The 144,179-nt window shown below is 45.1% G+C and overlaps 1 protein-coding gene across 3 annotated transcripts; it reads right to left on the bottom strand.

The window, feature by feature from the left end:
- Positions 1-63,912: 63,912 nt before the first annotated feature.
- ADNP (activity dependent neuroprotector homeobox) lies at positions 63,913-138,735 on the bottom strand. Of its 3 annotated transcripts, none has more exons than XM_030211460.1 (4): positions 137,893-138,735; positions 101,583-101,699; positions 68,406-68,498; positions 63,913-68,109 (listed from the first exon to the last, which is right to left on the bottom strand). In XM_030211460.1, the coding sequence occupies exons 2-4, from the start codon at positions 101,688-101,690 to the stop codon at positions 64,975-64,977; spliced, it is 3,336 nt and encodes a 1,111-aa protein (XP_030067320.1). In that variant the 5' UTR covers positions 101,691-101,699; positions 137,893-138,735; the 3' UTR covers positions 63,913-64,974. The 3 variants fall into 3 exon arrangements, with proteins under 3 accessions (XP_030067320.1, XP_030067321.1, XP_030067322.1); XM_030211461.1 differs by lacking the exon at positions 137,893-138,735 and adding an exon at positions 137,706-137,735; XM_030211462.1 differs by lacking the exon at positions 68,406-68,498.
- Between the last annotated feature and the right edge of the window lie 5,444 nt (positions 138,736-144,179).

The following is a 144,179-nucleotide window of genomic DNA, read 5'->3' as shown; positions in this document are numbered from 1 at the left end:
CCTTGAGCTGGCCCTGATACTTTGGAGCCTATGAGTTAAAATCTATGTTAAAAATTCTGAGGCGGACCATGGTGATTTCCAGGGGCCAGGGTAACAGGCGCAGGGATTATTTTTGTTTATTTGAACATGGACCATTGTAAGATCTCCAAGGTCTTCCTTTCTTGACTAAAGATCTACATAATAATTACTCCAGTACAATAGATTTCAGGGACAACATTTTTAAATAATTCCTATATTGGTCTGATAAGAGTAAGATTTTTTTTTTTTTTTTAGAGGGGAGGAATAATCTGACAATGCTCAGAAGCCAATGCACTGCCAGATACAGGAGCAGAAGGAGGTTAACACAGCTGACAGCTCTAAGCACTCCCAGATCTCTCCTGAAAATGGTCCCGTTTAAAGGTATATTACAGATTGCAAAGAATCCAATTTTCCCCTAGGACATGTAGAGCTACTAAACTCTGTACTCAGCTTAAATGCAGCTGCAGCTTCTGCAGCCACAGATTAAAGGTCCTTGTGCACGAGTGAATCAAAATGCATAGATGTATTCTTACCTTGTTAAGCCTACAGTCACCTAAGAGCTTAGATCGGACTCCCTTGGGTGCATGCATTACCTTATGTGTCCACTGTTCCCACTATTAGTGAAGGGAACATGATACCAAGATTTGTAACAGAGTGGACACCCTGGAGGGAGTGGAAAACATGAAAAAGGATCTGCAGAAGCTAGAAGAATGGTCTAATGTTTGGCAATTCAAATTCAGTGCAAAGAAGTGCAAAGTGATGCACTTAGGGAGTAGAAATCCAGAGGAGACAGACATATGTGTGAGGCGGTGAAGGTCTGATATGCACAGTCAGGGAGAGGGATCTTGGGGTGATAGTATCTGAGGATCTGAAGGTGATGAAACAGTGTGACAAGGCGGTGGCCTTAGCCAGAAGGATACTAGGCTGTATAGAGAGAGGTGTAACCAGCAGAAGAAAGGAGGTGTTGATGCCCGTCTACAAGTTGTTGGTGAGGCCCCACCTGGAGTATTGTGTTCAGTTTTGGAGGCCATATCTTGCTAAGGATGTAAAAAGACTAGAAGCAGTGCAAAGAAAAGCTACAAAAAATGGTATGGGATTTGAGTTTCAAGATATATGAGGAGAGACTTACTGACCCTGAACATGTATACTCTGGAGGAAAGGAGAAACAGGGATGACGTTCAAATATTTGAAAGGTATTAATCCACAAACAAACCTTTTCCGGAGACGGGAAGGCAGTAGAACTAGAGGACATGAATTGAGGTTCAAGGGGGGCAGACTCAGGGAAAAATGTCAGGAAGTATTTTTTCACGGAGAGGGTGGTGGTTACATGGAATGCCCTCCCGCGGGAGGTGGTGGAGATGAAAACAGTAACGGAATTCAAAAATGTGTGGGATAAACACAAAGGAATCCTATTCAGAAGGAATGGATCCACAGAAGCTTAGCGGAGATTGGGTGGCAACACTGATAATTGGGAAGCAAAGCTAGTACTGGGCAGAATTCTACAGTCTGTGCCCTGAAAATGGCAAGAAGAAATCAAGGTCAGGTATACATATAATGTACCTCATGCAATGAGTTTATCTTGTTGGGCAGACCGTACAGGTCTTTATCTGCCGCCATCTATTATGTTAAGGGAGACATATTTAGCTCCAATGTCTATTCATTTTAAGATCTGAGATCACAATCATAAAACCTGCGCTGCCTTCTTCACTAAACAGTTACTGATAAATGAACTCTAGCCTAGATAACTAAGCTTGCAAAGAGAACAGAGTGTTAACCTGTAACATTTCCCAAACAATCTTGCCAGCAACTTGTTCAGTATGGCAGTAGAGGCATAAGCAGCCCCCCCCCCCCCCAACACTCACACATACCCTTGCTGCTGGACCCTCAACAGACAAATATGTTGTGATATCTATTTTCAAAATGGTTCCGCAGAATATTAGTGGAGATTGGGTGCCGACGGCGGTAATTGGGAAACAAAATGGAGGAGTAGCCTAGTGGTTAGTGCAGCAGACTTTGATCCTAAGGAACTGAGTTTGATTCTCACTGCAGCTCCTTGTGACTCTGGGCAAGTCACTTAACCCTCCATTGCCCCTGGTACAAAATAAGTACCTGAATATGTGTAAACCACCTTGAATGTAGTTGCAAAAACCTCAGAAAGGCAGTATATCAAGTCCCATTTCCCCCTTCCTTTCTACGGTCTATGCCCTGATTGTGACTGAATAGATAGGGATGGGCTGGAGTGTAAATTTTAAGGGGCTTCGACATTAGCTTCAGAACTTACTACAAGAACAGTGCTGGGTAGACTTCTATGGTCTGTGCCCTGAGAATGGCAAGGACAAATCAAACCAAACTCAGGTATACCGTATTTTTCGGACTATAAGACGCACTTTTTTCCCCCCAAATTTGGGAGGAAAATGGGAGGTGCGTCTTATAGTCTGAAGGTAGAGATTTAGCAGGCCGCCCGCCCGCCCTCCCTCCGAGTTCGGGATCGCCCTCCCTAGGGTTACCTCCCCTCCCTCCGGCCCTGTCACCACCTCTCCCCTTACTCACGCGATCTTCCCTGGTGGTCTAGTGACGTCGGGGCAGGAAACAGCTCCCTCTTTCCTGCCCAGCGCGCTGCTCTGCATCCTCCTGTATGCTGCCTGTGATGACGGTCTCGGCGAGATTCAAAATGGCCGCCGAGACTTCAATTCTCGGTGGCCATTTTGAATCTCGCCGAGACCGTCATCACAGGCAGCATACAGGAGGATGCAGAGCAGCGCGCTGGGCAGGAAAGAGGGGGCTCTTTCCTGCCCCGATGTCACTAGACCACCAGGGAAGATCGCGTGAGTAAGGGGAGAGGTGGTGACAGGGCCGGGGGGGAGGGGAGGTAACCCTAGGGAGGGCGATCCCGAACTTGGAGGGAGAGATTCGGACAAGACGCACCGGAGCACCTAGGTTTTAGAGGAGGGAAAAAGTGCGTCTTATAGTCCAAATTTTTTTTTTCCTATTTCCCTCCTCTAAAACCTAGGTGCGTCTTATGGTCCGAAAAATACGGTACATATAAAGTATCTCATACCATGTAAATGAGTTTATCTTGTTGGGCAGACTGGATGGACCGTTCAGGTCTTTATCTGCCATCATTTACTATGTTACTTTGTTACTCTTTGGGGTTCTATATGGAATGTTGCTACTAATTGGAATTCCAGAATCTTCAGAACTTTTAGAACAAGAACAGTGCTGGGCAGATTTCTACGGTCTGTGCCCTGAGAATGTGAAGGACAAATCAAACTCGGGTATACATATAAAGTATCACATACCATGTAAAATTAGTTTATCTTGTTGGGCAGACTGGATGGACCGTACAGGTCTTTATCTGCTGTCATTTACTGTGTTAAATTCAAAAGGGTTTCTACCACATTCTGGGGAAGCTTTGAAAAAGGACTGAATAGACAGAGTGATTTGGCTACATTCATTGATTCTATAAATGGAAGGGGAAAGTGCCCAGCAGAGCGAACACACCATGGGTAATAGTTACTATGTTGTCACACATTTCACATGATAAGGTGAAGCTTTTCTGCCATAACCTCTAGAATCTTGGCCCAATGGCCCTTTGCTGTATTTTTCTACAGTACAGAGTCAGCAAAAATCATAACAAGTTTCCATTTTATAGTAAACAGTCAGACACCAAGGAATTTAAAATTGTGAATAGTAAACACCTCCTCGCATCCACACTTAAACACGTTGGTCTGTTTTCAAGAGGCAAAATAATGCCCCAGCTTTGAAAGAGAGAGAATTGGTTTGTTTGTTTTTTTGAAATATGACGTTTTTATCCTCTGAAGGAAGCAAAAAGTCCTGTGACCGTGCTTCTGTGGAAAAAAGTTCATAAACTGATGGATTTTGAAGTAACTAATACTTTTATGACTAGTTTTCAAGAGTGATCCGCCCTTATTTGGGTTCTAGCATGACTTCATGCAACACCGCCCTTGAAAGCCAGTCACAAGTGTAATCGGTTGGTCTAGTGAAAAGGTCTCACCTATTACTTGTTTGCCAAGGGGAGAAGAATGCAAGATGGAGTTAGACCTGTAATGGCACGCTAGACAGAACGAGCAGCTCAAGTGCTCCTTTTCTGCCAACACGTCCTATGCTTCTGTGTTCTGTCTGCGCGTTGAAGTGAACTAGCATGTGGAAACTTTGTGAGGGAAACAGATTTTATTTCAGCTGTTGAACAGTCTGCCTTCCTGGTCATAGAGATCAGTGCTTTGGTTTATGTTTGCCTGTGGGAGTCCTTGTTCCTTCCCCTTCTCAGCACATTACCCCTCCCCCTCTCCTGCATTCAGCCTTTCACAGCACTTCTTCCTACCCCCCCCCCCCCCCCCCAGGCAAATTGCTTGCTGTGCAGAATATTACACACCAGGGACTTGTTCTAGGCTGCTTATTTCCCTGTGTAGTGATGTAGGACAGCAGTAACGGAAAAGGCAAGCGGGAGCCTGGAACGCAAGCAAATTGTTACCTGCACTTAATGTGCCCCACTCTTTTTATTTACATCTGTATATGCATGAGGTGGCAGCATAATTAATTTGGTACACTTTCATTACTATGATAACTTGTAAACCAGGTAGCCAACATAGGGCTGCCTGGTTTACAAGTTATGGTAGCTTGTAAACAAGCTGAAGAACCCTAACTGTAGCAAGACCATTACCCTGGTAGGCCCTTTGCTGGCTACCTAGTTTACAAGTTATCATAGTAATGAAAGTGTAGCAAATTAATTATGTAGTAAAGATTGATTTCTTCTCAAGTAATATTGGAATACATGTGTTTCAGATTTTTTTAATAATGCCTCTGAATACCCGATGCTTAGGCTAATGACATGAACAACCAACCTTGTATTTGTCAGTGATGCTACCAAACCTCATAGCAGAGCTTAGAGGTCCAATTAAATCATGAGCAGTTTTCATTCTAATTACTGATTGATTCCAGATCTGCATGTTGTGCCAGTATACCTGAAAGGTGTCATAATGAAATGATGTCCCATATTCGTAAAGGCCCAGCAGTACTTTGATGTTGCAAGATTCTAGTAGCATAGTAACATAGTAAGAGACAGCAGATAAAGACCTGAATGGTCCATCCAGTCTGCCCTACAGTCACATTCATTATCATTTCAAAATTTCAATCAACAATAAACATGATATTATATTCTTGATCATGGTCTTTCTTTAGTGTTTCTGGAACATAGACCATAGAGGTCCGCCTGGCTCTGTCCTTAAGTTCCAAGGGAACCATACTTCCAGAAAGCCGCTTCCTGCACCAACTCCGGCATCTCAACCAGTCTCAAGTTGTTCCTGTGAGAATGATTTTCAAGATCATCTACTTTCTCCTCCAAAGAAGTGACCTTTTCTTGCAGGCGCTTCAGTTCCAATGAAAATTCGTAAGCCGTGGTCTCGACCTCTCCCACTCTCTGCTGAACCGCCTGAAGGTCCTTTGTCAAAGTGGTGAGATGGTGTTTCATGCCATCTAATTTATCAGTGGTTTGCTGCAGTTGTTTACTCATGGCATGTTTAATGGTCAAGTGAAGTTCCATAACAATTTCAGCAGCCCATTCTGAGCCCACCGTGGGTGGGGAGGGGCACTTTTTCCATTGTTTTTAGGCCAACTCCGCAACTCTTCTGTGTCTTTTCTTTTTATTTATTTATTTATTTATTAATTTTTATAATTGAGATCAAGAATCTCTTGTCTCAGAGATACAGCCATAGTTAAAGGAAACATTTTTAAACTTATTTCCAACAATCTTTTACAAACAATTATACATGGTCTCAATTTCTAAATAATATAATGGAAAAATAAGTATATCATATTTAGAGGCTTCCTTAGACCCCAAAAAGCCTGGGGGGGGGGGCGTTTTAAATGAGAAGATTATTAAGGAAAATCAATATAATAAACAATACAGCGTTCCCTGACATTACAATTCTGTTGTTATTTCATACTTGCTTCGAATCTAGAAAAGATTTTAGCTGTTCTGGTGAATAAAATATATATTTAGTATTATTCAGCCTTACTATACATTTACATGGGTAAGCCAATAGAAAAGAACCCCCCAACTCCACAGTTCTCTTTCTCATTGCTAGAAAAATCTTCCTCCTTTGCTGAGTTTGTTTTGTGACGTCAGGGTAGATCCAAACTTTTCCACCTCCAAAGAGGGTTTTATTATTTTTAAAGTACATCTTCATTATAGCATTAAGATCTTGTTCGAATATTAATGAGACAATAAGAGTAGCTCTTTCAGAGTTCTCGTCTAACGAATGTTCCAACAAATCTGAAAGGTTTTCTAAATTTAAATCTTTTGATGACATATTCTCTCCTTCCTTTTTTGCGCTAGGAATATAATACATTTTATTTATAGGCGGTATCGCTTCTTGAGGAAATTTCAAATTTTCGGTTAAATATCTCTTAAAAAGATCCAATGGAGTACAACTTGAAATTTTAGGAAAATTTAAGCACCTGATATTTAATCGGCGATTATAATTTTCTAATATTTCAATCCTTCGACGAGACTCTGTATTATCTTTTATCGCAACGTCTCTGAACTTTTGAAGCATTTCTACTTCCTGTTGCACTTTGGTAACTTTTATAGCCAGATCTTGCTTTACCGATTCAACAGTTATTTTTAATTCTTCCATTTTAGAATTACAGGTAACTATCTCACCTGAAGTCTTTTGTAATGTCTTGTCCATTTTGTTCAGCATCCGCCAAATCAATTCTAGATTTATCTCCATTTTCTCACGGGGAATCTCCTCGGAGCACAGCGTATGTTGCAGAGTTGGTCCCTCGCATGGCGTCTCGCTCCTCACACTTCCGGTGGGTTGCTGAATCGCCCCCAACTCCGCAATGAACGCCGGACATGGAGGAAGTATGTTCGATGGAGGTGACAGGGAGACTTCCTCTCCCAGCGTTGACTCCTCTTCTCTAGTCGGCAACACTATGGGATCCGGCTCCCTTCTCGACAGGGAAGCGGTGAGGAATCGCTCAATGTTTGGCTGTATCGGGGTAGAGGTGGAGGGAGGCGGGGGAACTGTCCTCACTACCGCTTTTCGTTTTGTATGTGGCATCTCTGAGGCATAAAAGTGTACTCCCGTAACAGCTTCTCAAGAGCGTTTCACTCAGCATCCGACTCCGCCGCCATCTTGACACGCCCCCCATAGGTGTCTTTATTTCCTCTGTGTCTTTTCTGAGCCCTTTAGATGCCATGGAGAAGACACTCAACACTTTTGGTTGCAAGAACAAGCCAATGCTGCAAAGGTCACCAAACGTTCCACACAGGTACCACATGGAGACAGAAAGTAGGTACAAAATGCAATCCAATGAGCTTAGCTCGAGCTAGGTGACAAAGCTCTCTATCTTCCAAAGTAAGAGTCCATAGGATATGATAGAACTAGCCGTTAAGCCCGTAAAAATGGGCGAGTATTGCAGCCCTCCTCTCTCCCCTGGCCTCACCCCGTCCACCGATCCTCCCCCTCATATCCAGCGACCCTCCTCTTTCCTTTGGCTTCCCCCATCCCCCCATGTCCAGCAACCCTCCTCTGTGCCCTGCTCTCACGCCAAGTCCAGCAACCATGGTCTCTCCCCCCTGCCCTCCCCCATGTCCAGCTACCCTCATTGCCGCCGCTCCCTCCCCCTCCGTTCTGGGCCCCCTGCAGCGCTTCCACACGGAGGTGAGAGGCACTGTCAGGTCAGTGCAGGGGGCCCGATGCGGAGGGGGGCGGGAGTGGCGGCAGGGATAGGGGGGAGGGTGGAGGTTGTTTTGCGCGATGTTCCAGGCGGCAACGGCAGCGTCTGACAATTCAACTCCGTTTCCCTCTCTGTTCCACCCTCTGATGTCTTGACGCGAGGGTGGGACAGAGAGGGAAGTCTGTACTGCGCATTTGCAAGTGAGTACGGTCACTTGCCGTTTATATGTTTGATAGGCTGGTGAGTAAGGAGCACTGCTAGTACCAGTCAGGGAGTGTAGGAAACAAGATGAAACAGCGCACAGTACTTCTCCAGGCCTCCAGCTGTAGAACCCCTAGAGAGAGAGAGCCTGGTTGAAAATCTGGGCCATCCACATGCTAAACAGAAGGCTAGAAGGGCGGCAGCCAACACTACTCTCCCTCAGCAGAATGCACACTCCTGCAGTTGCCCTCCTCAGGCCTCCCCTGCCCTAAGCCCCAGCGTGTCTGCGCACTGATGCTTACTGTGCTGCCGGTGGTCATGGTTTGGTATCGCTGCTCCTTTTTTGTCTCCTGCCAGAGGCACTTTGACACCGCTCAGGCAACTGACCTCACCATCACGGTCCGCTGTGCTAAGCTTGTTTGCTGCTTGCTGAAACAAGAGATGCTTCTCTGTACTTGGGGGGGGGGGGGGGGGGGGAGAGGGGAGGAGGGCCAGAGGTCTGTGCTGCTCACCAAGACAAGAGAACTGAGCAATAGTGCTAGACTGCTTGCTGATTGTGAACTTGCACCTACTTTATTAAATGGAACTTCTGGGCGGCCGGTAGCGGAGGTTATGCAGGAGGGGGCTGCAGGAGCTCAGCATGCACAGTAACATAGTAGATGTCAACACATAAAGACCTGTATGGTCTATCTAGTCTGCCCAACAAGATAAACTCGTTACATATGGTATGTATACCTGTTCTTGATTTATCCTTGCCAATTTTAGGGCATGCAGCGGCCATCTTGGCCAGCAGCCCCATCAGAAGCGACGCAGGAATCCTGTTTAGATAGGAATGGATAAACACAAAGGAATCCTATTTAGAAGGAATGGATCTACAGAATTTTAGCGGCAATCAGGTGGCAACACTGGTAATTGGGAAGCAAAACCGGTGCCAGGCAGACTTCTACGGTCTACACCCTGATTGTGACTGAATAGATATGGATGGGCTGGAGTGTAAATTTTAAGGGGCTTCGATGTGAGCTTCAGAACTTAGTACAAGAAGAGTGCTGGGCAGACTTCTACGGCCTGTGCCCTGAGAATGGCAAGGACAAATCAAACTCGGGTATACATATAAAGTATCACATACCATGTAAATGAGTTTATCTTGTTGGGCAGACTGAATGGACCGTTCAGGTCTTTATCTGACGTCATTTACTGTGTTACTATGTTACTCTTTGGGGTTCTACATGGAATGTTGCTACTAATTGGGATTCCAGAATCTTGTAACTCTTTAGGATTCCAGAATCTTCAGAACTTTTAGTACAAGAAGAGTGCTGGGCAGACTTATACGGTCTATGCCCTGATTGTGACTGAATAGATATGGATGGGCTGGAGTGTAAATTTTAAGGGGCTTCGATGTGAGCTTCAGAACTTAGTACAAGAACAGTGCTGGGCAGACTTCTACGGTCTGTGCCCTGAGAATGGCAAGGACAAATCAAACTCGGGTATACATATAAAGTATCACATACCATGTAAATGAGTTTATCTTGTTGGGCAGACTGAATGGACCGTTCAGGTCTTTATCTGACGTCATTTACTGTGTTACTATGTTACTCTTTGGGGTTCTACATGGAATGTTGCTACTAATTGGGATTCCAGAATCTTCAGAACTTTTAGTACAAGAACAGTGCTGGGCAGACTTCTACGGTCAATGCCCTGAGAATGGCAAGGACAAATCAAACTCGGGTATACATATAAAGTATCGCATACCATGTATAATGAGTTTATCTTGTTGGGCAGAATGGATGGGCAGATCTTTATCTGCCATCATTTACTATGTTTTTCTAATTTAATACTGGAACCAAAAAGAACCAACTCCTACCTTTAGCGGAAAAAAAAAAAAAAGCTTGAAGAAAGTTGAGAGGAAGGTGAGTTATCTCCTTCCACTTCTGGACATTTGCCCATTGCTTCAGCTTCTCAGAGCAGTATGGTTAATATTTTTTGAAGGTTTTCTTACTTGCTGTCAAAACAAAGCCTTTATGAAAGATTCTTTTCAAAAGTCTTCAAACACTTCATGGCAGGTTGCTCCTGTGCAAAGAATAACAGAATCTTTTTTCTCTCCGTTACTCAGATTCTGAAGAGGATACTTTGGTTTTCTCCTTGAGACAGTCACCCAAAGAGTCCTCAGAAATGTCAGAAGACTTGCATTATCACCACTAATCTCCATGGCTACACACTGCAGTGATGTCTACAGACATAAGGCATAGTCACCAGGGTGACAAAACATTAAGAACACACCTAAGGTACTCCGGAACACTTGACACGAAAGGAAAACAGAAGGAAGCAGTTTAATTTTCAGACAGCCCGCGTGTCTTGTAGATAATTTCAAAAGGAAATTACGTGAGATACCCTTCTCTTTGCTGAAGAGCAAAATGTACAATTTCACAAAGCAACCATATAGGAGCCCTTTTACTAAAGGGCATTAGAATCTGAGCTTAGCACATCTTAACGCAAGACTTTCCTGCACACTATGCCTTGATTCAATGTGGCATAATTTAAGGCCTTTTTTGAATAATTTTGTTGAGGTTGCGCGCTGATGTTCACTTTAGCGTGCGTAACCTGTAAAATGTTAACATGGGAGCACTTACTACCTCCTGTTTAGGAAGTGTTAAGTGCTCCTGCATTAACTCGGGGGTCCTTTTACAAAGGTATGCTGAAAAATGGCCTGCGATAGTGTAGACGCTTGTTTTGGGCGCATGCAGAATTATTTTGTAGCGCACCTACAAAAAAATGCCTTTTTTTCGAAAATGGATGGGCAGCAAAATGAAAATTGCCGCCCATCCATTTTGGGTCTGAGACCTTACTGCAAGGCATTGACCTAGCGGTAAGGTCTCATGTGGTAATGGTTTACGTGCATCAAATTTCACTTGACACGCATAGCTGCCACGTGTCAAAAAATAAAAATATTTTTCAGATGCGCGCCAAAATTGAAATTACTGCAAGGACCATGCGGTAACCGGGCGGTAACTCCAATTTGGCACGCGTTGGCTGTGCGTAGGCGCCTATGCGACTGAGTGACAGGGCCCCTTAGTGTTAAGCAGTTTGCACACACTAATGCAAACACGCTAACTGGTTAATGCTTCCTTGCCCATTCTCCTCCCATGACACAATCTCCAAAAAATATGTAAAAACAAAAATAGCTAACGTGTGAGCACGTACTAACGGACAAAATATCACAAAATGCTTTAGCATGTTTTGCGGTAGCCGCTTTTCATACGTTAAGCATACGTAAGGGCTTAATATCCTTTAGTAAAAAGGCCCCTTAGTTGGAACAGTTCGGGAGAAGTGTTAAGTGATTAGGAAGTGATATTAGCAGGGGTACGTAGCTAGAACTCTTGGTTTCTTTCTATTCTCTCTTGTTATGATGATTACGTAGCATCTCGTTTTATGTACTACTGTGTTATTTTAACTTTAAATTATTTTTATTGGTGAAAAAGGAAATACAAACCAAGAAAGGCTAAAAGGAATATATAAAAGATCCAGTTTAAATACAATACTAGGTCTTAGCCAATTGCAATATACCTTTTACTTTTTTACGTCAGTACAACATAATTTAATTTAATGTAATTCCAGCATTACTCTCCTGCTTAACCTAAAATCCAAGTACACCACATCAAGCATCCCTACCACGTCCAACTATTTGGTCATCAGATTTGTCTAACGTGACCTGCCTCTAGTGAAACCATGCTGCCTCGGGTCCTGCAGTCCATCCTTCGCTTGTGGATTTGTCTGAGCTCTTCGATACTTCCTTAGAGTTTGGAGTGGACCCAGAGGACTAGAGAAGAGTGGATGTGGTCCCTCTGTATAACAGCGGAATTAAGGAGGAGGTTGGGAATTACAGACCTGTCAGTCTGACCTCAGTGGTGAGTGAACTAAAGTAAATGCTTCTAAAGCGGAGGATTGTGAGGTGCCTCGAATCAAATGGACTGCAGGACTAGAGACAGGTCATGCCAGACAAATCTGACTGATTTCTTTGACTGGGTGACCAAACAGTTGGATGTGGTAGAGGCGCTAGATATGGTGTACTTGGATTTTAGCAAAGCCTTTGACACGGTTCCACAAAGGCAACTGATAAATTTATTTATTTATTACATTTGTAGCCCACATTTTCCCACATAGCAGTAGGCTCAATGTGGCTTACAGGTTCCGGAAAGGAGAGTACCAAGTAAGATTTAATGCTAAGAAATGCAGGGTTACAAAAATCTAAGGGAGCGGTACAATGTAAGGGGTGAAGTGCTTCTGTGTACAAAAGAAGAGCGGGACTTGGGGGTGATTGTGTCTAATGATGTTAAGGTGTCCAAACAGGTAGAAAAGGTGACAGTCAAAGACAGAAGGATGATCAGGTGCATAAGGAAAGGGATGACCAGTAGGAAAAGGTGATAGTGCCCTTGTATAAGTCTCTGGTGAGGCCCTATTTAGAATAGGGCAGTGGAGGAGTGGCCTAGTGGTTAGGGTGGTGGACTTTGGTCCTGGGGGACTGAGGAACTGAGTTTGATTCCCACTTCAGGCACAGGCAGCTCCTTGTGACTCTGGGCAAGTCACTTAACCCTCCATTGCCCCATGTAAGCCGCATTGAGCCTGCCATGAGTGGGAAAGCGCAGGGTACAAATGTAACAAAAATAAAATAGATACTATTGGAGATTCTACATGGAATGTTGCTATTCCATGTAGAAGGCTGCGCAGGCTTCTGTTTCTGTGAGTCGTGCAGGACGTCAGACTCACAGAAGCAGAAGCCTGCGTGGCCACATTGGTGATCTGCAAGGGCTGACTTCTACATGGAATGCTGCTAGTGGAATAGCAACATTCCATGTAGAATCTCAAATAGTAGCAACAGTGGAGGAGTGGCCTAGTGGTTAGGGTGGTGGACTTTGGTCCTGAGGAACTGAGTTCGATTCCCGGCACAGGCAGCTCCTTGTGACTCTGGGCAAGTCACTTAACCCTCCATTGCCTGCCGCATTGAGCCTGCCATGAGTGGGAAAGTGTGGGGTACAAATGTAACAAAAAAAAAAATACTGTGTGCAATTCTGGAGACTGCACCTATGAAAAGATATAGGCAGGATGGAGTCGATCCAGAGGGCAACTACAAAATTGGTCAGCGGTCTCTGTCATAAAACATTTAGGGACAGGCTTATGAACCTTAACATGTATACATTGGAAGAGAGGTGGGGGAGACGGGATATGATAGAAAGGTTTAAATACCTCAGTAGCTTTAATGTACAGGAGGTGAGCCTTTTTCATATGAAGGAAAACGCTGAAATGAGAAGGCTTTGGGTGAAGTTAAGAGGAAATAATAGGCTTAGGAGGAATCTAAGAAAATACTCTTTCACGGAAAGGGTGGTGAGTGCGTGAAATGGCCTCCCAGTGGAGGTCGTGGAGACAGAAGGACTATGTCAGAATTTAAGAAAGAGTGGGACAGGCACGTTGGATCTCTTAGGGAAAGGAGGAGTTAGTGGTTACTGAGGATGGGCAGACTGGATGGTCCATTTGGCCCTTATCTGCTGTCATGTTTCTATGTTTCTAAACTCCAAGTTCAAAGTAGGTTATAACATAAAGTAATATAAACCCCCCCCAGTAAATTTCCAATTAAAATAACCAATATATAAAACATAAGTGAACGTTCAAAAAACGATATCTTCAAAATTCATCTCACTTGACCAAAGTCCAGCTATTTACTCAGCAGATTCTTCTGGAATAGCCACATTTTGAAGGCTCTCTGAAACTACTACTATTTAACATTTCTATAGCACTACAAGGCATACACAGCACTGTACACCATACACAAAAAAGACAATCCCTCTGAAACGACAAGTAATGAGTTATTTTCTTATTCCAAAGCTCAGGAGTTTTCCCAAATAAAGTTATATATTTTTTTCACTCATTAATTGATAAGACTGATGAGAAGGCAATACCAAGGACAATTCTTGTGACGATCTTAAACAGCTGATAAATTGTGATCATAGATGTTAAATAGCCAGGACGTAATCCATACATCTGTACAGAGAAGGGCGACGACAATGATAAAGGGGATGGGATGAGTTCCCCCTGAGGAAAGGCTAAAGTGACTAGGGTTCTTCAGCGTGGAGAAAAGACGGCTGAGAGGAGATATGATAGAGGTCTGTAAAATATTGAGTGGAGTGGAACGGGTAGACGTGAATTGCTTGTTTACTCTTTCCAAAAATACTAGGACTAGGGGGCACGCAATGAAGCTACAAAGTAGTAAATTTAAAATGAATCGGAGAAAATATTTCTTCACTCAACGTGCAATTAAACTCTGGAATTTGTTGCCAGAGAATGTAGTAAAAGCAGTTAGCTTAGCGGGGTTTAAAAAAGATTTGGCTAGCTTCCTAAAAGAAAAGCCCATAAGCCATTATTAAGATCCACTGCTTATTTCTAGGATAAGCAGCATAAAATGTATTGTACTATTTTGGGATCTTGCCAGGTAGTTGTGACCTGGATTGGCCACTGTTGGAAACAGGATGCTGGGCTTGCTGGACCTTCGGTCTGTCCCAATATAGCAATACTTATGTATTTATATACATATTTATTTACTTATTTGGTGCCTTTTACCCCACATTTTCCCACATAAGCAGGCGCAATGTGGCTTACATTAAGTCAAAAGGATACAATGCAACACAGAGATGGCACAGAACATAAGATCTTAAAAATAAATATTCACACGTTAATTCAATTCTGCTTCGTACTGGTAACCAGTGCAATTTGTGCAACAGTGGACATACATGATCACATTTTCTTCCATCTAAAATCAATTTAGCCGATACATTTTAAAGGGCTTGTAATCTTTGTATTTATTTAATTGGAACCCCCAATAAACAGGAGTTACAATAATCCAATAAGGAAAGAAAACTTAATTTGGATTAATAGTGTAGAAGTTTCCTTAAAAAATAAATGAGTAGTTTTCTTTTGAAAATTGCCTGTGGGTTCAGCATACCTCTGGGCTTTTCCTCCGGTTTTTTTTTCAGGGACAAAAAAAAATTGCTGGAAAACCATGTACATGGTTTGGAAAATGCAATGTAAGTATTTTGTTTCCCTTGCCTACCCCTCTTCTCCATCTCCAGGGACACCTACCTCCCTTTATCCGGCAAAATGAGCCTGCTGTGTGGAAGCCTGCATGCACTTTCAGCTGGGCAGGGGAGCAGTTTTCAGACAGAGTCAATTTATTGGGATAATGGACTATCTGGCTAAGTGAGTTCTAAAAAAAATTACCCTCCAGGTGATCTGTGTTGCAGAATTGCACAACCCCAGAAGTGCAACCACAAAGTGTAGCTGAATGCCAGAAAAAAAACATATTTGTTTGCAAATGGAAAAGGGAAATTAATATAGAACTCTGGTTACAGACTTGTTTTAAAAAATGGAAGTTTGAAAAACTCTCTTGTGGGTGGGAGCTTATGTGTGCAATATTATGGTGTGGGTGTGCCTCAAAACCTCTCTTTTAGGTCAAGAAATTCAAATTGATTGATTGTAATACTGAGTCTGAAATTAAAACTACCAGAAACGGTCGGGTGAGGGAGGGTGCAGTTGACAAAAGGACTGTTATTAATCTGGGCTTATGAAGGAAGTCTTTAGAACACCGTTTTGGCTTCCTGATGCATGTATACAGCCCTGTTACGGGGGCATAGCCAGACCACTGCTGCAGCAAATACCTTGGCTGGCAGGGATCCCCAGCCCCCGCCAGCTGAAGCTGCCCAGTGCCGGTCTCCAGCGACGTGAGGGGGAAGAGAGAGCAGGGCAGGGAACGCGGCGGCGCTGGAGACTGATGCTGGACAAGGCTTCAGCTGGCGGGGATTGGGGACCCCTGCCAGCAAAACCAGGGGCCCAGAGGATATTTTTTGGGGGGGTGCCATGCCCCCCGTGGCCCTACGTAGCTACACCACTAGTTAGAGTGCGTGTCCAACCCTTTGAGCTGCTTCTGATGCCAGGTGCATATATTGTATACTGGCAACTCAGACTTGTGGCAGGAAACTAAAGCCAATAGTACTATTGGTACTGCTAAGCTAGTAGTTGTCAGGAGTGGACAGCTCCCCCTCCCCCACCCTGATAGGAGCCGGCCCTGTGGGTGCTTGAGCACCCCCAATATTGAGAAAATTCCTTGTATGTGTCCAGGGAGGGGTTATTTCCATTGGGCTTAGCACCCCCAGGTGCCCTTTTACTAAGCCGCATAAGCGTCTGCATGCGCCCAACGCGTTGCAACATGGAGTTACTGCATGGCTACCGCGTGGCTCTTGCGTAGGCCCGCATAGGTGGGAACAGGAACTTGAAGAGAAGGCTTCCGGGGCAGACCGAATGCAGCGTGTACATCGCTACCGCTGCCAGGAACGCTGAAAAAGACTGCTGCCTGCGCCGGAGGGAGGGAGGGAGGAAGAGAGGGGGGTAGACGGAGTCACGATCTTGGACCTCGCGGGGGGGGGCAGCAGAAGGAAGATGGATGGAACTGGGAGGGGTGGGAAGCAGAGGGAAGGAGTAAGAGATGGTTGGGACTGGGAGGGGTGGGAAGCAGAGGGAAGGAGCAAGAGATGGATGGGACTGGGAGCGTTGGGAGCAGAGGGAAGGACCAGGAGATGGATGGGACTGGGAGTGTTGGGAGCAGAGGGAAGGAACAGAAGATGGATGGGACTGGGAGGGTTGGGGAGCAGAGGGAAGGAGCAAGAGATGGTTGGGACTGGGAGGGTGGGGAGCAGAGGGAAGCCTACTGGAAAGAAGACACTGCATAAAACAGTTCTGAATTTTTCACCACGCCATCCTGATGCATTGTGGGATCTGAAGCAGTGGTTTTGATGGTTATAATCGGGGACTGTGGGATTTGAGTTAAAAAAAACAAAACAAAACAAAACAAAAAGGCATGACAGACCTGTATCCCCCTGGAATTGGGTAACTGGGCATGATTGCATCTGTGTTTCGTTTATGTTTTCTGAACAGCATTTGAGCGAACTTTAAATGAATTAAAAAGTTCTTTAAAAAAATATACTGAAAAGAGGTACAGTTTGGCACACCGTTGTCCTTTAGAGTAATCATAGTAGGCCTGAAACATTCTGGCTGTGCTGTTCCTAGGACTTGGCTGCCACACACACACTGTTCAGAATGGATGTAGTCAGCGGAGCTGAGCCTGCAGGAGTCGCCAGGAACCCTGCAGCACAGCTCGAGAGCTTCCTCCCAGTCGCCCATCCCCCCACACAGGCAGCGCTGCACTTCCCAGGCCATACTCAAGTCTGCTTTTTGGTGCAGTGCTAGTCGCTTCCAGAAGTCTGTATTTTCTTCTTAAGGATGTATCCGATGTGTATATATAATGTTATATATGAAAAGTTAACTCTTTTAATGCCCCCATGTATGAACTATGAAACTTATATTGACATTTTGTTGTGAGAATTTTCAAAGCCTGTGATCATTCATTGTACTGTCAAATGTCAGACATTATATGTGGGCATGGAGAAGTAGCCTAATGGTTACAGTAGTGGGCTGAGGAGAAGAGAAGCCAGAGTTCAAATCCCACCGTGACTCCTTGTGATCTTAGTCAAGACACTTAACCCTTCATTGCCCCAGGTACAAAATTGGATTGTGGGCCCTCTTCCGCCTCCCCGTCCCCCAAGACAAGGAAATCCCCACTGTAACTGAATGTAACTCAGCTTGAGCTATGACTGAAAAAAAAATGTGAGCTAAGTCCTAATAAATAGGGTGGCTTGATGGTAGGTTCTATGCATTACTTTGAGGACGGGAGCTGAGAGCCTGACGCACTAAGCTTACCGTGCTGGGTAGCCAGTATAAAGCAAATGTTATTTAGTGAGTAATGCACATAGGGATTTTCCGTGACTCTAACATGTGCTGTTAGCAGCCACTGAGAACCCCATGTAAATGTATTACAATGAGCTCATTAGTATTCTAATGAGCATTCTGGGCGATACACGAGAGGCATAGCTAGACCTCATGGTGGGAATGGACCAGAGCCTTAGGTGGTGGTGGTGGTGGGGGCACATATTGGTCTGCCGCCCCACCGTTCCCCTCGCTGTCCTGCTGCAGCAAATACCTTGGCTGGCAGGGGTCCAGCGCAAGGGGTCCAGTGCAAATACCTTGGCAGGGGTCCAGCGCAAATACCTTGGACCATCAAGGAATTTTTAAGGGATCTTGGAAGGGGGAGTCAAGAGGTGATCTGGGTTGTTCAGTTGGGCTGGGGAAGATCGGGAAGCGGTCCACTGGACTACCAGGGATTTAGCGCAAACTGTCAAGTGCATTTGATAGCTTTGAGTCGCAAACAGTGATTGATGCATGAATGGGGATCCGTGCATCTCATTTGCATGTGATCCCCTTTGTGCATTGGTCGCTGTTTGCGACCCAGAAATTTTTCCAGTGACACCCGTATTTACTGGGTGCCATTGTGCATCAGCCCCCAAGTTTGAAAGGGAAACTCCTAATGAAGCTTTTTTTTTCTCTTCCAAATACCTGTAGGTCTGCAAGCTCTGCTGACTCTCTATAAGTTGCCTTGCCATGACTAAATGCTAAGACTTCACTTAGCTTAAAGTTGTAAGAACTGTCTGTAAGAAATTGTTTTGGGTGTCCTGTTCATACTACATTTCAGAATGAGTCAGGCTGGAGTGAGGCAATTGAGAGGGGTATTTTGTTTTTTTTTGTGGATCCACACCTAGTTGCAAACCACAAATATGTTGTGCATTCTGGGACCAAGGCTCCTTTCAAATCCCATAGGTGGTAATTTCCTCATGTTCTGCTGCCCATGTACCTTGGAGGCAATTTCCAGAATGGAAATTAGCTACACGATCTGTAGGTATGGAAAGAAGCAATAGGCTGAAGAGCCTGGGGCTCTTCAGCTTGGTGAAAAGGCAGCTGAGGGGAGATATGATAGAGGTCTATAAGATAATGAGTGGAATGGAACGGGTCGATGTGGAGCGTCTGTTTACGCTTTCCAAAAATACTAGGACAAGGGGGCATGCGTTCAAGCTGCAGTGTGGTAAATTTAAAACGAATCGGAGGAAAAGTTTCTTCACTCAACGCGTAGTTAAACTCTGGAATTCGCTGCCGGAAAAGGTGGTTAACTTAGCGGACTTCAAAAAAGGGTTGGACAGCTTCCTAGAGGAAAAAAGCCATATAATGTTATTGAATGGACGAGGGAATACATTATTTCTAGGATGGGCGGGACAAATTGCTTGTTCTTTTGGCCGCTGTCGGTGACAGGGTGCTGGGCTCGATGGACCCTTGGTCTGTCCCAGTATGGCGATGCTTTTGTACTTAATGTGCCTTGTACTAGTTCAAGCAAGTGACAATAACCTCTGGAAACTCTTGTATGACCGATTCGTGTAGCCAGTGCTTTCTTTCTTTAATAGATCTGCAGGTGCTAGCTAAATACTGCTCTTCGGTATTCACTGAAGATGACTTGGGACAAAGACTGCTGATTTTTGACAAGCAAATGTAGACTGTATAAAGGAAAAGAGGAAACTGTAGACCAGCAGCAAAATTACCCAGACTGAATATAGGAAATGACATGACACAGTTGCCAAATTAATTCACTGGCAGCCATGTAAAAAAAAATATGCATTCAGTGTGACTAAAAATTAATGGGAACATGAAAGTAAGAATAAGGTGATAGAAAATAAAAATGCTAAATGAAATACTATGGTAATTTAGAATCCAGATTTATAGACCTATAAGTGCATTCACTCTGCTGCCCCTCACTACCTCTCCACCCTCATCTCTCCCTACACTCCTTCCCAAGAACTCTCCTAATTGCACCCTTCTCCTCCATCGCTAACTCCAGACTCCGTTCCTTTTATCTCGCCGCACCTTATGTCTGGAATAGACTTCCTGAGCCGTTACATCTAGCTCTATCCCTGGCCGCCTTCAAATCCGGGCTAAAGGCCTACCTGTTTGATGCTGCTTTTAATTCCTAACCTGTCACCTGCTCGTAGCCTTATCTTGTCTTCCTCTCTTCAATAGTCCCCTTTCCCTATGTGTCCTTCTGTCTGTCTTACCCTTATCCTTATTGGTCCTGTCTGTCTGTCCTGATTTAGATTGTAAGCTCTTTTGAGCAGGGACTGTCTTTTCTTCATGTTCAATTGTGAAGCGCTGCGTACGACTGGTAGCGCTATAGAAATGATTTGTAGTAGTAGTAGTAGAAGCCTGCCTTTGCAGATCAGCAACGCGGCCGCGCAGGCTTCTGTTTCTGTGAGTCTGACGTCCTGCACGTACGTGCAGGACGTCAGACTCACAGAAACAGAAGCCTGCGCGGCCACGTTGCTGATCTGCAAGGGCAGGCTTCTACATGGAATGCTGCTAGCGGAATAGCAACATTAACATTCCATGTAGAATCTCCAGTAGTAGCAACAGAATCTCCAATAGTAGCAACATTCCATTTAGAATCATTCCTATGTGTCCTTCTGTCTGTCTTACCCTTATCCTTATTGGTCCTGTCTGTCTGTCCTGATTTAGATTGTAAGCTCTTTTGAGCAGGGACTGTCTTTTCTTCATGTTCAATTGTGAAGCGCTGCGTACGACTGGTAGCGCTATAGAAATGATTTGTAGTAGTAGACAGATTATAATATGCCAGATATGACAGCAATAGAACAAAAGGGAAAAAAAACAAAACAAAAGGGAAACAAAAAGCTTCCACATAGAGTCAACTGACAAAGAAAACAAAAAGTGGAAGTCACCAAAATCCAAATGTTCAAGACAGCAGAAATAAAAAGAAGCCAAGATATCCACTAACTCCAGAAAGAATGAATTCAGTGCTTAGCAAAAAAAAAAACCACAAATATGTTTTAAATTCTTCAAAGGGAGGAGAAGACCTCAGAAACTGTCTATGGACTCTTCTCCGTTATGGAGGATTGTAGTCTCATCATCGGCCAAAAACCTCCGTAACCTTCCTAAATATACATTATTTTATTTAATCATTTTTCATTATGTAAAGTTCGGTCTTTTTTTCATTTTTTTAAATAAAATTTGTTATACTAAACAATATTTCAATAAAGCATCATTATCATAATGGTATCCAGCACTCTGTCTTCAGCAAAACCGGTTGTTATTAGAACTCCAGACACTTACCTTAATCAAGTGCCTGTACAATTAATCGAAAAGTATCAATTGCAAAATATTTCTTAATGGCTCTAAGTTTCCTTAAGTTGATAAAAACTTTCTTCAAAATCATTGAAACGTAAGGTTGCATTGTTAGCAAATTAATCAGTTCAGCCCTAGAATTTTTGACTGGAGATCTAATGTAAACTCATTTCCATAAATTACAAACGAGGTGTAAATTTATTGTCTTGATTTGTGCCTATTCAGAGAAACGTAGGGGTCAGTTTACTAAGCTCTGCTAGTGGCTTCCATGTGGCATTGCCGACGCAAAGTGAATGGGCTGTGTCAGCACAAGCACACAGCCAGCCACTCTAGTGGCCAGTGACGTAGCCACAGGTGGGCCTGGGTGGGCCGGGGCCCGCCCATTTAGGGCTCAGGCCCACCCAACAGTAGCACATGTGTAGCAGTAGCTGGTGGCGGGGATCCCAAGCTTGGCCAGCTGAAGACTTACCCCCTGATGGTAAAAAAAAGTGCTACTCTCCACGATACCGGCACCTGAGCATGCTCATTTTTCAGCACATGCCTGCTGCAGCTTGCCAAGGTGGAAAGAAGCATTTTCCCGTCAGTTGAGATATTATTTTGGTGGTGGTTGGGGGGGGGGGGGGGGGGGAGAATACTTGGTGCCCACCCACTTCTTGCCTAGGCCCACCCAAAATCTGTTGTCTGGCTACGCCCCTGCTAGTGGCTTGGTAAACCTCAGTGTTAGTTTTTTCTTTGTACATTTTCAGACGAGGTTTGGAAATCCAGGAATCAATTAGAGACATACATAGTTGTATGCGAGACAGTGTTTCAGTCCAAGATAGAGAACATGGTAGGAAGACAGTGATATCATCTGTGCAAATAAAATGCATAAATTGAGATTTATCTAACGTCATACCCAGTGATCTCATTAATAGATTAAACCATATTGGGGAAAGTGATGACCCCTAAGGGACCCCACTTAATGCTTTCCATTTTTCAGATAGAACTCCATCCTTTTAACTATATAGCATCTTGTCATCAGAAAACCTTGCAACCAAGAAAGAGCTTTAGCCTGAATCTCACAGTGTGAACAAATAGTGGTTAAAATCTGCCAGTGCTGGACAAGTCAAATTGTAAAACATTACCCTTTACTCAGCAACTATTTACCCTGGTCTACCAGCATATCAATCACTGTTTCCATACTGTAGTTTCTTCTAAAACCGGTTTGAGTAGAATGAAGGAGCTCATGATGATCCCTCCATCACCGTAATGAATAAAGGGATAGACGCAACAGGTCTGTAATTTTTAACTTCAGAGAGACTAGTTTTAGGATTCTTTGGGATTGGTGTAAGAACTATTTCTACTACTACTATTTAGCATTTCTATAGCGCTACAAGGCGTACGCAGCGCTGCACAAACATAGAAGAAAGACAGTCCCTGCTCAAAGAGCTTACAATCTAATAGACAAAAAATAAAGTAATCAAATCAATTAATGTGTACAGGAAGGAGGAGAGGAGGGTAGGTGGAGGCGAGTGGTTACAAATGGTTACGAGTCAAAAGCAATGTCAAAGAGCTGGGCTTTCAGTCTAGATTTAAAGGTGGCCAAGGATGGGGCAAGACGTAGGGGCTCAGGAAGTTTATTCCAGGCGTAGGGTGCAGCGAGACAGAAGGCGCGAAGTCTGGAGTTGGCAGTAGTGGAGAAGGGAACAGATAAGAAGGATTTATCCATGGAGCGGAGTGCACGGGAAGGGGTGTAGGGAAGGACGAGTGTGGAGAGATACTGGGGAGCAGCAGAGTGAGTACATTTATAGGTTAGTAGAAGAAGTTTGAACAGGATGCGAAAACGGCGGGAATAATCCTTTCTCCAAATAAAAATTTATCCAGTCAATAAATTCAAAAATTTTAGTGAAGGGGTTCTAAACAGATAAGGTAGACTACTATCCAAATAGGAAGATTTTGAAAATCTCATTAACAGCCTTGATGTAGTAGAAGAATCAATGTCCTCAAAGTTTTGTAATAATCTGTTCGCTGGTATACTCTGCCCTGGTAAAAATTCCTCAGGAACCCAACTAATACTAGTAAACTGTTGAGCTCTAGTCCGATGAATCTCGTCCTGAAAATATAATACTAACTCAAAAGCTGATGGCCACTTACAATCTGTAGTATTCATCATAAAATCTAAATTAGTTAAATCTTTTAGAATTAAAAGTAGTCTTTTAGTATCTAGCCATTCAACCCCCATGAATTTGGAATAAAAAGCTTGTTTCTTAGTTACTAGAAGAGATTTATACTTATGGATCTACTTCTTCCATATTGCTTTATTAACCATAGTCGGATTTTTCCTCCATTTTCTCTCATCTTTCCTGCATACCATTTTCAATTCTATTAATTCAGATTAAAACCATTTATCCAATTTCCTTTGCCATTTGTTCTTAACACAGACCAGGGGCGTAGCCAGACAACAGATTTTGGGTGGGCCTAGGCAGGAAGTGGGTGGGCACCAAGTGTTCTCCCCTTCATCCACCACCCCAAAAAAATCTCAGTTGGCGGGAAAACGCTTCTTTCCACCTTAGCAGTCTGCAGCAGGCACGCGCTGAAAACTGAGCATGCGCAGGTGCTGGTATCCTGGAGAATAGCGTTTTCATTACCATCAGGGGGAAGTCTTCTGCTGGTGGAGCTTGGGATCCCCACCTGCTACCGCTAATACGTGTGCTGCTGTTGGGTGGGCCTGAGCCCTAATTGGGTGGGCCCCAGCCCACCCAGGCCCACCTGTGGCTACGCCACTGACACAGACGGGAGAGAGTTTATCCAAGATTACTGTGCCCAATTGTTTCAGTCAACTAAAAAGTACTCAACATTCTGAATACCAGATAATTGTAAATCTGCCTCTGACCAAAACTGGAGGGCCAACGCGCGTCAATTTGGAACTACCACGCGGCTACTGCATGCCCCGGGTGGTAATTCCATTTTTTACATGCGTCTGATACGTGCGGCAGAAAATATTTATTATTTTCTACTGCATGGCGCTAACTGGGTGGTAAATGGCAGCGTACACATGCTCAAGATTACGCCCAGTTAACACGTGAGACCTTACCGCTAAGTCAATGGGTGGCGGTAAGGTCTCGGGTCCAAAATGGACGCGCGCCAATTTTTATTTCGCTGCACTTCCATTTTCGGCCAAAAGCCTTTTTTGCATGCGTGCTGAAAAATGGACCTGCTCAGGTCCAATACACACATCCGCAACAGCACAGGCCATTGTTCTGTGCACCTTAGTAAAAGAACCCCTAAATTACACACATTGTTACAGAATACACTTAGATTTCCATGCAGAAATTAAGGTGTCATATATAGAATCCTGGGAATAAGTTTATATTTATTTTACTATACCACATATGCTATACACAATGGATCTAAGCTGTGTACAATTGTAATTAAAATAAAATATAAAAAGGAAAATAATTCCATTAATGACAGAAGCAAACATTCAAAAGAGAAAAAAACAAACACACAACCAACAAACAAAGGCATAGCCAACAACTCAATATAGTAGGTTTCTAGGTGACAGGTCCCAAAAATGTGTGGAGAGGATTCTTCCAAGATTAAAAGTAAATGACCAGGCCTGTTGGCAAAAAAAAAAAAATTAATTAAAAAAGGGATTTAAATTTGGGGAAAAGCCAGTTCTGTGGTGAAGGTCATTCCAAGGTTTTGGAGCCAAATATAGAAAAGCAGATTGGCATGTAGATTCATGCAAACATTGCTTAGGACCAGTACAACATACAAGTAAGTAAACCATGGACCATAATTTCCCACTGTCACACCTATGACATTTCACAGAATTACTAAATAAAGAGGAATGTTTTTCCTAACGTGCTAAGTTCAAGCACATTTTGCCACCACATTATTCCAATGAAATAATTACATATCACCTTAAATTTTACATATATTAATTATTGTATATGTGATGTGTTCAGTTCATCAGTGTGATCACTTTGTGTACAGTGAATACTGGATTGGGAAAGCGAATGCTACATACCTGTAGAAGGCATTCTCCGAGGACAGCAGGCTGATTGTTCTCACTGATGGGTGACGTCCACGGCAGCCCCTCCAATCGGAAACTCTACTAGCAAAGGCCTTTGCTAGTCCTCGCGCGCCGATGCGCACCGCGCACGCGCGGCCGTCTTCCCGCCCGAACCGGCTCGTGTTCGTCAGTCTCGTATGTAGCAAGACAAAGACAAGGGAAGACACAACTCCAGAGGGGAGGCGGGCGGGTTTGTGAGAACAATCAGCCTGCTGTCCTCGGAGAATACCTTCTACAGGTATGTAGCATTCGCTTTCTCCGAGGACAAGCAGGCTGCTTGTTCTCACTGATGGGGTATCCCTAGCCCCCAGGCTCACTCAAAACAACAAACATGGTCAATTGGGCCTCGCAACGGCGAGGACATAACTGAGATTGACCTAACAATTTATCCAACTAACTGAGAGTGTAGCCTGGAACAGAATAAACATGGGCCTAGGGGGGTGGAGTTGGATTCTAAACCCTGAACAGATTCTGAAGCACTGACTGCCCGAACCGACTGTCGCGTTGGGTATCCTGCTGCAGGCAGTAATGAGATGTGAATGTGTGGACAGATGACCACGTCGCAGCCTTGCAGATCTCTTCAATAGTGGCTGACTTCAAGTGGGCCACTGACGCAGCCATGGCTCTGACATTGTGAGCCGTGACATGACCCTCAAGAGCCAGCCCAGCCTGGGCGTAAGTGAAGGAAATGCAATCTGCTAACCAATTGGATATGGTGCGTTTCCCCACAGCCACTCCCCTCCTGTTGGGATCAAAAGAAACAAACAATTGGGCGGACTGTCTATTGGGCTGTGTCCGCTCCAGATAGAAGGCCAATGCTCTTTTGCAGTCCAATGTGTGCAGCTGACATTCAGCAGGGCAGGAATGAGGACGGGGAAAAAATGTTGTCAAGACAATTGACTGGTTCAGATGGAACTCCGACACAACCTTTGGCAAGAACTTAGGGTGAGTGCGGAGGACTACTCTGTTATGATGAAATTTGGTGTAAGGGGCCTGGGCTACCAGGGCCTGAAGCTCACTGACTCTACGAGCTGAAGTAACTGCCACCAAGAAAATGACCTTCCAGGTCAAGTACTTCAGATGGCAGGAGTTCAGTGGCTCAAAAGGAGGTTTCATCAGCTGGGTGAGAACGACATTGAGATCCCATGACACTGTAGGAGGTTTGACGGGGGGCTTTGACAAAAGCAAACCTCTCATGAAGCGAACAACTAAAGGCTGTCCTGAGATCGGCTTACCTTCCACACAGTAATGGTATGCACTGATTGTGCTAAGGTGAACCCTTACAGAGTTGGTCTTAAGGCCAGACTCAGACAAGTGCAGAAGGTATTCAAGCAGGGTCTGTGTAGGACAAGAGCGAGGATCTAGGGCCTTGCTGTCACACCAGAGGGCAAACCTCCTCCATAGAAAGAAGTAACTCCTCTTAGTGGAATCTATCCTGGAAGCAAGCAAGATGCGGGAGACACCCTCTGACAGACCCAAAGAGGCAAAGTCTACGCTCTCAACAGTATCGGGATGTGCGTGTAGGCATCCTTCAAGTCCAGAGAGCATAGCCAATCGTTTTCCTGAATCATGGGAAGAAGGGTGCCCAGGGAAAGCATCCTGAACTTTTCCTTGACCAGATATTTGTTCAGGGCCCTTAGGTCTAGGATGGGACGCATCCCCCCTGTTTTTTTTTTCCACAAGGAAGTACCTGGAATAGAATCCCAGCCCTTCTTGCCCGGATGGCACGGACTCGACCGCATTGGCGCTGAGAAGGGCGGAGATTCCTCTGGAAGTACCTGCTTGTGCTGGAAGCTGTAAGATTGAGCTCCCGGTGGGCAATTTGGAGGTTTGGAGGCCAAATTGAGGGTGTATCCTTGCCGGACTATTTGAAGAACCCAACAGTTGGAGGTTATGAGAGGCCACCTTTGGTGAAAACTTTCAACCTCCCCCCGACCGGCAGATTGCCCGGCACTGACACGTTGATATCGGCTATGCTCTGCTGGAGCCAGTCAAAAGCTCGCCCCTTGCTTTTGCTGGGGAGCCGAGGGGCCTTGCTGAGGCGCACGCTGCTGACGAGAGCGCGCGCGCTGGGGCTTAGCCTTGGCCGCAGACTGTCGAGAAGGAGGATTGTACCTACTCTTACCAGAAGAGTAGGGAACAGTCTTCCTTCCCCCATAAAAACGTCTACCTGAGGAGGTAGATGCTGAAGGCTGCCGGTGGGAGAACTTGTCGAAAGCGGTATCCCGCTGGTGGAGCTGCTCTACCACCTGTTCGACTTTTTCTCCAAAAATATTGTCCGCTCGGCAAGGGGAGTCCGCAATCCGCTGCTGGATCCTATTCTCCAGGTCGGAGGCACGCAGCCATGAGAGTCTGCGCATCACCACACCTTGAGCAGCGGCCCTGGACGCGACATCAAAGGTATCATATACCCCTCTGGCCAGGAATTTTCTGCACGCCTTCAGCTGCCTGACCACCTCCTGTAATGGCTTGGCTTGCTCAGGAGGGAGCTTGTCCACCAAGCCCGCCAACTGCCGTACATTGTTCCGCATATGTATGCTCGTGTAGAGCTGGTATGACTGGATTTTGGCCACGAGCATAGAAGAATGGTAGGCCTTCCTCCCAAAGGAGTCTAAGGTTCTAGAGTCTTTGCCCGGGGGCGCCGAAGCATGCTCCCTAAAACTCTTAGCCTTCTTTAGGGCCAGATCCACCACACCAGAGTCATGAGGCAACTGAGTGCGCATCAGCTCTGGGTCCCCATGGATCCGGTACTGGGACTCGATCTTCTTGGGAATGTGGGGATTAGTTAGAGGCTTGGTCCAGTTCGCCAGCAATGTCTTTTTTAGGACATGATGCATGGGTACTGTGGACGCTTCCTTGGGTGGAGAAGGATAGTCCAAGAGCTCAAACATTTCAGCCCTGGGCTCGTCCTCCACAACCACCGGGAAGGGGATGGCCGTAGACATCTCCCGGACAAAGGCCGTAAAAGACAGACTCTCAGGAGGAGAAAGCTGCCTTTCAGGGGAGGGAGTGGGATCGGAAGGAAGGCCATCAGACTCCTCGTCAGAGAAATATCTGATGTCCTCCTCCTCCTCCCTCGAGGCCTCACCATCGGTATCAGACACAAGTTCATGAACCTGTGTCTGAAGCCGTGCCCGACTCGACTCCGTGGAAACAAGGCCATGGTGGGAGCGTCGAGAGGTAGACTCCCTCGCCCGCACCGGCGAAGCTCCCTCCGCCGACGTCATCGGGGAGCCTTCCTGGGAGGCGACTGCAGTCTGTACCGCAAGCGGCACTGATGTCGGAGACCTCACCCCGGGCTAGGGGCCAGCCGGCGCCTCACTCGACGGTACCAGTGGCGCAAGCACCCCCGGTACCGGAGGGGAAGGGTGCAACAGCTCTCCCAGGATCTCTGGGAGAACGGCCCGGAGACTCTCGTGCAGAGCGGCTGTGGAGAAAGACATGGAAGCCGATGCAGGCGTCGAAGTCAGAGTCTCTTCCGGGCGTGGAGGCTGTTCCGGGCTGTCCAAGGTGGAGCGCATCGACACCTCCTGAACAGAGGGTGAGCAGTCCTCCCGATGCCGATGCCTACTGGGTGCCGACTACCTCGGCAACCCAGAGCTCTCGGTACCGATGCGGGAAGGAGACCGGTGTCGATGCTTCTTTGACTTTTTCAAACGAAGCATGTCACCGGAACTTCCCGGTACCGACGAGGAGGACGTAGAATCCAACCGTCGCTTCCTCGGGGCCGAAGCCGAAGAAGGTCGGTCTCGGGGGGGCTGTACCACAGGAGCCCTCAGGGTAAGGGTAGACCCACCCGAAGGCTCACCGCCACCAGCAGAGGAATGGACAGCCCTCACCTGCACTCCAGTCGAAGCACCACCGTCCGACGACATCAGCACTAGTGGAGGTCCCGGTACCGCCGACGCAGCCTTTCGATGTCTCGGTACCGACGATGCAGAGGGTCGATGCCTCGATGCAGTCGATGTAGTCGATGTCGAAGGTCTTTAAGCTGTCGACGTCGATGCACTCGATGCCCCCGGTGCTGTTGCCGACGAAGAGCCCGAGAACAACACGTTCCACTGGGCCAATCTCGCTACCTGAGTCCTTTTCTGTAAAAGGGCACAAAGACTACAGGCCTGCGGGCGGTGCCCAGCCCCCAGACACTGAAGACACGACACATGCCTATCAGTGAGCGAGATTACCCGGGCGCACTGGGTGCACTTCTTGAAGCCGCTGGAAGACTTCAATGACATGGGTGGAAAAATCACGCCAGCGAAATCAAAACTCGTAATGGCGGTAAAGGCACCAAAAATAGGGAGAGAAAAACCCGAACCGAGGCCTCAAAAGGGCCTACCCCGAAAACGAAAGGAAACTTAGCGGGGCAAAAACTGGAAACACGGGAAAAGGGGAAAAGACCGTAAGGTCTTTTTCCAATTTCTTTTTTTTTTTTTTAGCATAAACACGAAGACGCGCGAGGGTCAACTTGAGGGGCGCGAAACGGCGCAAACACGACCGTCCCGAGCGCGGACAAAAGAAGACTGATGAACACGAGCCGGTTCGGGCGGGAAGACGGCCGCGCATGCGCGGTGCGCATCGGCGCGCGAGGACTCGCAAAGGCCTTTGCTAGTAGAGTTTCCGATTGGAGGGGCTGCCGTGGACGTCACCCATCAGTGAGAACAAGCAGCCTGCTTGTCCTCGGAGAACCATCATTGCACATCAAATGCCTTTAAACCTCCTACTAGGCACACCTTGGGATAAATATCCACTGCTATTAGAACACAAACTCATTATAATGTCACTGAAGTGACTATAATCGTAATTGACTCGGTCTATTCAGAAATAGTTAGGAATCTATGCAGTCTGTATTTATAATAAAAAACAATAACATTCTCAATCCACTCATCTGTTGTAGTTGTTCTGTATCTGAGGGTTTGCCAAATCTCTCAATCACACTTGGTGCAGGAACCCAAAATAGTAAATGCGTGAAATCTCAAAACCAAAATGTATAATCCATTCCTTTCTTCAACACAGATCTGGTTTCGCTAATGCTTCATCAGGAAGAAAGAGTATGGGAGACGACTTCATCCATATTTCCCTCAGGGTAACTGGCGAAAATTTCGCAGAATTTACATAACATAAATTATCCATGGAATTCAGCTCTACAACCCAACTGATTTTTAAACTTTATTTTATATCGATCTTTAAAGCAGTAGTTCTAATTTGATGCGTGTTGTAAGTCTTAGTAAAAGGGCCCCTTAATTGGTTAACTAGCTAATCAGTGCTGTTAATTGGATGTTATCAAGCAATTAGCACTAATTGGCATTCGTTAAAATTTAAAATTTACATGCAGAACTTGCTAAGCATATTCTGTAATGTGGTGTACCTACATTCTAAGTTGCATAGTTGACAAGGGGTCATGGGCAGGGCATGGATGTTTCTAAAATCTATGCTCGTTGTTATACACCTGCTATGCATCTAATTTAGGCATCAGGAATTTATGCCAAGTAAAACTTGGCGTAAATGGCCGCAACTACATTTGGTCACGTGGAGAGGTGCTCGGTGTTATTCTATATAGTGCATGGAAATTTAAGCCTATTCTATAAAATATAGGCGTACTTTACAGAATACACCTAGGTGTATTTTGTCCATTTCCAGGCGCCATATACAGAATCTAACCCATTATGGACCCTCTTTACTAAGCCACGCTGTATGCGCGCTAACTTTTTAGCACGCATTAAAAATTAGCATGCGCTAATGGTAGAGACAGCTATTATATTCCTATGGGTGTCTCTAGCATTAGCCTGCGCTAATTTTTAGCGCACAATAAAAAGTTTGTGCGCCTACAGTAAGGCTTTGTAAACAGGGCCTTATGCATGTTGGATGTTATCCACTTTGAATTTTGGAAATATCAGGCTACAACTTGTTTAAATACATAAATCAAATATGCATATGGAAAGGTTTATGTCCCTTTTTTAAAACTGTCTACCCTAGTCACATCATTGGAAGGGTCTGTCTGTGCCCATGCCATCCTGTCCCATCCCACCCCTACAACCTCCCCAGACAGGTGGGTCACAGACCGTTTATGCAGGACCCTATCACTGTTCCACTCTAAGCAACCGGGGCTAGTTATTGCAGAAAGTATCTGTGTTCCAGTAGATCGTTCACTAGCAGTACTATATTTATGAAGTCTATCCTTGCTCAAGGGGCCTCTTTTACTGAGGCAAGGCCTCAATGGTCTACAGCTAGCTACAGCTTTCCTAAACTGTCTTCTCTATGACAAAGGTAGTCAATTCCTTTTTCATTCAGGTCAGATGGATGGACGGGTTATCAGAATTTACCAAACTCATCCTGGGACCCCACTAAAAGGAATATATACAAAATTAATTAATGGATCTGCAATGTATGCAGGTTTCTTTCAAGCATTGATTGTTGTGGACATCCTGACAATGGACTGGATGATTGGACAGCTCTGTGTTATAGACTCCTTTAATTTTATTTACAGTTTTCGTCTGCTAAAATGCTGGTAGAGTACCCAGGAGTCTTTTTTCCCCCCCGGACTTTCTTTGGAATTGACCTCTCACTTTCTACTTGCCAGGTTCATTCAAGTTTGTAAAGTTCACTGCAGAAGCCAGTAGTAGAAGATAGAGACTGAATTCATAGGATATGTTCCAAATCTATAAAGCTTTAAAACAAAACTGGGAGAAATGTTGTGAAAAGTAATCTGAACATCAGCTACAGACTTATTGTAAAGCTTTTCCTTCATCATAAAGGTGCACGTTTAAACTTTCTCATTTGTATGATAGGTGCAGTTCTTTGAGTTCAACGTTTTGCTTTGTTTCAGAAAAATACACCTCTAATGGAAGTTGCCTATGAGCTCCCAAAACTTTATAGAACAGAAGACCTCTTCCCAGCAAGCTCCATCACTCCAAAATCTCAGAAGACCTAACTTTGCGAGTTTTGGGGGGGTTTTTGGGTGGTGGTGGTGGAAGGGGGAATCGGTAGAAATGTTTTGATGTGAATTGTTTTGGGGAATATAAATGAAAACAAAATTTGTATCTACTTACTTTCCCCCCTGCAAATCTATAAACAGTTTGCTTCTAGTCTTCTGTTCCTATATGAGTATATGAATTGCTGATAAACTTTCAGAGATTTCTCAATCGGTCATACAAAACTTAGGGGTCCTTTTACAAAGGCGCGCTGAAAAATGGCTTGCGGTAGTGTAGGCGTGGGTTTTGGGTGTGCACTGATCCATTTTTTAGCGCGCCTGTAAAAAAGGCCTTTTTTTTGCCGAAAATGAACGTTCGGCAAAATACAAAATTGCCGTGAGTCCCTTTTCGGTCTGAGACCTTACTGCCAGCCATTAACCTAGCGGTAAAGACTCATGTAGTAACTGGGTGATAATGACCTGCGCGTTTCCATTACGCGCGCCCAAAAATAAAAAATATTTTTCAGACACGTGTATCGGAGACGTGCCAAAAATGAAATTACCGCAAGAGCCAAGCGGTAATCGGGCAGTAACTCCATTTTGGCACGCATAGATGCTTACGTGGCTTAGAAAAAGGGCCCCATAGAGAATCCAATGCCTTGTTCTTGTTTCCTTTAAATTGTCTGTCCTATATCTGTACTGCATACAGAGGCACCTGTAATTATTAACTACCCTCTGATTAATAAGTTAAAATAAGAGAAGTAGCTGAGTGAAAGTGTGTGTGGAGGTGGTGGTGGTGGTGAGGGGTCTCAACCAATCCTCTTTTCACAGCCAGCCAGTTAGATGTTCAGGATATCTCATATGCATATTCATTGTAGATATCCTGAAAACATGACTGGCGGAGTGTATCAAGCCAGAGTTGAAATCCTGTTTCTGCCACTAACGTTCCTTGTGACAGGTCACTTCACCTCCATTGCCTCGAGTACAGATTACAGCTGCCCTGGAGCAGGGATATAGCTGGTGTACTAGATTCTGAAGGAAGTAATCACATCTAGAACATGGAACTCACCCAACAAACCAGAGCAAAATGCTTATTTTTCTGATGGGTGAGAAACAAGCTGGATCTGTTCCTAATTGCAACATGACTTTGCGATTTGCCTTCTGGGCTCAGCACTGGTCTACTCAGAACCTGTCCAAAGGGATCCACAACAAAATTACTTCGACCCAACTTGAATTTGGACATCTTCTCATCGAATTTAATTAGATGCTTACGGCCCCTTTTACAAAGCGGTGGTAAGCCCAACGTGGGCTTACCACTCGCTAAAAAGGAAGTACCGCTGGGCTACTGCAGCAGCCCGGTGGTACTTCCCACTCCTAGCACGCCGTCATATAAGGCACTACAAAAAGATATTTATTTTTTCTTGCTCCGGTGTGTACCAGGTGGTAATCAGGCAGTGCCGCATGCTGCCCGGTTAGCAGGGGAGCCCTTACCGCCACTTCGATGGCGGTAAGGGCCCCCCCCCCCAAAAAAATGGCCATGCAGCTTTACTTGTCACATGGCCATTTCCTGCAGAAAAGCAAGACCTACCTTTTAGCCGCTGCGGTAAAAGGGGGCCTCAGCGCACTTCAAAAACACACGCCGATGCTAACACAGGAGTGGAGGAGTGGCCTAGTGGTTAGGGTGGTGGACTCTGGTCCTGAGGAACTGAGTTCAATTCCCACTTCAGGCACAGGCAGCTCCTTGTGACTCTGGGCAAGTCACCTAACCCTCCATTGCCCCATGTAAGCTGCATTGAGCCTGCCATGAGTGGGAAAGTGCAGGGTACAAATGTAACAAAAATAAAATAGATATTATTGGAGATTCTACATGGAATGTTGCTATTCCACTAGCAACATTCCATGTAGAAGGCTGCATAGGCTTCTGTTTCTGTGAGTCTGACTACGTGCAGGACGTCAGACTCACAGAAGCAGAAGCCTGCATGGCCACATTGGTGATCTGCAAGGGCCAACCTCTACATGGAATGTTGCTAGTGGAATAGCAACATTCCATGTAGAATCTCCAATAGTAGCAACAGTGGAGGAGTGGCCTAGTGGTTAGGGTGGTGGACTTTGGTCCTGGGGAACTGAGTTCAATTCCCACTTCAGGCACAGGCAGCTCCTTGTGACTGTGGGCAAGTCACTTAACTCTCCACTGCCCCGTGTAAGCTGCATTGAGCTTGCCATGACTGGGAAAGTGTGGGGTACAAATGTAACAAAAAAAACAACACAGGCCCCCTTTTGCCACAGCTTGGTAAAAGAGGCCCTCAGTTATTAAAGGTTTTCTCATCCATTAAAGCAACAACTTGTATTCTTATTTTTTGTATTCAGTTGCCTGAAAATTACAGACATTGTACAATTTGGGTGAAATTTTTTTTTAAAAAGGCAGTAAATAAATCCAAACAGAGAAACAAGGAACCTGATAGTGAAAAAGACCATGTAGCTTATCTACTCAGTCCACCTATACCAATAGTTCTATGCGGGATGCAAAGAACAAATCATAAAGAAACTTCAAACCGCCCAAAATACGGCAGCCAGGCTTATATTTGGAAAAAACGCGGTTCGAAAGCGCCAAACCCCTCTGAGAACAACTGCACTGGCTCCCAAACAAAGAATGAATCGCGTTCAAAATCTGCACTATGGTTCATAAAATTATTTACGGCGCAGCCCCGGGATACATGACAGACCTCATAGACCTACCAACTAGAAACACAACAGGATAAACATGAACATACCTAAATCTCCACTACCCAAGCTGCAAAGGACTCAAGTACAAATCAACTTATGCATCCAGCTTATCCTACATAAGCACACAACTATGGAACGCATTACCTAACGCCGTGAAAACATCTTATGACCACCTAAACTTCCAGAAATTACTAAAAACCAACCTGTTCAAAAAGGCATACCCCACCGACCCAACTTAAATGCTTGAACAACTGCAACACAACGAAACCAAAGCTAGTACTGGACATAAATTAACTCTTCCCCTTTACGATTCCCTAATGTGTCTATCACACGTGAACTTTATTCTACCACTACATCACTTTGTATTTGTTCATACCAGGGGCGTAGCCAGAAAATAGATTTTGGGTGGGCCTAGGCAAGAACTGGGTGGGCACCAAGTGTTCTCCCCTCCCCCCCAACCAAAAAAATATCTCAGCTGGTGAGAAAACACTTCTTTCCACCTTGGCAGTCTGCAGCAGGCATGCACTGAAAACTGAGCGTGTGCAGGTGCCGGTAGTGTGGAGACTAGCATTTTTGTTACCATCAGGGGGGAAGTCTTCATCTGGTAGAGCTTGGGATCTCCACCAACTACCACTAAATGTGTGCTACTCTTGGGTGGGCCTGAGCCCTAAGTGAGTGGGTCCTGGCCCACCCAGGCCCACCTGTGGCTACGCCACTGGTTCATACCAGAATTGGCGATCGCCTTTACGGTACCATATAAGCCACATTGAGCCTGCAATTAGGTGGGAAAATGTGGGATACAAAGAGGGGCGTATCTGCGTGGGGCCACAGGGGCCTGGGCCCCCGCAGATTTCGCCCTGGACCCCCCTACCACAGACCCTCTCCACCTCCCCCTCCCTCCCGCCACCAACCCGTCGCCGATCTTTGCTGGCGGGGGACCCCAAGCCCCCGCCAGCCGAAGTCCTCTCTTCCGTGCAGGATGCAAGTTGCAACGCTTCCTGTTCTTCTGAGTCTGACGTCCTGCACGTACAACGTGCAGAACGTCAGACTCAGAATTTGGAATTCAGTCTGACGTCCTGCGCGTTGTACGTGCAGGACGTCAGACTCAGAAGAACAGGAAGCATTGCAACTTGCAGCGGCGCAGCCTGCATGGACCTCGGCTGGCGGGGGGTTGGGGTCCCCCGCCAGCAAAGGTAAGTGACAGCAGCGGGGGAGGGTTGGCGGCGGTGGGAGGGGGTGGAGAGTGTCATTGGTGGCGAGGGGGGGGTCTAGCAGTGGCGGGGGGGGTCTGGAAATGGCGGGGGGGGATCGGTGGCGCTGGGGGGGGGCTAAAATGTGCCCCCTCCCTCTGGCTCTGGCCCCCCCTACCGCCAGAGTCCAGATATGCCCCTGGATACAAATGTAACAAATAAATATAATCTATACCTCCTTGTAAGAAGCTGTTCCATAAATCGGTCACATTACTCTTAAATCTACCTCCTTTCTGTAGAAAGCAGCTACTGGAACAGGGGTCAAAGGCTGAAAGAGAAAAAGGCCTGCCTCCTGCACCTTTATATTTTGGTGGTATTTAAATCTATCATATATCCCTTAACCCACCTGTCCTTCAGAATCTACAAGGTGAGGCCCCCCCAAAAAAAGAAACCCCCTACAGTTTTTTTTTTTTCAGTTTTCTCAGCAACTCCTTTGAATTTCGATGAGAAATTTTACATACTTATTTAGTCATCACACTTACTTATTACTATTAAACAACATTTAATTATCTTAAGCTATGATGATGTTACTGACTTTTTATCATTACTACCTAGTAATTTGTATGTGTTAAAAATATTTGAGCTAAAACACAGTAAAATAACATAATTCAATTGATACAATATGTCAGAATTCTGCAGTCACTGTGAATGCTCAAAGTGTCCACCCCCAGCTTAAAAAAACAAAACAAACAGGCCTTCAGTAGTTTTGGGGCGTTCTTAACAGCCTTATCGATCAGTCTGTGGCACGCTGTCCCAGATCATCTGCTGACACCTTGCCCGTGATTGCCGTTCTGATCTGAAATGCTTTTAAAGAAATTATCTGTACATTATTTTATTATCACATACAAATTATTCAAATTGTTTACAAAAGTCTTTATCACTGTGACATTAACAATAAGCTGATACCCTGGGTTTTTTTTTTTTTTCAAATAAGGGTAGTTTTACAGTACTAACATTTTTGATTGCACAAAAATTGCTGGGTGATGATGGTAAAACATCTGTAACTTTGCCATGTTTAAAGATAATCTCATTCTACTTGGTACATAAATGTAGATAGTACCAACAAATAAAGCTGTAAAATATCACATTGAAATTCCAAGTGGTTGCTGAGAAAACAGCAAAAAACTAGGGAGCAACTATTTTTGCCTCACCCTGTACAAGTATCAGTTTTGAAGTCTGTCCCTGTATGTTTTATAATGAAAAAGTGGGAGGATGACCAAGGATACCAAAGACTGAGAAGATGTATGTTAGTAGAGAAGTTTATTGAAGTATAGAGACTCGACACAACGTTGTGTTTCGGCCTTTAGGCCTGCATCAGGAGTCTTATTTTTCAAAAAGCTTTCTGAACAATGATGATGGAAAATCTTTAAAAAGACCGTTGTAGGATAAAGCGTGCTCGTTTGTCTCTTTGGACTGAACGCTCGCAGCGAAATGCTTGAAGTGGCACTGCGAGCGTTCAGTCCGAAGAGACAAACGAGCACACTTTATCCTACAACGGTCTTTTTAAAGATTTTCCATCATCATTTTTCAGAAGGTTTTTTGAAAAATAAGACTCCTAATGCAGGCCTAAAGGCCGAAACACAACATTGTGTCGAGTCTCTATACTTCAATAAACTTCTCTACTAATATACATCTTCTCAGTCTTTGGTATCCTTGGTCGTCATCCCACTTTTACTCTATATTGTTGTGTTCCATGGGGTGTCTTGAGTTCTCCGTCTTTTGGCGGATTTCTTGTTTTATAATGAAGCCTATTTTCTGTTTTAGCAACCCTTATCTGGGCAATTTATGTCCTTTTGAAGGTATAGTCACCAGATTTGTACATAACACTCCAAATGAGATTTCACTAGGTATTTATACAAAGGCACTATCCCCTCCTTTTTCTTGATGGTGATTCCTCTCCTTAGTCATCGTATCATCTCTCTAGCTTTTATATTGTTTTATCTACCTGTTTGGCCATCTAGAGATCATCAGATAAGATTCCCTCCCCTCACATACACCAGATCCTACTCCATTTGTGCCAAGAACTTCAACCCCTCTATTAACCTCCTCCTTTGGGTTAGACCCTGCAGTTTTTAGCATTAAGTTTTAGCTGCCAAACTCATGGACTATTCCTCAAGCTTTGCTCAGTCTTGCCTCATGTTGCCAATACTTTACAGAATATCTGCCCTTCGTAGATTTTCGCATTATTTTAAAATCTTTCCAAATAGCCCTTCCAGAGTATCACTTTCAAACATTTTTATAAGAACTGGATCTGCAGTACCCCACTCTTAAAGCCCCTTTCCTCAGAGTGGATTCCATTTATCACTGTCCTTTGTCATCTTCCACTCACGTTCCAAGGTCACTCGGTTCATTTACAAATCACCTAAGTGTCACATCAAAGGCCTTGCTACAGGGAAAGGTGTTTTCATTCCCGGGTTATACCATTAATGCAGTCGTCCGGGTCCCAGCACACAGGAGCAGTCAGACACAGGAAGGTAAGAGAGTGCATGCCTGAATGTGGGTGGGTGGGGGGGGGGGCGTCTTGCCCCGAGCCCAGTTGTGTCTCTCGGTGGCCCTGTGCGGAAGTGTTTCTTGTCACCTTCTCTCTTAGTTCCACCACTTGTCTCCCAAGAAAGTCAACCTTTAAATATCTTTCACGCTTAACTGGATCCTCACTGTGGATCAGATGTCAGTCTGGACACAGTAGCAACGGCTTGGGTGAAATTTCCCAGCCATCTTTCTGCTGTTAGGAGCTTCGATACCAGCTCAAAGAAACTAGAAAAACCTCCAAAAGTCCCTAGCTGCTGCTGCTTATTTTTTTATAGTGCTACTGGATATATGAAGCACTGTATGGTGGTTATCAAGTATTTGAGCACAATTATATTTCCAGCCCCAAAGAGCTTATAATGTAAGTGGATACCTGAGGCAACAGGAGATAAGGTGACTTGTTCAAGGGAATAGGGAGTATCAGTGACAGAAGCAGGATTTTAACCTTGGCTTTCTAGTACTTTACTCTAACTACATAGCCCACGTTTTCTTCCTCTTCTGCAGGTAAAAATTAGCTAATTTCTTTTCTGTTAAATCTAACACCTCCATATTCAAACTTCCTGTGTAGAATTGTGTTTGCTTGTTCTCATGTTATTATGAAGTATAGATTTCTTTTTTATCCTGGAAAAAAAAGTGATAAACCATCTATTTATTTATGAGTCGTGTAGTTTAGTGTGGTTTCTTTGTAGAAACTTGTTGCCAGGATGTTTCAAATAGTTATTTTAAAACATTTAAAGAGCATTATGAAACCAAATACATTGGTCTGTGCTTTTTCACACAGTGCTAGAGTGAGTATTGGTGTCTAGGCTCTAGAGGAGTCCAGAGCTTGAACACGAATCGGAGTTAGTGTAATTGTGACCATTTAAGTGATGGTGGTGGTTGGGGGAAATCTATTCTAGGTTTAGTTGAAAAACAAAATGTTTGTCTTTCTTTTTAAAGTATCTGGTATGAGTCTATATTCCCATTCATTTCTCTCTTACACGCACACTCTACTAAGAGTCTCTATTCCAATTGAGAGGTATCATGCATCGCCTTCCAGTACTGTTTTTTAAAATCTCAACCTTTAGCCATCTGGAACATGTAGCCTTGCAATGTATTTTATTGATAACTAGTAAAAAAAGGCCCGTTTTGTAAACAAATGAAACGGGTGCTAGCAAGGCTATTGAGAGAGTGAGAGAGTGAGAGTGTGTATATGTATGTGTGTCTGTGTGTGTGTGTGACACAGAGAAAGTGTGTGTCTCTGTGTGAAAGAGTGTGTGCACAGGTAGGGTGAAAATGAAGAGACAGCAGTGAAATTTTACATAGGACAGCTGAACCATTTGAGGCGTGTTTGTGTGTCTGTGTGTGAGAGAGTGTGTATATGTGTGTGTGGGTGCGTGTGTGTGTGAGATAGAGACAGTGTTAGTGTGTGTGTGTGTGCGTCTGTGTGAAAGAGAGTGTGAAAGGGTAGGGTCAAATTGAAGAGACAGCATTATAATTGTACATAGCACAGCACAAACATTTGAGGCAGTTCATGCCTTATCTCCCCTGTCGCCCCCTCCATACCCAACGATTCGTTCCTTGTCTTCCATCCCCTCTGTGTCCCGTGTGTGTGTGTAAGAGAGAGAGAGAGAGAGGTGCTAGCAGTGCCTGTGATAGTGGCAGGTCAGTTGCTCATTATAGCCAGATAAGAGTGAGAGTGTGTGTGTATGTGCTGGTTTTTTTCCTTCCCTCCTATGCCCACCGTGTCCGTTGTTTGTGTGGAGATCAGAGATCTATATGGTCCTTTTTGCGTTGCTGTTGATGTCGCGTAGCAACTGTGTGCTGCTGGTTTTCATTGTTCTGCGATGTGTCTTATGTCACGTTCCGTCGCTTAGTAACGGGTTCGCGATGCGATTGGTTGAGTGTCATTGGTCCGCCCTCGACGTCATGATGTCTGATGCGGGGGCGGGGCCAACACTCATGGGCGAATTCCTGGTTTCACCACCATGCATTTAGAATGTTGGGACTTGTGGAGGCTTCAGAATGTTGGAGGTGCGTTTTATATAGAGAGATAGCCAGAACTACAGATCCCAGATTACTGAATGATTATTTGCAGGTTGTTGATTGCTGTGGAGACAAGATTGCTAAAAATAAGTGCACTGCACGAAAGAGGCTGAGATGGGAAAGGGAAGGGGAAATATTTTTAATTACATCTGGGCAGCAGAGCTGATATTACAGCACTTTCTGCTGACCCCGTCTTTTTTTCCCCCACTATCACCTCAACTAAGTGCAAAGCTAAAGCATATGATCAGGAACTTGTGCTTAACAATGACCAGGTTCTAATGGATACACCCAGTTCCAAGATATAAATATGTATTAATGAAGCTATCAGAGCTATTCATCTATGCGGACGATGTGACCATCTATATCCCTTTCAAATCCACACTAACTGAAATCTCCGACACAATAGCTGCTAGTTTTTCCATCATGGATTCTTGGGCTACAGCGTTTCAGTTCAAACTCAATAAAGAGAAATCCTTTCGTCTCAGCAAAATAAGGTTTTCCCAGCTTCACTCATCACAAAGGATTACACTCTTCCGATCTCAAAAAGTCTGAAAATCCTCGGTTTCTTGTTGGATAATCGCTTGCTATTGGACAGCCAAGCTAAACTCATCACAAAAAGAATGTTCCACTCCATGTGGAGATTGAGGCGTCTCCAGCAATTCCTCACAAGGGAGCTCTTCCGTACCCTTACTCACTGGTTGGTCCTATCGCATATTGACTACTGCGGTGGAATTTATGCTGGTTGCCGAAATTTCATTCTGAAAAAGCTCCAGCCTGCTCAAAACACAGTTGCAAGGCTAATCTTAGGCAAATCATGCTTTGATCATGCCTAGCCTCTTCGTTGTAACCTACACTGGCTCCCCATTATAGACCGTATTATCTTCAAAATATGCTCATTGACTCACAAGATAATATATGGGGAAGCCCCTGCTTACATGCTAGATTTAATTGATCTGCCATCCAGAAATTCTTTGATAACTGCTCGATCCTACCTTAACCTACACTATCCAAGCTGCAAGTCAGTTAAATATAAACTGCTTTTTTCATCATCTTTCTCCTACGTCAGCCCAAAGTCCTGGAATGTTCTACCAAGGCATCTAAAGGAGATTGACGATCACCAGCTATTCAAGAAATCTTTAAAAACATTTTTCTTCGAGAAAGCTCATCCTACCAATTAACGCTTAATTCCCGCCTACCTAACTTTGTCTATATCCATTTACTACTCCAATCTATTCAAGCATCCTTGTCTACTCCTCCTGTACTTTCCTATCTTGCTGACTTGTCATGTCATTACCCTCATTGCATTGTAACCTATTGTAACATTGGAAACCACATTGTGCTCGCTCTAGTGGGAAAATGTGGGGTATAAATGCACCACAAATAAATAAATAAATATTAAAAGAAAATTTGGTATATGTGATAGGATATGATTATTTACTTAGGGGCCCTTTTACAAAGGTGTGGCAAGCCCAGCTTGCCATGTGCCAATTCAAGACTACCACCGAGCTACCACAGGAGCCCGGCGGTAGTGCCTACCAGTGCACACCATTTCCGGCGCATCATTTAAAAAATTTTTGTAGCACGGGGGGCTTACCCACTGGAAACTGGGCAGCACCTTTACCACCTGCAGGAGCCTTTACCACCTCCTAAATAACAGGCGGTAAGGGCTCCCCCAGGAAATGGCCGCACAGCAAGTGTTGCGCTTACTGCATGGCTATTTCTGTTCCCAGCCTGGAAATACCTTTTACTGGCTGGCAGTAAAAGGGGGCCTTGGTACACATCAAACCCATGCCCCAATGCCACCACAGGGCCCCCCTTTACCGCTGCTTGCTTAGCTAGTCCTTTTCTTAATATACATTTGAGCAGCCAGGTTGGTTAGCACAGCAACTCTAAGGCATATGTCTGATTGCAGACTCTGCTTCTATAAAGGCACAAGACTGGAACAGCCTAGGAGCACATTGATTTCACTGGCCTATATTCCATTGGAGCTCAGTTAATTGCTTAACTAGAGCAATAACCATCTTCACCACCTTCTTAAAAAGGGATATTATTTCCTCTTCAGTCTCATACACACTGTAAAATGTACTTTTCAAGAAGAGGTAATACTGTTCTCCCATAGCCAAATGGATTCACAGACTCAATATTTCCTTTTATCTATCTCTTTCTTTACATAAGTACTGCCATACTGGGAAAGACCAAAGGTCCATCAAGCCCAGCATCCTGTTTCCAACAGTGGCCAATCCAGGTCACAAATACCTGGCAAGATCCCAAAAAAGTACAAAACATTTTATACTGCTTATCCCAGAAATAGTGGATTTTCCCCAAGTCCATTTAATAATGGTCTATGGACTTTTCCTTTAGGAAGCTGTCCAAACCTTTTTTAAACTCCTCTAAGCTAACCGCCTTTACCACATTCTCTGGCAACGAATTCCAGAGTTTAATTACATGTTGAGTGAAGAAATGTTTTCTCCGATTCGTTTTAAATTTACTACATTGTAGCTTCATTGCATGCCCCCTAGTCCTAGTATTTTTGGAAAGCGTAAACAGACGTTTCACATCTACCCATTCAACTCCACTCATTATTTTATAGACCTCTATCATATCTCCCCTCAGCCGCCTGTTCTCCAAGCTGAAGAGCCCTAGCCGCTTTAGCCTTTCCTCATAGGGAAGTCGTCCCATCCCCTTTATCATTTTCGTTGCCCTTCTCTTCACCTTTTCTAATTCCACTATATCTTTTTTGAGATGCGGCGACCAGAATTGAACACAATATTTGAGGTGCGGGCGCACTTTATAGTAACATAGTAAATGATGACAGGCAAAGCCCCTCAAACGTCTAAAGCCTTCTTTTCTACTTTGTACCAGGTTGAGCCGCCACCCACTGAAGCTGGCTATACAATATATCCTTTCCTCTCCCTCATCACGCATAAATAACACCCTCTGAATATATTATGGTCTTCTTTAGATCTTAAGTTCATTCGCTGTACTCTGTCTATCCAATGCCAATTGTAGCCAGTCATTGGACCTCATGAGAATGATATCAATTTCAATGTCCATTGATTATCAATAGAAATCAAACAAAATAAAACATGGAAAAGAAAATAAGATGATACCTTTTTTATTGGACATAACTTAATACATTTCTTGATTAGCTTTCGAAGGTTGCCCTTCTTCATCAGATCGGAAATAAGCAAATGTGCTAGCTGACAGTGTATATAAGTGAAAACATTCAAGCATTACTATGACAGTCTGACAGGGTGGGAGGATGGGGGTGGGTAGGAGGTATGCATGGGGACATCAAAGCATATCATTGATATTCTAACAGGATGGGTGTGGATAGGTGAGGGGTGGGGTGATCAACAGAGACATACAGCTTTATGGTTTATAATGGGCTAGGAACCCCAGATCCTTGTTAAGTCCTTTCTGTTGGGTGTTAAAATATTCAATCATTCTGACTTCAAAGGTCTTACGTTCTTGTATGGTTTTAAAGTTACCTTTCAGGATTCTCACTGTGAAGTCACTGGTACAGTGTCCTGGTCCTGTAAAATGTTGACCAACAGGTGTGGGAACCCTACTGACATCATGTGATGTCTATGTAAATTGAATCTTGTCTTAAGCATCTGGCCTGTTTCTCCAATATAGCATCCTTCGTTACATTTTTTACACTGAATGATATATACCACATTGGAAGATGAGCAAGTGAAAGATCCCTTTATGTTGAATATCTTTCCTTTGTGGATGACTTTGGGGTCCTGTGAAATATTTTGGCATAGTTTGCAACTGGATAAATTACAGGAAAGCGTGCCCTTCTGTTCCTTTTCAGTCTGTGATGGAAGTTTACTTCTGATTAGCTTGTGTTTTAAGTTGGGTGGCTGTCGGAAGGCCAGTACTGGTGGGGATGGGAATATCTCTTTCAGTAATTCATCCTCCTGGAGTATAGGTTGTAGATCTCTTATGATTTTCCTCAGTTTTTCCAGCTCTGGATTGTATGTCACTACAAGGGGGATTCTGTCTGTAGATTTTTTTCTCCTTGTACTGTAGCAGATTCTCCCTGGGTGTTTTGAGGGAGGAGGCAATATTCTTGGAGATTATTTTGGGGTTGTAGCCTTTCTGTTTGAAGGATGCAGTCAGGCTTTTAAGGTGTCTGTCTCTGTCCCCTGGGTCAGAGCAGATACGGTGGTATCTTGTGGCTTGGCTGTAAATGATGGATCTTTTTGTATGTGAAGGATGGAAGCTGGAGTTGTGGAGGTAGCTGCATCTGTCTGTGGGTTTCTTGTATATAGATGTTTGTATACAGCCATCACTGATTGAGAATCACTGATTGAGAATCTGGTTTGCATGTCTGCAAGCCAAGATACCGGGTCAAACCAAAAGGTCAATCAGACCCAGTATCAAATTTAGGTCAGAAGTGACCTGTCAGGATTTCAAAATTAGATAAATGCCATGCTTCTTACACCCAGGAACAAGCACTGGTTTTATTTATTTATTTATTTATTGCATTTGTATCCCACATTTCCCCACCTATTTGCAGGTTCAATGTGGCTTACAGAGTTTTATTATGACACAGTCATTCCAGGATATCAAATACAATTGGTAATGTACAAAGCTTAAGTAAAGAAAGAGAGAAGGAAAGTGAAAGGCAAGTTAGTCTAGAAGGTGAAAGTCTCCCTGTTTTCTCCAAGTCTCCCTGGTTAATAACCAGTTTTGGACCTTTCCTCCAGGAACTTGCCCAACCATTTTTTTTAAAGCTACGCTCTACTATCTGCTTTTATGACATGCTTTACTTTGTGTATTGTCATGTAACCTTTTTCCCTTTCCAAAAAATGGCCTCAAATTAATGCCTTGGGATGTGTGTGTAGCCTGTTCCGATATAATTTCTCTCCCTTTTGATACATCTTCTAGAGTGCTACTAAGCTTTACTCTAGACATACAATTAACTTTGAAACATCAAGTCGCTAATCTATCCAATAGAGTCTTTGCAAATTTATAACAGCTTAGAGCGATAAGATCTTCTTTTCATTTGATACAATTTAGAGTGTTGGTCCAGACCATAGTAATACCTCAGCCATAGTATTGCAGTTCACTATATACTGGGGTTAAACAGCTTCTTGTAAAAAGATTTCAATTATTGCAGAACTGTGTTGCAAGGATGATCTTTAGCTGCAAGAAATATGAACATGCGACACCTTTGCTTAGAGATCTTCATTGGCTGCCTGTCTCTGCAAGGGTTGAATTTCAGATGGTTTGTTTAATTTATAAGATCTTTTATGGTTCTAGACCATCTGACCACATTACTCTGATCCACTATCCTGTAGATCAACCTATGCAGAGAGAGTGCCCCATATTTTTTTTGTTACATTTGTACCCTGCGCTTTCCCACTCATGGCAGGCTCAATGCGGCTTACATGGGGCAATGGAGGGTTAAGTGACTTGCCCAGAGTCACAAGGTGCCTGTGCCTGAAGTGGGAATTGAACTCAGTTCCTCAGTACCAAAGTCCACCACCCTAACCACTAGGTCACTCCTCCACCCTTGAGAGAGGAAAGTGTTAGACTAAGACCCGTGATTGCCTACATTTTCAATTAATCAGAGAAGACCTGGCAACTAGCTCGTTACCAGCAAAAGAGAACGCTTGACTATAAGCGTGGTAGGATTCTCATGTAAAGATTTCTCAGCCAAAGCATCTGAGCAGTACAGATTGCTTTTCCCTTATTGCACATAAATCTTCCAAAGGCGGATCAAATTTGTGCTACAGCATATGGTAAAAATCAAGATTGTGCATGATAATAAAACTTTATTCAGGGATTCCCTCACTGCCATGAAAGCCTTCCTGGTGACTCATTTGTGACCTGGAAATGTGCTGATGAAGATGCTGACAAAAGTGGTAGACTTTTCTTTTTCCTTATTGTGGGCCTTTTATCAGCTGTTCTGACATGGTTCTTCTAGTCAAAGGGGCCTTGAGATTGTACTTCATACTGTGAAATGGCGCATGTGGAATGCCTCGCTTTGTGACAGTTTACTGAGTGCTGGAATCTATGTTGCAGTCTTGCAGACGTGTGTTACATATGTATTTTCATATTGACCATTAACTGAGCCAGTGTAGAGGGAGAGAATTTAACACCTGCGGTATACTTCCCACTGACTGGATGGGAAGCCCTTTGATACTTTGGCTGGATAATGAGGCACAGAGATGGGAGCCACATGCTTGTTTGACCTTCCCTCTTTCTTGGCTCAGGTTGCCTGATACATTGGCCTTTTGTTGGTCCACAAGAAACTGATTTGAGGTTAAAGGTTTTTGAATATGTGTAATGATCCTTAGATTGTTTGGGAGCGGGGACAAGAGTTACATTGTGGGTGTTGGGGGAAATCAGAGGGCTGTAATTTGGGACAGAAGTACAGATTATAGGATTATAACATAGGGAATGAATGGTGGGTTGCTCAGTGTGTTGGGGCTGTTATGTAATTGGTGTGGGGTGTTTTTGAAGTAGGGAAATTGGGGGGGGGGGGGGGAGGGAGATGACTGGATTGAGAGGGGGTGGAGGTCAGAGGGTTTGTGTCCATCAGTTCCTGGGAAGTAGTAGTGATTGGCTTAATCCAGTGATTCCCAAACCTAGTCCTGGAGGAACCCCAGCCAATCAGGTTTTCAGGATATCCACAGTAAATATCCTATGAGAGATATTTGCATGCACTGACTCCACTGCATGCAAATCCTGCTCATGAATATTCATTGTGGATATCCTTAAATAAAATGACTGGCAGGGGTGCCTCCAGGACCAGGTTTGGGAATCACTGGCTTAATCTATGAATATATGATTATGTGGGAGCAGAACAGCTGGGAGGCTACGTACTGGAATTTGTGAGCACTTGACCTTATTGCAGATATCACTGATTGGCTTATACCAGAATGGGTAGTGTCTGCACAGCTACATAGCTATTTCCAAGTAAAGCGCCCAAACATTGTAAACTTATTGCAAATGTAAAAAAGTTAATGTACTGTTCATGCAGGAAAACACCCCTCACCAAGTTACGGCATGCAAAACTCCACGAGGATTGGATGAGGGAGTTGGTTTTATTCTTCATTTAATGGAAGACGAGGGGTAGCTATCCTGATCCACGAGAAGATCCCATGTTCACAACTGATGCAAGAGCCAGAGGGCAGATGAGCTTTTGGGGACAAATGTTGCACTATGTTCTATAGATCCAGCTAATGTATACGCCAACAGGTTCTTTTCTCACTTGCTGGCTGCAAGAATATCAATTGTAGGTGGGGATTTTTAATATGACATCTGACCCCCCCCCCCCCTCCCAGCTACATTGCAGTTCCCCATGAGGTATAAGCTAAATTGTTTCCCCACATCACTGCCTTCGCTGCCTTTCAGTAGGTGCTGGGCAGCACATCTGTATCTAGTAAATAATTCTACTCTTTTTGAAGGGATAATTTTTAAATCTTGAGCTACATACAAGGATGGGTTCATTCGCCATATGGAAGACTTGTTTCCTTGTAGCATTCCCGCATCCACCCAGACCATGCGACACTGCCCCCATCCTCTGTTTTGGCCTCCTGCCCGGCCAAGAGGTAAGACATGGTTAAGAGGAGGTAATAAAGTCTTGCATGCACACTTTGTGTACCTGTGAGCAAAAGGAGTGAAATCACATTCTTCCTGGTTGCAGTGTGCACCATCTATCTAAAAGGTTCAGGTCTGACATGACAAAATTGACACCTTGCAGGGGTGCCAACAGAGCTCACCTATCTTAATAGTAATAAAACAGCTAAATGAAGTCCTAAATCAGTGAGCTGTCAGATATAAAATTATAAAAATACAATCTCCATAGATAGGGCAATGAGGCCAGCAAGTTACTGGTCGCCTTAAACAAACACAGAGAAGCTAAGCAGGTATTTAAATGCATTACGGTTCCATCAGACTTGTTAGGGACCAATTGAAGATGAATTTGTGACATTTTATCAGTCCCTATATGATAAAGGCCACTGTGATGTTGAGTAGAGGGCTAAGTTTTTTCAGGACCTTGGATTGCCACAAGTTACCACAGACCAGAGGGTAATTCTTAATGCTCAGCCACAGGGCAAGAAATACATATGGCCATAAAACTTCTCAACCTTTCTTGAATTTTATAACACTGGGGGAGAAACTGATGAGCCCTTTTCAAGCCCTCTGCCAGGATTTATGTGACATGGGCAGGGATAAGGGAAGACTGACCCATGCAAAACATAGTCATGTTAACCGGGCAGGGATAAAGAGCTTTTGGGCTCTTACTGCCCAATTTCTTTACTCAATCACATATGAAACTATCTGCTACTATACTACCTTGCCATCTACAACAGATACTGCATTCTTAACAACAATTTAAGGGCCATTACAGCTTTGCAGACTCAAGGTCCTAAATAGAACGACACAATAACAAGCTTACACACAGAAAAAGAATTAGCTAAAATCCTGTGGGACTATCTCTTCTGGGTTCTTCCCAAATAAGGGATTATGGTGGAATTTCTGGCTGGAGTGCGAGCACTATATGGCTGCCCTACTATACAGATATTCATAAATGATGATTTAACTCCTACATTTAACCTTGAAAGAGGTACCAGACAGGGCTATCAGAGTGGAGGAGAAGCCTAGTGGTTAGTGCAGTGGACTTTGACCCTGGGGAACGGGGTTCAATTCACACTGCAGCTCCTTGTGACTCTGGGCAAGTCACTTAACCCTCCATTGCCCCTGGTACAAAATAAGTACCTGAATATACTATGTAAACCACTTTGTAGTTGCAAAAACCATAGAAAGGAGGTATATCGAGTCCCTGTCCTATTGTCACCCATGATGTTCATTTTATCTGTGGAATAATTGGCTATTAAGATCAGACAGGTGTCAGACCTAAAAGGAATGACAGTGGGTGCCCAAGAGTATAAAATACATCTTTTCACAGCTGACATGCCTCAATCTTCAGAGCAGGCCACCTCAGTGGTCCCAAAATTGGTCAGCCTTATAACTAATTTGGCTCATTCACAGGGCTGAAAATTAATTTTGAGAAAGCAGAGACACTGACAGGAGCCATCTTTTCTGGCTTGGTCCAAGGGTACTCTAAAATATCTAAGTACCTGTCTAAATTCAGATGTTGCTGTTATGTAGGACGATATAATCAAAGCCCTCTGTACTAGATGCAAAGATTTACCCATTTCCTTTTTTTTAGGTAGAGTGGCATTAGTCAAAACAATCATGCTCCCCAATTTGTTACACTTTTTACAAATAACGCCTTTTTGGATCACACAGAGATGAGATAATGTAGGTTCTTTCAAATGGAAATCATGGCAAGCTCATATCAGAAACAAACACAAGGGGGGAGTGAAACTACCCAACTTACACTTGTAAAACATAGCAGCTCTAGATGGGGTCATGAATTACACACCAGGATTTACAAATATGCTCCAGAATATATCTGGGCTACAATTGCCCATCCACATTCAGTTCTGAATGCAAATCATTCTAAGATGAGGCCTTTGTTCCCCATTAGGATGGCCTGGAACTGGTGGAGTTATTGGCCCATCTCCATTCTTACGAACATAGAGATATTCCTGGCTTTCCAGTATGTTAGGGAAGAACAGCCTTTCAGACATGGACTCAATTAGGCTGCATCTACACTGGCCAGTTTATGGAGGGACACTTCCAACATTTCAACAGGTCAAACAGAAGTCGGATTTGCCTTACTCTAGTTTCTTACATTACCTCCAGTTAAGACATTACTGTCTTTCTTTATGGCAAGGAAGATCTGCCTGTCCCACAAGGGCGCATTCGTCCTCCTCATTCTTGTTGAATATAGCCATCTCTTGGACCTCATAGTTAGAAGTCTCAGAAGAATAATTACGCTCTAGCTTTCTCACAGCCTTCCTAGTGACTCCAAATGTAGGATTACATGAGATTCAATTTAAACTTATTCACAAGGCCTATAGCACCAAGTTCAGGGGGAAACAAATGGGACTTAGATCTCCAGCTGGAGCAGTCATATAAAGCAATGCTGCTGGGTGTGGATGCTGACCTTGTGAGACGAGAAGTCCAGGACTATCAGAGAAACTTTGGACTCCTAGCTCTGGTTTTGGTAAAGAAAATCATATTGCAACACCGGGTGCCTCAGAAGGGCAATCAAATGTCTCACTAGGAGCAGACTGGACTTCACTACCATAAAAAAGAAGCTAGCATGATAGCTTACTGCCAATGCTGGCAAAAATATAGATCTATAACTTCTGGGGCACTGTTGGACAGAGGGGAGGGGAGAATAAATGGTGAAAAGTGAACAGGATGTGTTCCTGGAATAGTTGCTGTATTTTCTTTGCCCAAATTTCTTTGACACTCAATAGTTGTATATTTGCTATGGTTCTGTATATTTTGCAGTTCGATGAATTAATCATTTGTTTTGTAAATTTGAATTGTTTGTTGAGCTGTACTACATGCTGTTCACTAATAAAGATTTTTTTTGTAAAAGCAGCTTTGAACTTGAACATCTGGAGACGAGAGTTTTTGCTCTTCACTTTTAAACCAGAGTGAGAAAAATTTGCAAAGATCAAGTAGTAGTTCTGCAAGACTGGCCCCTCTAAAAATTGCAAAGGATGCCATGGCTAAATTTATGAGGGTTAAATGAAAAGTAATGCCTCCACAACTTTAAAGGAACATATTGTAATGAATAAAAATCCAAAAATAATTCTTGAACCTTGCTCTTTTAGTGTATGTATTATTTTTCTACATAGTCACCACAAATGTCTGCCGATAGACAAGATATTGAAAGCCAACATGAAAGAACTACACATCGCATCTCCAACCAACTGCTCGTACACTTCTCCACCTCTTCATAAAGTCAAACATACTACTGCCACCCCCTCCCCCAGGTATTCCTTCAATTTTAGAAAAAGATGGAAAATTCTGGACTGTATGGAGGACGGGTAAGACCAAGATCCATTTTCCCAACTGCCTCTGTGGTGTTTCATGCTGAGTGAGGCCTAGCATTATCACGTTACAACAAACGCTCCTTCTTGTGCTTCCAAACTCTTCTTAATCATTTAAAGTTTTCAGGGTTGCAATGTATATTTGAGTGATCCTCTGACTTCACTTTATGAGCTAACTTTTCTCATTGAGACTTGTCTGTTGCAGTCAGGGGTTATCCAATTCATTTTTGATTACACAGCTCTTTCCTGTCCACAATCTTTATACACCTTTTGGCCCAATGACACACTTTCTATCATGACACATTGCTTAAATCGCACTGAGTGTTCACTGCATGCTTCCATTTCACAAGCAAAAGTAAAATATTCTCGTTAAACAAGCACTTCTCACCAACTGAAGTGAAGGAAGAGATTTCAAAGAATAAGAAGTGAACACATATAGCATGTTAGGGCTGCCATCTGTTGATGAATTTTGAAGGCTGAAGGCATTACTTTTTTTTTAATGTTTCAACATTTTTTGTTGATGGCAATCATGAAAAACACACAAACAGCAATACAAGTATTCAAAGCAATTTGAACACAAAAGGCTCATACTACAAACATGCCAAACCATTAACTTCAACTTTTAGTTTACCCCAACCCACTCCAACCCCCACCAAGATAGTTACGCACATAGTAACTTAATAGCCTCAATGAAATGCCAACCCATCCTAGCAGTAAGGTATCATAAACCGCTACTAAATGGACTTGGGAAAAATCCACAATTCCAGGAATAACATGTATAGAATGTTTGTACGTTTGGGAAGCTTGCCAGGTGCCCTTGGCCTGGATTGGCCGCTGTCGTGGACAGGATGCTGGGCTCGATGGACCCTTGGTCTTTTCCCAGTATGGCATTACTTATGTACTTATCATATCCACCCCCCCCCCCCCAAAAAAAACCCCTCCCCCCTCTAGTATCTCAATATCTGGCCCCTGGGCTGAGACTCTAAGAACCCATGGACTCAATTACCTCCTGTTAAAGAAAACCCTCCCCTTCGACCCAAGAAGAAGCTGAACAAAGGATAGCAGGAGTAGAGATGTCCCATGCTACACATATATTACAAACAATGAGGCTTTGTCCCCGAGGACTCAATATTTGTAGGTAAGGATTCCAAAGCAACAGGAAGTTCTTCTTACTAGGGGGACCTCTTCGCCTCCCTAGTAGCCAAAAGATGTACGTGGTTCCTCCAGTGCCAAAATGCCAGCGCCGATGATGTCCAATACTGTAAAATAACTTTCTGGGCCACTAGGCTTAGTTTACAGCACAGGAAAATAGCATGTCTAGGCAAGGGACAGAAGGCTCTGGGTTTATCAAGAGTTGTTCCACCATCCCTTGTATATCACGTTCCTACAATCGTGACAGAAATCTCCTAACATGTCCCCAAAAATTCTGAATTTTAGGACGACCAAAAAGCATGGAAGAAATTATGAAGGGGATGGCCACTTTTAGAAAAATTAGACTCCCTGGGCTCCCGCACGTGAGCCAGTTGAGCTTTGCTCATATATGCCCGAAGTATCTCTCTATAGCCACATTCTCTGAGTCTCCCATCTGTAGTCAGGGCAGGAATACCCCCGAAAGTATGGCAGCAACATCCCAACTCTCCAGAGAGGCCCCAGAATTCACCGCCCACCTATTCCTCAAATGGGAGAAAGTGAAAGCTCTATGGAGCCCTGAAACAGAAAGACCCGAGCCCAATACCTACAGAAACAATACCCTCATAGATTTAGGAGCCCTATAAACTAAAATGTGTTGAAATTTGGAGTGAATGTGGCTTAACTAGCTGGATAACGCTTCCATAGCTCCACCCACAAACATTCTTAAGAAACAAATATCACATTAATAGGCAAAATACCACAAAATGTTTTTCAAGTGTTTTGGCAGCTTATTTGCATGCACTAAATGCCCCTTAAGGACTTAACACCTTTTAGTAAGAGGGCCCTTTGGCTGTGGCTAAAAAGGGAGCTCTGGGATGGAGAATAGGTCAGCAAGTCATCTACAGGCATCCATTTGATTTTCCATAAATGGATGTGGCATAGTTTAAACACACTGGTTTACATCACCTTGCATGTGTCCTTTTAGTGAAGCCCCTGTGGTTTCACCCTCAAACCCAACCCCATTTCCACACAGAACACTAACATCCCCTTATCCCTCCCTCCTCCCCAGGTCTTCTTCAATAAACTGCTCTGTAACCAGTCACACAAGGCAATTTTGAGAATTTTTGTCTGTTTGTATGGGCTTTTGGCGAACTTCTTCAAGACAGACAATTGTCACTATTCAAATAAAAGCCAGTCTAACAAAGTTGTGCTGGAGTTGAGACTGGATCCCCTGCAATACTACTTTCCTAAATACTATATTTAGCATTCACTCTTTGCCAGTGGCGGTTCCTAAACAGACACTTCGACAGCTGCAAAAATATATTCTGCAGTTTATATGGGGAGGCAAGCATCCTCGACTAGCTGGGCAGGTGATATGGGGAGAGATAGAGAGGGGTGGTAGAGCGGTGCCAAGGATTGAGTAGTACTATATGGCTGCTCAAATTAAGATGGTTTTGGATTAGGAAAGGGGGAGGCGAAAGCCAGCTAGTCAGGTGGAGCAAGCTTACTGCCCACATAGGGTTTGAAAACTTATTTGTGGACTACTGAGGGGGTGGGAGGGGCGCTGGCAGGAATAGACAACCGCTTCCTTAGGCATCTTATGGGTATGTTAATATTTCACCAAAGTCGCTATGCCCATATATCAAACTTTTAAAATTAACATTTACAAAAAAGCAAACAGTAGTAGGTAGAGTCATAATTCCAGCACACACTGCCCATGAAGTTAAAAATGAATTCTGTTTATCAGAAACGGAAGACTCTCATATTTTCAAAGAGAGCATGTTGATGGGGAAGGGAAGGGAAGGAAAAGGGGGTTAAAAGGCTGCTAAAAGAGACCATGCAGCTACTTTTGCCCCTTTTAAGTCAGTTTCTGCCTTTGATTAGCCTTCTGAGTGCACAGCAACAGTTGACACTTGCATTATTTTCTGAATTGTGGCATAAAAAGAATTGAAATTAAAACGGGAAGTAATAATGTATTAGTACATTTTGAAACTAAATATCTGTTCTATGATGATCTAGCACAAAACCGGAGCTAGACCCACCAAAATGTAGGTACTATGGGGTAGTCAACATCTATACATCATTTTCATCCAGTGTTGTATTATCATCAAATCACCATCAAACTGCTACCAACAGTAATGCTTTAAGCCAGTGGTTCCCAAACCTGGCCCAGGACGCACCCGTCAGGTTTTCAGTATATCCACAATGAATATTAATGAGAGATCTGCATGCAAATCTCTCATGAATGTTCATTATGGGTATCCAAAACCTGACTGGCTGACATGCCTCCAGGCCCAGGTTTGTGAACCACTGCTTTAAGCAGATGCATCCAAAAATAAGAAGAAAAGAGTAGCCATACTGGGTCAGAACAATGGTCCACCTAGCCCAGTATCCCTGCTTCCAACAGGTCACAAGTACCTCGCAGAATTCCAAATAGGAACAAGACTCATGCTGATGCCAGGGACTATGGACTTTTCCTCCCGGAACTTGTCCAAACCTTTAAACCCAGATACACTAACCATGGATACCACATCCTCTGGCAATGAGTTCCAGAACTTACCTATTTGAGTGAAAAATATATGTGCTCCTGTTCGTTTTTAAAGTAGTACCATGTAACTTCCTTGAGTGCCCCCCCCCCCCCGTCTGTACTTTTTGAAAGAGTAAAAAAAAAAGAATTGATTTATGTTTACCTGTTCTACACCACTCAGGATTTTGTAAACCTCTATCATATCTCCCCTCAACTGTCTTTTTTTCCATGCTGGAGTGCTAACCTCTTAAACCTTTCCTCATGTGATGATTTCCATCCCCTTAATCATTTTGGTTGCCCTTCTTTGAACCTTTTCTAAATCTGCTACAGTTTTAAGATACAGCAACCAGAACTGCACTCAATGTATGGTCACACCAAGGAGCAATAGAGGCATTATAATATTCTTTTGTCTTATTTTCTAGCCATGTCAGACTAATTCCTAGAATTCTATTTGCTTATTTGGTTTCCACCACACACTGGGCAGAAGATTTCAGCGCACTGTCTACGACACCTAGATTTTTTTTTTTTAAGTACCAACACTTAGGGTAGAACCTGGCATCAAGTAACTATTGTTTTGGATTATTCTTCCCAATGTACATTGCCTTACACTTACCCACATTAAATCTCATCTACCATTTGGATGCCCGTTCTTTAAACTTCCTAAGGTCTTCCTGTAATTTTTCCAATCCGCATGTGTTTTAACAACTTTGAATAGTTTTGTGTCTACAAATTTAATCACCTCACTTGTTCCCATTTCCAGATCATTAATAAACAGAACCGGTCCCAGTACAGATCCCTGGGGCACTCCAATATTCACCCTCCTCCACAGAGATTTGGCCATTGAACCCTACCCTGTTTTCAATTAATCAACTAGTTCCTAATCCACAACAGAACACGGTCTCCTACATGAGTTTTCTCAAGAACCTCTCATGAAGGACTTTATCAAAGCTTTCTGAAAATCTAGATACACTACATCAACCAGCTCACCTTTATCCAGGTTTATTCACACATTCAAAGCAAATTGGTGAGGCAAGACTTCCCTTGACTAAATCCATATTGACTCTGTCCCACTAAATCATGCTTGTCTATGTGTTCAGTAACTGTATTCTTTATAATAGTTTCCACTATTTTGCCAGGCCCTGACATCAGGCTAACTAGACTGCAATTTCCCAGATCACCTCTGGATCCCTTTTTAAAAGTAGGCAATAGATTGGCCACCCTCCAACCTTTAGGTACTATGGACAATTTTAACGATAAGTTACAGATCACTAACAGCAGATTTGCAATTTCATATTTGAGTTCTTTCCGTACCCTGGTGTGTACACCAACCGGTCCAGGTAATTTAATACTCTTTAATTTGTCAATTTGGCTCAGTATATCTTCCAGGTTTGTCATGATCTTTTAGTTACTCTGCATCATCCCCCTTGAAAATCATCTCTGGTACAGGTAAATCTCATATTTTCAGTAAAGACCAAGGAAAAGAATTAATTCAGCCTCTCTGCTATGGCTCTGTCCTCCGAGTTTCCTCACAGGTTTTCTGCTTCTGACATACCTAAAAAAAAAGTTATTACTATGATTTTTGCCTCCAAAGCAACTGTGTCTTTGCATTCTCGTTTGGCCTTCTTAATCATCTAACTTGCCAGTGCATGTTTCTTCGTTTTTACTTATACCCCACAAATACCTCTAGAGTTCAACATGGCTTACAAAGCTAACAAAGTCAAATTACATCAATATAAAATACAAAAATATAAAATAACAGCCTCAAATAAACACAAGGACCTTTTTTCCATATTCTGAAAGATGCTCTTTTGGTTTCCACTATTTTGCCCAGCATTGATGTCGGGCTTACCAGTCTATACTTTCGCTGATCTTTTTTTTAAAAGCACTGTTTTGCATCTAAATGCCAGTGCTTATTGTTTTCTTCATTCAGACCCTTTTTCTATATTCTGAACAATGTTCTTTTGGCTCTAATAGCCTTTTTCAGTTCTCCCTTTAACCATGCTGGCTGTCATTTGCTCCTTTCCATCTTTATTAATACATAGAATACATTTGGTCTGGGCTTCCAAAAGGGTATTTTTAAAAGATGCTCGATTTAAAGTCCTGTCCTTTACAGCTGAGCCTTTCACCTTGTACAGAAATGCAAGGGATCCCTTTGAAAAAGCAAGGCTTACGACAGAACAAATTCTAAACACATCAAGTTCAGAATATTGCAGATGTGTTTTTTTTTTTCTAATTAAAATTTAAGATTACATATGAATGTTGGAAAATATGCACTTTTCAGCAGTATTAAGAAATGTAATGGTAGGCTTATGTGGCAAATACAAAGTTGTACAAATGGATTTTGACATTAAATTTCAAACCAGCAAAATTATTTTTATCTATTGCCCTATTTAAATTTTACAAAGTACTTTTGAAAATTGTACATGAAAATATATGCATATTTTTAAACCAGGGTTTCAAAGAGCACCCGATTTTACTCAATTTTGTGGTCTACATGCCAAGAGAAGAACCCCATCTTATTCTCATTCAAGAATAACTTGTTTCTTCCTACAGCGTATGCACAAGACAAAGGAAAAATTATGTTCTTACTTGATAATTTTCTTTCCTTTAATCATACCAGACCAGTCCAGACTAATGGGTTGTGTCCATCTACCAGCGGAAGGAGACAGAGAAAATAGTTGCAAGTAAACCACCCCTTAAGGGTATCGTGCAGCCTGAAATGTTCAGTATTTCGAATAGCCAAGCAATGGTGCTCTGAAGTCTAGAAGAAAACACAATACCAAACAGACAAACTCTGGAGCCAATATGCAGAACATCACTGTTCCTGCTTGGCCAAAGGCAACTGCAACCTCCCCTCACAGTAAAGTAAGCGGGAGGAAATGGTCCATATTCAAAGCCGCCAAGAGGGGGGGGGGGGCAGAGGGGAAAAAATTCCCCGAGCCTCCGAGGGCCCAGCGCTGCAGTCCGACCCACCCTCCATCGACGTAAATTCCACGAGGGCGGGACACAGGGAGGGAAGGAGGCCCGAAGGGAAGCGATCTGCTGCCCTGCTGCGCTTTCACAAGGAGAGGTGAAAGGCGCTGTGATTTCAATGCAGGGGGCCCGGCCCGGTGGTGGACGGAGGGGTCGGAGCGGCAGCCTTGCCCCGGCCCAGTCTCTCGGCAGCCCTGTCCATACTGAGCTTGCTGAAGCACATAGAGGCCTACCCCTGAATCCGGGGAAAGAACTCCATGATGTCAAGTAACAGGAGTCATGCAGAGCTGGCACAACAAGCGGCAGGAGATTGAATAGAGAAGATGAAGTAGGCAGTGCTGTAGGACATCGCAGCGTATTGAAGCGTCGTGGAACACCCAGGGATACCTAAAGGAAACAAGACTCTGACAGACTTTAACCAGGGAGGGCATCTGGACTGGTCTGGTAATATTAAAGGAAAGAAAATTATCAGGTAAGAACATAATTTTTCCTTCGTCATCTATACCAGACCAGTCCAGACTAATGGGATGTAGCAAAGCAGTTTCCCAAAGGGGGGGGGGGGGGGGGAGAAAAGAATGCAGAAGATTGAAAAATCAACAAAGCTATACACACAGCAAAAAACTGATCAGCAGAAAAGGATTCGATTATCCGAACCACCAGGCTACCAAAATGGAACAGAGTTAGACACCAGAAAAGGAACTGAAGCCATAGGACGTAAAACAAACGTCCTGAGCAAAAGAAAAATTATGTACCCCCGTCCCGAGAGTAGTAAAAGCAGCAGCAAAAGATACTCATGCCAAAAGATCCCCCTTGGAAGGAAGGCAACAGTCGTATCCAAGCAACAAGGAGAAGAACTGGGTCTCCTAGACCAGGATCCACTTCTCCAAACCCTAGCAGGACAAAGACTAACTCCCAAACCTGCCGGTCTGCCTCGAGTCCAAGATGGTCAGATGAAGCGACCCTAACAAGTACTAGGCGTACGCAACCCCAAACAGTGCGCCACACTTCATAGAAGAAAGGAAGCAAGGCTCAGGAACCACCCAGACCCCGTGCCTAGTGAGAGAATCAAACTCCACAGAACAAGAGACTCCAGAGTCGAGAGAACCAACTAACTGGAGCACTAGTCTCTCCAGGAGAACCACAAAGAAAAGGGCAACAGCATACCAGAGTACAACCGTAGAAAGAGTACTCCTCAACCAGCTCGCTTTGGACTTAGGGATGAAAGAACAGAGCCAAGAGAACAAAAGGAGACAAAAAGAGAGTCGAGAGCCACACTGTGGAGAAAAGACCCCCAAGGTGCCAAGTAGCCACAAAAGGAATAGAGACAAATTCAAACTCCAGCAATGGAGAAGCTTCTCGCCAGCCACCAAGAGGCTACGGCAAGAAAAGGTGCCACAGGAATGGTAGCTAACAGGAGACAAGACAGCCTTGTCTAGCAGTCTAAACTGCGGTATGCCACAGCTGCTGAGAAGTTACTGTATCCAACCTACAGAAAAAAGCTGGGGTTGACTGACAAGGTGAAACAGTACCCAACAGGCAAAGGTGAAAATATGCTCCACAATCAGAGACTGTACTGTGCTCAAGGGACAGAAAAGAAGCTGCGCTCACAGAGTAGGATCCGTGCTCAACGAGAACAAATGGAGTTGCACTCAAAGCACACAAACTGAGCCACGCACCATGGGCAGAGAAAGAGTTGCACACCTCTGGCAAATATAGAAATGCACTGAACAAGCAGAGAAGAAGCTGAGAGTAACAGACAGAGGATAAGAAGTACCCCACTGAAAGAGCTGGATGTTAGAGGTACCTGCAGAACTGAAGCTGCGGTAGCGATGGAACTGTGTATAAAACACAGACAAGGAGCTGCTTTCCACAAGCAAACAAGAAGCTGTGCTCCTGACACCGGCAAGGAACTGCGCTCCAGACGCCAGCAAGGAGCAGCGATCCACACGCCAACGAGGAGCTATGCTTCCTACGCAGACATGAAGCTGTGTAGCACCTGCAGTCACAGAGCTGTGTTCCACTTCACCCAATTTGCAGAGAAGAGTTGTGCTAAACATACAGAGATGGAGCTACACTCAACAGGCGGTGGAGCTGCGCTCTGCACACAGACAGGGAGCTGCATTCCATACGCAAAGAGAGAGCTGCATGCCACACACAGACAAGGAGCTGCGTTCCACAGGCACACACAGGACTGTGCCCCACACTGAGACCTGCAGAGAAAGAACTATACTCAACATGTGACAATGGAGCTGCGTTCAACATGCAGAGATGAAAGGTTGCAGAATAAGCAGCAAAGGAACTTCACTCAACATGTCATGATAGAGCTGTCCTCAACATACAGCGATGGAGCTAATGCCAACCTGGAACTGTGCCCAATATGGAACGGTGGAACTGCATGGAATAATGAAGCCGCGCTCAACATGCAGCAATGGAGCTGTGCTCAACAAGCAAAATGCATAGGTGGAGTCCCGGGGAACAGCCAGAGATGAAGGTGCTGCCAGGAGGCCAACAGGAAAGGAGCACAACTTGTGGAAATGCAGACCTGACGCTGCACTGCCCTGGTCCAGAGAGATTAAAACTACAATAAGAGAAAGCCCCGTGCCCCAAGAGACACTCTCGGCCCTCAAGTGGTCTCTGAGCCACAATGACCGCCCTCCTAGGCAACCGATACGGAGCAGCAGTCAATGTAGATAAAGAACTCCCGCCAAGAGGGAGGTAAGTATCACGGAGCTGGAATCCTCAGACCAGAGGGCAAAATGCAGCCGTAAAGCAGTGAGGAAGAAACAACTCTTGCCAGGCCAGGAACAAAGAGGAAGCTGGCCATGAACACCAAACTGAGGAAAAACCAGCTAAGGGAGAGTCAAACTCCAGACCTAGAACAGAGCCACTTCCCTGCAGAAAAGTAGAGAAAAGCGCAGAGCTAAGAGGCCATAATCCAGATGCACAGCAATAGATCTGCTAAGTAGGAAAGAACTGCACCCCTTACAGAAAGGACGGAGTACCAAATGCGCCAGGAGAGAGGCGCCTGAAACTAGAAAAGGCAAAATCCACATATGCCAGGCTAAAACTCCCGCCTGAAAGCAAGGGAAGCAAGGACGAGCTGTGGCAAACTAGTCCTAAAAAGGCACATTCCCATAAAGAGACACTGAACTGAGTCCAAGCAAAAGACTGGCAAGAATGGTGCTCCCGAGGGTACTCAGAAGAGGGATTTGAGCTAGCAGTTGCACACCAAGGGCAACTCGGATCCCCACCAGAAGGAAAGTACCCTGCAGACAAACCAAAGCAGACAGGAGGGATCCACGGGGACGAGAGAACCAGAACTTCCCTAAGGAAGGGAGGAAAAACTGCTGCCAAAACAAGAATCAAATAGCAGGGGCATCTCAAGCAAGATGCCAGAAACAGCAGACCGGATGGTCTGAAAAAGAACTGACCAACAGCCGCGTAAGGCTGACAGGAATGAAAAAATAGCCCTGGACTAAAAAGACCGAGCCTGCAGCCAAACAGAGCCAGCGAGAGACTTCCCCCACTTTGGAAATGGCAGACTAAGACCTCCAAACTGCAAAGGTACAAGTTCCAGCAACGGGGCCGCCCTCTGAACTAGCCACCGTCTAGGACCATGACGAGAACAACTGAGTTTCATGATCCAGACACGAGCTGTGCCCCACAAAAAAAATCAAAGCAACTGGTACCAGCTCAGAAGGGTCCAAGATCAGAATCAGACGCTGGCCAGCGAAATTTAAAAAAAAAAACTTCGCAAGCAGCCCCCTAGAATACATTGCCAAAGGCGGGAAAATAAATCAGTTAACAGGCAAGAGAAAGAAGGAAAAACAAAGTTTCTTCTTCTTTTTTTTTTTTTTAAACAACCTTCTTCACTAGTGACAGGAATAAAAAAATGCTTACCTCAAGAGCCAGAAATTCAGATATACCTACCACCACAGAAGAACCCCACAGGGGAGACAAGGTATTCCATGCCACAAATAACCATCACCTTGCTAAGACAGCCAGGGGAGGGAACCAGGGTCACTGGATATCACCCTAGCTGGCAGATGAGGAACTCGGGACCACTGAGTATCATCTAAAACTAGCCCCAACATGGCTACCAGCACACCCCTGGCTCCACTGTCACCAGAAGAATCTCTGGGTCAGGAGCTACCAGCCAGCAATCCAGAGCAACTGCACGAGCCGTCCACCATCCACTAGGGGACAGAGAAAATACTGAACATTACAGGCTGCACGATACCCATAAGGGGCGGTTTACTTGGAACTATTTTCTGTCTCCTTCCGCTGGTAGATGGACACAACCCATTAGTCTGGACTGGTATAGGTGACAAGGAATAGTAGCTTGCAGATCCTTTTGCCTAAATGCAACACTAAGCAAAGATGTATGTTTTACAAAGTACATGGTGGCAATACAGTTTTAAACCCCCCCCCCCCCCCCATCTGTGCACATCTGTCAAGTTTTAGAAACTAAGATGTGGAGACCTGGTCCTCAGGATACAACCAGGTTTCAGGAAAACAAATGAATATACATGAGATAGATTTGTCTACAGTACCTCCACTGTAGGCAAACGTTTCATGCTCAACTATTGTGGTTGTCCCCTAATGACTGGGTTGAGAACCACTTGTGTCCTAACAAAAAAGGTGTAATAATCTGTCCAGAATACTGTGAAGTGCTGTTGAACAGTAAGATATATGCACAGCTCTGTATTTGCCATGTCTACTTTTAGGTCTAAAGAATTGTATGGCAACTACAGAGCAAGTCAATCCTTAGCAAATACCAGTTTAAAACATTTTGGCTAAGCATTCAAAAGTGACCCATATTATTTTGTAACTCTGTTGGCAAAGTTAAGGGGTTCTGTGTGACTAGCTTTATTTAAGTACTTGTATTCACAATTTTTTTTGTTTTTGTCTTGTACTAGAAGGACGTTAAAACAAGACAGGATACAGAGCCATAGTTTATAGGCAAACAATAAAAAGAAAAAAGCATACTGGGTGATTAACAGTGGCAAAAATATTTTCTGATGCATTTCTTGCATGTCTAGGAGTCGAAACCAGATATTAGACTATGTGAAAGAAGGGGCATAAATGAGAATAAGCATAGTCAATCATCATATCAATTTGCAGTTTCAAAGCTTTAAGGGCTACAGGAGCAGGTGGTCTGTAGGAAAGTTGGTCATACTGCTGCATGTGCTCTAGAAAGAAAGGAAGGGCACCAGTTTCTAAAACTATCATTTCAAAAACTTGCATAAGCAATGAACACAGCAGAACTTTTTAATAAGGAAAAGCTGCTGGACTGTAATGATTATTTTATGCGATGTTAAGCAGAGCGCAGCAAGTTCCCAATATAAAAATTGATTTTTCTGTCATACACACTAACCCCCTAATTCTGTAATCTTAGCACCTAAACGTAAGCACCATTTCTGTGCTAAGATTGTACAATACTATCATTCATGTGTTTTAAGTGCCAGTTTGGTGCTAAGCGGTATGCTACAAGTTTAGCGTGCAAACCTGCATAGTATGTAACTGCAAGGAAAGTGTACACGTGAGTGTAGCATGGGTGGATCCTGCTCTTAACATGTATAACTTACAGAATACCAGAAGTTATGTGCTAAAATGCAACATTTACACAGTGTGATAGTACTGATGCAACTTACACCCTTATAACAGAATCTGGGCACCCAGATGCCTTTACACAATTTGCACTGAGTGCCTTGCATTTTAGTACTCAAATTTGGGCATCCTTTACAGAATTGACACTCCATGTCTTGATTAAGACCTACAAACTTAAGTATTCTGAGAACATGTGTAATGAGGCACATATTTATATCAAGCACAATACAGCGATTTATTTAGATGCTTAAATGAATACAAAGGGAAATAAAGATCACAAAATTATACATACTACAATAGTGTGTCATATTAGATGGTAGAAATGAATACACCATGTTGGTGTTAACTAAACAAAAACTAAATATTCAAAATGCAGCATTTTGATTTTGTAAGCTGCTTTTTAAACACATTTTATACAGATTTAAAAGGTGTCAAAATTAGTAGCTGCAAACTTTTCTTGAATGTGATTTTTAGCTTAAAAGATTTCAGAGAACAGATTATCTGAAACACCAGTTTATCATGTCAAGAATATTTCAGAAGAAAGTTCTATAATACAAGAGTCCAGTAAATGTCAAGTTGCTGGCCTCTATTTTGAGATTGTACAGGTTATGTGCAAAACTAAGTGTCAAAAGTTCATACTATAGCAGTTCAAGCTTTTTGCTAGGTAAACTAGATACAGCATTTATTACACAGCAGGGCAACACTAAAAAAAGAGAAACAATTCTATGATGGATACACAACAATAGAAGCTTCACTTGAATAGGTCTAAAAGACTGTACAAATATACATTTCAGCTATTCAGAATGAATACATGGAAAAAATTATCAATCCTCTCTCTCCCCCCCCCCCCCCCCCACAGTGTACTATACACAATGATCTGGTAGCTCATTATGTTGGCCCTAAACAAATGTGAAAAAGGATGCTTTAAAAAAAAAAAAAAGACAAAATTGAACATATAAAAGTGTAAAATAAATGATAAAACGCAGATAGATAAAGTAAACATCTGCTTTTCTGTGGATATGTTCTGGAGCCACCAGCATATCCAAATGTTTTCACATTGTTGCTGTATGTTGCAACCGCAATCTCAAGCAATTCAGCCAACATTTTTATTTAGAAAGAACCACTTGAATAGTGGTCATAATCAAATCATCAAATTACTTAGCAGTCCAAGACAGTACCAATTAGAATTAAGCTTAGCAGTCCATAATGAAATGAAAAATATTTAGACTGTTACAAATTACAGCATAATATTGATGTTTACGATGAATAGATCATGCTTGCTGGCTACTCAGCCCTACTCCAGTTAAGCTGCTGTGCATTGGCTCTGTGACACTGTTAGTCATTTTGTCAAACTGGTCACCATCTTCACTATCAATTGTGTTACTCTGCCATGCCATCTGCTGATTTGACAAGCTTTCCTCGTTTTCTGTTGCCTTTTTCCATTGCGGTCTATCTTTAGACCAAAAATCTCCTGTTTTTCCATAGGAATTATCATTCCGTTTTGAGTGCTCTTCCTCACTATCCAATACAGTATCTTTTGTTTCTGAAGCTTCCTTGCTGTTACAACCATCTTCTTTACAGGATGAATCATTTGTCTGGGCTTCCTGTTTTAATGCTGATGCATTATCTTCAGAGTCAGATGTTGGCTGTGAACCTGGTCCACTTTCAGACTGAATTACTTCATTTTTCCATTGAGTTGGGTCTTGATCAACCTCACTATTTGAGCCCTCAAATATTGGTTTTGGTTTCTCCGCTGGTTCAGTATCTTCACATTTTGAGTATTCTTTTTGTTTTTTCTTTAGGGTCTCAGAACTCTTTTCAGTTATCTCATTCTTTAGGCTTTCTTCTGGATTCTTCTTCACTGTATCAGCACTAGCATTTTGCTCTCCAGCACTCTCATTTGACTCCTCCTCCACGTTTTCATAGCAGTCTGAGGAGCTATTATCTTCACTGTCTAGATTAATTTTCTTATCGACAGTCTTGCTAGCATTGACTCTAGATGTTGTCTCATCATGGTTTTCGAACATCCATTCAGCTCCAAAATCCATGTCATGCTTTACTTTGTTCAATTCTTTCATGTTAAAGCCAAGCAACACACCAGGTTTGTATTTTTCACAGTCTCTAATACATTTCTTCCTTTTGTTGCTAAAGTGTGAAGCTATATCATTCTTCCATAACCATAAACTGGCTGCCAACTTCTCAATTTCTCTTCTACTGGCATATGGCTGCTTATTGAAGTACTTTGTAAGAAATGATTTTCTTGCTTCATAAGAATCATCTTCATGACCTTTGGGATCTAAAGCCAAAACCACTGGTTCTTCAGGTTTTTCCTCAAAGACAACAGGTGGGTCATTTTCATCATCCAATTTTTTCTTTTTTGTCATATTGAATTCTATGTGCTCATAGGTACGTTTCAGTGGTGCTACTGCTGGAGAGGGATTTAATCTAGCCGGTGCAGTGACTTTATCCTGCCCATTTTGCGTTTTTCCTACACCTCTGCAATGAACAAGGTGTAATGTTATAGTTGATGCAGTCATATTACTGGTATACACACCAAGGCAATGTATACATTTGTAGGTTAGCTTTTTCTCAACAGGATGAACAGTTTGGATAACCTGATGTCTCTCCCTTAGGTGATGTGCAAGAGCATCCGATATGGGTCCTTTCAGGATAGAAAAACATAAGGGGCAAAGTGTTTTGCCTACATCCTTTTTGTAGGGAACTGCAGCCTGGGGCGAGCTCTTTACTGGTACATCTGTCTTTTCTTGAACTTTGGGCTGTGGTTTAGGAGGAACAGTAGTAGTATTCTGAGCATGATAGGCTACAGACTCAGCTGGGGCATCTCTTAGATTGTACGTTGTTACAAGCAAATGTATGTTAGTGTGACTACCCTGCTGTAAAGTCAGATCAAAAGTCAAAGTGGAATCTGTTTTAGGTCCCATTTCTTCATCGACATGAACCATTCGCATATGAGCGGCCATCTTTTCAACATCATTAAAAGTTGAGCGGCAGTATGGACAAGATAAGCCATGGATTAACATATGATTAAGCAGTGTATCAGTGGGTAAATAGCGATTACAGTACAGACATTTGCTAGTGAAATTGTGTATTTTCATTATGTAGTTGGCTACTGCAGGCACCTTCTCAGCTTTGTGCTCCTTTTCAAAATGTACACTGTACACATTCTCAGGAAACAACTCATTACAAATTGTACAGATTTTCCACTTTTGTGTAGATGATGTATTTGCACTATTTGCTGCAGCTGCTGCAGCGGCGGCGGCTGCAGCAGCAGCGGCAGCCGCTGCTGCTGATGTAGGTGGTTTTGAGCTAGCCTGAGCCAATGCTCTTGATGCTGCCTGAGATGGAATTAATGAAGCTGGTTTCAACTGGGGTGATGAAAGGCTAGTAGATGAATTGGCAGACTGCATTGTGTATCTTACGGGCGCTTGTGTTCTTTGTTCTGTTCCAATTGTATAAGGCCTTCCATTTCCACTTGGTATTAACTGTTTCATGGTTTGTGACTGCTGTGAAATAGAAACTGGGGCACTGCCACCCAAACCTAATCTCACTTGCTGCCCGACAGCATAACCTGGTGGCATTGATTTGACACCATAATTATTTTGTTGCATATGAACACCAGACATCATGTTTACTCCTGCAGAATTTAATGTAGGCTTTGGTATAGTGAGTCGATTCATCATTTGCTGCGAAGAAAGAGAACGCATATTTCCTGAAGACAAAGGGCCCATTCTTTGAGGAACCCCTAGCGGCTTTTTCTCTTGTGGTTTTGGAGCTATTAACATCAGTGGTTTTGACCTTGGAACCACGACATTAGTATGCCCTATCATTGCTGTTACCTGATATCCTATGCGTTCATGGTCTTCAATAACATGCTGCACTAAAGCTTCATATGACTTGGGCATAAAAAGGCAACGTTTACAGTGAATACTGTTATCATCCCGAGGGTTTGAACTTAAAGAAACTGCACCATTGAGAGATTTTTCACCTGCCTTTGCTACATAAGGTGCTGCAACATGCTGAAAATGTTCCCTGTAAATGTGCTTTCTAACTATTTCATAGAGTGGATCTCGGTAAGTGCACTTTTTACAGTAATACACAGCTTGTTCTACACTGTCAGCCTGTTTAGGTTTAAGGCTTTCATGTTTGTTTTTATCTTTAAAACTGCCCATGCCTCCACTCTGTGCAGCAACATTTGGAGCATGAAATATTTTAATATGCATTTCCAAAGTCTTTTTGTCCCCATTAAATGTACAGTAGGGGCAGTTCAGAAGGATTCGATTTTCAAAATCTTCATTATGAACATTCCGGAAGTGACTTTTGTAGGCAGAAAAGAACTTCGAAGAAAATGGACATGCACTGCAGCAAAATGGTTTTGTACGATAGTCCTTTAAAGAGAGAGATAAAGAGAGAGGCGCTATCAGACTCAGCGTAAGAAAATTACATATAACAAGACTAATTATCCAGCATGCGTATTAACATATTGTATAATCGTAAACTGCATTTTCCTTAATTTCACTGATTAGCACTTTTGTTTTTTAAATACTATAAACCTCTTTGGAGAAGTATTTTTCAAAGTCCATAAAACATTAGAAGAAACTGCTACACTTCAAATATTAAACATTTTTGTAAGTTACCACACCCAAAACAGGAGTTGTTAAATCAAAGTAGTAATCTTCCAAACCTGATTTTTTGTAAGCGAAGGGTCCCATAAACCTACATCATCCCATGTAGTGTTCTTCATATAAAAGTCATTAGGTTCAAACTGTTTAAAATCCTGAATAAAAATATGGGGAAGAGGGGAAAAAAGTATAAGAGAACTTTCTTTGCCTTTCAAAAACAAATCTTGGGAGCTTAACAGAGAATGCCTAATTTAAGCAGTAGAGTATCTTCTCCAAAACAAGGTAATGGTGGAGGCAATTAAAAAAAATAAAAAGACTATGATTATAAAACCCAAAACATATCAGAAGCCAGGATACCATTGAAAGGAATTGAAAATAGAAGGGCATTTAAAGTATAAAAGCTGGTTATGTTACCTTTAACAACGTTAGTTGTTTCTCCTTAGAAGAGGCAAGGTATCAACCATGCACACAGGGGATTCAGATTCAATAAAGTTAGTTGAAAACCAAAATAAACACAAAACAAAGCAAAAAAAACAAACAAAAGCAAAATCAGTAGACTCGAAGATGCAAAAAAAATGTCAAAACAAAGTTGAGCTTCTGGTATTTCAGTTTGGAAAGCAATACTGAAGGTTTTCATGTAGGTAGCATAACAAAGCAGTAACTTGGAATCCAATCAAACTACAAACAATTCAAAAGTAAAAGCACAAAGATGTACTTTGTGGAGTACACAATTCTCAGTATGTTCTTTACATTGAAGAAATTCTAAGTGCATGTGTATTACAGAGAAAGAGTATGACTATGAAAGCGGAAGAGGTATAGGAACTGTGGGCGGTTCTTTATAAGAGGGCTACTTTGTTTATTTCTAAGAGTGCAATTATTTGTGAGAAATTGGGGCTATTACTCTCCCTCCTCCCTATACTTAAACTTTTTTTTTTTTTTTTTTTTAATTTCTAGTCATTCAAGAGAGGTAGCAGGGAACAAATAATAGCAACTGCTTGCCCACCTCCCTTTTTGTAAAATGAAGCCCACAACAATTAAATGCTTAACTTGACAAAGAACATGGACAGAAACTGGAGCTCTCCACTTACTGTAGACCAGTGTTTCCCAAATCTGGTCCTGGAGTACCCCTTGCCAGTCAGGTTTTCAGGATGTCCACAATGAATATGCATGAAAGAGATTTGCATATAACCGAGGCAGTGTATGCAATTCAAGTTCGTGCATATTCATCGTGGATATCCTGAAAACCTGACTGGCAAGGGCTACTCCATTACTGGAAATGGGAAACACTGCTGTAGATTATCACCTAGTAACTTACTAAAATGCCACTTCTAACTTGTTCCATTTTGTTCCTGCTTACTAGAAAGCCTTTGAACCTTTTGCAGAGCCTTACTGAAGTTTGGACAGATTCTCTTACAGAGATCTAAAGGGCGCATCAGAGCAGAGGATCCAAATTATCTAACATTATGGAGCTCTGATTAAATTTTAATTCTCACCAAAATCCAATCCAATCTAATATTAGGATTTCTCTCTCACCTTATACCCAACAGGTCCAAGGTGGTTTACACAAAGAAAGCCAGAAAGCCACTAGGAATTATAATTAAAACAAAATAGAGGAAAAAAGTTAGGACAAAAGAACATTATCAGGTAAGACCTATTAGACCAGTCCAGACTATTTGGTTAGATCTGTTCGCCAGCAGATGGAAACAGTAGTTTATTTAAGCGTCGTCTCTCAAGGATATTGTGTAGCTGCGAATGATCAGTATTTTCACTAGCCAAACAGTGGTACTCATGACCATATTGTTGGTCACCACTGAAAACTCAAGACCGCATGTCTAATTCAGGCAGTAACTTCAACAATAAAGGCAGCATGTAGTCAACTGACATGAAGATATTTCACAAAGTCAGGAGGTGTGCGAGACTGAGCACAGTGAATAAACTTGAAAACAGGATGAATGGAAACCTGTCAAAAAGAGACAAATAGGAAGGAATACCACTTAGCAGAAATAAACCAATGAATAAAGCAGAGAAGGTTTCTGGACCGGTCTGATAGGACTAAAGGAAAGAGAATTATCAGTTAAGACACAATTCTTCCTTCCTTAGCGTCCAAAAAAGACCAGTCCAGAGTATTGGGATATAGCAACCCTCCCCCCCCCCCCCCCCCCCCAACAAAAAAAGGATAGAACTAGTAGAGTAAGATAATATTGCAATTAGAAAGATGGAAGTATCACCTCTAATGCACAGAAAGAGAACTAGGCATACTTAATGGTTTGGGAATTTAATCTGATAGAGAAGAGCATGAGCATGCCATCTCAGTAACACAGTGTGAAGGAAGTACGGCACAATGGATGTATCAATAAAAATCATCTGTCATTACCAATGATGTGACTATGCTAAGGTATACTGCTACTGAACTAGCACAGAAGAGAAATAACCTGCTGTGTCCTACAGGAAAGGTATAAGAAAACATGTCTGCTAGTTGGAAAAACTATGTCTTTGGGCATAGCACAAGCCAGAAGCTCACCACCTTTATGCCACATTGTGTGAAGCTGTAATTGTGGTTAGGGGTATTACTGGAGCTTAAGGTCCCAGAACTCTCAAAGTTAACTGCAACAAAGGACGAAAAATGAATATCCTGTTAGCCATTCACCTTATAGTCAGAGAAAATTACTTGAAAGGTAAAATGGAGAACGCAATATAAGAAACTAGTAAAACATGCCCGTTTCTTGCGCAAATGAAACGGGCGCTAGCACGGTTTCCTTCCGAACCTCCCCCCTCCCTACCCTTCGGCGTTCTGAAGGCACTGACTGCCATTGTTGCGGACCTCGGCACGCCACCTTCAATCTGCTGATTCGTTGGTTGTGAAGCCACTGATGCCATTGCTCCGCCCTCGATGTCATAATGTTTGACGCGAGGGCAGGGCCCCAACATAGTGTTTTTGGTGGCTTCACCACCACGAAGGCTTCGAACCGGAAGTAAGTGCCCAAAGGACCTGACAGTGAGGCCAACGGCAGTGTCCTCAGAACGTTGAGGGTGAGTTTTATTATATAGGATGTTGTAATCTGCAGCTGACATTTACAAGCTTGCCTAGACTAAGGCTAAAGCAGACTAAATATTTGAAAAAGGAAACAAAAATTGTAAACTCCATAAGAAGGAAGGAAAAATGGTAAAAGGCTGTTCAATAACTGCTGACCAGAAAGCTAAGCAGTTCTAGGCTTGGCAAGTTCCCGTACAAATTGAAACTGGAAGGTACTAGACAAATGTGCCATACAGCTTATCACAGGAGCTGTGGCTCACAGATGACCACAGCAGGAGTGACAAAGCATGGGTCATATCATTGCTTAGACCAGCACTGTGGTGACCTAAAGCCTGCTAGAGCAGATGTATCCTGTCGTTAGCTGGTACCACTGAATCCTATAGACAGCCAGTCAAGATATACTAGAAGTCTAGATGTTGATCCTATACCAAACAGACAGATGTTGCAACTGAGCTACGTAGTCTGAAGATGTTGCAGTGCATCACATCCTGCTACTAAAGATGTGCCATATTTAAAGGCGACTGAAATATGCCCTACAAGATGATGCTATAGTTGTGACATACAGCTGGGAAGTGCTGTAACCATATTTACTAGAGAGCTGCAGGAACGGGGCTCAGGACACCAGAACAGTGATAGAGACCTCCCATGGACCCTGAAGGTTCAAAACTTTGGCCATATTCGGCCGTGGCACTCTGATAACAATGAGCAGCAAGCACAGGTAAGTTCAGCTTATAATAAGAAAAAAAAATAGAGAAAACTTGTATTATTGAAAATATAAAATACCATAAGGAGGAGGAGGTTTTGAGCCGATGATGAGAGTGATATGCTCCCAGTTAAAGTAGGCTGTGCCACAACAAGAGGGTGCACTTTTGAGGCATCATCCTCCAATGTTCCTCCTTTTTCCGTCTAGTGATGTGCTAGATGTGTAAGTTATTAACTGTGTCAACTGTTATAAACCGATAAGTTGGGAAGAGGATTATTTAACTTGTATGTTGTAGAGGTACAGCAAAGCCACATAGGTGGCTGATGTCGAGGCTGTGAGTTAAGCTTACTAGAGTAGCTGTATCAAAGAACTGGTTCCTACTGGTACTGAAACCTAAAGCTGGTATTTTAAGTAGCTATATGCTCTAGCACTGAAACTGTACCATGAAAGCGAATGCTACATACCTGTAGAAGGTATTCTCCGAGGACAGCAGGCTGATTGTTCTCACTGATGGGTGACGTCCACGGCAGCCCCTCCAATCGGAATCTTCACTAGCAAAGTCCTTTGCTAGCCCTCGCGCGCACCGCGCATGCGCGGCCGTCTTCCCGCCCGAAACCGGCTCGAGCCGGCCAGTCCAGTATGTAGCAAGACAAACTCTTAAGGGAAGACACAGCTCCAAAGGGGAGGCGGGCGGGTTTGTGAGAACAATCAGCCTGCTGTCCTCGGAGAATACCTTCTACAGGTATGTAGCATTCGCTTTCTCCGAGGACAAGCAGGCTGCTTGTTCTCACTGATGGGGTATCCCTAGCCCCCAGGCTCACTCAAAACAACAACCATGGTCAATTGGGCCTCGCAACGGCGAGGACATAACAGAAATTGACCTAAACAAATTACCAACTAACTGAGAGTGTAGCCTGGAACAGAACAAACAGGGCCCTCGGGGGGTGGAGTTGGATCCTAAAGCCCAAACAGGTTCTGAAGAACTGACTGCCCGAACCGACTGTCGCGTCGGGTATCCTGCTGCAGGCAGTAATGGGATGTGAATGTGTGGACAGAAGCCCACGTCGCAGCTTTGCAAATTTCTTCAATGGAGGCTGACTTCAAGTGGGCTACCGACGCAGCCATGGCTCTAACATTATGAGCCGTGACATGACCCTCAAGAGCCAGCCCCGCCTGGGCGTAAGTGAAGGAAATGCAATCTGCTAGCCAATTGGATATGGTGCGTTTCCCTACAGCCACTCCCCTCCTATTGGGATCAAAAGAAACAAACAATTGGGCGGACTGTCTGTGGGGCTGTGTCCGCTCCAGGTAGAAGGCCAATGCTCTCTTGCAGTCCAATGTGTGCAGCTGACGTTCAGCAGGGCAGGAATGAGGACGGGGAAAGAATGTTGGCAAGACAATTGACTGGTTCAGATGGAACTCCGACACGACCTTTGGCAGGAACTTAGGGTGAGTGCGGAGGACTACTCTGTTATGATGAAATTTGGTGTAAGGGGCCTGGGCTACCAGGGCCTGAAGCTCACTGACTCTACGAGCTGAAGTAACTGCCACCAAGAAAATGACCTTCCAGGTCAAGTACTTCAGATGGCAGGAATTCAGTGGCTCAAAAGGAGGTTTCATCAGCTGGGTGAGAACGACATTGAGATCCCATGACACTGTAGGAGGCTTGACAGGGGGCTTTGACAAAAGCAAACCTCTCATGAAGCGAACAACTAAAGGCTGTCCTGAGATCGGCTTACCTTCCACTTGGTAATGGTATGCACTGATTGCACTAAGATGAACCCTTACGGAGTTGGTCTTAAGACCAGACTCAGACAAGTGCAGAAGGTATTCAAGCAGGGTCTGTGTAGGACAAGAGCGAGGATCTAGGGCCTTGCTGTCACACCAGACGGCAAACCTCCTCCAATGAAAGAAGTAACTTCTCTTAGTGGAGTCTTTCCTGGAAGCAAGCAAGATACGGGAGACACCCTCTGGCAGACCCAAAGAGGCAAAATCTACGCCCTCAACATCCAGGCCGTGAGAGCCAGGGACCGGAGGTTGGGATGCAGAAGAGCCCCTTCGTCCTGCGTGATGAGGGTCGGAAAACACTCCAATCTCCACGGTTCTTCGGAGGATAACTCCAGAAGAAGAGGGAACCAGATCTGACGCGGCCAAAAAGGAGCAATCAGGATCATGGTGCCTCGGTCTTGCTTGAGTTTCAACAAAGTCTTCCCCACCAGAGGAATGGGAGGATAAGCATACAGCAGGCCCTCCCCCCAATCGAGGAGGAAGGCATCCGACGCCAGTCTGCCGGTGGCCTGAAGCCTGGAACAGAACTGAGGGACTTTGTGGTTTGCTCGAGATGCGAAGAGATCCACCAAGGGGGTGCCCCACGCTTGGAAGATCTGGCGCACCACTCGGGAGCTGAGCGACCACTCGTGAGGTTGCATAATCCTGCTCAACCTGTCGACCAGACTGTTGTTTACGCCTGCCAGATATGTGGCTTGGAGCACCATGCCGTACCGGCGAGCCCAGGTCCACATGCTGACGGCTTCCTGACACAGGGGGCGAGATCCGGTGCCCCCCTGCTTGTTTACATAGTACATGGCAACCTGGTTGTCTGTCTGAATTTGAATAATTTGGTGGGACAGCCGATCTCTGAAAGCCTTCAGAGCGTTCCAGATCGCTCGTAACTCCAGAAGATTGATCTGTAGATCGCGTTCTTGGAGGGACCAGCTTCCTTGGGTGTGAAGCCCATCGACATGAGCTCCCCATCCCAGGAGAGACGCATCCGTGGTCAGCACTTTTTGTGGCTGAGGAATTTGGAAGGGACGTCCCAGAGTCAAATTGGTCCAAATCGTCCACCAATACAGGGATTCGAGAAAACTCGTGGACAGGTGGATCACGTCCTCTAGACCTCCAGCGGCCTGATACCACTGGGAGGCTAGGGTCCATTGAGCAGATCTCATGTGAAGGCGGGCCATGGGAGTCACATGAACTGTGGAGGCCATATGGCCCAGCAATCTCAACATCTGCCGAGCTGTGATCTGCTGGGACGCCCGCACCCGGGAGACGAGGGACAACAAGTTGTTGGCTCTCGTCTCTGGGAGATAGGCGCGAGTCGTCCGAGAATCCAGCAGGGCTCCTATGAATTCGAGGTTCTGCACTGGAAGAAGATGGGACTTTGGGTAATTTATCACAAACCCCAGTAGCTCCAGAAGGCGAATAGTCATCTGCATGGACTGCAGGGCTCCTGCCTCGGACGTGTTCTTTACCAGCCAATCGTCGAGATATGGGAACACGTGTACTCCCAGCCTGCGAAGTGCCGCTGCTACCACAGCTAGGCACTTTGTGAACACCCTGGGCGCAGAGGCGAGCCCAAAGGGTAGCACACAGTACTGGAAGTGGCGTGTGCCCAACTGAAATCGCAGATACTGTCTGTGAGCTGGCAGTATCGGGATATGTGTGTAGGCATCCTTCAAGTCCAGAGAGCATAGCCAATCGTTTTGCTGAATCATGGGGAGAAGGGTGCCCAGGGAAAGCATCCTGAACTTTTCTTTTACGAGATATTTGTTCAGGGCCCTTAGGTCTAGGATGGGACGCATCCCCCGTTTTCTTTTCCACAAGGAAGTACCTGGAATAGAATCCCAGCCCTTTTTGCCCGGATGGCACGGGCTCGACCGCATTGGCGCTGAGAAGGGCGGACAGTTCCTCTGCAAGTACCCTCTTGTGCTGGAAGCTGTAAGATTGAGCTCCCGGTGGACAATTTGGAGGTTTTGAGGTCAAATTGAGGGTGTACCCCTGCCGGACTATTTGCAGAACCCACTGATCGGAGGTTATGAGAGGCCACCTTCGGTGAAAAGCTTTCAACCTCCCTCCGACTGGCAGGTCGCCCGGCACGGACACTTGGATGTCGGCTATGCTCTGCTGGAGCCAGTCAAAAGCTCGCCCCTTGCTTTTGCTGGGGAGCCGCGGGGCCTTGCTGAGTCGCACGCTGCTGACGAGAGCGAGCGCGCTGGGGCTTAGCCTGGGCCGCAGGCTGTCGGGAAGGAGGATTGTACCTACGCTTGCCAGAAGAGTAGGGAACAGTCTTCCTTCCCCCGAAAAATCGTCTACCTGTAGAGGTAGAAGCTGAAGGCTGCCGGTGGGCGAATTTGTCGAATGCGGTGTCCCGCTGGTGGAGAGACTCTACCACCTGTTCGACTTTTTCACCAAAAATATTGTCCGCACGGCAAGGCGAGTCCGCAATCCGCTGCTGGATTCTATTCTCCAGGTCGGCGGCACGCAGCCATGAGAGCCTGCGCATCACCACACCTTGAGCAGCGGCCCTGGACGCAACATCAAAAGTGTCATAAACTCCTCTGGCCAGGAATTTTCTGCACGCCTTCAGCTGCCTGACCACCTCCTGAAAAGGCTTGGCTTGCTCAGGGGGAAGAGCATCAACCAAGCCCGCCAACTGCCGCACATTGTTCCGCATGTGTATGCTCGTGTAGAGCTGGTAAGACTGGATCTTGGACACGAGCATAGAGGAATGGTAGGCCTTCCTCCCAAAGGAGTCTAAGGTTCTAGCGTCCTTGCCCGGGGGCGCCGAAGCATGTTCCCTAGAACTCTTAGCCTTCTTTAGGGCCAAATCCACAACTCCAGAGTCATGAGGCAACTGAGTGCGCATCAGCTCTGGGTCCCCATGGATCCGGTACTGGGACTCGATCTTCTTGGGAATGTGGGGATTAGTTAATGGCTTGGTCCAGTTCGCAAGCAATGTCTTTTTCAGGACATGGTGCAAGGGAACAGTGGACGCTTCCTTAGGTGGAGAAGGATAGTCCAGGAGCTCAAACATTTCAGCCCTGGGCTCGTCCTCCACAACCACCGGGAAGGGGATGGCCGTAGACATCTCCCGGACAAAGGAAGCAAAAGACAGACTCTCGGGAGGAGAAAGCTGTCTTTCAGGAGAGGGAGTGGGATCAGAAGGAAGACCCTCAGACTCCTCGTCAGAGAAATATCTAGGATCTTCCTCTTCCTCCCACGAGGCCTCACCCTCGGTGTCAGACACAAGTTCACGAACCTGTGTCTGCAACCTCGCCCTGCTCGACTCAGTGGAGCCACGTCCACGATGGGGGCGTCGAGAGGTAGACTCCCTCGCCCGCATCGGCGAAGCTCCCTCCGCCGACGTAGTCGGGGAGCCTTCCTGGGAGGTGGCCGCTGCCGGCACCGCACGCGGTACCGACGTCGGGGACCTCAACCTGGGCGATGGGCCAGCCGGTGCCACGCTCGACGGTACCGGAGGCGCAAGCACCGCCGGTACCGGAGGGGTAGGGCGCAACAGCTCTCCCAGAATCTCTGGGAGAACGGCCCGGAGGCTCTCGTTTAGAGCGGCTCCAGAGAAAGGCTGTGAGGTCGATGCAGGCGTCGACGTCAGGACCTGTTCCGGGCGAGGAGGCTGTTCCGGGCTGTCCAGAGTGGAGCGCATCGACACCTCTTGGACAGAGGGTGAGCGGTCCTCTTGGTGCCGATGCCTGCTGGGTGCCGAATCCCTCGGCGACCCAGAGCTCTCGGTGCCGACGCGGGGAGGAGACCGGTGTCGATGCTTCTTCGACTTCTTCCGAAGCATGTCACCGGAGCTCCCCGGCACCGACGAGGAGGACGTAGAATCCATCCGTCGCTTCCTCGGGGCCGAGGCCGAAGAAGGTCGGTCTCGGGGGGGCTGTACCGCAGGAGCCCTCAGGGTGGGAGGAGACCCACCCGAAGGCTCACCGCCACCAGCAGGGGAATGGACAGCCCTCACCTGCACTCCTGACGATGCACCACCGTCCGACGACATCAGTAGACGAGGTCCCGGTACCACCGACGTCGATGCAGCTATCCGATGTCTCGGCGCCGATGCAGAGGCCCGATGCCTCGATGCACTCGATGCAAGGGCGGCCGAGGAAGATGGTCTGGACGCTGACGACGTCGATGCACTCGAAGATCCCGGTGCCGATGCCGACGAAGAGCCCGAGAACAAAACGTTCCACTGGGCTAGTCTCGCTACCTGAGTCCGCCTTTGAAGCAGGGAACACAGACTACAGTTCTGAGGGCGGTGCTCGGCCCCCAGACACTGAAGACACGACGAGTGTCGATCAGTGAGCGAGATAACCCGGGCGCACTGGGTGCACTTCTTGAAGCCGCTGGAAGGCTTCGATGTCATGGGCGGAAAAATCACGCCGGCGAAATCAAAGTCCGAAATGACGGAAAAAGAGCACCAAAAACTTTAGAGGGAGAAAATCTCGACCGAGGCCGAAAAGAGGCCTACCCCGACGACGAAAGAAAACTTATCGGGGCCAAAAGCTGGAAATACGGGGAGGATTGAAACGAAACCCGGTGGAGGGGTTCCGGAGCACTTCCCGAGTACAAGAAAAGCTTTTCCGAAGAAAAAACACGTTCAACAATATGGACGCGCGAGGTTGACTCTCCAGGGCTCGACACGGCGAAAAATACGACCGTACCGAGTGCGGACAAAAGAAGACTGGCCGGCTCGAGCCGGTTTCGGGCGGGAAGACGGCCGCGCATGCGCGGTGCGCGCGGGCGCGCGAGGGCTAGCAAAGGACTTTGCTAGTGAAGATTCCGATTGGAGGGGCTGCCGTGGACGTCACCCATCAGTGAGAACAAGCAGCCTGCTTGTCCTCGGAGAAGCTGTGTTACAGAGATCATCCCTGTTGCCTATGTAGCTTAAAAGTGACTGTTGCCAGCAGATGTGCCATATAGTTGGCAGCTGATGCAGCTGTATCATATAGTCAGCTAGTATTGAAGTTGAATAGAAAGCCTGACTGCTTGAACTATTGCTGTATCATACTGTAGGGAACTGCTGAAGCAATGTCCTAAAGCTGTATATTGACACAAGAGTATTGAATAGATTACTGTTCCTGAAAGTGAGCCTTTTATTGGCTGCTGCCAAAGCTAAAGCTGTGGTCTCCAGTTAGCTGCACCTACAACAGTGCAATGCTGCTGACAGCTATCAAGGATGCCGTTGGCCACTGTTGCTGAAGATTGTGATGCAACCGGCTGCCACTGCTGATGCCATGCCATGTAGGTGGCTGCTGTTGTCAAAGCTGTGTTATGCTATCTACTGGCTTATGTTGACAGTGTGCCATGCAGCTAGTGGTTGCTGATGAAGCAGGCTGGGTAGCTGGCTGCTATTGCTTAAGTTGTGCTATGCAACTGGCTGTCAATGTTGATGCTGCATCATGCCAGAAACTGCTGTTGCAGAAGCTGCATGATACACCTGACCTCTGGATTCTGTTGAAACCTCTGTTGAATAAAAGGTTTTCATACATTAGAGATACTACACATGTTTTACAGATGATTGGAGAGATAACAGTTGAGAGATTGCTGACGTTTGTTGATGGCCACTTTGGATACCAAGTACTTGTACACTATGATACCACAAGATGAAGCTCTTCTTGTTATATCACTGGGATTAGAAGAGAAACCAAGGTCACATGAAATTCCCTCTAAATGCTTACATCAGCTAGCCAAATTGATTATGTGAAAATGACTTCCTGTTTATGGGGTGTTTGTATTTACAGATTTCTGGTGTGGTTATGGGGGCAACGTTTGCCCCTACTGTAACCAATTTGTACATGTCTGCATTTTAGAACAAGTGGATCATATCTTCAAATTTTTCCGTAAAATAATTCTTATGGCATCATTATATTGACATGTTTGTTTTATGGCACAGTGATGACACAGCTTTTCAATCATTTGTTATGTGGTTGAATACCTGTCACTCTGCTATTCAGTTCACAGCTTCTTGTTCTTATAAGATCATCCACTTTTTGGATGTGGAAATTGAACAGTCTGACTGGTTTTGTGACTAACGTAATGTGAAGCCTACAGATAGGAATACTTTTTTGGATTATGGCAGTTGTCATCCACATAAGTTGAAGGACAGTCTTCCATTCTCGTAGTTTAGAAGAATTTGTGCGGAGGTACAGTATTTCAGATGTCAATCGAAGAAGTTTTGTAGTAATTTAAGAGAGGCTTTTCTTTGAAAGTATTGCATAATGCATACAAATGTGCAAAATACAATAATCAAGATTTACTTTTACAAAATGAAGTCACGTTTGAAAGAAGATGTGGGTACTTTTGTGATGTGTTTCATGACTGTTGGAGAAGAGGTGGCCCAGATTATCAAATGAAATTGTGATACTGTCAAGACTCACCCGGTATTCACACAGCAACATTTGCAAGGAACAAAAATGCAAAAGAATTAATTAGCCTGGACAAAAACTGAAAAGTGGGGTTGGGGTTGTAAGATTGGTGGGGTGATACTGGAGATTGATACACTTGTCAATCCATTTGATGGCAAAATTAAGTTAAAAATTCTGTACAACTTGCACCATTGATAATGTGGTATATGCACTTTGTTGCAACTGCAATAAACTTTACATTGGAAAGACCACTAGACCATAACATGTACAGATAAATGAACATCGATCCACTATCACCAGGAAGAAATTAGGTACTCCTTTGGTTCAACACTGTTCCTTGAAGTCCCACTCTTTTGAAGATTTGGTGTGCTTTGCAATCGACAGAATAGTACTGACAGCGAGATGGAGTGATAAACTCCTGCTGCAACGTGAACTACAGTGGATTTTTCATCTGAACTCCCTTGAACTAAGGGTTTAAATTCAAATTTTAATTGGAATTGCTTTATGTGAAAAACTGAGAGACCTGACAAGCAGCTTTACTGCTTCCAGTATTTGATTGACAGCTAAAGGTTGGCAAAAGGGGTTAAAAGACGCCGCCACCGCCATTTTATTTGTGCTTATCGACAGCAGTATGGTGATCCAGAAGCAAGTATTGCGAGTACAGCTGACCACAGAAATTGTAAATGCTGATTTGGATCCCATATATTGTGCAGGATACTGATGCTATTTTTATTTAGATTTTGCTCACACCTTTTTCAGTAGTAGCTCAAGGCGAGTTACATTCAGGTACTCTGGATATTTCTCTGTCCCAGGAGGGCTCACAATCCTGAGGCAATGGAGGGTTGTGACTTGCCCAAGATCACAAGGAGCAGCAGTGGGATTTGAACCGGCCACCGCTGGATTGCAAAACTGGTGATCTAACCACTAGGCTACTCCTCCACTCCAATTTTTAGGTGACTCTTTGAAGATCCCCTGAAGAAGCAATGGCTAAACAGGTGACTGTTAGGATGTCAGTTTGAAAATAAATGTTGCTTTTTGTGCAATACTGGCAATGTTAGTGCTGGTGTACTACTACTACTAAACATTTCTAGAGCGCTACTAGGGTTACGCAGCGCTGTACAAATTAACAATTAAGGACAGTCCCTGCTCAGAAGAGCTTACAATGTAAAGGACCTCAATAGAAATCAAACAAAATAAAACATGGAAAAGAAAATAAGATGATACCTTTTTTATTGGACATAACTTAATACATTTCTTGATTAATCAAGACATTTATTAAGTTATGTCCAATAAAAAAGGTATCATCTTATTTTCTTTTCCATGTTTTATTTTGTTTGATTTCTATTGAGAACCTTAAGAGTGGACTAACACGGCTACCACACTCCTCTAATCTAAAGGACGAAATGTCAAGTTGGGGTAGTTAAGATTTCCTGAGAAGAGGTGTAGTGATTAGGTGCCGAAGGCGACATTGAAGAGGTGGGCTTTGAGCATTGATTTGAAGATGGGTAGGGAGGGAGCACGGCGTATGGGCTCAGGGAGTTTGTTCCAGGCATGGGGTGAGGCGAGACAGAAAGGGCAGAGCCTGGAGTTGGAGGTGGTGGAGAAGGGTACTGAAAGGAGGGATTTGTCTTGAGAGCTGAGGTTACGGGTAGGGACGTAAGGGGAGATGAGGGTAGAGAGGTAAGGAGGGGCCGCAGATCGAGTGCATTTGTAGGTGAGTAAGAGAAGCTTGAACTGTATGCGGTATCTGATTGGGAGCCAGTGGAGTGACTTGAGGAGAGGGGTGATATGAGTATATCGGTTAAGGCGGAAGATAAGACATGCGGCAGAGTTCTGGATAGACTGAAGGGGGGATAGATGGCTACGTGGGAGGCCGGTCAGGAGTAGGTTGCAGTAGTCAAGGCGAGAGGTAATGAGAGAGTGGATGAGAGTTCGGGTGGTGTGCTCGGAGAGGAAGGGGCGAATTTTGCTAATGTTATAGAGGAAGAAGCGACAGGTCTTGGCTATCTGCTGGATATGCGCAGAGAAGGAGAGGGAGGAGTCGAAGATGACACCGAGGTTGCGGGCAGATGAGACGGGGACGATGAGGGTGTTATCAACTGAGATAGAGAGTGAAGGGAGAGGGGAAGTGGGTTTGGGTGGGAAAACAATAAGTTCAGTCTTAGACATATTCAGTTTCAGGCGGCGGTTGGACATCCAGGCAGCAATGTCGGATAAGCAGGCCGAGACTTTGGCCTGGGTATCCGCAGTGATTTCTGGTGTGGAGAGATAAAGCTGGGTGTCGTCAGCATAAAGATGATAGTGGAAACCATGAGAAGAGATCAGGGAGCCTAAGGAAGAGGTGTAGATTGAAAAAAGAAGGGGCCCAAGGACAGATCCCTGAGGAACTCCAACAGAGAGCGGGATAGGGGAGGAGGACGAACCATGAGAGGACAGAGCCCTGGAACCCAAGGGAGGACAGTGTGTCAAGAAGTAGGTTGTGATTGACAGTGTCAAAAGCGGCGGAGAGGTCGAGGAGGATGAGGATGGAGTAAAGCGTTAAGTGAAACAGCTTTGGGTAAAGTTAAAATGTAAGCAAGAGTCATATGCCCGCATGGTAGCGGAGACACAGCTTGTCTCCTGGCTTTGACAGCAAGGAGGCCCAGAGCATCGGATCAGGAAACAGCGGGGTGCATCCTTCAACGGGAGACACCGGAGAGAGATGATCGTAGGTGTATCTTTTAACGGGATATGCCGGAGAGAATTGGTGCCGCAAGACGCACTACTGTGTGAGAACAGGCTGCTTCAACGGCACGACCTGTGGGACAGAAGAAGCTGTGTACCCATACGTGCATATGTAATGTTATTAGTTATGTCAAGTATTAGAATATATATGTGTATTAAGATTAGAAATGTAAACATAAATGCACCTGGCTGCGGCCAAATAAACTCCAAATTATATCCGAAATAGACTCCAGTGTAATTAATAGTCGACACAAGAAGTATGACTGAGCGTGTGCCAAGTGCACGCGTTGATTACTGGGACCTGTCATATTGACAGTGCTAGTTGAAATTCTTTGTGATGTATGAGGTCTTTCTTCCTGTTCGAAGTGAGTAAACGGGTCAATTGTAGTTCACCTTTGGGTACTATTTTGGATTTGTGTGTGAATGTTATTAGCCAGTTTTCTACATGCGACAAGTGTATTCTGTTGAAGCAGTGCCATGGTATGCAAATGTCAGTTGGTAAATCCGAAACCTGCATTTCGCCAAAGCTCAACCACGTAAATGACTACTGCTGCTGAAGCTATAAATCTAACTGCTGTTGCTGTGACATGCATCGGGCTGCTATCTTTGTGCCATACAGCTGTATTTGGTGAAGATGAAAGATGCATTTGGCTTCTAAAGCTGAAAGTTAAATCATGCAAGCAGTTGTGTATTGTACGGCTGTCGCTAAAGCTGCATTATGCAAATGATTACTGAAGCTGTCAAAGCAGCTGCCACTGATGAAGGTTTAGCATATAGCTGGCTTCCACTGAAGCTGTATGATGAAGGCAGCAGTTACCCAAGCTGCCTGATGCAGCTGACACCTGCAAAATTTGTGCCTTGCAGCTAGCTGCAAATGAGGCTGTACTAAGGAGCTGGCAGCCATTCCATGCATAGGTGGCGCTGAAATCGACAGCTGATCGCCAGCTCTGCCAAACAGATCGCCAATGTGGGTGTATCTTACAGGGAAATATCACAGCAATAATGTAGCTAAAGGAATGCATACAAGCTAATTAACCAGCTGGTTGAGCTAAGATATAGAACTATAGAACGTGCTGCCATTGTGCCACCAGATTTGATGGCAGTGCTAACAAGAGCTATCCTAAGTGCGCAATGTAGGAAAAAGAATGTAGGAGACCTGAAAAAAAATGAGGAAATGTCAAGAAGTGAAAAGCACTTAAAACTCAGTCTATTTTATTAGAAATCAGTTTTGAGCTGTGTAATAAATTTAGTTCATCATTTACTGTCTCTTATTCCTGTACCAAAACTCACTTAGTCCACGAGCTTTGGCATAAGAGTAAGCGACAGTAAATGAATTAAGAGGGATGCAAGGAAAGCACTATTTACCTGTTTGAGAAATACAACATTAAACAAGGTAAAATAAAGAAGAAATTCTTCTAAGCCAGATGTCTATTTCAGAAGTCCATTCTGAAAAACCTCTAACTATAGCATTAAGGAGGGAGAGGAAGGGGGGAAGGACTAGACACCACCAAGTGTCATCCAGCTCCAGCTATGCTTTTAGGCTAATTAAAAAGAAAGCCAATTCCTCTCATCTGTAAACCCTCTGCTCTACCAACACCAGATATCAGCTGGGTCAGGAGCTGGATAAGAACACCAAGGATGAGTTGCACAGTCTGTCAACCATCCGCTTGGAGACAGAGAAGAATACTGAGCACTCCAAGCTGCGCGATACCCTTAAGTGGCAACTCACAAAGAACTACTTTCTTTTCTGCCTCCATCCGCTGGTCAACAGACATAACCCAATAGTTTGGGCTAGTCTGGCATAGATGCTAAGGAAATTAACTCAGTTTCCTGAATCAAAAATCTGTTCAAGAGATGTACTGAACCCATAAGTGATAGAAATCTGTGTCTGACAGTTTTTGATTGGTTGCTTTAAAAAATATTTTTAAGTTCCTTTTCACATGTCCAAGTTTTTATTAAGCCCAAGGATCAATATGAGCTTAAAAACCATAAACACTCAAAAGAAAAGAAAGAAAAAAAAAAAAAAAAAAAAAAAAAAGAAAAGGGTATTTTGTATGTGCTATAATCTACGTGAAAACCTTGAGACATTTGGTCCAAAAGTTAGACATGATTTTTTTTTTGTGCTCAACAAACTAAGGAGAAATTATGTCTTATCTGATAATTTTCTTTTTTTTAGACAAGCACAGATGCACAAAGCTTATGGTTCTAGCCAGTAACATACAAAGGGTTTTTCCATGACTCTTAACCTGTGCCGTTAGCAGACACTAAGAACCCCATGCAAAATGTATGAAAATGAGTTTATTAGCATTTTAATATGTATTCTGGGGGATGCACAGCTCCAGAGCAGCAGTAATTTAACTAGCAATTTTTATGGCTGCTCTGGAGCTATTGGAGAGGAGGGAAGAACAAGTAGGCTTGTGTTTCCTACCCCTCACATCCGGGAGCCCCCCCCCCCCCAAACGATTTTTTTTTAAATTTCCCTGTTGGTCCAGTGGACCCTGACCCCCCTTCCCTTGGCCCTCCCCACAAAATCTTTAATTTTCCATGGTGGTCCAGTGAACTTGGACCCCCCCTTCTACCCGTGCATGCACACCTTCCCTGGGTCCAGACCCCAACCACACTCCCTGTACCAAGGCAGAAGGGCAGGAGCAACAGCTTCTCCCTCCTGCCCGCCCAGAACAAAATGGAGGTGCCCAGGCCCTGCCCAATGCATTCTGGGATGTACTGGCCAGGGCTAAGCACCATATAAGGAAAAAACTCCCTCCTGTATGGTATGGTGTTTAGCCCTGCCGAGTGCATCCCAGAATGCAATGGGCAGGGCACCACCATTTTGTTCCGTGCGGGCCCGAGGCAGGAGTTGTTGCTCCTGCCCTCCTACTTCCACCCCATAAAGGTACAGGGGTGTACGGGCGGGGGGGGGTGTGTGTGCATATGTGGAGGAAAGGGATCCAATTTACTGGACCACTAGGGAAAAATATTACAAACATTTGTTGGGGAGGGGAGGGGGTGGGGTGGTTCAGGATCCACGACCACCAGGGAAAATGTAAAAAAAGATTTGGAGGGGGGAGGGGGAATCCACTTGACCACCAGAGAAAATTTTTAAGGAACTGTAGGGTTGGGGGATCTTGTACATTTGACAGCTCGGACTCACAAACCGTGAGCTGCTAAATTTTGCTGAGGCAGCTTATTTTACAGCTGCCTTTGTGCATTGGGCCCTTACTGTCACTGTTTTGAACCAACGGGTGCTATCCCTTCCCACCAACAGATGGAGGTACAGAAAACCAAATTCAACCAGTAACATCACCAGCTATAATCTGTGTTGCTCTCTGGAACAATCCAGTATGCATCTGCCCAAGCAGCAGAAGGTCCCTTTATGTAATGCACCCAGACCCATTAACCACTGCAGCTGCAATGATAAGCAAATGAGCAAAACACCAAAGAGTGTCACAGGAACCTGGTATGGCTGCCAATTAGAATCAGATCATAGTCTTCAACTATTTCCAATAAGAAAAAAAACAGAGCATATCCAGAACCCTGGTCCAAGGTCTTATAAGGGCAGGATTTCAAAACAGTGATGCTGACTAAAGAAATGAAAATGATTACGTAAGACATAATTTCTCCTTTCTTAGCGTCAAGCTTACACTTTTCAGAACCAGTGGAATGTACCAAAGCAGACCTAATGGGTGGAAAGGACAAGCCCCCCCCCCCCCAATGACTGCTTGCCAACATCCAATTGATCACTCCAATCCTTCACAAATCTCAGGAGAAAACAGCTCGGGCCTCTGCACAAGATGCCACCTAAGACCTCGTTGAGTGGGCCTTCAGTCCTTGAGGCACCAGACAACCTATACCAATGTAGGCAGACTCAATAGCTGCCTTAATCCACCTTGCAACAGATGCCTTGGAGGCCACCTGACCATTCCGAGGGCCATAAAGAGCACAAATGGGTGATCCAAGAGACGAAACTCATTTGTCTCCTTCAGGTACTGGAGAAGCACCCTACCCCCCCCCCCCCCCCACACACAAAGGAGGGCAAACACACATTCTGATTCACATGGAATGGCGTCATCACCTTCAACAAAAGGATGGGGACTGTATGCAAGGACACAAAATTTCTGAGACCCTCTGAGCAGAGATGTCGCTACCAGAAACACAGTCTTAAATGGGAGGTCCTTGATGGAAGCCGAGCACAACAGCTCGAATGCCTCCTCCCCAACAACGCCCGGAGAACCAAACTGAGGTCCCATGAAGGAAAGGATGAAACAGAGGGCACAAGTGCGCCACTCCCCTTCAGGAAATGAACCACCTCCTCATGCAAAGCCAGAGAGGTGCCCGTCACCTTCCCCTGAAAGCTGGAAAGCGCAGGCACTTGGATCCTCAGGGAACTCAAGGCAAGCCCCGGCTCCAGGTCTTGCTGCAGGAACCCCAAAATGTTGGGAACCTGTGACCTCTAAGTGGAAAGGTTCTGTTTCCCATACCAGCACTAAAAAACCCACCAAACCCTGACCTAGCTAGGGGCACGGAGGTCTTCCTGGACTGCAACAGGGTAGCAGTCACTCAGGAGAAAACTCATGCTTCTCTAAGCACCATAAGCCAAAAGGTATCCAGATCCTCCATGCCTTCCTCTGCCCATGGGCTAGTAGAGGGTCGCCTACCAGCAGGGGCTAGAAATCCATGTACCAAGGTCCACGGGGCCAATCTGGCGCAACAGCAAGATCAAATGATACACAATCCTGTGCAACATTTGTCCCACCAGAGGCCACATAGAGCAGCACCACTGTTGACCATGGCTAAACAAGGGCATCTATCCCCTGAGAAGCTGGGTCGCTCCATCGACTGAAGAAGCGCTCCGCCTTTGTACTGGTTTGCGAGGCCATCAAGTCAAACTGAACTGGCCCCCAGTGGTCAACTATAAGCTGAAAGGGCTGCAGCCCTAGCTCCCACTCTCCCGGATAAAGCAGAGAGAGACTGAGAAAATCTGCTTGCACACTACCCTTGCCCGCAATATGGACTGCTGAAAGAGCTTGCAGATGCGTTTTTGCCTAGCAGCAGACTCTGCCTGACTCTGGGTTCCACCCTGCCTGTTCATGTACACCACCTTTGACGCGTAGCCCAACATTACTGACTGCTTTTCCCTTCCAGGAGCAGCTGAAACTCCAGCAGAAGCAACCGGACTACCCGGGTCTTCAGGCAGTTGATGGACCAGGTGCACTGAGCTACTCAACCCAGTAAGCTCCCCAGCCAAGGAGACTCACATTCGTGGTGACCAGCACCCACTGAGTATTAAAATGAATCCCCCTCAATAGGTTCACTGGACTGTCTCACCAGGCCAGACTGAGCCTGACCTAGGGGTAAGCCTAAGCCTGAAGTCCTGAGAAGCAGGAGACTAGTGGGACAACAGGGCCCATTGTAGATGGTGCATATGAATTCTCGCCCAAGGCATCACCTCAAACAGTTGCTGTTATGGAGACCAGGAGTTCGAAGTAGTCCCTTATCGCGAGCCATGGAAGCTCACACAACCGGGCTTCTGCACCTGCTCCAATGGGAGAAAACATCAATCCCCTGCACGTGTCAAAACAAACTTCTAGCTACTCCAGAACCTGATGAGACGGACACAGATGGGACGATTCATGACCCATCAGAAGGTAGATGACCAGACTGGTGGCCTGACAGACCCCTGCTGCTGAGTTCACCCAAATCAGTCAGTCATCCAGCTATGGGTGAACCTGAAACCCCTAGCACCGAAGATGTGCTGCCACCATCACCTTGGAAAATGTGTGTGATGCCATAGCCAGGCCAAAAGGCCCAAAATTGAAAATGCTTGCCTAACACACAAACGCAAATATCTCCTGCAATGATCCACAAAAGGAATATTGATATAAGCCTCCGTAAGGTTCAGGGAAGTCCCCTGCTGAACATCTCCACTGATCAAAGGTGATACGTGCCCACTCGTCCTGAAAGAGAAATAGCTTGCCATCCACCAGCACCAATGAGGGATCCAGCGCATCCTCAATGGGAAAAATGGGAGGCTGAAGCTCTGCAGGAGGCATCAGCAGGGCCAGCTCTTTTGGGGTCTCAAAAGGAACCCTGCCTGAAGGACTTGCCCTGGCCACCCGGCGGGCGGATGGAAACTAACCTGACCCTCTAGCACCCCTTGAAGTGGAGGAACGCTGAGATCCTGACTCAACAAGCTTTTTGGATGTCAAATCTGTCACCCAGTGGCGAAACCACAACCACCGGCATCCGACCACCGAAGTGGCCACTGAGTGGGAAGCTAAGCAGACCAGACCATATAGAACATCCACCAAAAACGCTGTTTCCGACTCCAGGTGAGCCAACTCTGGGAACTGCTGCACCATCACAGCATGGCTCTTGCCACATAACTGCCACAAATGGTGGTCTAAATACTGGACATCCTCACAGAAAGGGCCAGGCAGCTGCTGCTCCACCTTCTTGTCCTGGAGCACCTCCAGAGCCAAGTACTCTGGACCAGCACAGCAGTCACCTTGAAGACCGCCATGACCAAAACATCCATGTTAGGAAAAGACCAATACCTTTCAACTTCCTCTGGAGTGAAGGTATAAAGATGATCCAGAATCCTGGCATCTATAAAAGAAATTATACGGATTTTTCCACACCATCATCATGCAGATAAGAGCCTTGTGCAGAGGAAAATGCCCAGCGAGCCCCTCCAGCAGTGGGCCTTGGTAATTACTACTACAAATCACTTTTATAGCGCTACCAGTCGTATGCAGCAGTGGGCCTTGGTAACCTTGTCAGTCCGATGAGACAGCTTCTCTTGTTGAAAGAGATGGACCAAAAAGGACAGCTCCTCCTCATCTTCCTGAGACGGAACAGCCTCAAGAGTCCCCAGAGGGATGAGAGTCTGAAAAGACATCAGAGTCCTCCCCCTCCGAGGAAGTCAACGCCTCAAGCATCCTTCCCTCAGTTCTATGCTGCTTAAAACACCTAAAAAGGGGTCAAGCGGGGGGGGGGGGGGGGGGGGGGGGGCAGATGTGGACCTGCACCCCTTAAGCGAGATCCCTCAGGACCAAGCCAGGAGTGTGATTGGGACTGTGGAGCCAAGCTTAGAGCTCAACCAAGTACGATACAGAGAATGTGACCTGGGAGCAGCTGTTAGGTCCAATCATGCTGTGTGGCTACACTAGCAGAGCTGGGAGCTAGGCCAGGGAAAGACCACCATAGCATAACCAACTACCTGCTGGAAGGTACAGAAAAATACTGGGATTGTTCCAGACAGCACCACAGATTATAGCTAGTGATGTCACTGTTTGAATTGTTTTTCCTACCTCCATCTCCTGGTGGGTAGGGATAACACCTGCTGGTTCAGAACAGTGTAAGCTGATGCTAAGAAAGAAGCATGAGCTACTGAATTATTTTATCAAAAGCTGTAGAATGCTTTACTAGTCCTTCCACCCTGGCCCAGAAGTGCAGAGTCCAGTGCTCCACTTCAGTACACTTATCAGCACTGTTCTAGGACGGCTTGTGCTGTCTGGCTAAAGTGCAAATCTATTTCCTTTGGTAAACCCAGTAGAGGTTTATCAAATACAAGTTTTCTTTGTAAAAGTTGTATTTAAAGCAGCAGTACTAGGTAAATTGCTCAAAAAGCTGTTTCGAGTATGTATGTGTGTGTTGAATTATTTATAAAGTCATATCAGTGTAACCAAAAGATTCATTTTGATAGACATGTTGTGACCTTCATTATAAGTTCTTTTATTTTCCCTGGAAATTTATCATCACTTTTTCACAAAAAAAGAATGGGAGAAAACTAGTTAAAAAAAGTCAAATTCAATTTCCAGTGTATCAAAGTTAATTTTGGTTAACAAGGCAGTAATAATTGTGCCCTCCCTCACACAACACCCATCCAATCGTCTCTCATCCACTCCTCTTGGCACAACCATCTTCTCTTCCTCCATCTGCTTTGACTGCTGAAACAATCACCTTTCATCCCTACAGCATTCTTCCAACTCCCCCCCCTCCCACCTCTTGGTACAATTTCCTTTAGCATGCAGCCATCTGGAGTTAGATAAGCTCTCCTGCAGCCTGTCTGCAGGCTTCCCTTTGCATCACAACTGTAAGGAGCCAGTGGGTTTTGCAACATCACTGGGTTTCACCATTTCAATCCCAGAGGCAGCAACAAGAGCAACTAGCACTGCTGACTCCTCCTCTTGGGTTGAGGGACTGTAAGGAAAAAGGAAAGGAGAGAAAGGATAACCACCACAGGCATCAGCAGTGATGGTTGCAGCAATGGCTGACCTTTTTCTCTGCTGGTGGCCCAAAAATCTCAAATTTCTGTTGGCAATGCCTGTACTTCTGCTGCACACCAGTTGGAAGCCACTAATTTAAATGGTCCAAAATTAGGTGTAAAAACCAGATAAAGGACCCCAATCATATATATGCAATACATGAATATTCATTTTTGATATCTTGAATATCATATCTATTTTCAGCCCTTATTGAGAACCCTGGGCCTCTATAATATTACTACAACATGGGTTGAAGGAAATGCATTTAGCACAGAAAGAAACAGCTTAAAAGGCAAAGTACTGATCTTGTGCTATATATTAAAGAGGGAATTGAGTCAAACGAAATACATATTGAACCAGATAGCAGTGTGGAATCCTTGTGGATAGAAATTCCATGTGTGAAGGGAAAGAGTATACTGGTAGGGCTGTACTACTGTCTGCCATGACAGAACAAACAAACAGATGAATAAACATTCCCAGAAATGAGGAAAGCTGGCAAATTGGGCAATATTATAGTAACGGGTGATTTAAATTACCCCAATATTGACTGGATAAATGCTATATCTGGGAGCACTAGGAAGGTAAAATTCTTTGACATAATAAATGACTGCTTCTTGGAGCAATAGGTCCAAGAACTGGCAAGAAGGGGAGCTATTTTAGATCTAGTCCTTAGTGGCAAGCAGGGCATGGAACGAGAGGTAAAAGTGTTGGATCCAATGGGAAACAGTGATCATAAGAACATAAGCACTGCCATACTGGGAAATTCCTGTCTCTGACAGCGGCCAATCCAGGCCTCAAGAACCCAGCAAAAACTCAAAAACACAAAAATTTAATTTAATGTTCAATGGACATTTCCTTCAGGAATCTGTCCAAACCCCCTTTAAACTCAGCAAGATAACATGATCAAATTTGAGCTGGTATCTGGAGTGAAGTTACTAAAGAATTCTACAGTAGCAGCATTCAATTTTTGAAAGGGTGACTGACAAAATGAGGAAAATGGTTAAAAAGAAGCTGAAAGGCTTGGCCACAAAGGTTAGGACTTTAAATCAGGCATAGACATTGTTTAAAAATACCATCATGGAAGCCCAGACCAGATGTATTCCACATATTAAAGGTGGAAAGAGCAAATGACAGCCAGCATAGTTAAAAGGTGAAGGGAAAGAGGCTATTAGAGCCAAAACAGCATCCTTCAAAGAATGGGAAAAGGATCCAAATGAAGAAAATAAGAAGCAAAGCACTGATAAAGAAGGCTAAAAGAAAATATGAAGAAAAACGTGTGGTGGAGACAAAAACTGATACTAACACCTTTTTCAGGTACATCAGAAGCAGAAAGCCTGCAACAGAATCCATGGGACAATTAAGTCATGAAGGAGCAAAAGGAGAACTCATGGAGGACAAGGCCATAGCGCAGAGAATGAATGAATTTTTTGCTTCGGTCTTTACGGAAGAAGATGTAAGAGATCTACCCAGTTTAGGAGTGCAATAAAACCCCATATGTTTATGCAAGCATACGGGTCTATAGATGAATAGCAGTGATCGATTTTTTTAGCTAAGTTAAAGAGTGATAAATCACCTGGACCGGACAGCATACACCCCAGCGTTCTGAAAGAACTCCAACATGAAACTGCTGATCTGTTGTTAGTGATCTATAACCTGTCGTTAAAATCATCCGCAGTACCTGGAGGGTGGCCAATGCAACACCGATTTTTAAAAAGGGTTCCAGAGGTGATCCAGGAAATTACAGATTGGTAAGCCTGACTTCTGTGCCGGGAAAAATAGTGGAAACTATTATAAAAAAAATAAAATCACACAACACACAAACATGGCTTAATGGGACAGTTAATATGGGATTAGCCAAGGGAAGCCTTTTCTCACCAATTTGCTTCATTTCTTTGAAGATGTAAATAAACAAGTGGATAAAGGTGAACCGGTTGATGTAGTGTATCTGGATTGTCAGAAAGCTTTTGACAAAGTTCCTCATGAGAAAATTAAAAAAAAAGTAATGGGATAGGAGGCAATGAGGCTCATTTTCAAGAGAGAAAAAAATGTCTAAAAAGTGGCATAAATCTGCATTTGGACGTTTTTCTCACAAAAATGTCCAAACTGGTATTTTCGTAACCAATTTTCAGATGTTTTTCTATGAAGTCTGTCAGAAGTGCATTCAAATCACAAGGGGGCGTAATCTGTGCGTTCCTAACACTTGGACGTTTTTCTACCAAATGAAACAAAACAAAAACATCCAGGGCTACAGGAGAAAATCTTTCTTCACCCAACACATAATTAAACTCTGGAATTTGCTGCCGGAGAACGTAGTGAAGGCGGTTAGCTTGGCAGAGTTTAAAAAGGGGTTGGATGGTTTCCTAAAGGACAAGTACATAGACCGCTACTAAATGGACTTGGGAAAAATCCACAATTTCGGAAATAACATGTATAAAATGTTTGTACGTTTGGGTAGCTTGCCAGGTGCCCTTGACCTGGATTGGCCGCTGTCGGGGACAGGATGCTGGGCTCGATGGACCTTTGGTCTTTTCCCAGTATGGCATTACTTAAGTTGGACGTTTTCGTCTAGACCTGTTTTATTAGCCACAAAGAAGTGCCTTAAATGACCAGATGACCACTGGAGGGAATTAGGGATGACCTCCCCTTACTCCCCCCAGTGCTCACCAACCCCCAAAAATGTGATTATAAACATTACTTAGCAGCCTCAAATGTTTACTCATGTCCATTGCCTGGAGTAGTGTAGTAGTGGGTGCAGTGAAGGCCCATACCTCCCCCTACCTGTTACATTTGTGCTATAAACTGTGAGCCCTCCAAAACTCACTAGAAACCCACTATACCCATATATAGGAAGCCCACTCACTAGAAACCCACTGTACCCACATATAGGAAGCCCTTTCACTCATAAGGGCTATTGTAGTGGTATACAGTTGGGAGTGGTAGGCTTTGGGGGGGGGGGGGGGGCTCAGCAGACACCTCCCAGATTTTGGAAGGAGATCAGAGACAAGAAAAAGCTGACTGCTGAGAATTTCCTAGAGGCTTTGGTCTATCTACATGTGGATGAAAAGACAACTACAGTGTCAGAACAGGTTGATATTTGGAATACACACCTAGCTAAGACCTTAGAGAAAGTGGCAACACTAAAAAAGGTCTTAGGCCCCACTCACAAACGCTCACCTTAGTTTTCTCCAGAACTTCAGACCCTTAAGCGCGAAGGCTGGAAACTAGAAAGGAGATGGCGTAAATCTCGCATGGATGAGGACAGGCTAAACTATAGGAATCACATGACTAAGTACTGCCGAGCCTTAACACCAGCCAAAACACAATATTTCTCTCGATGCATCGAACAGGCTGCCAATTCAACCAAGCACCTGTTCAGCATAGTAAACAGTCTACTGAAAACCTCACAACAGAACCAGCCTGCCCAGTGACAACTGAACTGCAATGATTTTGCTGCATACTTTGACAACAAAATTAAGTCTCTGCCAGGATTTACAGGCAGCCCCACCCAGTCTCTAATCAGCTAACCTGGATCGCACAAATTCGCCCCCTCCTGACAGAAACATATGGGACTCTTTTAACCCAATTACAGAGGAGGGCCTTGACAAAATCCTAAGAAACTTTACATCAACTACCTGTTCCTTCAACCCCTGCCCATCAAAGATAGTGCAGCAAGCAGGCAGGGACCTCACAGAAGGCACCACAAAAATTGTGAACTCCTCTCTTTGTAATGGGCAACTACAACAGCATTATAAAGGACAGTGGTATGTCCTTTGCTAAAGAAGAACAACCTTGACCAGGACAAACTTGAAAATTACCAATCAGTATCCAACATCCGATTTTTAGGGAAATTTATAGAACAGTCAGTCTGTGATCAACTCAATGATTGGCTAGAAGAGAGAAACTGGTTAGATCCATGTTAATCTGGATTCAGACCCGGTTATGGAACAGAAACAGTCCTTTTATCCCTACTAGATCTTCATAGAAACAGAGACGGGGATTTGCCTCTGTGTTAGTACTGCTAGATTTCTCAGCAGCTTTTGACACTGTGGATCACGATATTATGCTAGCAAACTGCTTTCGCCAGGGCGGGTATGAGGACGGGGAAAAAATGTTGGCAAGACAATTGACTGGTTCAGATGGAACTCTAACACCACCTTTGGCAGGAACTTAGTGTGCTTGCGGAGGACTACTCTGTTGTGATGAAAGGTGCATGCACTACCAAGGCCTGAAGCTCACTGACTCTATGAACTGAAGTAACAGCCACCAAGAAAACGACCTTCCAGGTCAAGTACTTCAGATGGCAGGAATTCAGTGGCTCAAAAGGAGCTCTCATCAGCTGGGTGAGAATGACGTTGAGATCCCATGACACTGGTGGAGGTTTGACAGGGGGCTTTGACAAAAGCAAACCTCTCATGAAGCAAACAACTAAAGGCTGTCCCAGACATAGGCTTACCCTCTACACGGCTACGATAAGCACTAATCGCACTAAGGTGAACCCTTACAGAGTTGGTCTTTAGACCAGGCTCAGTGTAGAAGGTATATAAGCAGGGTCGGTGTAGGACAAGAAAGAGGATCTAGGGCCTTGCTGTCACACCAGACAGCAAACTTCCTCCATTTAAAAGAATAACACCTCTTCGTGGAATCTTTCCTAGAAGCAAGCACGACTCGGGAAACACCCTCTGAACGACCCAAGGAGGCGAATTCTAAGCTCTCAACATCCAGGCCGTGAGAGCCAGAGACTGGAGTATGGGATGTAGAAGTGACCCTCTCGTTCTGAGTGACGAGGGTTGGAAAACAGTCCAATCTCTATGGTTCTTCGGAGGACAACTCCAGAAGAAGAGGGAACCAAATCTGACGCGGCCAGAAGGGTGCAATCAAGATGATGGTTGACCACACTTTTTGAAGCCGTTGGGTATCCTCGATGGCACTGACGGAAAAATCGTGGTGGCGAGGTCAAAATCGACAATGGTGGCGGGGAAGAAGGCCACCAAGAGGATAAAGGCGCGAACGCGTGGCCATGACGGTGGCGAAACAAACTAAGACGCTAAAACTATGAAAAGTAGGACTTTTTTTAAAAGAAAAAATGGAGAAAGAAGGCGTTAATGGCGCCACAAAACAAAGAAAAAGCGAACAAGCGCTACCGGTTTCCGAGGCTGACAACGGAGAGGGACGCAAAGCAGTCTCTCTCCAAGCGCGGAAAATGAAAAAACTGAGCGGGAGTGGTCACGCACGGGTGGGAAGACGATCGCGCATGCGCGGTGGGCGTGCCCCGCGCGCCGAGACCTCCCGCAAGACTTTTTTTCCGGTTGGAGGGGGCTGCCGTGGACGTCACCCAGTCATGAGAACAAGCAGCCCGTTTGTCCTCGGAGAATGATGGTTCCGCAGTCTTGCTTGAGTTTCAGCAAAGTATTCTCTACTAGAGGTATGGGTGGATACGAATACAGAAGGCCTGTCCCCCAATGTATGAGGAAGTCATCTGCGCTAGTCTGTCATGGGCCTGAAATCTGGAACAGAACTGAGGGGCCTTGTGATTGATCTGAGTGGCAAAAAGATCCACCGAGGGGGTGCCCCAGGCTCGGAAGATCTTGCGGACTACGCCCATGTTCAGATACCAATCGTGAGGTTGCATTATCTAGCTCAACCTGTCGGCCAGACTGTTGTTTACGCCTGCCAGATAAGTAGCTTGGAGAAATATGCCGTGATGGCGTGCCCAAAGCCACATCTGGACATCTTCCTGACACAGAGGGCGAGATCCGGTGCCCCCCTGCTTGTTGGTGTAGTACATGGCAACCTGATTGTCTGTCTGAATTAAGATTACTTAGTTGGACAGCCGATCTCTGAAAGCTTTTAGAGCGTTCCAAATCGCTCTTAAATTCCAGAAGGTTGATCTGCAGACCTTTTTCCTGAAAGGACCAGGCTCCCTGAGTGTGGAGCCCATCTACATGAGCTCCCCACCCCAGGAGAAATGCATCCGTCGTCAGCACTTTCCCTGGCTGAGGAACTTGGAATGGTCGCCCCATGGTCAAATTGGATCATTCAAAACTGAGCCTGCCTTGACGTCGAGAAATGACGTCCTCGATGGCAGTGCCTAGAAGTCGACGCCTGTCTGGACTCCGGTGAAGCTTCCTCCACCGACGTCGAAGGGGAGTCGACCTGGGTGGCAGCAGACACCGATGCCGCAGGCGGCACAGAGGTCGGGGACCTCACCACAGGTGAAGGGCCAGATACCGCTACAGATGGTACGGAAGGCACAAGACCCCCGACACCGAAGCAGTAACCCTTCCGGAAGCTCTGGAAGTAGGGCCCTGATGCGCTCATCGAGAGCCGCAGTCAGACAAGGCTGTGTGGCGAGCATAGGAGCCGATTGCAGAATCTGTCGAGGCTCGGGAGCAGGTACCAGACTGCTAGACCGACGCATCGGCACCTCCTGAATAGAGGGAGAGCGATCCTCTTGGTGCCGACGCTTCTCGGGTGCCAAATCCCTCAACGCCCCTGGAGCTCCCGGCACCGTGTGTCGAAGGAGAACGATGACAGTGCTTCTTCGCCTTCTCTCGACGCCCGTCATCGAGACTCCTCTGTACCGGTGAGGAAGACGTGGAATCCTCACGTCTCCTTGGGGCCGGGTCCGACGATGGTCGGTCTCGGGGGGCCTGCATAACGGGAGGCCTCAAGACAGGTGGAGACCCACTCGATGCCTCACTGCTCCCAGCACGAAAAAAATAAGAAAAAGTGGGGGAAAAAATACCTAAACCAATAAGGAAAATGAAAAATAAGGAGAGAAAAAAAATCTCCTAAGGAAGGAACTACTCACTCTGAAAAATCACTCACAAACCAGATGGTGTGAAGAGCCACACAAAGCATACCCTATCCTCACAACGGATGAGAAGAGACTGCTGGTCTCGTATTCTCACAGAGGGCAAGAAGGCACTTGCACATGCGCAGTGGGGATGCTGCACGTACTCTTAAAGTGAGGCAACATGGATGACCTCACCCTCATGTGAGAATATAGCCTACTTGTCCTTGGAAAATTACATTTATCAAGTAACAGAAATAACCTATTAGGGTTACCAAATTTGCTAGCTCTCCTAATTTCTGTTCTGGCCTGGTGGATGGTAGTTTAGCCCTACCAGTATTCTCTTTCCCTTCACACATGGAAATGTTATCCCTAAGGATTCCACATTACTATCCATTTCCTGCTAAATTTTTGTTCTATGAAGACTCAAATCCCTCTAGCATATATAGTGCCAAAGCCCCGCACCTTTTCCAGGTTTACTGCCGGCTGGGGGCCGAGAGCACCCAGTGAGTATTTGCTCAACTGAAACCCTGTTGTCCCTTTGGAAAGAGGCCAACTCCCTTTGATGATCCTCTGGGAGCCTAAGTGGAAAGTCCTCAACTAGGTTCCTGGTGAGCACGCCCCCTCAAAAGGGCAATTTGCTCAATCTCATCTAGGAGGATGCATCCGCTGCCTAGTGGCTACTAAGGCCATGGACTAACAGGAAACAGGCACCATGTGCCACCTCAGGAAATTCTGGGGATTGCTGCAACCACTGCAGTGGGGCCCTAGCAACATAACTTCCACAAACAGCTGTCTGCACCCCCAAAGCCACTGAAGAGGCTTGTTTAAAGAGCTGCTCCACCTTCTTCTCATGGGTCTCTTTAACTGCTGGTCCCCCTCCACTGGGATGATGGTCCTCTTGGTGACCACTGAGACCAAGGTGTCTAACTTGGGCATCCGTCATTATCTCTCCTAGCCAAGGCTCCCTTCACAAACTTGGCAATCTGCTGAATCCATTCTGCACCTGAGGCCCCACCAGCCCACCCCCAGGGGATTCCCCATAGGTCCCGAAACTGACCGGTTGTGGGCAACCCTGCTCCTGCCTCCCTTCAGCTTAGCAGCCTGCTGCAACTGCTCTAAATGCAAGGGAAGGCAGGGCTAACATGACTGCCAATTCTGCAAAATCTGCCAGAATTGCGGGTCCCATGGGAGAGGAAAAACACAGACCAACAGCCTGCTAACACCCCCAGGTCCTTCTGCAGCCACTTCCAACATAAGGAAAGGCAAATCACAATTGAGGCACAGGGAACTGGCAACAGTGCTGAGCTACAGATTCCCGCAGTCACTGCCAGCCTGCACTGGTCAGAATGCAGAATGGAAACACCGTCCACTGAGAATTGGCCTGGGACTCAATGGGTGACCTCAGTTCTGCGTAATGAGAGCCCTCCAACTTTCAGGCTCCCTCTCTCCCCTTTTTTTTTTTAAAGCTGTGCCTCCTAGTGCTACAGGGAACCCCAGGAGGAGTGATGGGGTTGGGGGTGGGGGGGGGGGGGGGGAGACTGGAGGAAGGTGATGGGGATCCAAAGCCACCACAGGCAAAGTCCCTGTAGGATCCAAGCCTGAAGCCTCACAAGCTAGCACCCTCACTCTACTAAGCAAGGTCTATGGACCAAGTTCCAGGAGCAAGGCTGTTAAGTTTGACCTCAAGGGGATGGACCTTAACCTGTACACAGGGAAACCAGGCCTAGACATGTTTCATCAGCCTGAACAACCTTACCATTTGATGAAGAGAGAAATACTAGAGAATTCCAGAAGGCACCACCCATACACCATTGATGTCACTGGAAAACTCAGTTCTCTATCTCCATCTTCTGGTAGAAAAGCGACAACATCCTTGCTCAAACTGGTTTGACATGGACAATAAGGAAAACATGCTACCTGGGGAATAAAGGATGGCGTTTACATCCATGAGAATTCTTAAGAGCAAACAACACTTGTCTAATATGATATATGCAGAGTGAATCCTGCCTGGATGTGTGGTCTAAATAACCAAATCTCTTCTAACTCTGTCATGCAAAGATTGTTTTCATACTCTTTCTATAAATTTATAAAAATAGTAGAAAGATCTTTGAAATACTGCATTAAAAAACCCCCTTTAAGATACATGTTAGTTTGAAAATGTATACACCCATCTGCAACTAGACTAGCTTGCTATACACACTATAACTTAGACCAGTTCCTTATATCTTGATTAACTGTACAAAGAACTTGCTTTTAGTTTAGCCACCCATTTATCCCAACCGACTCTGTACCACGCTATCTTGTCCCCATCTATAAATATATCTGCATTTGGCCCCTCAGCTATATGGTAAGCTGTACTGTAGAAAAGCACTAGTATCACAGCAATGTTATTTGAGTGTTCTAATTGTGTGCGTATTAAATAATCCATCACCATTATGCTTACATCATATTATTTCTGTTATTTGAATTTCAGTGCTGTTTAAAAATGTATATGTTTGATCCTGTTCCATGGTAATTCTATTATTAGGTTTCAATTTGCTGTTTTCAAGTTTTCCTCTTTCATTGTATTTTTGTTTATATGTGTTCATTTTACTATTGTTACGCTATTAACAAAATTGTAAGTTTGATGTTAAACTGTACCTACTGTATTCTGCCTTGCCTCGGGTGAATCTCTTCATAAAGGCGGTTAATAAATCCCAATAAATGTGTGAATTTGTTTTAACTTGTACTGCTGCTTTAAGTAACTTTAGAAAAGAACTATTAAAAAGCAGGTTTTAAATTAAGTCACCTAGAAATGAATATAGAAGTGAATTTCATACAAGTTACTGTGGTTAGGGTTACTGTACCCTCAATGACTCATGTGAAGGTTAACTTTGATCCAATCAACACTGCGATAGAAGAAACTACATTGAAGTGTATTAGGCTTCTAATGCATCAGAGCTCAGTATTAAAAACCCTCTATTATGCTGGCTATGAAGCCCAAGTTGCACACCACTCTACCATCATTTTATCATCTGTAGAGTAAAAGATTTACTCTAAAACCGTCCATGAAAGAAAACTCCTGAATATTACTAAAGTTAGTTACGTCTCCGTAAAAAAGGTCATGCCATTCAATTTCTAATTTAAGAGTTGAAATTCAAAGCAACTGAACTTTGGGCTCAACTGCTTCTTTCTATCAATTACCTTCTATGAAATAGAAAGCAAAGAAATAACCCACATATAGAAATAAGGTTCATGGGTCCAAAGTTGGGAGCAAGCACACCAGCCATTTACCCTAAGTAGCTTGCCTGCACAAGTTCATGCAGAGAAGCTCAGAGTTTATTTCTGATAAACAAAGCACAAAATCCTTACTTAAGAGGTCAAGAATCTAAACTTCATATAAAAAAAAGTGCATGGATTTAGGTTTTTGAGACTAGTTTTGTATAGTACCAATCTACTCAGACCTTACCACACATTTCAGCAGAGAAGGCAAATAACAGTCTTAAACAAGCCTATTTCTGCCCAGTTTGCCCATTATTAAGCTGAAACTAGGGCTAGATTATGTACTTACCTCAATATGTTCCCTACAATATTCCAAACCAATGTCACTTAATATTTTTTTCACAGTCTTCCGGGCTTTTCTTAAACTGCCAAGGTTGTTGACAGGGAGCTGGAACATAGTTTCTACCTGATCAAGTGAAAAGAAAAAACACAAATGTTCAAGTTTTTCATTGTTTGCACTACCCCTACCCCCCTTTTGTTTGTGTGAGGAAGTGTTTTCTTTAAAACAAAGTAGGCAACCAAACACACTTAGGTTAGAATCTCCCAAACTGTGGGTAAGGACACCAAATGGGGTCACAAAAACCACATTTGGGGACAAGACCTGGGTGGAATCTCTACAGGTGCCACAAGCATGTGGTCATAGCCACAAAAAGATTGAAAAGCATCGACTTAGGGGCAGAGTTTTAAGAAATTATACCCTGTCTGCAAGCAAATTAAAAAAAAAAAAAAAGTCCATCAAGTTTCCCTTCAAAAACCTTAGGGCCAACAGCACTTCCAAGTACTCATGGGCTTTGCAAGTGTTTTATAGCAGGCACACACTCTACACCATAAATCATGTGCTGTATCTATCATATGCAGCAATAGCAAAACCATATCTATTGGCCCTGCCCTCCACATTCCCATTCCTTTGACCAATTCGGCAGGCAATTTTGCCTAGAGGCTAATTTTTAGACTCCAATATTTACACAGGTGAAAATCTTCTGAAACCTATTCTATTAATTAGTATGCCAGACTGTACAAATATTCTCATGAACCCACTAACAGTGATCTAGTTATCAAACATTCAGACAAATCAGTATAAACCACATTTACCATAATTCACATACATCCTTTTTAAAGAACATATTTAAAGTGGGCCACCCCAGTGGCAACAGCTACACAAGTTAAGCACTGCCATGCAAGAAATAAATGATTCAAAGCTCCTGTTAACTGAGGAGAGAAGGGAGGGGGGAGGATAGGGTTAGGCATACCGAGGTAAAAGCAGTATATGAAGGGAAGAAAAGAACAAACAAGATCAGAGAGGCAATTAAACAATTGTATTAAATTAGCAAAACAACTACAAGTACAATTATATTATAACCTACTTTCCCCTTGACCCCCAATAAGCTTTGTCAATTCTGATCATTATCTGTCATTAGTTCACTTTGTATTTGTTCATGCCGGTATTGGCGATTGCCACTACTGCACTATGTAAACCACAATGAGCCAGCAAATGCAACAAATAAATAAATTAAAAAAAAAAAAATATATATATATATATAAAGACATTAAAACAGGTCTGACTTTTTTTTTTAAATAAGTCACGATTATGAAATAGGTTATCTGTACATTAAAAACTAGACAAACATAAGGGAAAGAGGATGTGGGACTTGATACACTGCCTTTCTGCACTTACAATCAAAGCGGCTTAGATACACACACACACACATATATATATGTGTATATATATATATATATATATATATATATATATATATATATATATATATATAAAACGCGTGTGTGTCCGAACTCCTCCGGCCCCCAAAGAGCTATGGTAACCAATCCAGGCATGCAGACTCAACCCGCCGTTGCCGAGGTTATTGTGTAGTTTGAAGAGATTTGGTTCACGGAGGCACTCAGGGGACAGGGGAGCAATAACTCCATCCATTAAATGAATAGGCTGCAGGTTGGAAAGTTTTTTCTTGCTGTTCCTAAACAACAAACTGCTTAGGACAGGATGAGGGCTCAGAGTCTGGAGGGGAGAAACAAGGACAGCAGCTGTGCAGTTGTCCCTCTCTCATTCTCCAATACCCTATTCCCTAACAATTTCAGTACAAGGGAGGTTCAGAGACTGATGGGACAGGGCCGGCACAACTCGGTAAGCATGGCAGGGGGGGGGCGCCGACCTCTGGAGGGCATCACAAGCCATACTTACAGCTGCCAGCAGCTCACAGTTCCAGCTCCAGCCCGGGTCCCCATCTGCCCACCCTTGGCTCCCATGACAACCCTATTTTTGATCCTGCCACCCTGTGTTTAAATCTGTTTTATCTCAAAGTCAAAGTGAAAATAGCAGCAGCAGTGAAAGAAGCAGGCTCGCTTTGAGCGTTCCCTCCCTTCTCAGTGTCCTGTCTTCCTCTGATGTAATTTCCTATTGCCGCGAGGGCGGGACACTGAGGGAAGGGAAGGCTCAAGGCGGGCCTGCTTTTTTCACTGTCTGTTGCTGCTGCTTTGACTTCGAGGTAAAATAGATTTAAAGCAAGGTTGCAGGAACAAAAAGGGCTGTCGCAGGAGAAGAGGGCAGGCAGGCTGGGGGGGGGGGGGGGGGGGGGGGAATTTGGAACTGGAATTAGCAGCAAAAATCAAAAGTGAACGACTACTTTTTATTCGACTCAACCAAAACCTCAAGTTGATGAATACATTTACTTATGTGATTCCATAACTCATGATGGAAACATTAATGCAAATTCCCATGAACGAATGGTAATTTTACCTTTAACGTTTTGTTTTTTTGTTACATTTGTACCCCGCGCTTTCCCACTCATGGCAGGCTCAATGCGGCTTACATGGGGCAATGGAGGGTTAAGTGACTTGCCCAGAGTCACAAGGAGCTGCCTGTGTCTGAAGTGGGAATCGAATTCAGTTCCTCAGTTCCCCAGGACCAAAGTCCACCACCCTAACCACTAGGCCACTCCTCCACGTTTACTGGTAGTCCCCGTTATATGCATGGATATACACAAGACACTATGGTGCATGTTTGGAATTATGGACGACCTAACCTATTTCTTACATTTAAATGCAATCCCAAATGGACCAAAAATTCAACACAAGCTTCTGCCTGGGCAAACATCAGCATAACTGAATGGGTTTTCAGACAAAAAGTAATCAAAATGATGCATCTCCTTACAACGCAAAATACATTTCGAACCAGTAGATGCTGGATATACTACACTGAATGGCAAAAATGTGGACTACCACTTGTTCATATCCTCCTTTGGCTGGAACAGAAAATATATCCAAATGAAATTGATGACATCATCAGTGCTGAAATACCTGATAAAGACCCAGTAATATTGTTCAATATAATAATGAAAAACATGATATATGGTCAATATATGGCCTATGTGGCTATCTCAATCCACAATCTATATGCATGCAAGAAGGAACATGTTCAAAAAAGTATCCAAAGCATACTTGAAACTCGGCACAAAATGGCAATCCTTTCTACTGACGACAAAGCATACTTGATGGTGGCTATTCTGCTAAAATACATATAAAAGTTAATGGAATAGTACAAGATGTAGAAATTGATTAACAGACAGGTTGTACCATACTGTCCACTTTCTCGGATATTCAAGGCCCATCTGAACGTAGAATTCTGCAACTCAGTAAAATCCATCAGTACATGAACAAGGGTTCAGATCAAGCAGTTTTTGGACTAGAAAAAGATGGCACTATTAATGAGGTGGACCAGTATCAAAAACTGGTCTATATATCAGTAGCAATGAGGCAATTTGGTGCATTTTTCAATTTTCAGCGCATGAAAGATATCCAAACAGTCCACTTGGTGAACAGACAACTTGTCTACTTTAAAACCTAAAATCTTGAACAAAGGCTGGAACACCCTCCTGAAACCAATCTCCTGAAACCAATCTCAAAGCATTCTTCAAATTATGCCAAAACGATGAATTTGCAAAGACTTTATTATACTGTGATGTCCCAAAGTATTTTACATGGGCCAAGTCCAAGAAAATAATCAACAGAAACAGGGGATTCCAGTGCCTGAACATCCTGGCATTTACAAAAGTTGTGCTCTCAGAAGTATATATACAGTATGCCCCAATAATTCAGAGTGCTTCTATCTGCATCTCCTACTTCATTATGTGAAAGACTCTACATCTTTTGAAACTCTCAAGACTGTTGATAGAAAACTATTACAAATTTATCATGAGGCACGTTTAGCTCGAGATTTGCTGCAAGATGACCAGCACTGCATAAACACGATGTTAAAAGCATCTGCAACACATTCTCCATCTAAGTAACAAACTTTATTTGCCATCCTGTACTGTAAAATAGCAAATCCAAAACAGCTATGGGACTTAAAGAAAGTTTAGCAGAAGACATTTACATTCAAGCCAATACTTTCAAAACTGACGATTTAAAAAATCATAACACCTATACAGAAAATATGTTCAATATTGAACTGATCTTTATCGAAGACAAAATTCTACAAATGATAGACGATGGATGAAGTTGGACTAACAAAAACAAAATTAATTTTTCCAAATCCTGAAGATCAAGAAACCATTCGAGAAACAAGCTATGACCAAACACACCTTTGATATTTTGTTTAAAAAAAAAAAAAAAAAAAAAGAGAACCTTGCTTGACTAGACCAAAAAAAAAAAAAAATCTTCAATTTTACAGGCTATCTACAACTGGGGGTCTCTTCTTTCTTGAGGCATCAGGAGGAACACACAAAATGTTTTGCATCCTGAGGTTTTCTGATTCCCACCCTGGGTAAGTACTGCTTGGGTACATCCCATCTGTCTCTGGTTTGGTCTATAGGATGCTATGGAAGGTAAAATTATGTAACATACCTGATAATTTTCTTTCCATTAATCCTTATAGACCAATCCAGAGACAGATGGGTTATGTCCCTCCTCTAGCAGGTTAGACAGAGAGCAAGCTTTGAGCTCCCTATATATGGTCACAAGCAGTCACATGATCCTCAGTATGCCGATATCAAAGCTCATGGTCCTTGCAAAATTCTCCTGTGACTGACAACTCATTAACCCTACAACCGCCAAAGCGGGAGGGACCCTGCAACCACCGAAGCGGGAGGAACGTGACTTAATTGATTGCTCAATTACCCTGCAGCCACCCAAGGCGGGAAACACTTAAGCAGCTCACTAAAAACAGATTCGCCCCAACTCCAGGCAAATCATACAAATTTGAACTTGTTGAAGTTGAACTTGCCTTGAACTTAAATTATAAGTTGACTTTGAATTAGGAACTGAACTTGAACGACAATATAAGCTTGAATCTGAAAAGATACAAAATACAAGTAAATAATTACACAGCAGATTTCTGGGAGGGCCTCTGGATTGGTCTATAAGGATTAATGGAAAGAAAATTATCAGGTATGTTACATAATTTTACCTACCATAGCATCCTATAGACCAATCCAGAGACAGATGGGATGTACCCAAGCAGTACTTACCCAGGGTGGGAATCAGAAAACCTCAGGATGCAAAACCGAGGCGCCCAACGCCGCCTCAGCTCTCACAGGCACATCCAAGCGATAATGCTCAGAAAAGGAAGAATCGACGACTAGGCCGCCTATCTACAGACGTCTTCCAGAGAAATTGATCTCGATTCTGCCAAAGAGGCCGCTAGAGTGCTAGTGGAATGAGCCTTCAACTGTGCTGGCTGCACATTGCCCAAGAGAATGTATGGTGCGGCCATAGCTTCCTTGACTCAACGAGCCACAGAAGGCTTGGAGGCCTCCTGACCTTCCCCAGGTCCAGCGTGCAGCACAAAAGATGAACCAATTTTCGGAAATCATTTCTCACCTCCAAGTATCTGCAAAGAACTCTCAAAACATCCACACCACTCAAGGCTTGAAACTCCCAGGATAATCCTCCTTTCGGAAGGAAGTTATACATAACTGCTGATCCCCAAGAAAGCGCGACACCATCTTCGGCCAAAAAGAAGGAACTATGCATATAGAGATACCTGCTTCAGAGAGACGCAGAAAGATATTCCTACAAGACAAAGTTTGAAGCTCCGAAACTCTTCTGGCCAAAGAGATTGCCACCAAAACCACAGTCGTCAGGATTAGATCCTTGAGAGACAGCCGAGAAAAAGCTGAAACGGCGGTTCTTGCAAGACTCTCAGCACCATGTTAAGAGACCAAGAAGGAAAAATGGAGCGCAGAGGAGACCGAAGCTGGAAAACCCCTCTCAAAAGGCACACAATATCTGGCTGAGAGGCAAAGGAAACACCCTTCACATACCCTCTGAAAGAAGCCAAAGCCGGTACCTGTACTCTAAGAGAACTCAGAGAGAGACCCTTTTTCGAACCCCTCCTGGAGAAAAGACAAAATGGCATCCACCGACACCGAGGCAGGAGAAATGGAACCCGCCACCCACCAGGATTCGAAGATGCGCCAAACTCTGACGTAGGCTGTCGACATGGAGCACTTCCTTGCTCTCAACATAGTAGCAAGTACGCGGTCTGAAATCCCCTTGCTATTCAATCGCGCTCTTTGAATAGCCAGACCATAAGACCAAACGGGGATGGATTTCCTATAATAGACCCCTAAAGAACCAGGCCTTGACCTTGGGTAGCCACAAGGGCTCGTTGAACAGTAGCCGAATCAGATCTGCACACCACAGGCATCTGGGCCAATTTCTACCCACCATAATTACTCGTCCCGGAACTCAAACTATTCTTCCCAGGAAACTGCCCAGCATGGGCCCAAGGGAAAACCCATACAGGAGGTCCACATGCCATTAAACCCATGGTTGGTAGTCCCCAGCGACTCGGGAACCACGAGAATGTCCTGACTGAGAGATCCACTCTCCCGGATACCACACCTGTCGACTGAGAAAATCTGACTCGACATTCAGAAATCCTGCAATGTGTGCTGCCAACAGCTGTTCCAGATGCTTTTCCGCCGAAAGGCCTAAGCGTATCGCTTCTCTGACCAAAGGAGCACTCCTGGTACCTCCATGTCTGTTGACATATGCCACCGCCGTCGCATTGTCGGAAAGGACTCGTACTGACTTCCGAAACAGCAGTTGCAGAAAATCCCGAAGAGCCAGCCGATATCGCCCTCAATTGCAAGAGGTTGATGGACCACCACGTCTCTGCCGGAGACCGAAGTCCTCGAGTTATCCGTTGCAGGCAAAGTCTGTAACTTCCACTGTCCAGCCTCTGGAAAGAGGACTCTGCATTATCGAGTGTCAAAGATCACGCCTAGGAATTCCAGAGATTGACAAGGGTTCAGCCGACTCTTCTCCAGATTGATGATCCAACTCAAGGAGCGCAACAGAGAGAGAGACCTCGTTCGTGGCTCGTACACCTTCCCTGAAGGATTGGACCCAGATCAACCTGTCATCTAGGTAAGGATGTACTAGAACCCCTTCTTGCGAAGGAACGCCACTATGACGACAATCACTTCGAGAAGATCCGAGGCGCTGTAGCCAGCCCGAAATGCAGGGCTTGGAACTGGAACTGGTGATTCAGGACCGGAAAGCGGAGAAACCGTTGATGAGGAGGCCAAAATGGGATGTGCAAATAAGCCTCATTTATGTCCAGGGTGGGCAGAAAAATTCCCTTCTGCACGATGGCAAAAACCGACTGGGGGGGTTTCCATCCTGAAGTGGCGTACTCTCAAGGTCCTGTTGACTCCTTAGAGACCGAGAAGAACTTCCGCTCCTTGGCACCACAAAGTAGATGGAATAGTGCCCTGAGCCACGTTGTTCCACTGGAATGGGAACGACGGCGCCAATTTGATTAAATTGCCCAGAGTCAGCTTCTGTAAAGACTTGCACAGAGAGGCCACTTATAGGTCCTTCAGAAGACAGCCTCCAGCTTGAAGCCGTCTCGGAAAATCCAGAGAACCCAGTCGTCCGTCGTTATCCTGGCCCACTCGTCCAGAAATGATAACAGCCGCCCTCTAAAAAGTCTGGACTAAGGGTCAGAACCCCAACCTTGGGCACGAGGCCCTGGGAGAGCTCTGAAGGAATTCCGCCGGAGCGACAGGTTCCACAAAAGGACTGCTGTCTCTGAAGAAAACGCTGTTTGGAATAGGACCCAGACTTGCCCGGGTGATACCAGCGGGTATCTCAAAACGGCCCCTAGATGAGTCCGCACGAGAATTCACACTGGTTCTGACCTCTGTGAGACCGTTGCCCTTGGCATCACCCAGCACGGGTCGAAAGAAGAGCTTGCCCTAAAATGGTAACTTGCTAAACGGGCCTTAGACGCCCGGTCGGATGCCTAAAGGTGAAGCCATAGCCTCCACCAGGCAGGCATGACTAAGGACACTTCCTAGCCGAAGACTGAAGGACACCATAAAGAAAAACAGCCAACTAGTCATGCCTGACTCTAGAGTCTGTCCCGCCGCCATGAAATCCTCCGCAAAGGAAGGCGGTACAACGCAGTAAAACACGCCCTGGTCACACAGGAATACAGACTGCAGCCTGCATACCCAAGGAGTCTTTTTTTTTTTTAAGGAGGCCTCTAGCCACCTGTCCTGCAGGCCCTTCAAGGCGCTGACCAGAGGAAAATCCAGTTCCTTGGTCCCTGCTGTGAATACAGTATCCACGGTAAGTAGGCGGAAAGCCTAACGCTCTCCCTCAGAAAGTATGCAAAAGCGCCTCATGACCTTAGGAACCCGAAGGCCGGTCTTCGGAGTCCCATTATTCTAGAATCAGGCCTTTCATAGCCACACGGAGGTAAAAACTCTAGGTGACCGCCTACTGGCTATCAGAAAAGGAGTCACCGAGGAGGAAGACTCACCTGCAGAGGCTAAAAGTTTAGCCCCTTCATAGCCCGCACAATGAGATAAGCAATTTCTCCTGCCAAAACAGCCAGGCAGCAGAATACTCTTCCCTCAGAGAAGATCTCACTTCCCTCCAGCGGTTCCACACGAAAATGCTGGGTACCACAGATAAGCTGCCCTCATCTACCTCAGAAAAAACTAGACAAGATCTAGAGGTAGGGGGGGGCCCATGCCAAGGCGTTTCCAAGCGGCCTCAGCGCCCCTTCTGCCAAGACAGCCCCAGCCCTTTTAACAGAAAGGCCCGGAGCGTCTTTAGGGGAAAACGGAGCTCCCAGCTCCGTTCGACATCCAAAAAGGGCTCATGAGGAAAAGGGCTCTCTGACACCATAGAAAGCAGCTGCAAAGTCTCAAGACATGGAGCTGCGCGAAACTAAGATGGCGTCTGTTGCCTCACCCCGAGGAGGAATGCGCGGGAAGAAAGGCGCTTCTTTCGAATTGGGCACCTTTCCCAAACCTCCCTTCTTTAGGGCGGCCCGCGTTCCCTGAGCGGCCTCGAAGAAAGGGTGGTCAACGTAGAATAGGGAACTACAGCGGCTCGGAACTAAAATGTGTCAGAGGCCGGCCTCGGGGGAAGGGCAGTAAACGCGGTCCGAGTCGCCATCGCGGCCTGGGCAGGCAACAACGGTTAGGCGACTGGCGCGGCAGACGCTCCTAAAATGGTGGCCAAAGAGTGGGAAAATGTGGTCAACTCCGCGGGAGGCCGCGCATCCCCCATCGCTGCGCAAACGCGGTCCGGAGAGCCAGGCGCCACACGCTACACATACCGGGAACAACCCCCTCCTGCTTAAAAGTTTTCAGTACCTGAAAAAAATCCAGAGCTGCAACGAATCTGTCCTGAGTGAGCTTTTCTGAATCCTTTGTACTTTCGTTTTGGTTTTGTTTTTTTAAACGCATCAGCAGGAGAAAGACTTCAAGTTGCACTGGCTCCAGCAGGAGGGGGGAGAAAGGGAGGGACCTGGCACCACCAGGTGTCACCACTCGATCCCAAGCCTGGGACAGTCCTCAACCCCGGGGTTAACTCAACTACACCCACCGAAGTAGGAGAGGAGACGCAAACACTCAACTGCACCTACAAAGTAGGAGAGGAGATTCAAACAAGCTCAACTACACCTAAAAATAGGATAGGAGTGAAGCAGAGCTGCTGAGCTGTGACCATTCACCTGCTAGATAGAGAGAATACTGAGGATCATGTGACTGCTTGTGACCATATATAGGGAGCTCAAAGCTTGCTCTCTATCTATCCTGCTAGAGGGACATAACCCATCTGTCTCTGGATTGGTCTATAGGATGCTATGGAATTGCTATTGCTTCTTCTGGTATAGCTGACACAATACCTCAAGGAGGCCAAATGGCTCACTCAACTTTTAAATTGCCTCGTACTGAGAACTCAGTTTGTAAAATAAACAAAGGAACAGACCTAACCAAATAATGACAATGTAGCCTCACTGTTTGGGATAAATGCACCGTGGCTCATAAGCATCCTCTAGAAGCAGTTAACAGAAGCCTACAAGACTTGAGAAGTAATGAGAATTTGATGGAAGGAATTGTTACAGTCCTTTCTGGTGACTTTCAACAAACAATGTCTGTCATTTAAAAAGGTATGACAAACTCAAAGCTTGCCTTAAGTCCTCCACTCTTTGGACCTGTGCAGCATTTAAAACAGACTAAAAAAATGTGATGCTGATGGACAAATAACTAAATCCAGATTTATGCAACATTGTAGAAGAAAATAATAGTTTAAAGGAAAAAAAGGTAAAATTATGTATAATCATACCTGATAATTTTCTTTCCATTAATCATAGCTGATCAATCCATAGACTGGTGGGTTGTGTCCATCTACCAGCAGGTGGAGATAGAGAGCAAACTTTTGCCTCCCTATATGTGGTCATGTGCTGCCGGAAACTCCTCAGTATGTCGATATCAAAGCTCCATCCGCAGGACTCAGCACTTAGAGAATTACACCCACAAAGGGACACTGCCCAGCTCACCACCGCCGAAACGGGGGAGGGGAATTAACCCAGCTCATCCCCACACAAGTGGGGGAGGGGAATCCGTCCAGCTCATCCCCGCGGAGCGGGGGAGGGACACCACACCCGCCGATGCGGGGGGATCTGGCTTATCCTGCAACCGCGGGAGGAGCTGACTGACCCTAACACCGCCGAAGCGGGAGGGGTACAAAGCTGCCCTACAGCCGCACGAAGCGGGAGGGAGTGCCGGCAGAATCTAAATCTCAATCCAGCCCCGTAAAACGGAGGGGAGAGGAATGCAGCAGCTCACTGTAACACAAACTCGTCTCAACTCTTGAAGAATCCAAGTGAAGGAAGAACTTGAACACGAAGTCTTTCTGAAGTAACTGAAGACTAAACTTGAACCTGAAATGCAACCAGAATAAAAACAGTACAGATATCTGGGAGGGGCTATGGATTGATCAGCTATGATTAATGGAAAGAAAATTATCAGGTATGATTATACATAATTTTACCTTCCATATCATCAAGCTGATCAATCCATAGACTGGTGGGATGTACCGAAGCAGTACTCACCCAGGGCGGGACATAGAAATCCCTGACCTCAACACTGAAGCTCCAAACCGGGCCTCCGCCCGTGCAGCCACAGTCAACCGGTAATGCTTGGAGAATGTATGAGCCGAAGCCCAAGTTGCCGCCTTGCATATCTCTTCCAAGGAGACGGATCCGGCCTCTGCCATCGAGGCCGCCTGAGCTCTCGTGGAGTGAGCCTTCAGCTGGATAGGCGGCACCTTCCCTGCGGCCACATAAGCCGCTGCAATGGCTTCCTTGACCCATCTTGCCACTGTAGGCTTAGCAGCCTGCAGACCCTTACGAGGACCTGCAAACAGGACAAACAGATGATCCGATTTCCGGAAATCATTGGTCACTTCCAAGTATCTGATGATGACTCGTCTCACATCCAGATATTTAAGAGCAGAGTACTCCTCTGGGTAGTCCTCCCTACGAAAGGAAGGGAGACAGAGCTGCTGATTCACATGGAAGCGAGAAACAATCTTGGGCAAAAAGGAAGGCACTGTGCGAATAGTCACTCCTGCCTCAGTGAACTGCAGAAAAGGCTCTCGACATGAGAGCGCCTGGAGCTCAGAAACTCTTCTGGCTGAAGTGATAGCCACCAAAAAGACTGCTTTCAACGTCAGGTCTTTCAGAGATGCCCTCGACAAGGGTTCAAAAGGCGGCTTCTGCAATGCTCTTAGCACCAGGTTGAGATTCCACGCAGGCACCACTGAGTGCAGAGGAGGGCGCAGGTGATTAACTCCCTTGAGAAAGCGCACCACATCTGGCTGTGAAGCCAGGGAAGCACCCTTCAGGCGGCCCCTGAAGCAAGCCAGAGCCGCTACCTGGACTTTAAGGGAACTGAGCGACAGGCCTTTCTCCAGACCTTCTTGCAGGAACGCCAACACTGAAGAAATTGGAGCAGTGAAGGGAGAAAGTGAGCCTGCTTCACACCACGCTGCAAAGATACGCCAAACCCTGGCGTAAGCAGTAGAAGTAGAGCGCTTCCTCGCTCTCAGCATAGTGGCGATGACCTTGTCTGAGAAGCCCTTCTTCCTCAGACGCTGCCGCTCAATAGCCAGGCCGTAAGACCAAAGGGGGAGGGATCCTCCATCACCACGGGACCCTGATGTAACAGGCTCTGTTCCACTGGCAGTCGCAGAGGATCGTCCACTGAGAGCCTGATCAAGTCCGCATACCAGGGACGCCGGGGCCAATCCGGACCCACCAGGATTACCCTGCCGGGATGCTTTGCCACCCGGTCTAGCACCCTGCCCAACATGGGCCAGGGCGGGAACACATAGAGGAGCTCTTGCGTCGGCCACTGTTGGAGAAGAGCATCTACTCCCAGGGATCGAGGGTCCCGTCCTCTGCTGAAGAAGCGCGGCACTTGGCAATTGGCCGATGACGCCATCAGATCTAGGCTCGGCTGGCCCCAGCGCTTCGTGATGTCCAAGAACGCCTGAGCAGATAGCTGCCACTCTCCGGGCTCCAAGGTATGGCGACTGAGAAAGTCCGCCTTGACATTCATGACTCCGGCAATGTGGGCCGCTGAAAGCTGCTCCAGGTTCGCTTCCGCCCACTGGCAAAGATACATAGCCTCCTTGGCTAGAGGGGCGCTCTTGGTACCTCCCTGGCGGTTGACATAGGCCACAGCCGTGGCATTGTCCGACAGGACCCGTACAGGCTTCCACACCAGTACCGGGATGAACTCCAAAAGCGCCAACCGAATGGCTCTGAGTTCCAGGAGGTTGATAGACCACTTTGCCTCTGCAGGAGACCAGAGCCCCTGCGCTGTCCTTCCCAAGCAGTGGGCTCCCCAGCCCGACAAAGAGGCGTCCGTCGTGACGACAATCCACTCTGGGGTCACCAGAGGCATTCCCGCAGACAATTTGTCTGTCTGCATCCACCAGCTCAGCGCCTTGCGCACTGCTGGGTCCAAGGGAAGTCGCACAGCATAATCCTCCGACATCGGAGTCCAGCGCTGCAGCAAGGAGTGTTGAAGTGGTCTCATATGAGCCCTGGCCCAGGGCACTACTTCCATCGTGGCCGTCATAGAGCCCAACAGCTGCACATAGTCCCAAGCCCGAAGAGGAGAGGCTCCCAGGAACTGGTCCACCTGAGCCTGAAGTTTGACAATCCGATTGTCTGGCAGGAACACTCTGCCCACTTGGGTGTCGAATCGAACTCCCAGGTACTCCAGGGACTGAGTCGGGCGCAGCTGGCTCTTCTCCCAGTTGATGATCCATCCCAGGGAGCTCAAAAGAGCAACTACCCGGTCCACAGCTTTGCCGCACTCTGCATAAGAGGGGGCTCGGATCAACCAGTCGTCCAGATAAGGATGGACTTGTATCCCTTCCTTTCGTAGGAAGGCCGCGATGACCACCATTACTTTGGAAAAGGTCCGCGGAGCAGTAGCCAACCCGAACGGGAGGGCTCTGAACTGGAAGTGTCGTCCCAGGACTGCAAAACGCAGGAAGCGTTGATGAGGAGGCCAGATGGGAATATGCAGGTACGCTTCCTTGATGTCCAAGGAAGCCAAGAACTCTCCTGCCTTCACTGCCGCTATAACAGAGCGGAGAGTCTCCATGCGAAAGTGCCGCACTTTCAAGGCCCGATTGACCCCTTTGAGGTCGAGGATAGGCCGGACAGAACCTACTTTCTTTGGTACCACAAAGTAAATGGAGTAACGTCCCTTGCCAAGCTGACTTTCTGGCACAGGAACGACCGCGCCCAGGCGGATCAGATTGTCCAAGGTTTGCTGCACTGCCATAGCTTTGACCGGAGACTTGCAGGGAGAGAGTACAAACCCGTCTTTTAAGGGTCGGCAGAACTCTAGCTTGTAGCCGTCTCTGATGACTTCCAGCACCCACGCGTCTGAAGTTATTGTGGTCCACTCGCCCAGAAATGAGGACAGCCGTCCTCCAATCTGCACTGGGGTGTGGACCAAGGCCCCATCATTGGGTACGAGACCCTGGGGGAGGACCGGAGGAAGCACCTCCGGGACGGCGGTCTCTGCGAAAGGAATGCTGCTTGGGGGAGAAATTCCTCTTGAAGGAAGAGGGGGCAGAGGAACCCGACTTGCCCGGGCGGTACCGACGGGCTTCCTGCAACCGTCCTCTGGAGGTACCGGGACGAGTACTAGCCCGAGCCCTGACCTCTAGTAATTTCTTGCCCTTAGACGTGCCGAGATCGGTCACGATTTTGTCCAGCTCGACCCCAAAGAGCAGCTTGCCTTTAAAAGGCAATCTAGCCAGGCGGGATTTAGAGGCGTGGTCAGCAGACCAATGTTTCAGCCAAAGCCACCGCCGCGCAGAGATTGTCTGAGCCATGCCTTTAGCTGAGGCCCTCAAGACATCATACAGCAAGTCTGCCAAATAGGCTAAGCCCGATTCCAGGGCCGGCCAATCAGCCCTCAAGGAATGATCCGATGGGGAAGCCCGCTGCACCATAGTCAGGCACGCCCTGGCCACATAGGAGCCGCAAACTGAGGCCTGCAAACTTAAAGCAGCCGCCTCAAAGGACAACCTTAAGGCCGCCTCCAATCTTCTGTCTTGGGTGTCCTTTAGGGCCGTGCCACCTTCCACCGGCAACGCCGTTTTCTTAGTCACCGCAGTGATTAAAGAATCCACGGTAGGCCACAGATAGGCCTCACGTTCACTCACAGCCAAAGGATAGAGGCGGGACATAGCCCTAGCCACTTTAAGGCTCGCTTCCGGGACATCCCATTGAGCCGAAATTAAGGTGTGCATGGCATCATGCACGTGGAAGGTTCTAGGCGAGCGCTTCGTCCCCAGCATAATGGCAGAGCCAACAGGGGCTGAGGGAGAGACGTCCTCCGGAGAGGAAATCTTCAAAGTGTCCATGGCCTGTAACAACAGGTTGGGCAAATCCTCTGGGCTAAAAAGCCGCGCTGCAGAGGGGTCATCCGCTCCATCCGAGCGGGGATCCGTCTCCTCCAAGGAATCCGCAAAGGACCGTTGGGAGACCTCAGACACGCTGCCCTCATCTACATCGGAGGAGACAAAGTCCTCCAAGGCCTGGGAATCAACCCGAGGGCGTTTACCTCTGGGAACCTCAACCTCTTTACCAGACGAGGGAGCAGGGGCAGCGTTTTGCATGAGGAAAGCCTGATGCAGCAGCAAAACAAACTCGGGGGAGAAACCCCCCAGACTGTGTACTTCCGCAGCCTGGGCAACAGCCCTAGACGCACCCTCAACCGGCGCTCGCAAGAGCGGGGGAGAGACATGCTGCGCATCCAAAATGGCGTCCGGTGCGACACTCCGCGAAGGAGCCGCGCGGGAAGAACGGCGCTTAACTTTAGCCGCTTTTGTGCCGTCGCCCAAATTAAGGGCGTTCATGGCATTAATGTCTCCAACCTCAAGGGCGGCCCACGAAGAAGCCGTCCGAGCCGCGTGGCCGGCCAAGATGGCGGAGGCGAGGAGCGGGGGATGGGCGTTTATGGCGGGAAAAACCGCCACGCCGGAGGAAGGACCGGGACATTCATCGGTCACGAAACTGTCACCCAACAAGGGCGAATCAGGCTGTAAGACCCCCGCATCCCCTCTAGAAGCGCTCAAGCGATCCGGGGAGCGACCCTTTGCGCCCTCGCCCTCCGACGCCATATGCCACGAGGAGAAGAATCGGGGAACCCCCTGCCCGCTATAAAAAGGTAAAAATTACCTGCTGTCCGCTCCGAGCTGTAACGAACTGGTGTCCCAGTGAGTAGCTGCAATGAACGTTTAAATAAACGTCGAAATAAACGCCTTTAAGGACGTTTAAAAATTTTTTTTTTTTTTTTTAACGGAGCCAGCGGGAGGGGGGAGAAAAGGAGGGACCTGGCACCACCAGGTTTGCACTTGCTCAAAAGAGCCCTCAACCCCAGGCACTCAACAAAACCTAAAAATTAGGCTTGGAGGCCTAGCCAGAGCTGCTGCTGTGTGTGACCACCACCTGCTGAGATAGAGAACATACTGGGGAGTTTCCGGCAGCACATGACCACATATAGGGAGGCAAAAGTTTGCTCTCTATCTCCACCTGCTGGTAGATGGACACAACCCACCAGTCTATGGATTGATCAGCTTGATGATATGGAATATACTTTTAGCTCCGAAAAACTTAAATGTCAATGAAATGAACAACAAACGAGAAATGCTACCAGGTGAAACTAAAAAGTATTTGTCCACTGACACATTGCAAGATACTATTGACATTGTAAATTATCCAGTTAAATTTCTAAATTCACTGCATCCACTAGAAATGCAACAACATCAACTACACTTAAAAATTGGTTCTCCAATCATACCGCTATGAAATCTAAATGCTCCAAAGCTATGCAATGGCACGTTTCGCTCTTAAAACTTTAATGCCACATCTTTTTATACCTAAAATTCCTCTTATTCCATCTATCAGATACAGTTCAAAGGACTGAAGTGTCCAGTTCAACTAGCCTTTGTAATGTCAATAAATAAGGCTCAAGGTCAAATTTTAAAAGTCACAGGTGTCAACTTACAAAACCCACGTTTGTTCACATGGCCAACTATATGTCGCCTCTTCACGAGTTGGCTCAAGTAAGCCTTTATACGTACACGCTCCAAATCGAAAAACAAAAAATGTTTAGCAAAATATGCTTGAATGAGAATTTACTAGAAATTATATTAAACATATTTAATATTTATCTACTCCTGTGTGTTCTATTTCTGTTTGTAGAAATAAAAATATATCTATGCCTATTCTTTGTTTCATTTCTCGCATTGGACAACAAAATATAAGAACGATTACAACCGGGTTAAAAATACATACTTAAATAGTGTTATTACACACAAATAAACCTTGCGTTTCTCAATTACGAAGTACTAACCTATCGCTGAGTAATGCCAGCGGGGACAACTAGTATTATATACAAGTACTTATTTTGTACCTGGGGCAATGGAGGGTTAAGTGACTCGCCCAGAATCATAAGGAGCTGCAGTGGGAATCAAACCCAGTTCACAAAGATCTTCTAGGCTACTCCTCCACGCCAGCAAAGCCTACATCAGGGATACATAAAAATCACCCTGACAAAGTCTTGATTTTGGAAGATAAGGGCCCCTAATGGTTAGAGGTGCAACCTGAGAGCCAGGGGAACCTGGTTCAAATTCTACTGCAGCTCCTTGTGATATGAGTACATCATTCAACCCTCCATTGCTTCAGATGGAAACTTAGGAAAAAATAACTGTATCTAAAGGTACACTACTTTGATAGCTTTCAGGTATGCAAGTAGTACAGGAAAACTATGTAAACAGCATGTCCAGAGATCATATTAAAAGAGATAGGGACTTAGAGAAGGAGGGAGTTTATAGGTAACAAAACTCCATTTCAATCCTTCTCCTCCAGTGTTAGACCAACTTGAATCTTTTCAACCTGAATTTAATTAAAAACATTAGAGAAGAACAATTACTGTTTATAGTGCTAAATAATTTCTTATAAAACATATATAGGACTGAATAAAGCTGTGCTTCCTAACCTAGGCTCTGATGCTCAAAGATGAGGTACTAATGCCAATGTGCAAACCTCCCCCCCCCCCCCCCCACCCCGTGTAAGAAAAGCACAGAAGCCTCTCTCTCCAACGCACAAAGAAAATTGCATTCAAATTTTATGCATGCTAGTAAACCGAAAGCAAGGGCCTGGCGCATGTGCAGGAAAAAAAAAAAAGTCAGCAGCACCAGCATCTATCCATATTCTACCAATTTCAGCAAATCAACAGTCCAGTCCCTCCCCTAAAAATAAACTACCCCAAATATTCTTGATAAAATCAGCCCACTGGAAAGAACCAAGATTTGACTTTTTCCGAAAATTCAAAATGATTAACTTCATTATCCTTTGCTTGGGAGGCTATTCCATAAATTTAAAGCCACCCCAAGATGTCAAGTTTGAATTAGCCACAGGAAAAGAACAACAGTTATCAGCATAATCGTATTTTTGCACAAGAATGAAGCAAAACTTATAATCCATACAAACATTAAATGCCTGTAAAAGGTGAAATTTAGTCATATCTGTTCATTTTCCTTCCTTTAGTCTGGCTGTACCATTGTGAAACTATTGGGTTATTTTCATCTACCAGTAGATGAAGGTAGAGAAACTGATCTTTTCCAGTGACATCACGAGTTTGCAGCCCAATGACACAGCCGCAACTACATCTGGCCCACCACAGCAAAAGCCACCGATCAAAAGGAGGTGCATATCAAATCAAATAGGACATTGGCCAGAAAGGCCACAGAGTCCACCCGTATCACCTCCAGAGAGAAATTAGGTCTTACCTGATAATTTTCTTTCCTTTAGTCAGCTATATTATTCTGCACATGTGGGTGTAATCCCCTCCTACCAGCAGACGGATGTAGAGAAAATTGAGTTTTACCAGTGAACTCACCGGTATTAGCTGGCCGTGCTCCCTGGAAAGATCCAATATGCATCTGCCAAAGTAGCGGAAGGTCCCTTTTTGCAACACACCCATGCCCCATCAACCACTGCAGCTGCAATGAACAGCAGGCAACATAAAACACCAGAGTGGCACTCGCGCTCCTGCATCAAGCAAGCATAGCACCACAGGTGGCACTCGCTACCCTGTATACTCCAGGATACAGCAATATCACAGGAGATCCATATTGCTGGAAACTGTAACAGTTGTAATTTGACTCTTCACATTTATTTAGTAAGAACATAAGAATTGCCATGCTGGAACAGAAGGTCCATCAAGCACAGCATCCTGTTTCCAACAGTGGCCAACCCAAGTCACAAGTACCTGGAAAGATCCCAGAACAGTAAAACAGATTTTATGCAGCTTATCCTAGAATATGCAGTGGATTTTCCAAAGTCAATCCTAACAATGGCTTATGGACTTTTCTTTTGGGAAATTATCCAAACCTTTTTTAAACCCTGCTAAGCTGTGTTTATCACATTGTCTGGCAATGAATTCCAGAGTTTAATTACATGTTGAGTGAAGAAATATTTTCTCCAATTTGTTTTAAATTTTCTACTTAGTAGCTTCTTTGCATGTCCCTTAGTCCTAGTATTTTCGGAAAGAGTAAACAAGGAATTCACATCTACTTGTTCTACTCCACTTGGTATTTTATATACCTCTAATATATCTCCCTTCAGTCATCTCTTCTTCAAGCTGAAGAGCCCTAGACTTTAGCCTTTCCTCAAAGGGAAGTCATCCCATCCTCTATCATTTTCGTCACCCTTCTCTGTACCTTTTATAATGCCACTATACCTTTTTTGAGATGCAGTGACTACAACTGCACACAATATTTGAGGTGCGGTCGCACCATGGAGCGACACAAAGGCATAACATTCTCAGTTTTGTTTTCCATTCCTTTCTTAATAATTCCTAACATTCTATTTGCTTTCTTGGCTGCCGCGGCACATTGAGCCGAGGGTTTCAACGTATCATCAATGACACTGCCGAGATTCCTTTCTTTGGTCGGTGACTCTTAACATGGAACCTTGCATTACGTAGCTATAGTTTGGGTTCCTCTTTTCCACATGCATTACTTTGCATTTGCTCACATTAAACATCATCTGCCATTTAGATGCCCAGTCTTCCAGTCTCGTAAGGTTCTCTTGTAATTTTTCACAATCCTCTCATAATTTAACAACTTTGAGTAACTGTGCCGTCCGCAAATTTAATTTGATGTAAACAGTGCACACAGGGCAAATGCCACCAGGGCAACACAGAGTGCAGGATTACCATGGAGACCGACAGAAACCTGAGAGGAGTGCTCTAGCCTCAAAATGTAACATTTCTCACAGAAACAGAGTCAACTGAACTGAATCTGACTAGCTAAACCCCATCTGTACTGCCATGTTCTGAGAAAGGGAAAGAGTGAAAAACCTAGAGTAGGATCCCTAATCCTGATCCCTTTCTCCCCTCCATTAATGATATACACACACCCTGAACCTCCTCGAGGAGGGTCCAGAAATATTCTTAGTGCAACTGTAAGAGGGTGCATCCAAACCATAAATCACCCAGCGAGGCACAGGCATGTCCACCAGAAGACTTTCAGATAGTCAGTACTTTCCAAGCTGCAGCTTAAGGCTCTTGCTGCCACAGAACAGCCACACGGGTCTACTGGGCTCCGACCTTGCCCTTGGGAAGCTGCGGGAGGCTCAAAGCTGTGTGAGACCCAAGGAATCTCACAGGAGTCTGCAAACTGCCCCAGGCCTCCTTCTCAGAATCCCTTAACTACCAAATATGAAGAAACTGGGAGCGATGCACCCCAGTTCCCCAGTCACATCTTCTGAAAGGTCTGCATATAAAACTACTGGAATCGCAGGCGAATCGGGCCCCCATGGAGCGCTGGCACTTCAGCCTTGCCATGTGCTGCGGCAGGAAAGATGGGGTCCTCAGGCGTGAAACAAGTCGGGAAGGAGCACAACGCTCCATGGAGTTGGGCAGTACAGCGGAGCTCCGGCATGGGAAACAGCAGTAGCCCTGCAGATCCCACACCGGGAGCTGCTTTTGCTCTCCCCCCACAGGCGCAGGTAGGGTAATGACTACTCACTCCCTAGGGAATCGCTGTCACGTGCCAAGTTGGTCCTCAAATCCCTCAGCCGGTACTGCAAACCGGCATCAGCTTGCCATGCTGGACAAATCAGGTTGACGAGTTCTTTATTTATAGTGCTCAAGCGGGGCCCAGACCCAGGGTCCTCCTCAGTGCACGGCTTGCCCGATGTGTGGTGCAGGCTGCAGCTGATCGGCGGTGGCGCTTGGCTGTGTGAGCTATTCTTCTCTGACTGCTGGCTTGTCTGTATTGGGGTAAGATAAGGGACCGTTCCGCAGTGCGTGCTCTGTGGTTCGCTGTGTGTGTGGGCTGCTGGGAGTGGAATTGGAACGGGTTCAGTCTCTGCGGTACTTGCAGAAGCTATCATCCGTTATAGGGACACCCTAACCCTGCTATATTGGTGCAGAGATTTTTTTTTCTCCTAGTAGAGGGCTTCTAAAACAGACATCATGTTATGAGAATCAGGTGCTCAATGTTCAGAGTTTTTAATCTATTTACTTATTTATAGCATTTTATCCCACATTAAACATGAATTAGATTTTTGCCTGGAGAGAGTAATGCATCCCCCCGCCCCCCACGGCTCTCTACCTGGGTATAGCCAGCTCTGCAATTTGAGGGAGGCAGTGCAGCGGTGGACTGGGGAGAGAGCCTGTTAAAAATTTACCAGCACACCACTGGATGAATGACATATAAGATATGAGAAAAGTTGATTTTTTTTTTAGGTAAGTTTTATTACTAGGTAACTATATAAATTTTGACTACTGTTAATATAAATTTCAGCTTTTATAGTGAACTCCAAAATAGGAAAAGAAAACCAACCTCCCACTAAATTGCACAAGTGAACCTAAGGAAGGAAAGAAAGAAAGGCGGTGATGTGGTCTTCTTTGCATTTGTTCTCGAAGCATTACAGATTGGACATAAGGTGTTGTCATGATGCGGTTTTTGGGGCATGGGTTCTCACGGCAGGATTGCTGGTGTCCCTCCCTTGAAAACACTGCTTGTTACTTCCCATCAGTCAGTTCCTGGACCAGTTTGGAGGGACGCTCAGGAAAGAGAAATTAGATCTTACCTGCTTGCTTTCCTTTAGTCCCTCCGGAATGGTCCAGGCCCGCCCACTTCATTGTAAATAGTATGGAAGAATGTGTTCTTGTGATCAGCTACTCAGATACCTCTTTCTTTCGATCGAAGCCGCCAACCCCTTATGAGATTCTCCGATATAGAGAAAAAGACAGTCCAAATGCCTTAATTCTTCCATAACCTTTAGATGGTGCTTAAGAACTCTCAACATCAAGAGTCCGGAGCCTATGCTGGTCTTCCAAACCCGAGGAAGAACCTAAGACCAGTAACACCACCGACTGAGAAACATGAAAACAGGATATGACCTTAGGAAGGAAGGAAGGTTACAGGACATAACACCACATGCTCCTTAGAAAACTCCAAAAATGGTGACCTACAGGAAAGGGCCTGTAACTCCGACACGCATCTAGCCGAGGCAATGGCTACCAAAAACACAGTCTTGAGTGTCAAGTCCTTAAGAGCACAAGATGATAAAGGCTCAAAGGGAGACCAGGTAAGAACTGACAGAACCATATTAAGATCCCAAGTCGGAAAAATATACAGAGGAGGAGGCCAGAGGCTTACCCCCTTTTAAAAAAACGAGAAACACCCAGAAGGCTAGCTAAGGACCTGCCCTGAATTCGTTCCCGAAAGCAAGACAAAGCCACGACTTGAACTTTAAGGGAAGCAAGAGCCAAGCCCTTATCAAAGCCATGCTATGAAGTCAAACAACTTCGACAGTGAGGCCCTGAAAGGAGAAATGCTCTGATCAGTGCACCACGCCTCAAAAATTCACCAAATCCTAATGTAATTCAGAGACGTTGACCGACAAGAACGAAGCATGGAGGAAATGACTTTCAAAGAGTAGCCCGCGTCAACTGCGCCCGCTCAATAGCTAGGCCGTAAGACAAAACCGAGCTGGGTCTGGATGAAGAATCGACCCCTGAACAAGAAGGCCAGGATCCTCCGGAAGATGGAGGGAAGGAGTGGCTCGAAGGCGCACAAGATCCGCTTACCATGGTCTGCAAGGCCAATTCGGAGCTACCAGTATCACCAATCTTCTGTGCACCTCGATTCGCTGGATAAGCCTTCCCAGTAGAGGCCACGGAGGAAACACATAGAGAAGACCCGCCAGCCACAGATGCAGATGATAATCCACTCCGTCCGCTCGCGGATCCTCCCGCAACTGAAAAAGCAACATACTTTGGCGTTGAGATGAGTGGCTAAGAGGTCCATGACTGGCAACCCCCACAGATCCACTATCACTTGAAAGGCCTTCGGTCCTAGAGCCCATTCTCCTGGGTGTAGAGCGTGACGACTGAGAAAATCTGTCTGAACGTTTTCTATTCTTGAGAGCGGACAGATGCGCTTCCGCCCATGACATGAGTCTTGACGTCTCCAGATGTAACCGCTGGCTCCTTGTTCCTCCCAGCCGACTTATACCACCGTCGCATTTTCTGACTTGCCTTCTATCAGGGAAGAACATGCCTGTAGAGCTAGACAAATCACCATGGTTTCCAAGAGATCGATAAGGATGCATCCTCCAGAGACCTTGACTGTCCCAGGCAGTGAGCACCCCAGCCCCTGGCATCCGTAGTTATCATCATCCACTGGGGCTGATCCAGCGGCTTGCCCTTGGACAAACTGGACGTCCTCAGCCACCAAAACAAACTGCTGCGCTCCGGCATCCGCAGAGGCAACCTCACCTGCTACGAATCAGTCTGAGGAGACCACCGGTACAGAAGATACGACTGAAGAAGTCTCATATGTGCTCTGGCCCTAGGCACCACCTCTATCGCTGCTGCCATCAAGCCCAAAACCTGCAGATTATCTTGGGTGCAGGGTACATGGCTGCACAATAAGGCTTGAATCTGACCCTGTAGCTTGCGAATTCTGATCGGAGTAAGAAAAATCCGATCCTGCGCTGTGTCGAACACCACCCCTAAGTACTCCAGGGTTTGGGAAGGCACTAGACGACTCTTGGCTACGTTGACTACAGGAACTGAACCACTCGATCTGTGACCTGTAGACTCTCCTCGTATAACTTCGCTCAAATGAACCAGTCTTCTAGATAAGGGTGAATCAAGATTCCCTCCTGAGAGCCGCTGCAACCACTACCAAGACTTTGGTGAAAGTACGTGGAGCAGTGGCAAGACCGAACGGAAGTGCTCGAAACTGAAAGTGCTGATTCAGGACCGCAAAACGGAGGAATCGCTGATGCCCCTGCTGAATCGGAATGTGCAGTTAGGCCTCCGTCAAATCTAGAGCCGTTAAAAACTCTCCCGGCCTGACTGCTACGATCACCGAGCAAAGGGTCTCGATCCAAAAACTGGAGACCTTGAACATATGACTGACCGCCTTGAGATCTAAAATTGGGCAAAAGGAACCTTCCTTCTTTGGAACTAGAAAGTAAATGGAATAACGGCCTTGACAGATTTCTGACAGAGGGACCGGGCAAATGGCCCGAAGCAAGAAGTGTTAACAGAGTGTCCCTGACCGCTCCCGCCTTCAGACGAGACCGACAGGGAGACTCTAGAAAGGCGTCGGAGAGAGGCCGAGCAAATTCTAAGCCATACCCATCTTGAATAACCTCCAATACCCACTGATCTGTGGTAATCTGGGCCCACCTCTGATAAAATAGAGCTAAATGAGCTCCCACCAGAATCAGAGGAGATGCCCCCACACCTTCATTGAGCTGGATGGGCCTGGGACTGGAAAGAAGAGCTGGAGTCTCTACCTCTGCGACCCTCGAAAGGACTGGTTCCTCTGGAAAAAAACAAAACTGTTGCAGAAGACCTCTGCCCGAACGAAACCGGTGGAAATCTCGCCCTTGCCCAAGAGCAGAAGCAAGCAAAGGGGCTCTAGGACAATCTTCCGGAAGATGAGGAACCTTGGTATCTCCCAATCTAAGGACCAGCTTGATCAACTCGTCCCCAAACAAAAAAGCACCTCGAAAAGGAAACTTACTCAGACTTGAAGCCACATCCGCAGACCAACCTCTCAACCAAAGAGTGGCAACACCTAGCACCATGGTCTTTAAAGAAGCCCTCAACAAATCATACAAAGCATCCACCAAAAAGGCCGAGCCCATCTCAATTTTTGCAACCTCGGAGTCAATAGAAGCCAAGTCATCAGAACACCTATCCAAGACCCATTCGGCCCACCGAAAACAAGCTCTAGCCACCAACAAGCCACAAATAGCTGCCTGCACGGCCAGGGATGAGACGTCAAAACTACTCTTTAAGAGAGCTTCCACCCTGCAATCCTGAATGTCCCGAAGGGCAGTACCACCATCCACTGGGACCGCACTGCATCCACCATGGGCACCTTGAGAAGAGATTTGTCTGCATCAGGAACAGGATAACAGCAAACCACGGACCTAGCCAGCCAAAAAGAAGAATCCGGGGCATCCCACTGAGAATGGGAAAGGTTTTTCCAGGATGCCTAATGCCTTTAACCAGCAAAACTAACTTGCGTACCTCTAGAACTGCAGACTGATCCTCTTCAAAATGCAAAGTGTCAGCTACTAACGAAATGAGCTCTTGTAGGTCCTCTATGCAAAAAATATTAATAACTGAAGGGTCCTCACCTGGCAAAGAGGGCGGTACAATACTTGCAAATGCCGGAGGCTCCCACCTCCAGATGCTGACAAACTGAGCAATGGCGCAGCTTCTCAGCCATAGTGCAGCTCCGTGGCTCTGTTCATCTCTTACTTTTTTTTTTTTTTTTAAACAAAGAATGATCGCTGATTCCTAAAACAAGGGAAGTTTCCCCTTGAATCGCAACACAAGAGCTCTGTCGTTCAATGCCGAATTACACCAAAGAAATACTGCTTTTTTTTTTTTTTTGTTCTCGGCTGCCTCTCCTTAAGCTACAATGCTTTCCTGCCAGAGATTGAGCTCTCCCCAGCCTAAATAGTAAATGAAATTGTTGGGAGACCACAGGAGGGATAATGGGGGAGGGACCCGGACCCCCCCCCCGGGTGTAACACCTCAAGGCTGAAGTGTGCACCACAACCAGTCACTTGAAGCCAAACACAGCGGGGTACAGAGGGAGCAAACGCAGTCTTTGTTTTTTTTTTTAATAGCAAAGCTAGAAAAGGATACAGAAAAGACCAAAGAGACTGAAGGGCTCACCTCCCTCCACCTGCTGGAGACTGAGAATACTGAAGCTAGGGCTAGATGGCAAGGGCTCTTATCGGCTCTCTAGAGTCAGCGTTCTCAGTCTTCACCTGCTGGAAGACGTGCATAACCCATCAGTCAGTTCCTGGACCAGTCTGGAGGGATGCTAAGGAACAGACATTTTTTTCACCACTTTGGATCATCCTGATACTTTATCCCTGCCACTTTGTGAGGTTAGCTTTTATACTGAATCATAATGCTTTTCAGGAGATTATTCTAAAACTACTGCTATGCTCAGCACTTTGAAAATAATCTATTCCATTGTAAACTTACTTAATCACCTAGGGACCGCCGATGCTAACCCCACACCAACTTCTGCATGCAATTTTGCAGGTACACAATGTAGAGAAGTGGTTTGAACAGAAGATACTCTGCGTGAGCCCACATGTAGGACACCACTGCACAATACATTAAAAAGAATGTTAATCAATGAATGTTAATCAAGCTACTACTACTATAAATCATTTCCATAGCGCTACCAGTCGTACGCAGCGCTTTACAATTGAACACGAAGAAAAGACAGTCCCTGCTCAAAAGAGCTTACAATCTAAAGCTATTCACTATTCAGCCCCAATGCAAAAGTGAGTGGAAGACTAAAGCTGAGCACAAGGCAGGTCTTTAACTCCATGTCAGATGAGGTGTAGGGTTAGTCTTTCTGCAGTACTGTTTCAGGGTTTAATGCTTGTTTCTACCTTTTGCTGCAAGCATTACAGTACCCATTACTTTTTAAGACAAGAACAGGAGGTGATAGTTCCGAGCACAGGTCTGAGCAAAAACACACACACAAAAAAAATGTCATCTGTGCATGGGCTGGAATGTTCCTCTACACATAAATATTGGCATTTTCAAAATTTTGTGTGCGCAAAATATGATGCTGCTGTTTACCCATAGAATAATATTCCAGTGCAAGCACAGATGTGTGCCAACACTTGTTTCCCTTGGGCATGTGTAGTTCTAGCTTCCCTCAGCACAGAACCTTGTGCACATTCTGTGTGCTTCAAAATTTGAATGATTAGCTTACTGCATTTGCAAAACAAAAAACATATCCTACATTTGTATTAGGAGTTGTGCACGCATCCATCAACACACAACATTCTGCATTGGACTCTCAGTTGCAAAGGGCACATATCGAAGAATCATGTACTATATGGATTGTATATATGCCAATTAATAATACAGAGGTTTTGTGTTCCATGATGAAAAATGGTAATAGGTGCTCATTTTCAAAGCACATAGACTTACAGTATTATTTAACTTGGAATCAAGTTGGACAACATAATGGCCCACCCACATGCTGCATATGTTTAGTAGCGCTATTAAACGATACGTAGTAGTACATAAGAACATAAAAATAGCCATACTGGGTCAGACCAATGGTCCATCTAACTCAGTATTCTACTCCCAACAGTGGCCAATCCAGGTCACAAGTACCTGGCACAAACCCAATTAGTAGCAACATTCCATGCTACCAATCCCAGGGCATGCAGTGGCTTCTCCATGTCCATCTCGAAAACAGACTATGGACTTTTCCTACACGAACTTGTTCAAACATTTTTTTAAACCTAGATACGTTAACTGCTGTTACCACATCCTCCAGCAGCAAGTTCCAGAGCTAACTGCTCCTCCAGCAGTGAGTTCCACAGCTTAACTATTCTTTGAGTGAGAAAATATTGCCTCCTAATATTTCTTGTTTAAACATGGCGTTTAGTATATGCAAAAACGTATGAAAGTTCCCTTACCTGTCTTCTAATGTAATGCACATTAGATCTCTGCAAATTTAGGGCCGATTCAGAAGGCAACTGCAGACTTAGCCACAGGGTTACCTTAGGTTGTATGTGCTGAGCAATGCTGAGAGGACTTTTAGCGCAAGTTAACACCTGTGCATAACAGAGCTGTATTAAAATGTATGCTGAGGAGCTAATTTAGGTATTCTGTGCCATGCAGAGAGTACAATTCTCCTATTTGGATGCAGGTACACCACAATAATTTTTATTGCTAGGGCCTAGGATGGCATATAAGTTTTTGTGGTGAGGATTTCTGATCTTTCAAATTTAACTGCTGGTTTTGCCTTTTTTTTTTTTTTTTGCAACCAGAAGGAAGCCCCTGCAAGTAACAAATGTATGCGTGATGGAACAAATCAGAACTTGAACCATACATCAGTGTTTGCTCTTCTGATCCTAATTATAAGAAGCCTCACAAAAAGTTTAGGTGCAAAAGAACCAAACACTGATATAAAAAAAAAAAAAAAAACTGTCGGCATATATGTGCACAAGAAGTCGTGCTTTCCGCAAAACCCTGTGTGCATGTGTTCTCCCACATTTGCCCCAGGTTTTCAGCACATAAAATTTGCATGCAATTGCAGGAGAAGCCACACACCCAGACATATCCGTACATGGCTCTGACATGAGCCTTTCTGCATCTCTGCCCTCAGTGTAGATCTCTACATAGCAGAGATTGCTGTAAAATCTTGAGTGCATTCAAAGGAGCAAAAAGGGTAAGAAAGAAAAGTAGGATAAGTGTAAAGAGCTATTCAGTGGTAATGAGGTAGTCTGTCCTTAAGAACAAGGTTCCCACATGTCAATAAGAGGGACACACTTGGACTAAACCAATTAAAGTTTTGTGCAAACTTCTGGTGTTTTCCAACTATATGAACATCCTTCACAAGAAAGTGCAGTATGCTCACTTCTTTCACCTCAACTATAAAGAAGCATTTATTTCTTAAATAAAATCTGATCAAATGCCAGCCAAAAGGAACCAAGAATGTCTTGCTTTTTAGTTTGATAGGACTGATTGATTTAATATAAACATACTTGATTTATATAGAGATAAAATTAGCAATAACTATAACCTTGGGTCAGATAGCTAAAGTGACCTGGTAAGTTTACCTCCTGCGCCTTCCGATTCAAATCATAGATCTAATGCCCTGAGCCACGCATTACCACTACCAAGGTAAAATTTCCTCTCTGAAATCTCCTAGGCTCCAAACGTAGTGCAGACCACTGGTTCTCAAAAACCCAGTCCTCAGGAAACCCACAATGAATATGAATGAAATAAATATACATACAAGGGATGTAGTGCATGCATAGTCATTGTGGGTGTCCTGAAAACCTGACTGGCTGGTTGTACACAGAGGACTGGTTGAGAGAACCCCCAGACTGGTCATTGCAATGATAATACTCAAGCCAGGGCAACGCATCAGAGCTCCTTCTGGACTCCTGCCCTTAGATGTCATTACTGCATGACTAACTTCCTCCTCCCCACAGGCCTAGTATGTTACCCCTGCAATGCCCCTTCTGACTTGGGAAGTATAGAACTTGAGTTGCTAGCTGAACTCAGAACCCTCCACGTGGCAGCATACAGCAGTACCACTGAGCTGTGAGAAAAGTGCAAGATGTGCATTTTTAAGTAAACAATCAAAAACATATTGTTAAATAAACAATCAACTGATATAATGACTGACTTAGGCGGATAGAAGCTATTCTTTGTGGATTTCATATCATTTACTGGACCAATACTAAAGTTTAAATATAGTTCTAAGATCAGAGCTTCTGATTTAGAAGTTTCTATGTCCAATATGAAGTTTCTATGTAGCTACTACAAAATTCTTCACTAAGGACTATTTCACTATCTTCTGAAATGTGTTCCTTGATGCTGCCCAGATGCTACATCTATGGGGAACAAACACTTAGGAGTTAATGCAGAAATGCTCACAGTAGAGCTGCACGTGGACATTTGAGCACATGGTTTTTTACTGCGAGCCTAATACCACTCCATGCAAAAAAAAAAAAAAAAAAAAAAGAATACCCACAAGTTTCCCGTGCATAAAATGCCAATGGGTGAGGGAGATATGTGCACACATGTTTTGCAGTAAGTGTGGCTTCTTGAGCGCATGTCCAAACACAAAATTGAAAGTGTCAGCACACATCAGCGCCTGTTCTGCACCTAAATAGGAGCCCCACAAAAAACAATTCAACATAAATTTTTGGCGAGGCTCATACTTAGGTGCAAAATAGGTGGCAATCTGTGCTTTCACTTTTAGTTTTGTGAAGACATGAATGTCTGTTACCTCCTACCTGTCTCTGAAACTTGCAGGAGCTTCTTTCTGGTTACATAACCAGAACTGGTACTAATCCTTTCTGTGAACCCTTTTATGCTGCCCTGGACCTGGAGAAAGACTTCCTGCTGTAACTGCATGTTAAATGCCCTTGTTTAAGAACATAATAGCCATACTGGGTCAGGCCAATGGTCCATTTAGCCCAGTATCCTGTTTCTAACAGTGGCCAATCCAGGACACAAGTACCTGGCAGAAACCCAATTAGTAGCAACATTCCATGCTACCAATTCTGGGGCAAGAAGTGGCTTCCCCCATGCCCATCTTAATAACAAGACTATAGAATTTTCCTCCAGGAACTTGTCCAAACTTTTTAAAAACCCAGATACGCTAACTGCTGTTACCACATCCTCCGTCAGCAAGTTCCAGAGCTTAATTAATCTTTGTGAAAAATATTTCCTCCTATTAATTTCATTAAGTGACCCCTGGTCTTTGTACTTTTTGAAAGAGTGAAAAATCAATTCACTTCTACCCATTGTACACCACTCAAGATTTTACACACCTCAATCATATCTCCCCTCTTCTTTTTTCCAAGCTGAAGAGCCCTAACCTTTTTAGCCTTTCCTCATATGGGAGGCACCCTATCTCCATAATCATTTTGGTTGCTCTTCTTTGAACCTTTTCTAATTCTGATACATCTTTTTTAAGAAACTGCGACCAGAACTGAATTCAATACTCAAGGTAAGGTCACACCATAGAGCATTATAATACTCTTGGTGTTATTTTGCATCCCTTTCCTGATAATTCCTAACATCCTGTGTATTTTTTTGGCCACCGCAGCACACTGTGCAGATCTAAATGTATTGTCTACAATGACACCTAGATCTTTGAATGCTGACTCCTAAAGTGGACCTTAGAATTAGGTAACTATGATTCAGATTATTCTTCCCAATGTGCATCACTTTGATTTTGTCCACATTAAATTTCATCTGCCATTTGGATGCCCAGTCTTCCAGTTTCCTGCAATTTTCACAATCCACATGTGTTTTGACAACTTTAGTTTTGCGTCATCTGCAAATTTAAATCATCTCACTCATTGTTCTGGTTTCCAGATCATCATTTATAAATATGTTAAATAGCACCAGTCCCAGTACTGATCCCTGCTGCACTCCACTATTCACTCTCTTCCAATGAGAAAAATGGCCCATTTACCCTTACCCTCTGTTTGCTATCCAATAACCAATTCCTAATCCACCGGATGTTGCCTCCAATCCCATGACTTTTCAATTCCCTCAGGAGTACTCTCAAAAGCTTTCTAAAAATCCAGATACACTACATCAACCATCTCACCTTTAGCCACGTTTACACCTTCATAGAAATGAATCAAATTGGTGAGGCAAGACCTTCCCTTAGCTGAACCCATGCTGTCCCATTAAACCATGTTTGTCTATGTGTTCCATAATTTTTAGTCAGGCTTACTGGTCTATAATTTCCTGGATCACCCCTGGAACCCTTTTTAAAAGTCAGCGTCACATTGGCCACAGAATACTCAATGGCCTCATTAACACAATGTGCAGCCATGTATTCCACCTGAGTTAATACCTGCGAACAATCCCTCTCTGTATTGCTCAGCACACAACCTGTGGTTAGGCCCGCAGTAGCTTTCTGCATTTGCCCTTTAGTAAGGCTCTTCTTGTCTCATTTATCATAGATCTGTATACAGAGCACGAAAGAAAAATCTTTGATACATTAAAAAAAAATGTTTTTAATTTCCCCAGAATTGGTTTAGATTAGAAGAATATACCAGGATGCAAACAAATTGTTGTGCTTCTTGTTTAAAAGCCATGCACAGATTTTAAATTAAGTGCTTTATTTCAAATAGGTTTTCACCTTACAGTTGTCAAGAATACTTACAACAGCAACCCCCCCCCCCCCCCAAAAAATAAACCCCAATCAGGCACATAATTATAAACAAATTGTCCAAAAAACACGTGGCCATAGGCTAATACTCAAGACACCTATGTAAGTTTGTGAAGCAGATGCCACTACAAGTTGCAATAGTAAAAGCTTATGTTTATCGACAGATAAACTGGCTGCAAGGTATATATCTGATATCATTTATTTCCACGACAGACCCATCAAAGCAGTTGACAGTTGATTGGGCCCAGTAATTTCTTTATATATATACTAGCCGTTAAGCCCATAAAAACGGGTGAGTATTGCAGCCCTCCTCTCTCCCCTGGCCTCACCCCGTCCACCGATCCTCCCCCCCCCCCCATATCCAGCGACCCTCCTCTTTCCCTTGGCCTCCCCCCCTCCCCAGCAACCCTCCTCTGTGCCCTGCTCTCACCCCAAGTCCAGCAAACATGGTCTCTCCCCCCTGCCCTCCCATGTCCAGCTACCCTCATCGCCGCCGCTCCCTCCCCCCTCCGTGCCGGGCCCCCTGCACTGACCTGACAGCGCCTCTCACCTCTGACCTGCAGCGCTTCCACACGGAGGTGAGAGGCGCTGTCAGGTCAGTGCAGGGGGCCCAATACGGAGGGGGGCGGGAGCGGCGGCGGGGATGGAGGTTGTTTCGCGCGATGTTCCTTTCCAGGCGGCGTCCGACAATTCGACTCCGTTTCCCTCTCTGTTCCGCCCTCTGACGTCATGACGCGAGGGCGGGACAGAGAGGGAAGTCTGTACTGCGCATTTGCAAGTGAGTATGGTCACTTGCCATATATATATATATATATATATATATATATATATAAAAAGGCTGAGGGGCAGGGAGTTTGAGAGAGAGAGCGGATGAAGGCTAAGGGGCAGAGAGTTTGAGAGAGCGGATGAAGACTGAGGGGCAGAGTGTTTGACAGAGAGCGGATGAAGGCTGAGGGGCAGGGAGTTTGAGAGAGAGCAGATGAAAGCTGATAGGCAGAGAGTTTGAGAGAGCGGATGAAGGCTGAGGGGCAGGGAGTTTGAGAGAGAGAGAGCGTGGATGAAGGCTGAGAGGCAGGGGGTTTGAGAGAGAAAGTGTGGGTGAAGGCTGAGAAGGGGGGTTGAGAGACAGCGAGAGTGAAGGCTGAGTTAGGGGGTTGAGAGAAAGAGTGGGTGAAGGATGAGGAGAGAGAGGCTGGGGGGGCAGATGTCTGCAAGTGAGCAAGAGACTGGGTGAAAACTGGGGGGATGGGTATAAGTGAATGAGAGACTGGGTAAAGGCTAGGGGGGGCTGGTATATGCCAGCGGGAGACAGATTGGGTAAAGGCTGGTATATACGAGCGAGATAGTGAGTGAAGGTTGGGGAGCTGGTATATGCGAGAGTCTGGGTGAAGGATGGGGGATGGGTATATGCAACTGAGAGAGAGTCTAGGTGAAGGCTGGGGGATGGGGAAGGGGTGAACAAACATGTGGATAAAGGTGAGCCAGTTGATAATGTGTATCTGGATTTTCAAAAGGCGTTTCACAAAGTACCTCATGAAAGACTCCAGAGAAAATTGGAAAGTCATGGGATTAGAAGGTATTGTGGATTAAAAACTGGTTAAAAGATAGAAAACAGAGAGTAGGGTTTAATGGTCAGTATTCTCAATGGAGAAGGGTAGATAGTGGGGTTCCCCAGGGGTCCGTGCTGGGACCGCTGCTTTTTAACATATTTATGCTAAGTAGTAGTATAAATGATCTAGATATGGGAATAACTAGTGAGGTAATTAAATTTGTTATCAACACAAAGTTATTCAAAGTTGTTAAATTGCAAGAGGATTGTGAAAAATTACGAGACTGGGCGTCTAAATGGCAGACGACGTTTAATGTGAGCAAGTGCAAAGTAATGCATGTGGGAAAGCGGAATCCAAATTATAGCTACATAATGCAAGGTTCCACGTTAGGAGTCACTGACCAAGAAAGGGTCTAGGCGTCGTCAATGATACAATAAAACCCTCTGCTCAGTGTGCGGCGGTGGTTAAGAAAGCAATTAGAATGTTAGGTATTATTATGAAAGGAATGGAAAACAAAAATGCGGACGTTATAGTGCCTTTGTATCGATCCATGATGTGACCGCACCTCAAATGCTGTGTTCAATTCTGGTCACCAAACCTCAAAAAAGATATAGTGGAATTAGAAAACGTATAGAGAAGGGCAACGAAAATGATAAAGGGAATGGGACAGCTAGGGCTCTTCAGCTTGGAGAAAAGACGGTTGAGGGGAGATATGACAGAGGTCTATAAAATAACAAGTGGAGTGGAACAGGTAGACCTGAAATGTTTACTCTTTCCAAAAATACTAGGAGGCATGTGATAAAGCTACATAGTAAATATAAAACAAATTGGAGAACATTTTACTTCACTCAACATGTAATTAAACTCTGGAACTCGTTGCCAGAGAATGTGGTAAAGGCTGTTAGCTTAGCGGGGTTTAAAAAAAAGGTTTGGCTGGCTTCCTAACGGAAAAATCCATAGCCCATTATTAAACTGACTTGGGGAAAAGCCACTGCTTATTTCTGGGATAAGCAGCAGAAAATGTATTGAACTTTTTTGGGATCTTGCCAGGTATCTGTGACCTGGATTGGCCACTGTTGGAAACAGGAAGCTGGGCTTGATGGACCTTTGGTCTGTCCCAGTGTGACAATACTTATGGGTACATGCAATTGAGTGAGTGTCTGGGGGGGGGGGGGGGGGGGGGGGGCAAGTATATGGCATTGACAGAGACTGGGTGAAGTCCACAGAAGGGGGGGGGGGGTGCGCGAGAGACTGGTTCGGGGACCCACACTGTGACAGGAAGCTTTGGAGAGACTACTGGCTTTTGCCAGTGATTTGCAGATGCACTGTACAAAACCGATTTACTAAAGTTTCTTTGCCCACTGACAAAATAGGAAGAGAGCCCTTTAGTTAGCCAGATACTAAAAGAGCTATTGCTGAGATTCCCCCCCCCCCCCCCAACCAACCACCTTCAGTGGGGACAATGTTGGAAAGATGAGGATGGAGAAGCAAGAGAGGTGTCAGTTGCTCCTAGATTTTGAGAATGTTAAGGCCTGTATGTATATCTATATATGTATCTATAGCACACTGCTAACTTCAGTGTGCTTTGAGAAAAAAACATGATGCTAGCTCAGGGAAACTTAACTAAGTATTGTCCAGGAAAGTAATGCTCCTTGAATTTGCTTCCTATAAGTGTATTACTATGTCAATAAGTGAAATTAAGAAATATTTCTACAGCACTGCTTTTCCCTACCCTTGAAGCATGCTGCTGGCAACACAGCTGTGAAAAACTGATGTTTTATTTTTACTTGGTCGGTAGAAGGCGCTGTGTGGCAACTTTTTTTTTTAATGCATCTAGGAGGGCCCTTCCCCCCTCCCCCTGCAGCCTTACCCAGTGTACAAAATGCGCCCCCTACTGACCAAAGAGAGTATATTACACAGGACTTGGCAACGGTGCATTTTGGGTGGGGGCTTGCTGGTATTCTATAGCATGTCAAACTAGAACAAAACCAAATTAAAATACAAATATAAAAAATGTGTTTTTAAGATACCCTCATGCAATCACTTTATATCACAGACATTAAACTAAAATATTGGGAAGCGAATGACTACTGTAAATACAAAAAGATTTTTTTTCTTATTATACCCTTGCTTTGTCTGGCAGCACTGAATCACGTGTCTCTAGGATCATGGATACATAACTCGTTCTGCGTGGTATATACACCCGCCTATTAACCAAACTCCTCGGCATTGTTTATATTGGGCTTCAGAAGGGGTACAAACAATCGTGCCTCTTCCAGCAAAACAGATAAAGATGTATTTTCAAGATACTGCAATGCATTCATTAACGCTAGTAATAACAGTTATCTAGACTTGTCATTAGGACGACCCTATTGGCGTCTCTGAAGACCAACCCCGCAACAACCAATACTGAGAGCCGGTATTTTTAAAACGGGTGGGGGATTGCTTATAAACTCAACTGTCAAAACCCAAAAACTTTCACCTTAGTGGCCGCTTAACCAAAATCAATCTAATCCACTTGGGGGGGGGGAGGGGGAGCAGAAAATGCCTTTAAATCCACCAAAAACTGCCCAATTCCCGCAAACGCTACTGCAAGGACAGAACTAATCCAGATCGCTCTTACTTCCAGTCTCCACCGACAGCAGCCCTTGTACCGGTGAATCTTCCTCGAGACTGCAGCCTGGATGCAACAAGGGCCCAGAGGACGGAAGCCAGTAGCCATGCAGAACAGTGCAGACGGGAAGTCACCCGGTACCTACCCTTTCATTCCAAAGCGGCTCTGCGCTTATTATTCTTCTTTAGTTAGCAGTTATCATCAGTAGCATCCTTAATTTTACACTACTTGATCAATTAAAATTTAGAAACCACTCACGTGCCTACTGGGGGGGGGGGGGCGGGGATGGAGATGCAAAAACTATTAGGCAGCAAGCAGCGGCCGGGACCTACCTGGCTTTGGTCACCGTGATCGAGCGTGGAAAGGTTTTTCCCGGGTCACGCTGCAGCGGCAGCCACCACCACCGGAGCTGGTTAGAATGGTGGCAACCACGGATCGGGTCCGCCCCCCCTACCTCCCGCCGGGAAATCGGTCTCGCGGGCTTTTCCCGGGAAACGGGGAGACGCAGGGGACGGCCGAATGGCGGCGGCGGCGCGCGCGGTCTCAACCCCGTCTGCGAACGTCTGGAGGGCCGGCGCGAGACTCTCGCCGGAGGGGGGGGGTGAGGAGGATGATGATGGCGTGGGGGTGATGATGAGGAGGAGGAGGGAGAGAGAGAGAAAAAAAAAATCCGGCGCGCGAGATCCCCCCCGTGAAAAGGAAGCGGAGACAAAAGGCGACCTCTCTCGGCCCTCCCCCGTCCTCCTCCTCCGTCCTCACCGGCGGTCCGAAGCGCCGCCGCCGCCACTACTACTTCTCACCATCGGTGGAGAAGGGGGGAGGAACAATTAAAAAAAAAATTAAACAAAAAAATCCAGAGCCGAAAGAGGGAGCTCGCCGGAGTTTGAGGAGACGCGAAGGGGGAGGGGAAGAGGGGGAGAAAGGGGAGTTAAAAAAAAAAGGTAACGCGCCGCGAGTGTGCCGCTCGCAGAGCCGGCGAGAGGAGGGCGGTCCGAGTGAGGTCACGCCGGGGGAGGACGGCTCGCCGCCGACCAGTTTTTTTTTTCTTTCACTTCACAAACTTAGTTTAAAAAATACTATGTTTCTTAAAAAAAAAAAATTGCGCTTTCTTTCTCTCTCAAGACAATACACTCGCAGCAGAACCTGCCCTGGTCAAAATGGCGTCCGAGAAAGATCGGATGTGACGTAGGCACACCATTAGCATAAAGGGACTCATTGTCCGACAGAGAGCAGAGTTGAGCGGGAGGATGCGGCGGAGCTCCTGGTTCAACCAGCTTAATATTTTCCATTTGATCCCCTCGGGCCTAAAGAAGGCCGAGAGAAGCCCGCGGGAAAGCGGTGTTCAAAGGGCTGCTGCATTATGTAAAGCCACTGGGGTGTGTTCTCACGAGATTTGCTGCTGCTGCGATAATGGGATTGAGGAAAGGGCCGCTAGGAGGCGCCTCAGCCTAGCGGTGTCTCTGCAGCACTGCATAACCACTGCTGGCAGAGCTGGCGCCTTCCTCAGGCCAACATGCGGATGTATACTGGGTCTTAGCACTGCTAGGCAATCACAGTCAGGTGGCTCTCTTGCTATTACTACGCCCTGCAGTGCCTGGACTAGATTTAGAGGGGCTGGTTCACGTGGGTGTTCCTGGAAGCCGCCCGGAGAGTGCAGTAACCATGTGAGAACTGCTGGGGTGAGCAGCAGTGCTCGAAATTTCTTTGGCAGTGGTTTATGGGTAGATTCTTTTTTTTCCCCTCACTGATTTGCCTTCACGTGGATGTGGAGGTAAAAGAGTGAGCAATGCAACTCAAAGAAGCCATGTGGTGTGAACTACAGATACTTTTGTTCCTATGTGAAGATCATGCATGGTGTCTTCCATCTTGATTTTCACTCTAGACCTCATGATACTTTGGTCATGTGTACTTTTGAACTTTACAGTTCTGTTAGTTACACTTACAGAGTCCTGTGTTGGGGAATGGGTTAACAATAAACGTTAGATCCTATGAAGTTGACAGATGTAAAGTGAGTTCTGTTGAAACCATGGGGGGAGCTGTTCTGTTACACAGTTCTGTAGAGTGAGATGATATTCACAACCTGCTGCTTTTCTGGCCTCAATGGGAGTATCCAGATTGCTTATGGTTAGGGTGGAATGATGGCTGTGGTACCTCGCTTTGTTTGGGGAGGGGTGAACCTGGGTGGATGGATGGAGAAGGACGCCTAGCTTTAAAGGATTTAACATTTTGGTGGGATACAGCTTATTCCACGTGCTGGGTTCTGCACTTAGATGTAGTCCAGTAGGTTCAGCGCTGGTATTTTGAGTTTCCAGCAGACACTGGACTTCTGCCTTAATTCTTGAACATTTCCGGCATAGGCATTAGAAAGCTATTATAAGTAGTGATAGTGCCGGGGAGAGGGTACAGTAGAGTGGGTAACAATGGTATGCAAATTGTAAGCCCATCAGTAAAAAAGGAATAGTGAAGAAGGTAAAACATGGGTGTATCAAAATGTGTTTAAGCGGTATCATGTTGCCTATGCTCTTGGATGTTTGCTCTCTCTGATTGTGTTCCTACTCTTAACCATAATACATGGGATGGAATTCCTGTTGAGGTCATGCCCATTTTAATGCTGTCCAATGTACAATACAACTAGACATTAGAAAGTGTTCTTCAACTACAGTACTGTGATAATTCAGAAACACAAGCTTTCTAACTTTTCATAGGTGCCCACAATCCAGAGTAGACGTATATGATGTGATGTTCATTTCTAGATAGAATCTACTAACTTTAACTCTCGTATGAGGACAGAAGATATGTGTTAAAATATGCCTCAGAGCATCTAGTCCATTTGAATGTAAAGCTCCCCACACCCTTATACCTTTGTCTTTTATAATATTCCTGGTCACTTTAATTAATCAGTAGCAACATGAACGAAAGGTATTTTACTATTTTCCTCAAAACATTCATGCTCCATCTAATTAATTTACATCATATTATAGATGTGTGACATCACAGCTATTCCTATAGTGGTAAACACATACTCTGTCATTAAAACAGTCAGATTTTCTTTTACAAAAACAATCTATGACCAGCAAGAGGATGTGGAGAATTCCATACAATGTAAACTTCTTGTTGAAATACTCATCCTTTGGAGGGGAATTAGCTTATGGTAATAGTGGTGTTTCTCTTCAAGGAGTGTTACAGCGTGTACAATTTACATTGTCTTTAACTTAAACAGCAAATGACATGATATGGATAATTATTGATCCGCTGGTGACTGAGGAATGTGGGAGTCAGTATTCCAAGATCAGTATCTTCTTAACTTGGCGACGCGTCATCTTGCCTGAGATTTATGTAGCCACCTGTTGAATGAAGTTCCTATTTCCAAAGGTTTTTCTTCCAGTCTGTTCCTGGGGCAAAACTCTTGAAAAATAGAGACGAAAATCATTTCATTCTTTAAAATCCTGACTTTGCATGATCAAGTACTGTAATATGTCAGTGTATTTCTTTTTTTATTTTTGCTAAAGGTTTCCTGGGAAGTTATTTCCCATTAATGTAGCTAGGCAGAACATCACTGACTAGCTCAGATCTTTATTTATTTATTTATTTCCATGTCTATGCCATGTTTTCTAAAACTGCCTTATGTGGTGTACAAAACAAGCATAAAGAGCATTGCAAAAGTAAGTCATCTATCCCAGCTCACCCTCCCTGTTTATTACATTGGATATTAGACTTTGTTTAAGATCTACATGTTTTGCATAATTACATTCATAAATGTGTAGGTGAGACTAGAAAATATAAAGAAAAGTGCATACGCTAGTGAGGTCAACACAGGAAACCTTTAATCACAGGACTTCAGAGGACACTTTTTTTTTTTTTTTTTTTTTTTTTTTTTAGAAAGCTTTCCGACAACTGTTTTTGTGCACATAGATAATGCAGTTGGAAAGTAAACCCTGCATCACTTTTTATTACTTTTTCATTCTGTTTAGAGCTTGCAGTTTACATCACACAAGGCAATATAGTTAGTGTGCAACATTGCTCAGTCATGCCTTGGTAGGTAAGGCTGTGATGTGTAAAGGTAAAGCCAAAGAACTTATCTTGATATATAGGGCCAGCCTTAGGAGGTGGCAAACAGGGAAATTGCCCAGGACCCCCATAAAATAGGGGTCCAAACCTTCCTCAGGCGAAACGAGGCATAGGTTGAAGGCCAACTTTTGGGCCCGCTCCTTGGTTTTTGCCCTGGGCTCCTGAATGTCTAACACCAGCCCTATTGATGTAAAATAATTGTATCTCGGCAAGAGAAAACGGGAGTCGTTTGACAGGACTGGAGATTGCTGAGCTGTTAGTATGTGGATGCTACCAGTGACTAGGGTGTATCTCTGTAATCTTCTTTTCCCTGCCTAAAATAGGGCCGAAAGCAAGCACTGCTGTTATAGTGACACCTAGTGGTCTGTTAAAGAACTTTTCTGAAAGTAGCTTTTAAGAAGCTGCATCTTTTGTACTTAAGAATGACTATATACCCTGTTTCCCTGAAAGTAAGACATCCCCCGAAAATAAGACCTAGTAGAGGTTTTCCTGAATTGCTAGATATAAGGCCTCCCCCAAAAGTAAGACCTAGCAAATTTTTTGTTTGAAAGCAGGGCTGCTGAGAGCCGGACAAGGCCGCCCCAGGCCGCCCCCCCCACCCACCCTCCATCGCTCCCGGAACTAACCTTAAACAACACCTTTCACCTTCGCAGCAGCAGGGCAGACCTCTCCTTCCTTCCGTGCCCCACCCTCGCGGACGTTACGTCAGGCGAGAACGGGACACCGAAGGAAGGAGTGGCCTGCCCTGCTTCTGCTTGCTGCAAAGGTGAAAGGAGGTGTTTAAGGTTAGTTCCGGCAGCGACGGAGAGCGGGGGGCTAACCCCGATGTTTCCCCGAAAAATAAGACAGCCCCTGAAAATAAGACCTAGCGCATTTTTGGGGGCAAAATTTAATATAAGACAGTGTCTTACTTTCGGGGAAACACGGTAGTTCCATCTCAAGGCTAAGAAGCTGTGTGTTGCTTCTGGTTTTAGATCATTGCATGCAAGGAACTATAGCTGTCATTACTCTGCCTTCTTTAACATGGAGCTATATGGTCACCCCACCTATAACATCCATACAATTAAATATAGCCTTACAGGACTGGAAGGGGAGCAAGAGAAAAGAGGGAAATTACATTAGAAATTATATATTATGTTTTATGATAAAAATTGGTGGAAAAGGTGCTAGAGAGACCTTTTCACAACCTCCTTTTGCAAGTGGAAAATGCATATGTACAGCAGGAAATAGAAAGCTTCACTCCAGGAATCCACTTGTTGATCAAAACCAGACACGTGAATGATTGAGTAGAGATTAATTGAAACTTAAGGATGAGTAATTGATAGTTGCAGCCTAGGACAGTGGATTACAGGTGAGATGTTTTACAACAAGCATTGAAAAAAATTTTGGTGTAACAGACATTTGTAGATTCTGGAAGAAGAAGCTAGAAAGAGCTATTCATCTTCTGGCTGGCTACGAACTGCTGACGGCAGAACATTTTTATACAGAGAGGCACAACATGGTGGCGCATCTCATTCATTGAGATTTTGTAAGCAGTGTCTAGAGCTGCTGCACGCATTGAACTTTTTTGAGGTACATATCATAGTGTGTCTATTTGGTACCATGTTATAAGCTTTGGAAAAGCGATCTCACGGACAGAGAGACAGTTGGTATCGACTCCTGAGGCAGGCCTTACGACCGAAACACGGCTTGTGTTGAATCAGAAAATCTACAAGAAATTGCCACTTTGCTCCATTTGTTTTGGGACTTTTTTTTGGTCACCTTTGCTGTTTGTGTTTTTCAGGGCTTTTTTTGAGGGGGTACTGAGTACCGGCACCTTTTCATTTGTCTGCTAAAATTGACCCATGGTCCTTAAGTTTTAATGAAAGAGTTCAGGCTCTACACACCAATTTTGCCTTGTCATAGATTCTTTGACTGGTTGCAGGGGGCCTGGCTATTGTGGGGTGGATCCCTCAGTGATCACTCCATCCCTGAAGGGTGGCCTGGCATTTTCGAGTACCGGCACCTTTTTCGCTAGGAAAACTGCACTGGTGTTTTTATTACTGTGTGTGCAAAGATTCGCTGCTCTTTTGTTTCATTTACAGCATCAGGTGTACCAGAAAAGTATTGAGATCATGATTCTAAGAGAATTGTCCCAGGTGCTCATAATCTCTGTGTGTTCCACATTTCCATCTTGACTGTTTAAAAAGATAGCGTGGTATAAGAGGAAAAACACCAGAACGGCATTGATTATAGCTGAATCAGTCCCAAGCGATTCCTTGAGGATTTTCTCTTTTCACGTAATTCACCTAAGAAATGCAGTTGGAGACCAAGAAAACTGTGGCAGAAAGTTAATAGAAATATTTCCCATCATTTTGGGTGCCACTGGCTTGATCGTAAAACTTATGAGCACACCTAGATATGTTGCCTATGTACATTACATCTTATGAACTCCAGAATGAAGCTTAATTTGGCACAGTGCAAGTACTACAGCAAGTGTCAGTAGTAAACTTGAGAGACTGAGATCATACTCCACGTGCCCTGGCTTAGGAGTGATCTTCATTCTTGTCAT

This window comes from Microcaecilia unicolor, chromosome 8 (genome assembly GCF_901765095.1).
Source record: "Microcaecilia unicolor chromosome 8, aMicUni1.1, whole genome shotgun sequence".
NCBI classification, from domain to species: domain Eukaryota; kingdom Metazoa; phylum Chordata; class Amphibia; order Gymnophiona; family Siphonopidae; genus Microcaecilia; species Microcaecilia unicolor.
This window is presented reverse-complemented; position numbering and strand designations above follow the sequence as displayed.

Bases quoted from the DNA above. Each gene is read 5' to 3' on its own strand.
- ADNP (XM_030211460.1), bottom strand. From the start codon at position 101,690: ATGTTCCAGCTCCCTGTCAACAACCTTGGCAGTTTAAGAAAAGCCCGG. The intron at 68,499-101,582 runs GTAAGTACATAA...ATTTTTATTCAG, and splicing joins ATTGTAGGGAACATATTGAG to GATTTTAAACAGTTTGAACC. The intron at 68,110-68,405 runs GTTTGGAAGATT...CTCTCTTTAAAG, and splicing joins CTTCGCTTACAAAAAATCAG to GACTATCGTACAAAACCATT.